The 119,143-nt window shown below is 45.0% G+C and overlaps 8 protein-coding genes across 23 annotated transcripts in view; 4 read left to right on the forward strand and 4 right to left on the reverse strand.

Moving 5' to 3' along the window:
- The window catches only part of LOC129843747 (protein Jumonji-like), a 114,951-nt gene extending 82,420 nt beyond the window's left edge, over nt 1-32,531 (reverse strand). For both annotated transcript variants that reach the window (XM_055912329.1, XM_055912328.1), the window contains exon 1: nt 31,877-32,531. In XM_055912329.1, coding sequence (XP_055768304.1) covers nt 31,877-31,921 — 45 coding nt within the window. In that variant the 5' untranslated portion in view covers nt 31,922-32,531. The remainder of the gene's footprint in view (nt 1-31,876) is intronic.
- A 3,952-nt stretch (nt 32,532-36,483) lies between these two features.
- LOC129843746 (putative 2-hydroxyacid dehydrogenase SE_1879) lies at nt 36,484-43,816 on the forward strand. Of its 2 annotated transcripts, none has more exons than XM_055912327.1 (6): nt 36,484-36,746; nt 37,163-37,541; nt 37,772-37,943; nt 38,427-38,602; nt 38,918-39,044; nt 42,275-42,322. In XM_055912327.1, exons 1-5 carry the CDS (start codon nt 36,675-36,677, stop codon nt 39,016-39,018), a joined length of 900 nt encoding a protein of 299 aa, XP_055768302.1. In that variant the 5' UTR covers nt 36,484-36,674; the 3' UTR covers nt 39,019-39,044; nt 42,275-42,322. The 2 variants fall into 2 exon arrangements, with proteins under 2 accessions (XP_055768302.1, XP_055768301.1); XM_055912326.1 differs by having other exon boundaries at nt 36,490-36,746; nt 38,918-39,014; nt 42,275-43,816.
- A 159-nt stretch (nt 43,817-43,975) lies between these two features.
- Nucleotides 43,976-48,171, forward strand: LOC129843745 (partitioning defective 6 homolog gamma-like). Its single transcript, XM_055912325.1, has 3 exons — nt 43,976-44,311; nt 44,860-45,082; nt 45,743-48,171. Exons 1-3 carry the CDS (start codon nt 44,132-44,134, stop codon nt 46,774-46,776), a joined length of 1,437 nt encoding a protein of 478 aa, XP_055768300.1. The 5' UTR covers nt 43,976-44,131; the 3' UTR covers nt 46,777-48,171.
- A 595-nt stretch (nt 48,172-48,766) lies between these two features.
- Nucleotides 48,767-53,492, forward strand: LOC129843756 (activity-dependent neuroprotective protein 2a-like). 3 transcript variants are annotated; one of them, XM_055912343.1, is made up of 4 exons: nt 48,767-49,050; nt 49,773-49,887; nt 50,021-50,113; nt 50,263-53,492. In XM_055912343.1, the coding sequence occupies exons 1-4, from the start codon at nt 48,917-48,919 to the stop codon at nt 52,759-52,761; spliced, it is 2,841 nt and encodes a 946-aa protein (XP_055768318.1). In that variant the 5' UTR covers nt 48,767-48,916; the 3' UTR covers nt 52,762-53,492. The 3 variants fall into 3 exon arrangements, with proteins under 3 accessions (XP_055768318.1, XP_055768320.1, XP_055768319.1); XM_055912345.1 differs by having other exon boundaries at nt 48,962-49,045; XM_055912344.1 differs by having other exon boundaries at nt 48,965-49,055.
- Nucleotides 53,493-53,954: 462 nt separating this feature from the next.
- On the forward strand, nt 53,955-56,497 carry LOC129843758 (putative ribosome-binding factor A, mitochondrial). Its single transcript, XM_055912355.1, has 7 exons — nt 53,955-54,326; nt 54,525-54,555; nt 54,756-54,926; nt 55,212-55,324; nt 55,522-55,606; nt 55,704-55,753; nt 55,845-56,497. The coding sequence occupies exons 1-7, from the start codon at nt 54,082-54,084 to the stop codon at nt 56,212-56,214; spliced, it is 1,065 nt and encodes a 354-aa protein (XP_055768330.1). The 5' UTR covers nt 53,955-54,081; the 3' UTR covers nt 56,215-56,497.
- On the reverse strand, nt 56,498-73,077 carry LOC129843755 (zinc finger protein ZFAT-like). Of its 5 annotated transcripts, none has more exons than XM_055912340.1 (17): nt 70,249-73,077; nt 69,166-69,310; nt 68,525-68,806; nt 66,519-66,701; nt 66,065-66,212; nt 65,408-65,771; nt 63,837-65,316; nt 63,435-63,667; nt 63,216-63,300; nt 62,812-62,961; nt 62,047-62,220; nt 61,699-61,787; nt 61,357-61,495; nt 58,219-58,343; nt 57,996-58,116; nt 57,693-57,838; nt 56,498-57,493 (listed from the first exon to the last, which is right to left on the reverse strand). In XM_055912340.1, the coding sequence occupies exons 2-17, from the start codon at nt 69,239-69,241 to the stop codon at nt 57,266-57,268; spliced, it is 4,023 nt and encodes a 1,340-aa protein (XP_055768315.1). In that variant the 5' UTR covers nt 69,242-69,310; nt 70,249-73,077; the 3' UTR covers nt 56,498-57,265. The 5 variants fall into 5 exon arrangements, with proteins under 5 accessions (XP_055768315.1, XP_055768314.1, XP_055768313.1 ...); XM_055912339.1 differs by having other exon boundaries at nt 69,208-69,372; XM_055912338.1 differs by having other exon boundaries at nt 69,166-69,372.
- A 96-nt stretch (nt 73,078-73,173) lies between these two features.
- LOC129843757 (cytoplasmic dynein 1 intermediate chain 1-like) lies at nt 73,174-94,640 on the reverse strand. 8 transcript variants are annotated; one of them, XM_055912349.1, is made up of 17 exons: nt 94,206-94,640; nt 86,928-87,045; nt 86,330-86,447; nt 85,290-85,431; nt 83,672-83,731; nt 83,392-83,507; nt 82,863-82,955; nt 82,555-82,717; nt 81,149-81,248; nt 80,775-80,900; nt 78,532-78,678; nt 76,185-76,298; nt 75,779-75,912; nt 75,305-75,449; nt 74,988-75,128; nt 74,356-74,481; nt 73,174-73,933 (listed from the first exon to the last, which is right to left on the reverse strand). In XM_055912349.1, the coding sequence occupies exons 2-17, from the start codon at nt 87,033-87,035 to the stop codon at nt 73,823-73,825; spliced, it is 1,944 nt and encodes a 647-aa protein (XP_055768324.1). In that variant the 5' UTR covers nt 87,036-87,045; nt 94,206-94,640; the 3' UTR covers nt 73,174-73,822. The 8 variants fall into 8 exon arrangements, with proteins under 8 accessions (XP_055768324.1, XP_055768323.1, XP_055768329.1 ...); XM_055912348.1 differs by having other exon boundaries at nt 86,928-87,069; XM_055912354.1 differs by having other exon boundaries at nt 82,863-82,952; nt 85,290-85,347; nt 86,928-87,073.
- A 102-nt stretch (nt 94,641-94,742) lies between these two features.
- LOC129843759 (protein tyrosine phosphatase type IVA 3-like) lies at nt 94,743-106,018 on the reverse strand. Its single transcript, XM_055912357.1, has 3 exons — nt 105,852-106,018; nt 100,874-100,948; nt 94,743-96,479 (listed from the first exon to the last, which is right to left on the reverse strand). The coding sequence occupies exons 1-3, from the start codon at nt 106,001-106,003 to the stop codon at nt 96,362-96,364; spliced, it is 345 nt and encodes a 114-aa protein (XP_055768332.1). The 5' UTR covers nt 106,004-106,018; the 3' UTR covers nt 94,743-96,361.
- Between the last annotated feature and the right edge of the window lie 13,125 nt (nt 106,019-119,143).

Below are 119,143 nucleotides of genomic sequence, written 5' to 3' on the forward strand. Positions count from 1 at the left end.
CTCTTCCTGTTCCACATATGTAGGCTATTCCAGCTGAACCGCGTGACCCACATCTCTACACACACACACACACACACACACACACACACACACACACACACACACACACACACACACACACACACACACACACACACACCGACATGCACGCACACACACACACACAAACAGACGTACACACAGTCGCACACACACACACACGAACAGACGCGGCACACACACACACACTCACACCAAACACGGATGCACACACTCACAGGGAAAATCCCACATAGCACTGTGTCTAAAAATTCCTTTCACGTTTACTGTAGCAGTGCTGCTGCAGTGAAGGAGTTTCTTGGAGTGACGGAGCCGCGCCGTGACGACCATGAATCAAAGTCACACACACACACACACACACCACACACACACACACACACACACACACACACACACACACACACACACACACACACACACACAGCTAATAAAAACCCTTCTGGCCTTTAGCCAATAGGTCAAGTCCTTCCCAACACAGAGAGATAATAGCAGCCTACTGAATGTTACAGCAGAAATGAGTGTCTTACAGGACCATTACCAGGAGCTTCTTCAGGATCTTCTCTTATACGAGTGGGAGCGATCGAGATAGCCTAAAAAACACAATGCAATCTTCACATGTACAGTCGTGGCCAAAAGTTTTGAGAATGACACAAATATTAATTTTCACAAAGTTTGCTGCTTCAGTGTCTTTAGATATTTTTGTAAGATGTTACTATGGAATACTGAAGTATAATTACAAGCATTTCATAAGTGTCAAAGGCTTTTATTGACAATTACATGAAGTTGATGCAAAGAGTCAATATTTGCAGTGTTGACCCTTCTTTTTCAAGACCTCTGCAATCTACCCTGGCATGCTATCAAGTAACTTCTGGGCCACATCCTGACTGATGGCAGCCCATTCTTGCATAATCAATGCTTGGAGTTTGTCAGAATTTGTGGGGTTTTGTTTGTCCACCCGCCACTTGAGGATTGACCACAAGTCTTCAATGGAATTAAGTTCTGGGGAGTTTCCTGGCCATGGACCCAAAATATTGATGTTTTGTTCCCCAAGCCACTTAGTTCTCCCTTTTGCCTTATGGCAAGGTGCTCCATCATGCTGGAAAAGGCATTGTTCGTCAGCAAACTGTTCCTGGATGGTTGAGAGAAGTTGCTCTCGGAGGATGTGTTGGTACCATTCTTTATTCAGTGCTGTGTTCTTAGGCAAAATTGTGAGTGAGCCCTCTTCCTTGGCTGAGAAGCAACCCCACACATGAATGGTCTCAGGATGCTTTACTGTTGGCATGACACAGGACTGATGGTAGCACTCAACTTGTCTTCTCCGGACAAGCTTTTTTCCGGATGCCCCAAAAAATCAGAAAGGGGATTCATCAGAGAAAATGACTTTACCCCAGTCCTCAGCAGTCCAATCCCTGTACCTTTTGCAGAATATCAGTCTGTCCCTGATGTTTTTCCTGGAGAGAAGTGGCTTCTTTGCTGCCCTTCTTGACACCAGGTCATCCTCCAAAAGTCTTCGCCTCATTGTGCGTGCAGATGCACTCACACCTGCCTGCTGCAATTCCTAAGCAAGCTCTGTACTGGTGGTGCCCCGATCCCGCACCTGAATCAACTTTAGGAGATGGTCCTGGCGCTTACTGGACGTTCTTGGGCGCCCTGAAGCCTTTTTCACAACAATTGAACCGCTCTCCTTGAAGTTCTTGATGATCCGATAAATGGTTGATTTAGGTGCAATCTTACTGGCAGCAATATCCTTGCTCGTGAAGACCTTTTTGTGCAAAGCAATGATGACGGCACGTGTTTCCTTGCAGGTAACCATGGTTGACAGAGGAAGAAAAAGGATTCCAAGCACCACCCTCCTTTTGAAGCTTCCAGTCTGTTATTCGAACTCAATCAGCATGACAGAGTGATCTCCAGCCTTGTCCTCATCAACACTCATCAACACCTGTGTTCACGAGAGAATCACTGACATTATGTCAGCTGGTCCTTTTGTGGCAGGGCTGTTTTTGGGGGATTCAGTTCATTTGCATGGCAAATAGGGACTTTGCAATTAATTGCAATTCATCTGATCACTCTTCATAACATTCTGGATTATATGCAAATTACCATCATACAAACTGAGGCAGCAGATTTTGTGAAAATTTATATTTGTGTCATTCTCAAAACTTTTGGCCACGACTGTACAGTGCTGTGTAGACGTGTGTTTAAGCGTCTGCTAAATGGGATACATTATACATTGTTTTCTCCCAAAGCACTCTTATAAGAATGAGACATCAAGTCATGTGATCTCAACCTGGTCTCAGAGCATTTCGTATTATTCTGTACGTAAATCAGAGACAGTCAATTTAGTATGAGACCTTAAGTTTCGTATGGTATGTATTCATTTGTGGATGTCCATTACATATTCGTATGATACTGAATGTTATGAATTTGGAAAATGTACAATGTTACAAATTTTCAAAACGTATGGTATGTTACGAATTCTAGCTAGGTGGCTAACGTTCTCTAGGCTCGGGCTTAGGGTTAAGGTTAAGTTCAGGAGTTAGGTTAAAGAGTTAAGGTTAGGGGAAGGTTTAGCTAAAAGGGTTAAGGTTAGGGTTAGGGTTAGCTAACATGCTAAGTAGTTGCAAAATTGTTACAAATTAGTAAGTAGTTGAAAAGTTGCTATTTAGCTAAAATGCTAAAGTTGTTCATGATGAGATTCGAACTCTCAACATTTGGGTTGCTAGACGTTCTCGTTATACGCCCACCCAACCACCTTACTTTTGTTTTTGCCTTAATCTGTTCATGCAACCATACCAATCGTAATATTTAATACAAATGTAGTGTCCCGGATTTACTTTTTATTATGTTACATTTAGTCTATGACACCAGGCTGGTAATCTTCACACTTACAGTACTGTGTCTGTGTAATAATCATTTTTAAAAATGTTAAGCGCTTTTCACGACTCCCAAAGTCACTTTACATACAAAAGAAAATCAGCAGGATAAAATACAAGTAAGTATATAGAAGTACACTAAACATGATGACAGACTGACCAGGGAGAACACTAGACATGATGACAGACTAACCAGGGAGAACACTAGACATGATGACAGACTAACCAGGGAGAACACTAGACATGATGACAGACTAACCAGGGAGAACACTAGACATGATGACAGACTAACCAGGGACAACACTAGACATGATGACAGACTAACCAGGGAGAACACTAGACATGATGACAGACTGACCAGGGAGAACACTAGACATTTTTTTATTTTTATTTTTATTTCACCTTTATTTAACCAGGTAGGCTAGTTGAGAACAAGTTCTCATTTGCAACTGCGACCTGGCCAAGATAAAGCATAGCAGTGTGAACAGACAACAACACAGAGTTACACATGGAGTAAACAATAAACAAGTCAATAACATGGTAGAAAAAAAAGAGAATCTATATACAATGTGTGCAAAAGGCATGAGGTAGGCAATAAATCGAGTAATTACAATTTAGCAGATTAACACTGGAGTGATAAATCATCAGATGATCATGTGCAAGAAGAGATACTGGTGTGCAAAAGAGCAGAAAAGTAAATAAATAAAAGCAGTATGGGGGGTGAGGTAGGTAAATTGGGTGGGTAGTTTACAGATGGACTATGTACAGCTGCAGCGATCGGTTAGCTGCTCGGATAGCAGATTTTTAAAGTTGTTGAGGGAGATAAAAGTCTCCAACTTCAGAGATTTTTGCAATTCGTTCCAGTCGCAGGCAGCAGAGAACTGGAAGGAAAGGCGTCCAAATGAGGTTTTGGCTTTAGGGATGATCAGTGAGATACACCTGCTGGAGCGCGTGCTACGGGTGGGTGTAGCCATCGTGACCAGTGAACTGAGATAAGGCGGCACTTTACCTAGCATAGCCTTGTAGATGACCTGGAGCCAGTGGGTCTGACGACGAACATGTAGCGAGGGCCAGCCGACTAGGGCATACAGGTCGCAGTGGTGGGTCGTATAAGGTGCTTTAGTAACAAAACGGATGGCACTGTGATAAACTGCATCCAGTTTGCTGAGTAGAGTATTGGAAGCTATTTTGTAGATGACATCGCCGAAGTCGAGGATCGGTAGGATAGTCAGTTTTACTAGGGTAAGTTTGGCGGCGTGAGTGAAGGAGGCTTTGTTGCGGAATAGAAAGCCGACTCTAGATTTGATTTTGGATTGGAGATGTTTGATATGAGTCTGGAAGGAGAGTTTGCAGTCTAGCCAGACACCTAGGTACTTATAGATGTCCACATATTCTAGGTCGGAACCGTCCAGGGTGGTGATGCTAGTCGGGCGTTCGGGTGCAGGCAGCGAACGGTTGAAAAGCATGCATTTGGTTTTACTAGCGTTTAAGAGCAGTTGGAGGCCACGGAAGGAGTGTTGTATGGCATTGAAGCTCGTTTGGAGGTTAGATAGCACAGTGTCCAAGGAAGGGCCGGAAGTATACAGAATGGTGTCGTCTGCATAGAGGTGGATCAGGGAATCGCCCGCAGCAAGAGCAACATCATTGATGTATACAGAGAAAAGAGTCGGCCCAAGAATTGAACCCTGTGGTACCCCCATAGAGACTGCCAGAGGACTGGACAACATGCCCTCCGATTTGACACACTGAACTCTGTCTGCAAAGTAGTTGGTGAACCAGGCAAAGCAGTCATTAGAAAAACCGAGGCTACTGAGTCTGCCGATAAGAATATGGTGATTGACAGAGTCGAAAGTCTTGGCCAGGTCGATGAAGACGGCTGCACAGTAATGTCTTTTATCGATGGCGGTTATGACATCGTTTAGTACCTTGAGCGTGGCTGAGGTGCACCCGTGACCGGCTCGGAAACCGGATTGCACAGCGGAGAAGGTACGGTGGGATTCGAGATGGTCAGTGATCTGTTTGTTGACTTGGCTTTCGAAGACCTTAGATAGGCAGGGCAGGATGGATATAGGTCTGTAACAGTTTGGGTCCAGGGTGTCTCCCCCTTTGAAGAGGGGGATGACCGCGGCAGCTTTCCAATCCTTGGGGATCTCAGATGATACGAAGGAGAGGTTGAACAGGCTGGTAATAGGGGGTGCGACAATGGCGGCGGACAGTTTCAGAAATAGGGGGTCCAGATTGTCAAGCCCAGCTGATTTGTATGGGTCCAGGTTTTCCAGCTCTTTCAGAACATCTGCTATCTGGATATGGGTAAAGGAGAAGCTGGGGAGGCTTGGGCGAGTAGCAGCGGGGGGGGCGGGGCTGTTTGCCAAGGTTGGAGTCGCCAGGAGGAAGGCATGGCCAGCCATTGAGAAATGTTTGTTGAAGTTTTCGATTATCACGGACTTATCAGTGGTGACTGTGTTACCTAGCCCCAGTGAAGTGGGCAGCTGGGAGGAGGTGCTCTTGTTTTCCATGGACTTTACAGTATCCCAGAACTTTTTGGAGTTAGAGCTACAGGATGCAAATTTCTGCTTGAAAAAGCTGGCCTTTGCTTTCCTGACTGACTGCGTGTATTGGTTCCTGACTTCCCTGAACAGTTGCATATCGCGGGGGCTCTTCGATGCTATTGCAGTTCGCCACAGGATGTTTTTGTGCTGGTCGAGGGCAGTCAGGTCTGGAGTGAACCAAGGGCTATATCTGTTCTTGGTTCTGCATTTTTTGAACGGAGCATGCTTGTCTAATATGGTGAGGAAGTAACTTTTAAAGAATGACCAGGCATCCTCAACTGACGGGATGAGGTCAATATCTTTCCAGGGTACCCGGGCCAGGTCGATTAGAAAGGCCTGCTCGCAGAAGTGTTTTAGGGAGCGTTTGACAGTGATGAGGGGTGGTCGTTTGGCCGCGGACCCGTGGCGGATACAGGCAATGAGGCAGTGATCGCTGAGATCTTGATTGAAGACAGCAGAGGTGTATTTGGAGGGCAAGTTGGTCAGGATAATGTCTATTAGGGTGCCCATGTTTACGGATTTAGGGTTGTACCTGGTAGGTTCCTTGATGATTTGAGTGAGATTGAGGGCATCAAGCTTAGATTGTAGGACTGCCGGGGTGTTAAGCATATCCCAGTTTAGGTCACCTAACAGAACAAACTCTGAAGCTAGATGGGGAGCGATCAGTTCACAGATGGTGTCCAGGGCACAGCTGGGAGCTGAGGGGGGTCGGTAGCAGGCGGCAACAGTGAGAGACTTATTTCTGGAGAGATTAATTTTTAAAATTAGAAGTTCGAACTGTTTGGGCATAGACCTGGAAAGTATGACAGAACTTTGCAGGCTATCTCTGCAGTAGATTGCAACTCCTCCCCCTTTGGCAGTTCTATCTTGACGGAAAGTGTTATAGTTGGGTATGGAAATCTCAGAATTTTTGGTGGCCTTCCTAAGCCAGGATTCGGAAACGGCAAGGACATCAGGGTTGGCAGAGTGTGCTAAAGCGGTGAGTAAGGCAAACTTAGGGAGGAGGCTTCTGATGTTGACATGCATAAGGCCAAGGCTTTTTCGATCACAGAAGTCAACAAATGAGGGTGACTGGGGACATGCAGGGCCTGGGTTTACCTCCACATCACCCGAGGAACAGAGGAGTAGTAGGATGAGGGTGCGGCTAAAGGCTATCAAAACTGGTCGCCTAGAGCGTTGGGGACAAGGAATAAAAGGAGCAGATTTATGGGCGTGGTAGAATAGATTCTGGGCATAATGTGCAGACCAGGGTATGGTGGGGCACGGGTACAGCGGAGGCAAGCCCAGGCACTGGGTGATGATAAGAGAGGTTGTATCTCTGGACATGCTGGTCTCAATGGGTGAGGTCACCGCATGTGTGGGGGGTGGGACAAAGGAGGTATCAGAGGTACGGAGAGTGGAACTACGGGGTCAGACTAACCAGGGAGAACACTAGACATGATGACAGACTGACCAGGGAGAACACTAGACATGATGACAGACTAACCAGGGAGAACACTAAACATGATGACAGACTAACCAGGGAGAACACTAGACATGATGACAGACTAACCAGGGAGAACACTAAACATGATGACAGACTGAACAGGGAGAACACTAAACATGATGACAGACTAACCAGGGAGAACACTAAACATGATGACAGACTAACCAGGGAGAACACTAGACATGATGACAGACTGACCAGGGAGAACACTAAACATGATGACAGACTAACCAGGGAGAACACTAGACATGATGACAGACTAACCAGGGAGAACACTAAACATGAATTTGTAAGTCGCTCTGGATAAGAGCGTCTGCTAAATGACTTAAATGTAAATGTAAATGACAGACTAACCAGGGAGAACACTAAACATGATGACAGACTAACCAGGGAGAACACTAGACATGATGACAGACTAACCAGGGAGAACACTAAACATGATGACAGACTAACCAGGGAGAACACTAAACATGATGACAGACTAACCAGGGAGAACACTAAACATGATGACAGACTGACCAGGGAGAACACTAGACATGATGACAGACTAACCAGGGAGAACACTAAACAGGGAGAACACTAAACATGATGACAGACTAACCAGGGAGAACACTAAACAGGGAGAACACTAAACATGATGACAGACTAACCAGGGAGAACACTAAACAGGGAGAACACTAAACATGATGACAGACTGACCAGGGAGAACACTAGACATGATGACAGACTAACCAGGGAGAACACTAGACATGATGACAAACTAACCAGGGAGAACACTAAACATGATGACAGACTAACCAGGGAGAACACTAAACATGATGACAGACTAACCAGGGAGAACACTAAACATGATGACAGACTAACCAGGAAGTGAACTAGACATGATGACAGACTAACCAGGAAGTGAACTAGACATGATGACAGACTAACCAGGAAGTGAACTAGACATATGACAAAAGCTAAAACAGAGAATCCGGGTAAGCCTGTGTGAAGAGGTGTGTTTTTAGTGTGGACTAGAATATGTGTGGGGATTGTGAGGTTCTGACATGGAGGGAGGTCCAGAGTAGTGGAGCTGCACTGCTTAAAGCCTGGTCTCCCATGGAGGGGAGCCTGGTGGTGGGATGGTGACGAGGCCAGTGGCCTGGTCTCCCATGGAGGGGAGCCTGGTGGTGGGATGGTGACGAGGCCAGTGGCCTGGTCTCCCATGGAGGGGAGCCTGGTGGTGGGATGGTGACGAGGCCAGTGGCCTGGTCTCCCATGGAGGGGAGCCTGGTGGTGGGATGGTGACGAGGCCAGTGGCCTGGTCTCCCATGGAGGGGAGCCTGGTGGTGGGATGGTGACGAGGCCAGTGGCCTGGTCTCCCATGGAGGGGAGCCTGGTGGTGGGATGGTGACGAGGCCAGTGGCCTGGTCTCCCATGGAGGGGAGCCTGGTGGTGGGATGGTGACGAGGCCAGTGGCCTGGTCTCCCATGGAGGGGAGCCTGGTGGTGGGATGGTGACGAGGCCAGTGGCCTGGTCTCCCATGGAGGGGAGCCTGGTGGTGGGATGGTGACGAGGCCAGTGGCTTGGTCTCCCATGGAGGGGAGCCTGGTGGTGGGATGGTGACGAGGCCAGTGGCCTGCTCTCCCATGGAGGAGAGCCTGGTGGTGGGATGGTGAGGAGGCCAGTGGCCTGGTCTCCCATGGAGGGGAGCCTGGTGGTGGGATGGTGACGAGGCCAGTGGCCTGGTCTCCCATGGAGAGGAGCCTGGTGGTGGGATGGTGACAAGGCCAGTGGTCTGGTCTCCCATGGAGGAGAGCCTGGTGGTGGGATGGTGAGGAGGCCAGTGGCCTGGTCTCCCATGGAGAGGAGCCTGGTGGTGGGATGGTGAGGATGCCAGTGGCCTGGTTTCCCATGGAGAGGAGCCTGGTGGTGGGATGGTGAGGAGGCCAGTGGTCTGGTCTCCCATGGAGGAGAGCCTGGTGGTGGGATGGTGAGGAGGCCAGTGGCCTGGTTTCCCATGGAGAGGAGCCTGGTGGTGGGATGGTGAGGAGGCCAGTGTCAGAGGAGTGCACTGAACAGGTTGGAATGTAGGGGTGCAGCAGGTCAGTAAGGTATGTGGGCGCCAGTCCATTGAGCATTTTCTAGGTGAGCATGAGCAGTCCTGTGTTGAACTGGGAGCCAGTGTAGTTTGATGAGGGTGGGGGTGATGTGGTCCTCATGCAGCTGAATTCTGAATACGTTGAAGTCTGTCCAGTGTTTTGCCGGGGAGTCCGTAGAGAACCTGCACTGCAGTAGTCCAGGCGTGAAGGAGGGTTTCAGCAGTGGGGTCAACGAGAGAGTAGACGTGTGTTTTAGCGTCTCCTAAATGGGATACATTATGTCAACGAGAGAGTAGACGTGTGTTTTAGCGTCTGCTAAATGGGATACATTATGTCAACGAGAGAGTAGACGTGTGTTTTAGCGTCTGCTAAATGGGATACATTATGTCAACGAGAGAGTAGACGTGTGTTTTAGCGTCTGCTAAATGGGATACATTATGTCAACGAGAGAGTAGATGTGTGTTTTAGCGTCTGCTAAATGGGATACATTATGTCAACGAGAGAGTAGACGTGTGTTTTAGCGTCTGCTAAATGGGATACATTATGTCAACGAGAGAGTAGACGTGTGTTTTAGCGTCTCCTAAATGGGATACATTATGTCAACGAGCGAGTAGACGTGTGTTTTAGCGTCTGCTAAATGGGATACATTATGTCAACGAGAGAGTAGACGTGTGTTTTAGCGTCTGCTAAATGGGATACATTATACGTTGTTTTCTCCCAAAGCACTTTTAGAAGAGTGAGACGTCAGGTCATGTGATCCTTACATTTATAGCATTGTGTAGGTTTGTGTTTCTGTCCCAGAGCATCCTTCAGTTCACCCAGGCATGTACACTGAACCACATCAACTCCTTCAGGGAGGACCTAACTAACCCACAGCCTGTTTAATTTATCAACACTTTGCACTTGATCTCATGAAACGCCACACAGCTATAAATAACCATCACCCCTGAATCACCCCTTGAGAAGCCCACTGAAAGATTGCGTTTGAAAGACTGCGTTCCAACTGGCACCCTACTCCTTGTGTACTGTATAGACCCTGAGCAAAAGTAGTGCACTATATAGGGAATAGGGTTCCATTTGGGATGCACACATGTACGGATTGCTCAGCCGTAGACGATCCAGTACTTTTACATGTCATGCTTTTCAGGGTTTTACAGATGTGGGATACTGTCTGACATACCAGTGGAGCTTGTTATCTGGCAGATATCACAGAGGGAAACAATCCTGCATTTCAGGCTGTTCAACACTCTTCAACAACACTGACTAGACTGAGGCTGCATCGCAAATGGCACCCTGTTCCTTATGTGCACTACTTTTGACCAGCAGTGCACTAAATAGGAAATATAGGGTGCCATCTGGGACTCAATAAGTCACGAGACTGACAGTCCCCCAGAGACTGAAGTCAAAGTGCTAAACGTGCCCTTCTCTCTCTCTCTCTCTCTCTCTCTCTCTCTCTCTCTCTCTCTCTCTCTCTCTCTCTCTCTCTCTCTCTCTCTCTCTCTCTCTCTCTCACTCTCTCTCTCTCTTTCTTTCTCTCTCTCTCTCTCTCTCTCTCTCTCTCTCTCTCTCTCTCTCTCTCTCTCTCTCTCTCTCTCTCTCTCTCTCTCTCTCTCTCTCTCTGTCTCTCTCTCTCTTCTCTCTCTCTCTCTCTCTCTCTCTTTCTCTCTCTCTGTGGGTTAGAAGATCTTAATCATCAAATACAGACAAACAGACAGACAGACAGACAGACAGACAGACAGACAGACAGACAGAAACAGAGACTGGAGTCAAATAGTCCTGTTCATCCTTATTTTCCAGATTTATTCAGACAGATTGGAAATTATAGGGGGCTACATTTACATGTAGCAGACGCTCTTCTCCAGAGCGAATTACAGGAGCAATTAGGGTAAAATGCCTTGCTCAAGGGCACAGACAGAGTGTTAGCTACCACTCAGCCACCACTCTATATTGTAGGTCCTGATTGATACATGATGAATAGGGAACTGTAAAGACCATGTTGTAAGGACCATAGTGAGTCCAATCTTTGTCTTTCTACTCTCTACTCCAGATTAGGTTTGGGATCAATTCCTTCCTGTCAATATAGGATTCAAATGCAATTCATGAACTGAAAATGACTAATAATTGTCACAAAATGTGTGAATTGAATGTAAATTCCCTATCCTGAGTTAACGGAGTTGGAATGAGATTGAGCCCCGGCCCTGTGTCAGTTTCTTTTGGCTCAGTGTATCTGCACATGTTCCTGTGGCAGCTGAAGAGTTAAGGGTGCTGCTGCTGAGCCAAAATGACAAACCTGGCCTAATTTCAACAGCCTTAACAGAACTGGATCTTTCCAGTCCACACATTGTGAGACCACGGCACACACCGCTCAGTCAGAATCAACCGTCACACACAGACACTGTAATGTCGCTTCATGCAGAGACAGACGTGAAAGGATTTCCCCAAATTACACCCTATTTCCTATATAGTACCATAGGGCTCTGGTAAAAAATGTAGTGCACTGTATATGGAATTGCAGGGTGCACAACATGTGAAGGTAAACTAATACAGCCAGGAACTCACTCTCTGCCATGTGCACACAAAACCCCACTGCAGATTTAGAAGCATTCACTAGACTGTCCCTCCATATCTGTCCAACCGTTCGCACTTTTGGGACTATTGAACAAAGTCAAGCATAACCCAAGTACATCTTGAATGGACAATGTATTTGACCCAGGTGTGATCAATTAGTTCGATATGGGTTCACAATGTGACACATCTAGGATTTGTCATTGTTACTTTGGTAAAGAGGGTGAATGATTTGATATAATCTGGGCATCGGTATAATCTGGGCCTGTATATAGCCTCGCTACTGTTATTTTATTGTCGCTCTTTAATTATTTGTTATTTTTCTATTTTCTTCTTTTAAATTTAAATGTTTCATTTATGTATTCTTTTTACCTCAGTTTATTTTAGTAAATACTTTCTTAACACTTATTTTTCTTAAAACTGCATTGTTGGTTAAGGGCTTGTAAGTAAGCATTTCACTCTAAGGTCTACACCTGTTGTATTCGGCGCACGTGACAAATAACATTTGTTTCGATTTGATTTGACTATAGAATACAACACAACCATGAGAGTCTCCATCTGCCAGATGGAACACTAGTCCCTATAAAGTGAGGGCACTACATTTCACCAAAGCTGGCTCTGGTCAAAAGTAGTGCACTATGATGGGAATAGGGTGCCATTTGGTCCTGTCCTACTCACACTACACTTTTATCACACGGAGCCCTGCTCAGCACGAGGGGGTTACAAGTGACTTCCGTCGCTCTGCTAGCTTGCTAGCCCCGGCCCGCTAGCTGCCTGAATCACTGTGTCTCTGGCCCGCCAAGCCACTCACTGGACCCCTATGATCACCTGGCTACGCATGCCTCTCCCTAATGTCAGTATGCCTTGTCCATCGCTGTTTTGGTTAGTAATTATTGCCTTATTTCACTGTAGAGCCTCTAGCCCTGCTCAATAGGCCTTAGTTAACCCTTTAGTTCCACCTCCCACACATGCGGTGACCTCACCTGGTTTAAATGATGATTCTAGAGACAATATCTCTCATCGTCACTCAATGCCTAGGTTTACCTCCACTGTATTCACATCGTACCATACCTTTGTCTGTACATTATGCATTGAATCTATTCTTCCGTGCCCAGACACCTGCTCCTTTTACTCTCTGTTCCGAACGTACTAGACAACCAGTTCTTATAGCCTTTAGCCGTACCACTATCCTACTCCTCCTCTGTTCGTCTGGTGATGTACAGGTTAGTCCAGGCCCTGCAGTGCCTAGCTCCACTCCCATTCCCCAGGCGCTCTCATTTGTTGACTTCTGTAACCGTAAAAGCCTTGGTTTCTTGCATGTTAACATTAGAAGCCTCCTCCCTAAGTTTGTTTTATTCACTGCCTTAGCACACTCCGCCAACCCGGATGTCCTAGCCGTGTCTGAATCCTGGCTTAGGAAGACCACCAAAACCCCTGAAATTTCCATCCCTAACTATAACATTTTCTGACAAGATAGAACTGCCAAAGGAGACGGAGTTGCAATCTACTGCAGAGATAGCCTGCAGAGTTCTGTCTTACTATCCAGGTCTGTGCCCAAACAATTTGAGCACCTACTTTTAAAAATCCACCTTTCCAGAAACAAGTCTCTCACCGTTGCCACTTGCTATAGACCAACTTCTGCCCCTAGCTGTGCCCTGGATACCATATGTGAATTGACTGCCCCCCATCTATCTTCAGAGCTCGTGCTGTTAGGTGACCTAAACTGGGACATGCTTAACACCCCAGCCATCCTACAATCTAAGCTTGATGCCCTCAATCTCACACTTTTTATCAATGAACCCACCAGGTACAACCCCAAATCCGTAAACACGGGCACCCTCATAGATATCATCCTAACCAACCTGCCCTCCAAATACACCTCTGCTGTCTTCAACCAGGATCTCAGCGATCACTTCCTCATTGCCTGCGTCCGTAATGGGTCTGCGGTCAAACGACCACCCCTCATCACTGTCAAACGCTCCCTAAAACACTTCAGCGAGCAGGCCTTTCTAATCGACCTGGCAAGGGTATCCTGGAAGGATATTGACCTCATTCCATCAGTAGATGATGCCTGGCTATTCTTTAAAAGTGTCTTCCTCACCATCTTAAATAAGCATGCCCCATTCAAAAAATGTAGAACCAGGAACAGATATAGCCCTTGGTTCACTCCAAACCTGACTGCCCTTGACCAGCACAAAAACATACTGTGACGTACTGCACTAGCATCGAAAAGCCCCCGTGATATGCAACTTTTCAGGGAAGTTAGGAACCAATATACACAGGCAGTTAGGAAAGCAAAGGCTAGCCTTTTCAAACAAAAATGTGCATCCTGTAGCACAAACTCCAAAAAGTTCTGGGACACTGTAAAGTCCATGGAGAAAAAGAGCACCTCCTCCCAGCTGCCCATTGCACTGAGGCTAGGAAACACTGTCACCACCGATACATCTGCGATAATTGAGAATTTCAATAAGCATTTTTCATTTTGGCCATGCTTTCCACCTGGCTACCCCTACCCCAGTAAACAGCCCTGCGCCCCCCACAGCAACTTGCCCAAGCCTCCCCCATTTCTCATTCACCCAAATCCAGATAGCTGATGTTCTGAAGGAGCTGGAAAAAAATCTGGACCCCTACAAATCAGCAGAGCTAGACAATCTGGACCCTCTCTTTCTAAAATTATCCGCAGAAATTGTTGCAACCCCTATTACTAGCCTGTTCAACCTCTCTTTCGTATCGTCTGAGATCCCCAAAGATTGGAAAGCTGCCCTCTTCAAAGGGGAGACGCTCTAGACCCAAACTGCTACAGACCTATATCTATCCTACCCTGCCTTTCTGAGGTCTTCGAAAGCCAAGTTAACAAACAGATCACCGACCATTTAGAATCCCACCGTACCTTCTCCGCAATGCAATCTGGTTTCCGAACTGGTCATGGGTGCACCTCAGCCACGCTCAAGGTCCTAAACAATATCATAACTGCCATCGATAAGAGACATTACTGTGCAGTCGTATTCATCAACCTGGCCAAGGCTTTCGACTCTGTCAATCACCATATTCTTATCGGCAGACTTAACAGCCTTGGTTTCTCAAATGACTGCCTCGCCTGTCCAGCATCACTACTCTGGACGGTTCTGACTTAGAATATGTGGACAACTACAAATACCTAGGTGTCTGTTTAGACTGTAATCTCTCCTTCCAGACTCACATTAAGCATCTCCAATCGAAAATTAAATCTAGAAACGGCTTCCTATTTCGCAACAAAGCATTCTTCACTCATGCTGCAGAACATACCCTCGTAAAACTGACCATCCTATCGATCCTTGACTTCGGCGATGTCATTTACAAAATAGCCTCCAACACTCTACTCAGCAAATTGGATGCAGTCTATCACAGTGCCATCTGTTTTGTCACCAAAGCCCCATATACTACCCACCACTGCCACCTGTATGCTCTCGTTGGCTGGCCCTCGCTTAAAGTCTTTGCTAGGTAAAGCCCCGCCTTATCTTAGCTCACTGGTCACCATAGCAGCACCCACCCGTAGCACGCGCTCCAGCAAGTATATTTCACTGGTTACCCCCAAAGCCAGTTCCTCCTTCGGCCGCCGTTCCTTCCAGTTCTCTGCTGCCAATGACTGGAACAAACTGGAAAAATATCTCCCTCACTAGCTTTAAGCACCAGCTGTCAGAGCAGCTCACAGATCACTGCACCTGTACATAGCCCATCTGTAAATAGCCCATCCAACTACCTCATCCCCATACTGTTATTTTTTTTTTAAATGCTCCTTTGTACACCAGTATCTCTACTTGCACACTCATCTTCTGCACATTTATCACTCCAGTGGTTAATTATTTAGCCACTATGGCCTATTTATTGCCTTATACCTCCCTTATCCTACCTATTTGCATTCACTGTATATTGACTTTTTCTATTGTATTATTGACTGTATGTTTGTTATTCCATGTGTAATTATTCTTGGCCAGGTCGCAGTTGTAAATTAGAACTTGTTCTCAACTAGCCTACCTGGTTAAATAAAGGTGAAATAAAAAAATATATATATTAAAAAACCTTCCTGGTCCTGTCCCACTTCTCTCCCTTCTGCTCCCTTCAGGTTGGTCTTGTCTGGTCTGCTGGACTCAATCCCCCTCACCCCTGCCAGCCCTGGGGTCAAAGGGGACTGTTGACCTCTGACTTCCTGTCAGCAATTTAGTCAGCCGGTAATGAGCATGGCGCCTGACCACAAAGAATAGCTGTTTTATAGATGTCTGTCTTGGTCTGTTCTCTCTCTCTGCGTGTGTGCATGTGCGTGTGTGTGTGCATGTGCGTGTGTGTGTGAGTATGTGTGTCAATCCGTCCGCCATCTAAGTGCAGCTACAATGACGGTGATGAATAAACCAAGCCAACCTTTTTATTAAGTTTATTCTACACCTCTTTAAACATCCTCCTCACACTACACTTCCTGGTCCTGTCCTCCTCACACTACAATTTCTGGTCCTGTCCTCCTCACACTACAATTTCTGGTCCTGTCCTCCTCACACTACACTTTCTGGTCCTGTCCTCCTCACACTACACTTCCTGGTCCTGTCCTTCTCACACTACACTTCCTGGTCCTGTCCTACTCACACTACACTTTCTGGTTCTGTCCTACTCACACTACACTTTCTGGTCCTGTCCTCCTCACACTACACTTCCTGGTCCTGTCCTCCTCACACTACACTTCCTGGTCCTGTCCTCCTCACACTACACTTTCTGGTCCTGTCCTACTCACACTACACTTCCTGGTCCTGTCCTCCTCACACTACACTTCCTGGTCCTGTCCTCCTCACACTACACTTCCTGGTCCTGTCCTCCTCACACTACACTTCCTGGTCCTGTCCTCCTCACACTACACTTCCTGGTCCTGTCCTCCTCACACTACACTTCCTGGTCCTGTCCTCCTCACACTACACTTCCTGGTCCTGTCCTCCTCACACTACACTTTCTGGTCCTGTCCTACTCACACTACACTTTCTGGTCCTGTCCTCCTCACACTACACTTTCTGGTCCTGTCCTCCTCACACTACACTTCCTGGTCCTGTCCTCCTCACACTACACTTTCTGGTCCTGTCCTACTCACACTACACTTCCTGGTCCTGTCCTCCTCACACTACACTTCCTGGTCCTGTCCTCCTCACACTACACTTCCTGGTCCTGTCCTCCTCACACTACACTTCCTGGTCCTGTCCTCCTCACACTACACTTCCTGGTCCTGTCCTCCTCACACTACACTTCCTGGTCCTGTCCTCCTCATACTACACTTCCTGGTCCTGTCCTCCTCACACTACACTTCCTGGTCCTGTCCTCCTCACACTACACTTCCTGGTCCTGTCCTCCTCACACTACACTTCCTGGTCCTGTCCTCCTCACACTACACTTCCTGGTCCTGTCCTCCTCACACTACACTTCCTGGTCCTGTCCTCCTCACACTACACTTCCTGGTCCTGTCCTCCTCACACTACACTTTCTGGTCCTGTCCTACTCACACTACACTTCCTGGTCCTGTCCTCCTCACACTACACTTCCTGGTCCTGTCCTCCTCACACTACACTTCCTGGTCCTGTCCTCCTCACACTACACTTCCTGGTCCTGTCCTCCTCACACTACACTTCCTGGTCCTGTCCTCCTCACACTACACTTCCTGGTCCTGTCCTCCTCACACTACACTTCCTGGTCCTGTCCTCCTCACACTACACTTTCTGGTCCTGTCCTACTCACACTACACTTTCTGGTCCTGTCCTCCTCACACTACACTTTCTGGTCCTGTCCTCCTCACACTACACTTCCTGGTCCTGTCCTCCTCACACTACACTTTCTGGTCCTGTCCTACTCACACTACACTTCCTGGTCCTGTCCTCCTCACACTACACTTCCTGGTCCTGTCCTCCTCACACTACACTTCCTGGTCCTGTCCTCCTCACACTACACTTCCTGGTCCTGTCCTCCTCACACTACACTTCCTGGTCCTGTCCTCCTCACACTACACTTCCTGGTCCTGTCCTCCTCATACTACACTTCCTGGTCCTGTCCTCCTCACACTACACTTCCTGGTCCTGTCCTCCTCACACTACACTTCCTGGTCCTGTCCTCCTCACACTACACTTCCTGGTCCTGTCCTCCTCACACTACACTTCCTGGTCCTGTCCTCCTCACACTACACTTCCTGGTCCTGTCCTCCTCACACTACACTTCCTGGTCCTGTCCTCCTCACACTACACTTCCTGGTCCTGTCCTCCTCACACTACACTTCCTGGTCCTGTCCTCCTCACACTACACTTCCTGGTCCTGTCCTCCTCACACTACACTTTCTGGTCCTGTCCTCCTCACACTACACTTCCTGGTCTTGTCCTACTTGCAATACACTTCCTGGTCCTGTCCTCCTGATTGAACACACTACATGTCCAGGTCCTGTCCTCTTGACTGAACACACTACATTTCCAGGTCCTGTCCTCCTCACACTTCCAGGTCCTGTCCTCCTGACTGAACACACCACACTTCCAGGTCCTGTCCTCCTGACTGAACACACTACATTTCCAGGTCCTGTCCTCCTCACACTTCCAGGACCTGTCCTCCTGACTGAATGTAATCAGATTTCACTTCACTTGTCAAACATCATTCCCAGAGTATTCTAGGGGATTTCTGTCCAATCATTGTCTGTCTGTTAGACACGCTAGTAAATGTGAAGAGATGTGAACGTGAGGTGTTTTTTTAAGGAAGTCAGTTACCGTGGCAGCCATGTAGCTAGTGGATTCGTCCCAAATGGCACCCTATTCCCTATATAGTGTTAGTGAACTACTTTTGACCAGAGCCCTATGGGCTAATGGGAAGAGCTAGTGATGCCTCCTCCCCTGGCCCCCAGCCTCCCTCCCTCTTCCTTCCTGCCCTCCCTGCCTCCCTCCCTACCTGCCTCCCTCCCTCCTTCCCACCCACCCACCCACCTTCCCTCCCTGCCTACCTCCCTCCCTCCCTGACACAAAGGACATTCCACAGTGGGGCCTAGATGTCCCCCTCGGAGACCCACAGACAAGCACGACACACAATGTGAGATAAAGCATCCCAAAATGGCCCTATTCCCTATGTAGGGCACTAATTTAGACTAGGAGCATAAGGATTAGGGTGGCATTTGGGACAGAGACAAAAACACAAATATCCCCATGAACAAGGCAGAAACAAATCCACTCGCCCCTGGGTTGTACATCATTAAGCATTACACTACAAAGCCTAACATGGGGAGCGGAGAGAGGGTCTAAGTGGCACACTTTCTTTAGGTTAACATTTTAAAAAGGAAAGAATAAACTCTTCTCTAGTCTCTCCACGTGTCAGTCAGACCTGTCCAGTGGTGCTGCTAGCTGCTACAACCTGTCTGTGTGTTGCTAGTCTCTCCATGTGTCAGTCAGACCTGTCCAGTGGTGCTGCTAGCTGCTACAACCTGTCTGTGTGTTGCTAGTCTCTCCATGTGTCAGTCAGACCTGTCCAGTGGTGCTGCTAGCTGCTACAACCTGTCTGTGTGTTGCTAGTCTCTCCATGTGTCAGTCAGACCTGTCCAGTGGTGCTGCTAGCTGCTACAACCTGTCTGTGTGTTGCTAGTCTCTCCATGTGTCAGTCTGACCTGTCCAGTGGTGCTGCTAGCTGCTACAACCTGTCTGTGTGTTGCTAGTCTCTCCATGTGTCAGTCTGACCTGTCCAGTGGTGCTGCTAGCTGCTACAACCTGTCTGTGTGTTGCTAGTCTCTCCACGTGTCAGTCAGACCTGTCCAGTGGTGCTGCTAGCTGCTACAACCTGTGTTTTGAGGGGCTCTTGTTCACTGTGTTTTTAGCAGTGTAAACACAAAAGGACAATGCTCTGCGGACTCCTGATGCGTCCGATTACGCCACACAGAGATCCGGAGTTGGCTCATCAAGGGCACTTTGTTCTCCGTGACAGAATTATCCAATCAGTCACCTCGCGCCGCAAGATGGATCAGCATGGACCCAGCCAGACAACAGCAGAACGAGAGAGAGAGCCCCTCCTTTCCTCTCCAGCTCTCCCTGGCAACAGGCCGTTTTTGTACACGCCTGCCCGTTTCTCTATCTCTGTCGTAGACCAAACGTTTTGCTCTGCCCTCTACTCTTCGTCATCTTGGTTCTGACACAGTGTGAACCTTCTCTGTGAATCAGATGGTCTGCCGGATAGCTTGGCCTCACCCTGACCCTGTGGATTCTGTTTGGGTTTAAACAGAACAGAGCCACTCGGGGCCTGTACTTGTACCCGTGGCCTTTAGTGTTTTCACTGAGCACCCCCCCCCCCCCCCCCCCCTTCTCTCTCTGTTCTGTTGTCACAGAGCCAAGCTTTTATCAGGAGGCTCGGGTTGCTTGATGTCGTGGGGCTTAACGTACAGTCACATCCCATAATGCTGCAGTCAGCTGTCTGCCTGGCTCTGCAGGAAACACTGTGTGAGGTTCCTTTACAATGACCTACTTTGCACGAATCTCCAAAAGCAGAGAGTGAGTGAGGAGAAGGATTTGAGGATAACCTTTTCCTTCAAACCTTTTTGGTTGAGAAACGGGAGGGGAAAGAGCAGGAATATGTTTTTTTTTTCTCTCCCAGCATCCCTTGAAAAATTAAGCAGCCATTTACTGAATTCAAAAAATGTAGGCTAAAGACTAAGCAAGAACAAACTTGTATTCATTGCATGTCCACCCTTCCTCTCCATACAACATGTTGTCCACCCTACCTCTCCATACAACATGTTGTCCATCCTATCTCTCTATATACAACATGCTGTCCACCCTATCTCTCCATACAACATTTTGTCCACCCTACCTCTCTATACAACATGCTGTCCATCCTACCTCTCCATACAACATGCTGTCCACCCTACCTCTCTATACAACATGCTGTCCACCCTACCTCTCCATACAACATGCTGTCCACCCTATCTCTCCATACAACATGCTGTCCATCCTACCTCTCTATACAACATGTTGTCCACCCTTCCTCTCTATACAACATGCTGTCCATCCTTCCTCTCCATACAACATGTTGTCCACCCTATATATCCATACAACATGCTGTCCACCCTATCTCTCTATACAACATTCTGTCCACCCTATCTCTCTATACAACATGCTGTCCACCCTACCTCTCCATACAACATGCTGTCCACCCTATCTCTCCATACAACATGCTGTCCACCCTATCTCTCCATACAACATGCTGTCCACCCTATCTCTCCATACAACATGCTGTCCACCCTATCTCTCCATACAACATGCTGTCCACCCTATCTCTCCATACAACATGCTGTCCACCCTACCTCTCCATACAACATGTTGTCCACCCTATCTATCCATACAACATGTTGTCCATCCTATCTCTCTATACAACATGCTGTCCATCCTATCTCTCCATACAACATGCTGTCCACCCTATCTCTCCATTCAACATGCTGTCCATCCTATCTCTCCATACAACATGTTGTCCACCCTACCTCTCTATACAACATGCTGTCCACCCTATCTCTCCATACAACATGCTGTCCATCATATCTCTCCATACAACATGCTGTCCATCCTATCTCTCCATACAACATGTTGTCCACCCTTCCTCTCTATACAACATGCTGTCCACCCTATCTCTCCATACAACATGCTGTCCATCCTATCTCTCTATACAACATGTTGTCCATCCTATCTCTCCATACAACATGCTGTCCACCCTACCTCTCCATACAACATGCTGTCCACCCTATCTCTCTATACAACATGTTGTCCATCCTATCTCTCCATACAACATGCTGTCCACCCTACCTCTCCATACAACATGCTGTCCATCCTATCTCTCTATACAACATGTTGTCCATCCTATCTCTCCATACAACATGCTGTCCACCCTACCTCTCCATACAACATGGAAGTAAGAAGTAGTGCCTGTCTCTGTTCAGTGCTTTGCCACCATGCCAGGATTTCATGACTGGGGCCCCATGTCAACCTAGAGCTGCAGTAAAACAGCTTGATCCACATCATTAAGGAGGTGGATTAACAGCACCTCATTTTAACCAACACATTCAGACTCTCTCAATGGAGTCTGTGTTGATCCTACAAATCACTACCTTAATAGCAGCTCTGTTGGACATGGCTAAGCTTATGAACAGAGATTTGATACAGTGTAATAAAAAATTACTTTCACATAAATTCATAATGTATTCAAACTATTTACAATGAGCAAATGTAAATTATGCCTGGGCCAATTAGTGCCTGTTTCTAATTCTGTCTTTGACATTATAGAACGATAACCTAATAAATTAATTTAGAGAATGGCTGAAAATAGTTTCCATACTGAAAACACTGTACATAGTGTATCACAAAATCACACAATAAATAGGCCATGTTGTGTTTACATCCTTATAATAAATGATTGAAACATTTTAAGACCTTGGGGAGATGATTATATTTTTTACCACTGTTAGTTAGTCTAGATACAGTGGGGATCCGTCCCAAATGACAAACTATTCCCTACATATAGGGCTCCCGAGGGGCACAGCAGTCTAAGGCACTGCATCCCAGTGCTAGAGGTGTCACTACAGACCCTGGTTGGATTCCAGGCTGTATCACAACCGGCCGTGATTGGGAGTCCCATAGGGTGGCGCCAAATTGGTCTAGCGTCGTCCGGGTTAGGGTTTGGCCCGGGGGAAGGCTGTCACTGTAAATAACTATTTGTTCTTTAACTGACTTGCCTAGTTAAATAAAGTTTACATTTAAAAAAAAAAATACAAATATCAAAAGGGTATCATCTGTCTGTGGGGAGTAGTCTGTATGTATCTGTCCTTCTTCATCACCTCGTAACAATACTGAGGTATAAATCTGTCTGTGGGGAGTAGTCTGGATGTATCTGTGGGGAGTAGTCTGTATGTATCTGTCCTTCATCATCACCTCGTAACAATACTGAGGTATAAATCTGTCTGTGGGGAGTAGTCTGTATGTATCTGTCCTTCTTCATCACCTCGTAACAATACTGAGGTATAAATCTGTCTGTGGGAAGTAGTCTGAATGTATCTGTCTGTGGGGAGTAGTCTGTATGTATCTGTCTGTGGGGAGTAGTCTGTATGTATCTGTCCTTCATCATCACCTCGTAACAATACTGAGGTATAAATCTGTCTGTGGGAAGTAGTCTGAATGTATCTGTCTGTGGGGAGTAGTCTGGATGTATCTGTCTGTGGGGAGTAGTCTGGATGTATCTGTCTGTGGGGAGTAGTCTGGATTTATCTGTGGGGAGTAGTCTGTATGTATCTGCGATTCATCATCACCTCGTAACAATGCTGAGGTATAAATCTGTCTGTGGGGAGTAGTCTGGATGTATCTGTGGGGAGTAGTCTGGATGTATCTGTGGGGAGTAGTCTGGATGTATCTGTCTGTGGGGAGTAGTCTGGATCTGTCTGTGGGGAGTAGTCTGGATGTATCTGTGGGGAGTAGTCTGGATGTATCTGTGGGGAGTAGTCTGGATGTATCTGTGGGGAGTAGTCTGTATCTGTCTGTGGGGAGTAGTCTGGATGTATCTGTGGGGAGTAGTCTGGATGTATCTGTCTGTGGGGAGTAGTCTGGATCTGTCTGTGGGGAGTAGTCTGGATGTATCTCTCTGTGGGGAGTAGTCTGGATCTGTCTGTGGGGAGTAGTCTGGATGTATCTGTCTGTGGGGAGTAGTCTGGATGTATCTGTCTGTGGGGAGTAGTCTGGATGTATCTGTGGGGAGTAGTCTATATGTATCTGTCTGTGGGGAGTAGTCTGTATGTATCTGTGGGGAGTAGTCTGGATGTATCTGTCTGTGGGGAGTAGTCTGGATGTATCTGTGGGGAGTAGTCTGGATGTATCTGTCTGTGGGGAGTAGTCTGGATCTGTCTGTGGGGAGTAGTCTGGATGTATCTGTGGGGAGTAGTCTGTATGGATCTGTCTGTGGGGAGTAGTCTGGATTTGTCTGTTGAAAATCCCTAAAATGAAAAGTGTCTCTCCTTTGTGTCCCACTCTCACATTCTATGTAGAATACTGTAAGATCCTGTTCTGTATCAGAACTACCTCTGTTTTGTCAATAAACATCGCTGCTGCTGCTTTTCCTGAAGGACAGAAATACTGAACAATAAATTCATCTGAAAGTAAAAGTCTCTTTCCATCTTTTCACTTCTCTCAACATCTGCCAGTATGGATTAAACGTAGAGATTGAGGAAATGATCAAATATTCCAAAAGGCTTGCTGTAATCTAGCTCAGATGTATTATAATGTATTATAAATCCCATACAATTATCTAGAAGACGTTGACAAATCCCCTAGTTTCTATGAACCTGATTTGAATAATAAAGCTACTGACTGACATCTGATCGTCTGTTTCACTGGCAGTTCTTTCACTGCTTTAATCAAATCACACTCCACTCTATAAAAAGGGCCTGAAAACCCTTTAATACAAGAGTAGAAATTTGTAGCCTTTAAATCAAAGCAGGCATTTAAATCAGTCAGTCTTTAAATCAAAGTAGTCTTTTAAATCAAAGTAGGCATTTAAATCAGTCAGTCTTTAAATCAAAGTAGTCTTTTAAATCAAAGTAGTCTTTTAAATCAAAGTAGGCATTTAAATCAGTCAGTCTTTAAATCAAAGTAGGCCTTTACATCAAAGTAGGCTTTTAAAACAAAGTAGGCCTTTAAAACAAAGTAGGCCTTTAAATCAAAATCAAAGTAGCTATTTGATTAACCGTAATATCCTGAACACTGATTTAGCCATGAGACTGTATGACACTGATAAAGCTCCTCTGATTATGTCATTTGTAACTGCCCTGTAGACAGCTCGTACGCCCATTACATAACAGACAACTGTCAAACTGTGTAAACAAAAGCAAAACGATTGCTCCACTGTGTTAGGAGAAACACTGTCTACTGCTGACACTGCACATCTAATTCAGGGAGAAACCCCGGCGACTACGCAGCGAGGTGGAACATTCCCTATTGGCAGCAAAATCACAGCTCACAACTTCCCAGGCCAAGGAATAAAATAACAAACTTGTCTTGTTCCTTCATACGAGTTCATTCCTCCATTTCTCCATTCATATCTCCCTGGGCTTCTCCTGTTGCAACTATGTGTCATTCTAGTTACATTTCCATCTGTCTTCACGATAACTCCACTCCCGCGTCTAAAACAGTATTTAGATCAAATCAAATCTATTTTGGCTCTGACACAATGAGTCAGCCTTGTAGTTAGGGAGGGTTTAAGGCAGTGTCCCAAATGGCACTTCATTCCCTATGGGCCCTGCTCAAAAGTTGTACACTATATAGGGAATAGGGAGTCATTTGGGACATGCCTTATTCTTTCCAGCTGCAGGCCTCCTGTCTGTCTGTCCTCTCTCTCCATGGCGCTGGCCAGGCCACACACCCCTCTGCTGCTCTGTGTCTGTCTGTCCTCTCTCTCCATGGCGCTGGCCAGGCCACACACCCCTCTGCTGCTCTGTGTCTGTCCTCTCTCTCTCCATGGCGCTGGCCAGGCCACACACCCCTCTGCTGCTCTGTGTATGTCTGTCCTCTCTCTCCATGCCGCTGGCCAGGCCACACACCCCTCTGCTGCTCTGTGTCTGTCTGTCCTCTCTCTCCATGGTGCTGGCCAGGCCACACACCCCTCTGCTGCTCTGTGTCTGTCCTCTCTCTCCATGGTGCTGGCCAGGCCACACACCCCTCTGCTGCTCTGTGTCTGTCCTCTCTCTCCATGGCGCTGGCCAGGCCACACACCCCTCTGCTGCTCTGTGTCTGTCCTCTCTCTCTCCATGGCGCTGGCCTGGCCACACACCCCTCTGCTGCTCTGTGTCTGTCTGTCCTCTCTCTCCATGGTGCTGGCCAGGCCACACACCCCTCTGCTGCTCTGTGTCTGTCCTCTCTCTCTCCATGGCGCTGGCCAGGCCAAACACCCCTCTGCTGCTCTGTGTCTGTCTGTCCTCTCTCTCCATGGCGCTGGCCAGGCCACACACCCCTCTGCTGCTCTGTGTCTGTCTGTCCTCTCTCTCCATGGTGCTGGCCAGGCCACACACCCCTCTGCTGCTCTGTGTCTGTCCTCTCTCTCCATGGCGCTGGCCTGGCCACACACCCCTCTGCTGCTCTGTGTCTGTCCTCTCTCTCCATGGCGCTGGCCTGGCCACACACCCCTCTGCTGCTCTGTGTCTGTCTGTCCTCTCTCTCTCCATGGCGCTGGCCAGGCCACACACCCCTCTGCTGCTCTGTGTCTGTCTGTCCTCTCTCTCCATGGCGCTGGCCTGGCCACACACCCCTCTGCTGCTCTGTGTCTGTCCTCTCTCTCCATGGCGCTGGCCAGGCCACACACCCCTCTGCTGCTCTGTGTCTGTCTGTCCTCTCTCTCCATGGCGCTGGCCTGGCCACACACCCCTCTGCTGCTCTGTGTCTGTCTGTCCTCTCTCTCTTCATGGCGCTGGCCAGGCCACACATCCCTCTGCTGCTCTGTGTCTGTCTGTCCTCTCTCTCCATGGCGCTGGCCAGGCCACACACCCCTCTGCTGCTCTGTGTCTGTCTGTCCTCTCTCTCTTCATGGCGCTGGCCAGGCCACACACCCCTCTGCTGCTCTGTGTCTGTCCTCTCTCTCTCCATGGCGCTGGCCTGGCCACACATCCCTCTGCTGCTCTGTGTCTGTCTGTCCTCTCTCTCCATGGCGCTGGCCAGGCCACACACCCCTCTGCTGCTTTGTGTCTGTCTGTCCTCTCTCTCTCCATGGCGCTGGCCAGGCCACACACCCCTCTGCTGCTCTGTGTCTGTCTTCTCTCTCCATGGCGCTGGCCAGGCCACACACCCCTCTGCTGCTCTGTGTCTGTCTTCTCTCTCCATGGCGCTGGCCAGGCCACACACCCCTCTGCTGCTTTGTGTCCGTCTGGTTCCGCCACACACTGAAGCACATACTTCAACTTGGCTCTCCTCACTTGTGCGCCGGATAAAACAACGTGACTGTGTCCCAAATGTCCCCCTGTTCCCTATATAGTGCACTACTTTAGACCAGGGACCATAGAGCTCTGGTCAAATTGCCCACTGGGATTTGGTCAATTGCCCCATTGGGCCCTGGTCAAAAGTAGTGCACTATATAGGGAATAGGGTGCCATTTGGGACGTAGGCTGTGACAGCCTCTTTACATGTGTAAAGGCCCAGCAGTGGCAGCTGTGCTTACCCCACCACACACCAATGAATTAGGCTCTAGACCGGCTGAGTAGCTGCACTGAGGCAAGTACACAGAGGAACCCTGTTATCCTCTATAATAGCCCCTGTGATGTTCTGAAGCTTTACTGTCGTTCGTTAAAACAACAGATTCAATGTTTAACACCTCTCATCTCTCATTACGTTGTTTTTCTTTATGAATTGTGAATAATAACTAGAGAAAGAGAAAAGTCCATCAAATATCAGAGGAAATCATTTAAAAAGTCCTGCTAATATGTTGCCCAAGAAACTCGATACCCAAATTAATTTTCAATCGTTAAAGGGGTAATATGGTATTCAAACCAAAATGACTTAAAAGTGCAAAAATGTATGTACTTTGACACTTTAAAATGCAATTTTGTGTTATGGGAAATCAGTGATTCCTGTTCTTGGTCTGATTATGTTCATTATATCATACTAACACAGTAAGTCGTTGGCATAGAACTGTTCACAAATCAGGTATGATTTTAGCCATCAGAGCCGGCTTGTTCTTTCAGCTTGCCCTTCTTTCAGCTTGCCCTTCTTTCAGCTTGCCCTTCTTTCAGCTTGCCCTTCTTTCAGCTTGCCCTTCTTTCAGCTTGCTCGTATCGCACCGAATATGTATCTAGCGTTCGTCTGCCCGATCGTTCAGCACACATTTCTTTAGGGACCACCCGCTGTAGACGTCTGCCGACATTTTTCACGCGATACTACATGCGCACTCGGGTTGGCAAATGACGTTCTATTACTCTCAGCCAGGAACCGCTTACTGGTGAGTCTCAGCCCTTAAACAAAGCAACAGTAATAACAGTCTTACACTCATTGAGAGGAAGTTAAACTACAAGGGCAAGTGATTGTCTGAGTCCAGGTTCAAAGAAAGAGTCCACTTTGTTTGTTTTAGTGGCCGGCTTACTGCATTTCTGACAAACTTTTACCGAAAGCTAGACAGGAGTTGCCTTCTTGGAAAATATGAACAATAGAAGAGATAGGAGTGAACAGGAACATTAGGAAGCACTTTAGGACATGACACCTCATGTGTCAGAATTATTTTTTAAATGTATCTTTAACTAGGCAAGTCAGTTAAGAACAAATGATTTTTTACAATGGCAGTCTACCCTGGGCCAAACTCAGACAGGCCAATTGTGCGCTGCAAAATGGGACTCCCAATTACGCCCAGTTGTGATACAGCCTGGATTCAAACCAGGGTCTGCACTTAGACCGCTGCACCACCCGGGAGCCCTGTTGAAGTGGAAGACAACTGGAAAAGGAATGTAATTACAGTAGGTGTGACACTAATTGTGAATAATATTAACACCATAAAAATAGCTCCTGTTGCTGTAGGATTCAAGGAAAATTCCACCTATTATTAGGTAGAGCTATTAAATAAATGTCCTATCTGATACTTGCTGAATAAGGTTGATTGGAAAGTAAATGATGAATTAATGCAATAATATTGTTGGAACAATGGGCACAATAAATGAGCTAAGTTGGGGAAGAAGTGAAATGAGGATAGGTTGCAAATTGTTTAAACATCTTCAAATCAACATATACACAGGAAATTGGACACATTAACTTTCGCCACAGGCCCCTAATGTCTTACAGCCTGCATTAGCCCCCATATGATAATACTACAAGTCATAAAATATATTACATTTTCTGAAAGACAATTCGGTTATTAAATACAAATCATCAAATATTGATGTGATTTTGTAAATCGTGGATAGGGGCCCATTCTGGGATTTACACACACACGCACACACACACACACACACACACACACACACACACACACACACACACACACACACACACACACACACACACACACACACACACACACACACACACACACACACACACACACACACATTAGAACCACCATAGGTCTCCATTTGGGAGACAGCACTGGATTGGTCATATAAAATTTAATATAAAATGGTGAAAATATCTTATTCTCAGAATTAAGTAACTGACTGAGAAAAGCTGTTTGATGTTTTAAGACAGTCTGATGTTGATGTTTTAGGACAGTCTGATGTTTTAGAACAGTCTGATGTTGATGTTTTAGGACAGTCTGATGTTGATGTTTTAGGACAGTCTACTGTTGATGTTTTAGGACAGTCTGATGTTTTAGGACAGTCTGATGTTTTAGGACAGTCTGATGTTTTAGGACAGTCTGATGTTGATGTTTTAGAACAGTCTGATGTTGATGTTTTAGGACAGTCTGATGTTTTAGGACAGTCTGATGTTTTAGGACAGTCTGATGTTGATGTTTTAGAACAGTCTGATGTTGATGTTTTAGGACAGTCTACTGTTGATGTTTTAGGACAGTCTGATGTTTTAGGACAGTCTGATGTTGATGTTTTAGAACAGTCTGATGTTGATGTTTTAGGACAGTCTGATGTTTTAGGACAGTCTGCTGTTGTTTTAGGACAGTCTGATGTTGATGTTTTAGGACAGTCTGATGTTTTAGGACAGTCTGATGTTGATGTTTTAGAACAGTCTGATGTTGATGTTTTAGGACAGTCTGATGTTGATGTTTTAGGACAGTCAGGTGTTGATGTTTTAGGACAGTCTGGTGTTGATGTTTTAGGACAGTCGGATGTTGATGTTTTAGGACAGTCTGATGTTGATGTTTTAGGACAGTCTGATGTTGATGTTTTAGGACAGTCTGATGTTTTAGGACAGTCTGATGTTGATGTTTTAGGACAGTCTGATGTTGATGTTTTAGGACAGTCTGATGTTGATGTTTTAGGACAGTCAGGTGTTGATGTTTTAGGACAGTCTGGTGTTGATGTTTTAGGACAGTCGGATTTTGATGTTTTAGGACAGTCTGATGTTGATGTTTTAGGACAGTCTGATGTTGATGTTTTAGGACAGTCTGATGTTTTAGGACAGTCTGATGTTGATGTTTTAGGACAGTCTGATGTTGATGTTTTAGAACAGTCTGATGTTGATGTTTTAGGACAGTCTGATGTTGATGTTTTAGGACAGTCTGATGTTGATGTTTTAGGACAGTCTGATGTTGATGTTTTAGGACAGTCTGATGTTGATGTTTTAGGACAGTCTGATGTTGATGTTTTAGGACAGTCTGAAGTTTTAGAACAGTATGGTGTTAATGTTTTTGGACAGTCTGATGTTTTAGGACAGTCTGATGTTTTAGGACAGTCTGATGTTTTTGGACAGTCTGATGTTTTAGGACAGTCTGATGTTTTTGGACAGTCTGATGTTTTTGGACAGTCTGATGTTTTAGGACAGTCTGATGTTTTTGGACAGTCTGTTGTTTTAGGACAGTCTGATGTTGCTGTTTTAGGACAGTCTGATGTTGATGTTTTAGGACAGTCTGATGTTTTTGGACAGTCTGATGTTTTTGGACAGTCTGATGTTTTAGGACAGTCTGATGTTTTTGGACAGTCTGATGTTTTAGGACAGTCTGATGTTTTAGGACAGTCTGATGTTTTTGGACAGTCTGATGTTTTAGGACAGTCTGATGTTTTAGGACAGTCTGATGTTTTAGGACAGTCTAATGTTGATGTTTTAGGACAGTCTGAAGTTTTAGAACAGTATGGTGTTAATGTTTTTGGACAGTCTGATGTTTTAGGACAGTCTGATGTTTTAGGACAGTCTGATGTTTTTGGACAGTCTGATGTTTTAGGACAGTCTGATGTTTTAGAACAGTATGATGTTGATGTTTTAGAACAGTCTGGTGTTGATGTTTTAGGACAGTCTGGTATTGATGTTTTAGGACAGTCTGATGTTTTAGGACAGTCTGATGTTGATGTTTTAGGACAGTCTGGTAATGATGTTTTAGGACAGTCTGATGTTGATGTTTTAGGACAGTCTGATGTTGATGTTTTAGGACAGTCTGATGTTGATGTTTTTGGACAGTCTGATGTTGATGTTTTAGGACAATCTGATGTTGATGTTTTAGGACAGTCTGATGTTGATGTTTTAGGACAGTCTGATGTTGATGTTTTAGGACAGTCTGGAGTTTTAGAACAGTATGGTGTTAATGTTTTAGGACAGTCTGATGTTGATGTTTTAGGACAGTCTGATGTTGATGTTTTAGGACAGTCTGGAGGTTTAGAACAGTATGGTGTTAATGTTTTTGGACAGTCTGATGTTTTAGGACAGTCTGCAGTTTTAGAACAGTTTGGTGTTAATGTTTTTGGACAGTCTGATGTTTTAGGACAGTCTGATGTTGATGTTTTAGAACAGTCTGATGTTTTAGGACAGTCTGGAGTTTTAGAACAGTATGATGTTGATGTTTTAGGACAGTCTGATGTTGATGTTTTAGGACAGTCTGATGTTGATGTTTTAGGACAGTCTGAAGTTTTAGAACAGTATGGTGTTAATGTTTTTGGACAGTCTGATGTTTTAGGACAGTCTGGTGTTGATGTTTTAGGACAGTCTGATGTTTTAGGACAGTATGGTGTTGATGTTTTAGGACAGTCTGATGTTTTAGGACAGTCTGGTGTTGATGTTTTAGGACAGTCTGATGTTTTAGAACAGTATGGTGTTGATGTTTTAGAACAGTCTGATGTTGATGTTTTAGGACAGTATGATGTTGATGTTTTAGGACAGGCTGAAGTTTTAGAACAGTATGGTGTTGATGTTTTAGGACAGTCTGATGTTTTAGGACAGTCTGAAGTTTTAGAACAGTCTGGTGTTAATGTTTTAGGACAGTCTGATGTTGATGTTTTAGGACAGTCTGATGTTTTAGGACAGTCTGATGTTGATGTTTTAGGACAGTCCGATGTTGATGTTTTAGGACAGTCTGGTAATGATGTTTTAGGACAGTCTGATGTTGATGTTTTAGGACAGTCTGATGTTGATGTTTTAGGACAGTCTGATGTTGATGTTTTAGGACAGTCTGGTGTTGATGTTTTAGGACAGTCTGATGTTGATGTTTTAGGACAGTCTGATGTCGATGTTTTAGGACAAAAAAATGACATGAAACCAATATGCAAACACACATAGGACAGTCTGATACCACACACAGTGTATATGACGTTATCCGTTAGCAAGAGAGAAGTTTTGGAACGATATTAAGCATTTCAGAACACATTTAGAATATACTTACGTATTTCTTCTGTATGATGTTCCTTTTGGGTCTGTCTTTACTCATCCTGCAAACCGGATTGGGTCGGTTAAACACCGAATAGGCACATGTATATCCTTTTTTAGAACATGCAATTATTAAATCCCGTGGTGTGATCCAGCGAGGTGGCAGAGTGTCTTTATCCCCACTCTCTCCCTCTCTCTCTCTCTCACGCTGTCTACTTCCCTTTTCGCTGAGTCGCCTGGGAGAGAAATTCCAATTTTGCAATCCACGGCAAGAAACACAAATTTAAACACCACCAAAATCACGGCGTTATAACATATGCATAACAACGAACCGGACAATCTCCCATTATGCGAATGAAAAGGGCATGTATCCTGGATATCCTCGAGGCACAAATCAAACACGCTTTGAGGGCCCAGCAGATTCCGTGTTGAAGAATATCACAGACGGGAGTTAAAAGGTACAAAAAAATACCCCCCCCCCCCCCTAAAAAAAAAATGTCAATACAAAATCCAGAAACACGTTTCAGCGGTGTCTGCCAGACGACGAGTTAACTCTCCCACACCGCTAGTAATGGTAACGGCATGGGTTTATCTGCAGTGTCTTTCTACCGCGATAGACCGGGGAATATGCCCCAGCGGTGAGTCTCGAGGAATACAGTACCACGTTAGGGACTGGGTGAAAATACAAACACTGTCATCTGGCGTGAGGAGCAGTGTCGCGTTACATCCCTCGAAGATCCATGGACGGGCCCTCCTAAATGATTTCCGTATCAATAAATAACATTTACAATGCAATATACTATATTATTGTAATGTTCCTTTATTCATAATTAAAAAACTATTAAAATAGGCCTATCATTAAAGACTGCGCACATAATAACCAAGTTAAAAATACAAACAATGTAGCCGCTAACATTGTAATTAAATGGCCACAATGTATTTACCATAAGAATGACAATGTTTATTTTTTGAGTTGCACAACAAGGGCTACACAGTCTATATATGTATTGATTTGAGTGTGAGATAAACATGCTACATGGAGTTATATTGAGTCTGGTGTCAAATAAGAAACTGGGAAAAAACGGCATTTCCAACACCTCCTCTTGAAATCACTCTGACCAACAGACAAGAACGTGAGAGAGAGATTATTGTTTATTTCACTTTTGTTAATGATCTATTTCACTTCTTTTGGCAATGTAAACATACATTCCCCATGCCAATAAAGCTCTTAAACTGAGATTGAATTGAATTGAGAGAGAGAGAGAGAGAGAGAGACATCATTACAACACTGTACATAGCCATAATATGACATTTGGAATGTCTCTATGCCTCTGAAACTTTTGTGTGTAATGTTTACTGTTAATTATGATTTATTTATTTCACTTTTGTTTATTATCTATTTCACCTGCTATGGCAATGTAAACATATGTTTCCCATACCAATAAAGCCCTTAAATTTAATTTAATTGAGAGAGAGAGAGAGAGAGAGAGAGAGAGAGAGAGAGAGAGAGAACATGAAAGAGGGGGAAAGGGGGGGAGAGAGGGGGGGTAGAGAGAGAGAGAGACTAATGCAGGGGTGGAGTCATGTCTCTCTGCAGGAATAAACTGAGAAGGAAAGTACATGCAGCTGCATGAGGACAATGCTAAAGAAAGTTTGGCAGGTCCTCAAAGCCTGTCTAAATGAGGACCTTAGTTTACATTTCTAAATTAGAAACAGAGAGCCTACTGTTAGACTGCGAATGAGGAAAGAAAGGGGGAGGTTGTAGACTATTAATGTCTATATTCACATTCTAATGATTTCACTGGTTTATTTAAAGTGTGTGGGGGGGGACGGGACAGGATGGTTGGTGACGTTTGTCATGACGACTTGATTTCAAGTGTATAGGCTAAGGTGGACCCCATATTACAATCATGTGAACTGGCGTTTAGACTTGAGTTGATAAATGATCTGGTAGTCAGCCTCTAAAGGTCCACTGACTGGAGCTGATGCAGAATTCATTAGGCCCTGCAGTCAACCACATCCTTCAACTCAACTGACCATTATCCCTCGCTATAAATTGGTAATATAATCTGTATTCCAAATGACACCCTATTACCTATATAGTGCACTACATTCGACCAGTCCTATGAGCTTTGGTCAAAAGTAGTGCACTATAAAGGAAATGTGGTGCCATTTGGGACGGGCCCAAAGAGGCACTTTGATTTACAAGCATCTAGACTGATCATTGCAGGAGTCCCTCCAGTTTTTTCTAATATTTTTCAGAATCCCAATACATTCCTGTATGTTTTCTTAGGGGCTTTTGAGACAAGAATCTAGCTGTGGCCCAAGGCCGTACACACATTACTAATATGTTACAGTCATATTTTATTTATTTTGATGTTGAGCTTAGCCTTTTTATACAACACAAACCCTCTGGTGATTTATAGACTGGTTTCAGCAGCATCATTAGAGGGACTGTTGTCCTTCAACGCTGATTTAAAGCATGTTGTTTTCCATTTGTAGAGATAAACTTTTAGTGTTGTAAAGCTGTGTTATTCTATAGTAGGCCTCAGACCAACAGTTTGGGCTTTAAAGGGCTTTTACTGTCTGTCTACAGACACAGTCCTTTAGGGCTTACATCTGGGGCCTGACTATACTGACAGGGCCTCTACTGTCTGTTTACAGACACAGTCCTTCAGGGATTACATCTGGGGCCTGACTATACTGACAGGGCCTTTACTGTCTGTCTACAGACACAGTCCTTCAGGGCTTACATCCGGGGCCTGACTATACTGACAGGGCCTCTACTGTCTGTTTACAGACACAGTCCTTCAGGGCTTACATCTGGGGCCTGACTATACTGACAGGGCCTCTACTGTCTGTCTACAGACACAGTCCTTCAGGGATTACATCTGGCGCCTGACTATACTGACAGGGCCTCTACTGTCTGTCTACAGACACAGTCCTTCAGGGATTACATCTGGGGCCTGATTATACTGACAGGGCCTCTTAAACCCCCCAGGAACCACCATTCAAGTCCCTTCAGCCCATAGAAAGATATTTCACCAGCCTTCTATAAGAGACTAATGTTGTATCCCAAATGGCACCCTATTCCCTATGTAGTGCACTACTTTTGACGAGATGCTTGAGACGGGCCCCAAGCCCAGAAGACCATAGGGGGCATTGGACACCTGCATTAATTATGGGGCCGACACAGGGGTGACTGCCTGGGGCCAGGCTGTCACTGAACCAGCCGGCAAAAGGAAGGGAGGATCCATGTAGAGAACTTGAGCTGCCTCTCTCACTTCTGAATGGTTGCGTCCCGATTTTGCACCCTTTTCCAGGAGTGTGCACTTGCACACTCTTCACGTCGTCAGGGGTTTAAAGCATAGGATTGGGGCAAGCATTTGGGCTAGAAAAAGTTTCCATACACACAAATCATTTCCTTTAAAATCCATGAAGGGAAATAAACGAGTGATAGGAATAGCAGGTGTGTGAATTCACCAAGATTGTGCATGGCATGTGAGGTATGAGGCACAAGGGCCCAAACAGGTTAACGGAAATGAGTTGCATCTGTTTGACTAAAAGAAGACAGTCATTCACTCAAATCCAATTTAATTTATCACATGCTGCCGAATAAGCACCTTAAAATGCTGACTTACAAACCCTTAACCAACAATGAAGTTTTAAGAAAATAGAGTTAAGAAAACATTTATTTCAGTAAAGTATAATATTTACTCAGTCATTCATTCAGTCGTTTAGTCAGTCATTCACTCAGTAAATCACTCAGTAAATCACTCAGTCAGTCATTCTGGGAAAAGTAAGGAAGGGCACTATAACATGACCAGAGGAATACTCCCTGCCCTTTAGCTGATCATTAGAAATGAATGAGGCAGATCTGTAGCTCTGTGGGAGGTGTGTGTAGTATGCCCCCTGCTGGACATATGGACAGGCTGACTGGAACTGCACTTATTTACTTTTAGTCATCTTGGTCATTACAAGAAAATAAAAAAAATAACAATACAAACTCTGATTCTCATGAAGCTAACGCGCACACACACACACACACACACACACACACACACACACACACACACACACACACACACACACACACACACACACACACACACACACACACACACACACACACACACACACACAGTCTGTGTTGATGTTTTAGGACTGTCTGATGCTGTTGTTTTAGGACAGTCTGGTGTTGATGTTTTAGGACAGTCTGATGTTGATGTTTTAGGACAGTCTGGTGTTGATGTTTTAGGACAGTCTGATGTTGATGTTTTAGGACAGTCTGCTGTTGCTTTAGGACAGTCTGCTGTTGCTTTAGGACAGTCTGATGTTGATGTTTTAGGACAGTCTGATGTTGATGTTTTAGGACAGTCTGATGTTGATGATGTTTTAGGACAGCCGGATGTTGATGTTTTAGGACAGTCTGACGATGTTGATGTTTTAGGACAGTCCGGTGTTGATGTTTTAGGACAGTCTGATGATGATGATTTTTTAGGACAGTCTGATGTAGATGTTTTAGACATAAACATGACACGAAGTCAACATGTAAACACACTAATGCATACCACACACAGTTTGAATGAGGTTATTCATTTGAGAGAGAAGTTTTAGAACTCTATCTCTCTTGAGTTGATTATCTGTCGCTACATACTCTGTTATCTAGGACAGAGTGGGTTAGTGGATTAATGTTTATCTTCTTCCCATTGGCATGTTGTACAGAGCTCTGTGAATATTTCACAGACTAAAGCCTCCTTTCATCGGTGAAACGGTAGTGGATTAATCGCGCCTGGCTGTCAGACAGACATGACATGTTCCATTTGATACACAGATTGAAGACTCCACTGTTGTCATTTGGAGGAACGCGCACAATATCCCAACTGGTAAGGAAGTGAAATATACTTTTATGATCATGTTTTGACGAAGCAAATGTTTCTTTAGACTATTTTGTTTACGTAGTGACCTCTGAGCTTTGATAGCCGACTGTTGCAGACGAATCTTGACATACAGTAGATTGACCGTTAAACCTGCAGAAAGTTTACTTAAACAGTGAATGATCTTTTGGAAATTTAGAATTGGTTAAAATGCATTTGCATTCTGAAATAACTACTCTATTGTATTCTACATTTTGAAACAATTGTGAAAACAGAAAACACGATTATAGGATATCCAAAGCGTTCTTCTCCGTGTACTGTTCCATAAACGTTATGTTGAATGCCATTGAAATAGAATGATTAGAATATATATAGAATATATATAGAATCATTCAAATACTATGGTTGATTTTATCCTCATTCAGATCAACATGGAGAAGCCCTGCATACTGGCCACTACATTCGGAGCGCCTGGAGGCATCTACAAATGCTTTGCACCTGTTGTCGAGAAACACTTCACCATTATCCCATACGAGACATTCCCGCTAGACCAGAAGAATCTGTCAGGAAAGGTCAAAGCAGTATTTGTATGGAGCGTTGCCCTGAAAGTTGACAGAGGTCTGATGCAGTCTCTGCCTAACCTCAAGGTGGTGGTTAACGGAGGGGTGGGAGTGGACCATCTGGACATACCCATGATCAACAGCTTTGGGGTGAAGGTGTGCAACACCCCTCATGTTGTTGACAACGCCACTGCCGACATCGGGATGGGTCTGATGCTGGCGTCTGCAAGGAAGATCGTCGAAGGTAGGCCTACTGTATGTTAGAGACTCAGAGTTAGTTGTTTCTCATTCAACATATAGGGCCAGTTTCCCATACACAGATGAAGCCAAATTCTGGATTTAAAAGAATGTTCAATGAAGAATCTCCATTGAAAGTGCTTTTTAATCCAGGACTAGTCTTAATCTGTTTCCGGGGGAACCCGCCCATAAAGTGAGAGAATGAAACCCCTTCTATTCCTTATCATATTCCTACAGGTCACCATTACTCCCTAACCCACAACAATGAGAACTTGCCAGAGAGCTCCATGGGTATGGACGTCAGCGGGGCCACCCTGGGCATCATCGGTATGGGGAGGATAGGATACAAGGTGGCCAGGAGGGCCCAGGCATTTGATATGAAGATCCTCTATCATAACAGGAACCGCAGGTAGTAATAATACACTTTATTTGACATACGTTCCAAACACTCAAAGACACTTTACATCAAAAGTACATCAAATGCAGGTCAAATTAAATCAGCAGGACGTTATTCAATCTAGACAGTAGTATGGCTGTGGTTAAGGTTTAGACATGGGTCTGCTGTGTGATGCAGGACCTTGTTATAGACAGTAGTATGGCTGTGGTTAAGGTTTAGACATGGGTCTGCTGTGTGATGCAGGACCTTGTTATAGACAGTAGTATGGCTGTGGTTAAGTTTTAGACATGGGTCTGCTGTGTGATTCTGAAAGCTACATATTCACCCTGTTCATTCATTTACTACTCATTTACTTATTCAAACTAAGGATTTATCTCTAAACTCACTGTAACACAGACTCTGTACCCAAACAGACTTCTTTAATCTTTAATTTATTCTAAAGACAATGTGATTGTGGTTTCTTTACTTATATTTTCATATTTTCTTTCTTTCCAGGAAAGAGGAAGAGAGAGCAGTGGGGGCGATGTACTGTGCCAACATGAAGGATCTGCTCCAGCAGTCAGACTTTGTGATGGTGGTGGTGAACCTGTCACCTGCCACCCAGAAACTGATCGGTTCCAAGGAACTAGCCATGATGAAACCTACCAGCACTCTCATCAACATCAGTAGAGGTATAACCAGACCATAGAGTTAGAATAAGTAGAATGGCCCTCCCCATTCAGGTCATTATGAGTGTCCCCGTAGCAGTAAATCAGTGATTCTATATCTATGGACCTGACACACATAAGACTAAATCCTGACTTGAGATCTATGGGCAGATGAACTTACAACTTTCACGTAAATCATGCATTGGTGTAAATTAGAGCATTGTACAAAATGTGAGCCACACACAAGGATCTAAAGTTAGATTCACGCTATAGTTATTGTGATCAGACTCTAACTCGCCATAACAAATGTAATAAACATTGGAGCATTCGTTTTCACAGGCCTTGTTGTAGACCAAGATGCGTTGGTGGAAGCCCTCCAGAAGAAAGTGATCCGAGCCGCTGCACTGGATGTGACCTACCCTGAACCCCTACCAATGTAAGACTGATACCCTGAACCCCTAACAATGTAAGACTGATAGCCTGAACCCCTACCAATGTTAGACTGATACCCTGAACCCCTACCAATGTAAGACTGATACCCTGAACCCCTACCATTGTAAGACTGATACCCTGAACCCCTAACAATGTAAGACTGATAGCCTGAACCCCTACCAATGTTAGACTGATACCCTGAACCCCTACCAATGTAAGACTGATACCCTGAACCCCTACCAATGTAAGACTGATACCCTGAACCCCTACCAATGTTAGACTGATACCCTGAACCCCTACCAATGTAAGACTGATACCCTGAACCCCTACCAAATGTTAGACTGATACCCTGAACCCCTACCAATGTAAGACTGATACCCTGAACCCCTACCAATGTTAGACTGATACCCTGAACCCCTACCAATGTTAGACTGATACCCTGAACCCCTACCAATGTAAGACTGATACCCTGAACCCCTACCAAATGTTAGACTGATACCCTGAACCCATACCAATGTTAGACTGATACCCTGAACCCCTACCAATGTAAGACTGATACCCTGAACCCCTACCAATGTAAGACTGATACCCTGAACCCCTACCAATGTAAGACTGATACCCTGAACCCCTACCAATGTAAGACTGATACCCTGAACCCCTACCAATGTAAGACTGATACCCTGAACCCCTACCAATGTAAGACTGATACCCTGAACCCCTACCAATGTAAGACTGATACCCGGAACCCCTACCAATGTAAGACTGATACCCTGAACCCCTACCAATGTTAGACTGATACCCTGAACCCCTACCAATGTAAGACTGATACCCTGAACCCCTACCAATGTAAGACTGATACCCTGAACCCCTACCAATGTTAGACTGATACCCTGAACCCCTATCAATGTAAGACTGATACCCTGAACCCCTACCAAATGTTAGACTGATACCCTGAACCCATACCAATGTTAGACTGATACCCTGAACCCCTACCAATGTAAGACTGATACCCTGAACCCCTACCAATGTTAGACTGATACCCTGAACCCCTACCAATGTAAGACTGATACCCTGAACCCCTACCAATGTTAGACTGATACCCTGAACCCCTACCAATGTTAGACTGATACCCTGAACGCCTACCAATGTTAGACTGATACCCTGAACCCCTACCAATGTTAGACTGATACCCTGAACCCCTACCAATGTTAGACTGATACCCTGAACCCCTACCAATGTTAGACTGATACCCTGAACCCCTACCAATGTAAGACTGATACCCTGAACCCCTACCAATGTAAGACTGATACCCTGAACCCCTACCAATGTTAGACTGATACCCTGAACCCCTACCAATGTAAGACTGATACCCTGAACCCCTACCAATGTTAGACTGATACCCTGAACCCCTACCAATGTAAGACTGATACCCTGAACCCCTACCAATGTTAGACTGATACCCTGAACCCCTACCAATGTAAGACTGATACCCTGAACCCCTACCAATGTTAGACTGATACCCTGAACCCCTACCAATGTTAGACTGATACCCTGAACCCCTACCAATGTAAGACTGATACCTTGAACCCCTACCAATGTTAGACTGATACCCTAAACCCCTACCAATGTTAGACTGATACCCTAAACCCCTATCAATGTTAGACTGATACCCTGAACCCCTACCAATGTTAGACTGATACCCTGAACCCCTACCAATGTAAGACTGATACCCTGAACCCCTACCAATGTAAGACTGATACCCTAAACCCCTACCAATGTAAGACTGATACCCTGAACCCCTACCAATGTTAGACTGATACCCTGAACCCCTACCAATGTAAGACTGATACCCTGAACCCCTACCAATGTTAGACTGATACCCTGAACCCCTACCAATGTTAGACTGATACCCTGAACGCCTACCAATGTTAGACTGATACCCTGAACGCCTACCAATGTTAGACTGATACCCTGAACCTCTACCAATGTTAGACTGATACCCTGAACCCCTACCAATGGCCGTGTCTGTAAAACCTGACGACTCCTTTTAGCCTCCAAGGCCTGTATTCATCAAGCGCTCCAGAGTACGCCATAATGTCAAGGTGAAAATGTTACAAATTAATACAAATGACATAACTCAAATATAGAAATTTCATAAGTATTCACCCCCTTTGTTTGGGCAAGCCTAAATTAGTTCGGAAGTCAAATTTGGCTTAAGGAATCACTTAAGTTATATGGACTCACTCTGTGTGAGAGTGAGAGGTTGTAGATATTAAGTTATATGGACTCACTCTGTGTGAGAGGGAGAGGTTGTAGATATTAAGTTATATGGACTCACTCTGTGTGAGAGTGAGAGGTTGTAGATATTAAGTTATATGGACTCACTCTGTGTGAGAGTGAGAGGTTGTAGATAGAGGTTGACATGATGTTTGAATGACTACCCCTTCCTCTGTCCCCCATACATACACCATCTGTAAGGTCCCTCAGTCAAGTATTTTAAGCACGGATTCAACTACAAAGACCAGGGAATTTTCCGAAAGCCTCATAATGAAGGGCAGTGATTGGTAGATGGGTAACAATAACAAATCGGACTTTAAATATATCTTGGTCAAGTTAATAATGATGCTGTGGATGATGTATTAAATCACACAAACACATCAAAGATGCAGTCGTCCTTCTGAACTGAGCTGCAGGACAGGAAGGAAACTGCTTAGGAATGTCACCGTGAGGCCATTGGGAATTTTAAAACAGCTACAGAGCTCAATGGCTGGGAGAAAACTGAGGATGGATCAACAACATTGTAGTGACTCCACAATAACCTAAACGACAGAGTGAAAAGAAGAATACAAATATACAGAATACATTTTTCCCAAAACATTCATATACAGTATATGTATGCAAAAAGGCACTAAAATAATACATGGCAAAGGAATATACTTTTTTGTCCTAAAAGCTTTATGTTAGGAGCAAGTCCAACACGTCACTGAGTAACTGCCTCTTTATTTTCAAGCATGGTGTGGGTATGTTTGGCATCGGCAAAGACGGGGTGTTTTTCAGGATGAAAAAAAGCAGGATGGAGCTAAGCACAGGCAAAATCCTAGAGGAAAACCTGCTTCGGCAGGACAATAACCTACAACACAAAGCCAAATCTACCAAGAAGACAGTGAAGGTTCCTGAGTGGCCAAGTTACATTTTTGAAAAGACTTTCTTTAGGCACTGTATAACCCTCAAATGACACATTTCTGTTTGTTTTTGCCTGGACAGAGGCCACCCCCTTGCTGCTCTTCCAAATGTCATCATCCTGCCCCACATAGGGACCCACTCCGTTGAGACGACGCAGATAATGGTGGAGAAGATGGTGACCAACGCCCTGGCAGTACTAGGAGGGAACCAGCCTCCTGATGAGGTCAAGGTGTAGGTCACAGAAGTTTCCTCTAGGCACAGATCTAGGATCAGTTTCCATTCCCCCAATCCTAACCTGAACCATTAGTGGGCAAAATGCAAAGTTTTAAACCAAAATCGGGATCTAGGGGCAACTTCACCCTATTCCTCAGGAATCTCCCTGGACCCTCCATGCCAGTTTTAACTAGCTGCCTTAGAGCAGGGGTGTCAAACATACGGCCCCGGCACACGAGGGGGTCCAATCCGGCCCATGGGTGGTTTGAATAGCCTCAAATATTTAGGAAACATTCATATAGTATCTTGACTGTGTCCAGCTCGCTAATAATCCCCGAAATTAAAGCTACACAGTCAGGGAGCAAATTTCTAAAATGATGGATAAAGGACTATTTTTTTCTCTCACATTTTGACGGCAAGGAAATACAACACACTTTCAGTGCGGCCCTCGGGGTGCCCCCCTTCCAGCTTTGGGGAACATCCCGCGCCACGTCTATTTCTATGGGCACAAGCAATGTTCATGACACAAACTGTTCACACTCCTCTTGTTGGTGGAGAGAATGTTGCAGGTTTAAAGCCTATTTCCTGCAATTCTACCCATTTTGTCATGTCTAATGTGTATTCATGTGATATTTGTGTGATTTTTTTTTTACAACAATACCTATGGGTTAAAAAAACCTAAAGAAAAAAAAACATTAGCTGACATAGGCTAGTTGATCTGGACATTTCTGACAAGTTATAAGTAGCTCTCTAAGGTCTGCAATCACTGACATGACAAGAGGAACTGATGATGCACTACCCTATTTCAAAATTGCACCTTGTGCATTCTACTATTACAACTTTCAAAAGTAAGTTTAAAGCCGGACTGAATTCCTTTAAAAAATAAAAAATAATAATAATTGGGGGAGACCCCCGCACTCCCCCTGCCGACCCCTCAGGAACCATTGTTGTAGAAGACCTGCCTTAGAGGGTCCTAACTTCCACGATCACTGATCTAGCAGAATGTGAAAGGAAGGAGGACGATGCGGTAAATCTATCCAGCGGGGATGAAGGAAAGGAGAGGAGGAAAATAAGATATTTAGTATTGAAACTTAGGCACCACAATGCAGCAGTGTCACTGATCAGAGAAGTCTTCACCATCCACATTAATAAGCACCTAATCATAGCTCCGCCCTGGACAATTCTATATAAGTTATGACACTATAGATAATACAATGTTGGATAGAAATGGAATATATTGCTTCTCAATGGTGAATATGCCTTCTCATACAGTACATGGAAATGTACTGTAATTTATATCACTTCATATTGACTGTTGATTTAACTAATTATAACCACTGATTATAAAGGTTTAGAGCATTATGCATACTCTATTTCTAACTGCACAATAAACAACTTGACAAATCTGTATTATTTTGTGTATTAATGCGTCACAAATATGTAATTCAAATGTTATAAATATTTAGTCAATCTGAAGCAAGGTTACAAGATATTTAGTAGGTCAATGTAATCAATCCCTACAGCACTTAAGAGAAGAAACTGCGTCCTCCGGTGGAGAGGAGAGGGAAGCTATGGAAAGGATGGGGGCGGTGATGTCATGATGGTTAACTTTACCCAATCCGTCTGCCCCGGTCCCGCACCAGTCAGCGGGGAACAACACAGTCTTTTTATGTGACAGAAGAAAGCAGTAACTCCTCCCGCAGAAGTACGGGAAAACGGCTTTGTATGAAGAAGCGTAACTTTACGCACAGGCAGCAGACAGTGGATCAAACTGAACCCACAGACGTAGTAGTCTACAACCCACAGAGAACCCGTGGGGCTCTGAAGAATAAGAAAATGAATCGGAGCTTAAGTAAATCGCAGTCTTCTTTGCAGTATCGTGCGACAGTGGAAGTGAAAAGCAAAGTAAGTAGCCGGGCGGGAGTTGGGCATCCTGTTTTATGGGCTGACTATTGTTCCATTTGGAGAGGATGCTGTCTAGCTGCGCAATGACCTCCGGATAAATAGAAGAACAACGGTACTTGACTAAAATTATATATAGTTCTACAACCAATATGTCATCCTAGTGTAGGCTACTGTCGTTTTTTTAATGCTTTTATGGTATGAGGTCATCTGTTTACCATCAATTTGTTGGTCCATCCACCCATTAATTTCTATTTTTACCTGTCATAACATTATTTTTTAGATTATAAGTAATGTGTTATTACCTGCATATGTAATAGCCAATATTATGGCTATAAACTAGATAGATTTTCTGCTCACAGTCCTTGGCTGAGCTACAGGTACATGTATATATATATATATATATATATTGCTCCATATCATCTTAGTTTAGTCCAGTAGCCTAATACATTGCTGACACTCAATATCAAAATCACATTGGTCAATGAATTGTATGGAAAGGACAGCTTTTCTTTATCGTTCAAAGTTTCTCCGAAAAATTGTGTCTTTAGTATGGAGCAGAGTTCAGAAGGTTTTCCATTGACCGCTCCAACCCTGGGGAGTTCCAAGATTTCTACAAGCTCATCCTGTGCCTGCACCGTCTAACCAGCATTGATGTCATAATTGGCTATGCAGATATCCAGGGAGAGCTACTACCCATCAATAACGATGACAACTTCTGCAAGGCCGTGTCCACTGCTCCCACCTTACTGCGGATCTTCATACAGAGACAAGGTATACACCCAGAACAGACCAGACCAGCCAGTTGTTTTACTCTAAAGCCCTAAACACAACTAACTGTAATTATGCAAGACTAAGCCAGTTATGATGGTTGTCTGTCATTAAAAAGGTAATAAAAACCAGGTAACATCGATAGGCTTCAATAACACTGAGATAACATATCATCCAAGACTGAGACTGGAATTCAAATATCCTTCTTGCATGCTTTCTTCACAAGGGATTTATCAGAGTTTGCATCAGGAAAGTTGTTTATGTGTGTCTCCACCAGCAGCAGAAGGGGAAGTCATTTAGTTGTCCAGGGTTTATGTTTATTTTCATGTAATTGCTGTGCGCTGCTATTTTTGTATGTTTGTTAACATGATGGACTAACTACATTTGTTTCCCTTGTTTATGTAACCTCAGGAACTCCTGTTTATATAGTTTGTAGTGAATCAGAACATATTCTGCTGCAATCCTTTCTGATGTTGACAGTATGATTTATGCCCTGGTTGTTGTGCTCAGTCAGAAGTTGTTTCTTGCCCACATTGACCCACACAGTAAAACACAAAATGCATCCGTTTAGTTGCATTGTAGCCCTTATGGTAATTAGACTAGTTGAGGCATTTGACAAGTTTTGCTTTTCAAGACGTGTACTAACAGACTTCCTGTTCACAGAGGAAGTAGACGACAATACCTTCTGCCCTAATGCCACTGTGACACGCCGGAGGAAGGTGCCAGTGATCCCTCTCCCACGCGGCGACGTGAACCGCAAAAGGCCCACGGTCCACATCAGCAGGCCGCAAGACTTCCGTCCCATCTCGTCCATTATTGACACAGATTTCCTGCCCGCATCTCAGCGCCGGGTGCGCCTTTACCGCCAGGGCTCAGAGAGGCCCCTGGGGTTCTATATCCGGGATGGGACCACTGTGAGGGTGACTCCCCACGGCCTGGAGAAGGTACCTGGGATCTTCATCTCACGGCTGGTCCCTGGAGGCCTGGCTGAGAGCACAGGGCTGCTGGCGATCAACGACCAGGTGCTAGAGGTGAATGGGATTGAGGTGATGGGCAAGGTGTTAGACCAGGTGACAGACATGATGATCGCAAACAGTCACAATCTTATCATCACGGTGAAGCCGGTGAACCAGCGTAATAACATAGTGCGTACCGGCAGCTGGATGTCGGGGATAAACTCAGGCAGTGTCAGCTCTTTAGACTACCATAGTTACCACAGCATGCCCATCTGTCAGAGTTACCACAGCATGCCCATCTGTGTGGGAGCCTACAGCTTCACTGATGACGAGCTGCAGAGCGACGAGGACTTGGACATTGTGATTGAGAGAAGACTCAGAAACTCATCCCGTCGCTCCAGTGCATCCACCTCCACAGCCTCCCGTTCCCAGGCTTGGTCCCAGCCCCAGCAGAGTCCTAGGCCTTCTCCTAGGCTATCCACCCGGCGCCCTCCCCGTCGGCCTTACTCTGTCATCTCCTCAACCTCCTATCACTCACAGCCCAGCCTCACTAACCTGAACCTCAGACTGAACCGAGACCTGACCCTGCAGCAGCACTATGGCAGCAGCCCAGCCATCAGGGAGATGAATGGAGGTGTGTTTAACCACAGCAGCCTGCTCACCCTGAGGACAGAGCTACGACGCAGCCTGGTGCTACAGAGGGGAGGGGTGGAGGAGGACGGAATGGTCATCACCTTGTGATTCTACTGTCAGATTCTAGAACACTACAAACCACAGGGCGATGCTGGGGGGAGGACGGAATGGTCATCACCTTCTGATTCTACAATCAGATTCTAGAACACTACAAACCACAGGGAGGGGAGGACGGCACATAAAAATGGCCAGAATTAAGTGAATGGTATGGTATAAAACACGTGTTTGATGAAATCACGTGTTTGATGTTTTTGATACCATTCCACTCATTCTGCTCCAGCCATTACCACAAGCCTGTCCTCCCTAATTAAGGTGCCACCAACCTCTTATGCTACAGACACTGCCAGCCTTTGTTATACCTTTTCTATACTTGAGACTGAGGAGACGTTTGTTATTGGCTGAGTCCCAAATGACACCCCATTTCCTATATAGCGCACTGCTTTGACCTGGACCCTGGTCACAAGTAGTGCACTGTAAAGGGAATAGGGTGTTGATGATTCATTGTGAATTCAGGGATCTGACCTTTAGAACCCACTTAAATGTTGTCCCTCTCAGCGTCAGTCTCTCAGCACATGTGAAACCACAAAGCGGAGCGCCTCAGCATTTAATATGGAAATAGTCATGAAACACCATTATGTATTATTAGTAAATCCAGTTTTGGCACTTGTTGTTATACTGTGAATGTACATGTCCTTTATATGTACTGCTGATGCATTGAGTAGAGGGAATGTATTATTAAAGCTACAGCACTGTTGTGGTTCTATTATGTCTCCCAAGTGGCACAGCGGTCTAAGGCACTGCATGTCAGTGCTAAAGGTGTCACTACAGACCCTGGTTCGATTCCAGACTGTATCACAACCGGGCCGTGATTGGGAGTCCCATAGGGCGGCACACAATTGGCCCTCATTGTAAATAAGAATTTGTTCTTAACTGACTTGCCTGGTTAAATAAATATGTCTAATGCCATTTATGAGGAATAAATCCTTAACTATCCCCTTACCAAAATATCAAGCCATTACGTGTGTCCCAATGTCATTATGAATTGTATCATTATGAACTGTGTCATTATGAACTGTGTCATTATGAACTGTGTCATTATGAACTGTGTCATTATGAACTGTGACATAATGAACTGTGACATTATGAACTGTGTCATTATGAACTGTGACATTATGAACTGTGTCATTATGAACTGTGACATTATGAATTGTGACATAATGAACTGTGACATAATGAACTGTGACATTATGAACTGTGTCATTATGAACTGTGACATTATGAACTGTGTCATTATGAATTGTGACATGAATTGTGACATAATGAACTGTGACATAATGAACTGTGACATTATGAACTGTGTGAGCCACTGGCATTTGTTTTCTGTGAGTTTTCAGCCCTTTTGTCCACAGGCTTTGATTAAAGAGTATGTGGGCTAAATATCAACCACAGTTTCAGTGATTTGTGATTTGCTTACAGTAGGCCTATAGGGATAACTCAAAGATGAAACAAAACAGTCTCCCTGACCCACTTCAACAATGCAGATGTAGACCATGCTTGCTGATAAGTTATCAAAAATATTGTTCAAGTACCTAATGCTTGACCCTGTCTTGAGCTCACCTCTGACCTGGTATGATATTTGTTGTTATAATGTTCTGCTTATGGGAAATGGCATTGACCAGAAATACTTAGAGCTGCAGAAGTCTCTCATTGAACCAGGCAAATGTGTCCATTTGAATTCTAGAATTCTATATGTATTCCATAAAAAATCTATATGTATTCTATATTCAATATGAAGATATGCCATGTTTACTTATTGTAGTTTATTCCCCATAGGTGTGATTTCACAGGGGGCCTCAAGCTGCAACAGGTATGATACGAATTGATGGGTGTGATACACCTGGTGGCAACAGGTGTGGTCCCCAGTGGTGATCAAGGTCAACTCAATTGTTCTACTGTGCTCAAAATGGTCCAGGGTAAGAATTAGAGACACACTCATTTGATTGGAGGGTCATGACCATGCAATATGTTAATGAGCAAACGTCACTTCCTCACTTCCTGTGCGCCATGTTTCCTATCAATAGTTGGATGATGCTCTTCAACAGAACAAACAAAAGAAATGGTTGACTAAAAATAGAGGAAATTCTGCCATTATTGGTATTATAGGCGAAGAAAACGATTTGATAAGTGCATGCCGAGTATTTCATGGTATATATTTCATAGCCGTGTAGTGCGCGCGCCTAAGCTCTTCTCCACTCGGATTGGTGAAAACAGACTCACGAGCACGCACTCTGTCGAGAGCTTTCTCTTCGACTGCCAGGTCGTGTAAGGTACACTTTCCCAAATGTATCTTCAGTATATATCTGCATGATTAACATTGTGTCCAAAACGTTGCTGCAATTCACCAAATATTTAAATCCTGCCGCCAAATGTGTATGAGCGCTGAAGTTACCTCAGTGACCTGTCTGTGTGCATGCAAATTAGGCAAAATGCGATGCTAGCATCAGTCATCCAGCTAGCTAACAACTGTTTTAGCTGGCTTGCGTAGATGCAGTATTATTATGCATCCTGACTATCAGTGATTTAGTATTTCTCTGCTCATTCTTCCTAGTTATTTGCTAGCCAGTAACATTCAACTGTCAGTGTGCCATTCACAGAATTATGTAACTTGTCTTAACTGCAGTTTTTCGCAGCAGACGATGTGACCAAATTATAAGTTTTATTACTTGCCTGATCATTTTGGCTGTCATTGCGTTCATGTAGCCAGTAACGAAAATCGAGGAAAGTACCATTTCCGCCAACAATGACTAATGACAAAGTTGTTATCATTTTATATATAACTATGGGATTCAGGGGCAACCGCTTGCTTGGCCTACTAGTCCAGAGACACCTCCACTAAATGCTACGTTGTATCACTGACACTGAAGTGGTTATTGTTTACAGTTTATTCAAAAACAACTGATTTAAAATGTCTTGTTTTTGTTTCTAGGCCTACCTCTGGCTTGTGAAATGAACCTTTTATTTACTGCTGTGTTTTGCTCGTGCAGGGGAAAGATGTACCAACTACCTGTGGAGAAATTGGACAAAATCAGACAATCAAGGAAGAGAGTCAAAGATATTCTATGTGACATTGGACTTGACAACTGCAAAAAGTTGTTGGATGTAAGTTCTGTTTTTACACTACAAATGTTCAAGCACAGATATTAGTGGGACTTTGTTCACTGTGGCTACTCTTAATAGAATATTGATAGATTCATTTTGCATTAATCCTCTCTTGGTATAATTTGTTTTCCAGGATCTTAAATGCTTTGATGCAGGAGACGACTGTTTTGAGAACACAGACTGGGAGGATTTAACGGACGGTTACCATGGCAAAAGGAGAAAAAGGGTACGCTCATCATTGTGGAGGACAAGTCATTTATTATTCTGTCATAATAGCTGTTGCAATACAGTAATATGTCTTAACTTTATAGTTTAAATGTAACATTAATATTTAAATCACATGCTCACTTCATCATTATTATTTAAATCCCTCAGTGGCCATATCGCAGGGAGATGCTATGCTGTGCCCTGTGCTGGTTCTCTACCCGGTCATGGTACACCTTCAGAGGACACGTCCAGCGCTGTCACGAGGAGGAGGAGGACATCAGCGCCCTGTCCTCCTGCCCCAACTGCTCCTTCATCAGCCAGCCTGACGTCACCAATCAACACATCAAGCTGTTCCACGGGGGCTCAGCCAAAACCACCAGTGCCCCATGTACTTTAACCTCCACCACGTCCCATACTACCATCCACTCAGTCTCCACCACTGACGTAGGAGACAAGTACTCGTGTCGAGGCTGTGGGTTCCACGACTCGCTGTTCTATGTCATGAGAAAACACGTCCTGGTGAACCACTACGGATCGTTGTTGAAACGTTACTATGGTCACCGGAACGAAGCGGAACAGACAGCGGGCGGGGTCAAATTGTCCACGTTCTTCTGCAGGGTGTGTAACATGCCGGCGGAGACGTCAGAGCACCTGCTCTACCACATTCTGAGCTCAGACAAACACAAGGAACTGCACGCGCACATCAGGCCCTTCATCGTCGAACACGTCAACACAAACCTCAAAACTAGCATAAGGAACGGCCCGCAGCAGAAGCTTCCGAACCTGGCTCCCAGGGCTGTCCAAAAGGTAGTCTCTCTGGTCTCCAAGAACAGTAACCAACAACAACCCAACGGAAGGTCCATATCAAAAAACCCTTCCACCGGTACTATGCTTCTGGCCGCTCCAAGTAACACAACGGCCCTTGTGTGTGGTCCAGACCAGAGGCACGTGTTCCTCCCAACACAGGGCCCAAGAGGAAACGGCTTAATACTCACTCAGCAGGCTGTGACTTCTCTTCAGAACCGTGCTGCCTTGCCCACCTCCACACTCGTCAAAGCTGGTCCCATCAGAATGATGCTGTCCAACACCCAGCAGAATGCCACCAAACCGGTACCAATAACAATTAGAGTTCCACAACAACAACAACAGCCCCGACAGGTCCTACTTCCACCTGGTGTCCAAATCAATGTCCAAAACAAGATGGGTGGTGGTTCCCAGCCCCTTATGTTGACCCAGTCTGGTCCCAGGGGAGCCGTCATGTCCTCCCAGTCTGTCCGTCTGGTCCCTACTGGCAACAAGGTAAACGGCATGCCAACCTACACACTGGAAACTGTTCAGGTTGCCATGCCAGTCCAGTCTGCTGGGGTCACCCAAATTGTCAATAAAGGTGTGCTTGTGACGCAGAACATGACCACTCTACAACAGCAGAACAAGCCGTCGACTATTATCGTCATGGGAAACGGTACGGTGTCCAATCAAACGCCTAGCACAGCCGTGATGAACCAGACACAAGGTGACAACGGCACTGAGAAACCCAAAGAGTTGGCTGTGCAGACACAATTTCTGAAGAAGATGGAGAATAACACAGTGAAATGCACAAGATGTAAAACGTTATTGTCGGAGAAGGGTATTTTTCAGCATTTGTTGCATGGTCTGCAGTGTTTGCTCTGCCCACTGGTGTTCTATTCCATCCAGCAAGTCATGGAACACATGGGTAAGGAACACAAGCTCTCAGACAAATCCAACTGTGATGTCCTCAAAGAGAAATATCGTCTGGGCATCAATCCCCAGGGGGGCCTTTTGTTTCCCTTTTTTGACATGAGCGCAACTGTCCCTAAAGACCTGCTGGCAGACAAGGAGCTGAACGTGGTTCTGGTCACGTCGACTAAAGACCGGATCTATCTGAAGCTGAGACGAGAGTCCATCAAGTCAGCATATCAAAATCTAGCAAAAGACGGTTGTCCCTTCTGTCCAGAGAAGCCTCAGAACGGGGAGGATTACGAGCTCCATCTGAAGACAAAGCACCACATTGTACCCACTATACATGCCATACTAAAGGCCCCAGCCTTCAAGTGTGTATACTGCCTGGGGGTGTACACAGACAAGTCCACTTCCAAAACCATCTCCATACACGTCCAGCGCTGCAGGTGTGCCCCCAAGGCAGCCAAGGATGCAGAGAGATTGATCAACCCTGATCCAAATGCCCAGACAATCAACGGTGGCGTGCCGGCCGCTGCCCTGGATCAGAGCAGACAGAGTAGGTCTAGGGAAGCGACAGGGGGGGCCACCAAGGAGCAGGTGGGGCACAAATCCAAACCTGGTGCTTTTACATTCGACCCTACTGTGTCCCTGGTGCTGGATCCCACAGGAATGGAGATGCTTCCCTTCCAGGATAGAAAGGAGTTCCTCACCAGATACTTCCACCAGAGGCCCTACCTGTCTAGGAAAGAGATGGAGGCCCTGGCAGGCCGCCTGTGGTTCCAGAGGACTGATGTGGCGTCTCTGTTTGGAGCGAAGCGCAGCCGGTGTATGAAAGCGCTCCGACAGAAGAAGACTAAGGTTCTGATGGGGTTTAACTGGACTGAGCTGAGCAAGCTGAAGCACGACCTTGTTGTTCCAGAGATTGAACCTGAAGAGAAAGCTGAGCCAGGGAAAGTAGATGTCTAACTTCCTGTATGCACAGTCATTCTGCAGACAGAATGCCTTCAAAGTGAGCCAGTGTGCAAAAAAGAAATATATTAACCAAATTGCAAGCTGTGTTTATCTAGAAGATATATTTTGGATGTATAGAAAGAAATGGTGATAGACCTTGTCATTATTTTCTTATTATAAAAAGGGAATTTTAAAGAAAACAATGTCATCTAGACAACATTTAAAGATGAGAAAGAGTCATGAGAAGAAAAAAAAGTAACTAGTATTTGTCAATTAACACTTGAGTTTATACATGTACCCATTTTGACAAAAATGACAGTGTGGACCAATTTGTTTTGTACAATTGTAAAGAGTGTTTAGTAGAATTGAAATGTGTGTAGATATTTTATACAATTTGTTAATATACCCAAGAACTTGTGAACACATACAATATTTATTTGGAACCTCATGTCATTGATAACTATTTGTACAGTATAACTTCACAGCCTGGGCAGCTTGTAAACACGCACTATTTGGCTCAAAACTAAAGCAGTTTATTAGCATAATATACTGTAGTATATAATAAAGTGACATTCAAGATGCATAGTACAAGTGCCTCGGTTCTCCTATAGAAGTTTTCATGCTCAAATGAACCATTGTTTCCATGGTGGGCTAAATTAAAGGATGTGTGTTTTTCTTTTCTAGAGATGACCTCGTTGATCTGTGTTTTTGTTTTGCCCATAAATTACCATATTTGTAAAATGTTAGTTTGTTTCTTTATTGGGTTTGGCATGTGGATTAAAATATAGTATGTCCTGCCTTGAAATACACCCAACAAGGCTACTAGTAGATTTATACAAATTGTATTAACAATTTGAATTAATATTCTCTAACCTTATCTGTGGTGTAAATCCACAATCGATAATTCCTAGCTGACATTGGGTGTACAGGCATTTTACTTCAGAAGAGTTACAAGATATTTTTAACGATAGTGTCCCGTTCTCCCAGGCTGCTGGTCTGGAGTAGGTTTAGATCGGGCTAAAGTAGTGGTGAGGTTTTAATGGGTGCAGGGTTAGTTGGTAGGGCAATTGTTTCACAAAGTGTAATGAATACATACTACAGAACAGTAGGCAGATACACAGCCAATACAGTAGGTGGCGGCTTGCACCTATATCATTTGTTTGCCACAATATCAAAAAAGAAGTAGCTTTGACAACGATTGCTTCTGCCTTAACCCGTTCTTCAGACAGACATTACTAGTTGCGCAGGGTGATGTTTATATACATGCTAGCTAGGTAGCTGGTGTGCGACAGAAGAAATCACTAGCTTTTTAAAGGTTTGAGTAACATATTGATTATGTTTGGAATTAATACATACTCAAGAATAAAACAATGTCTAGTTCTTCAGCATTACGCGAGCAGTTGTATGGCTATGAAGAAACGGACCAGCGGCAGTGTCGAACTTGATCCTCAGCGTCGAGTCCATCATTTGAACTTCGAGCACCGTTCCGTCTCATCAGTTTGTCCTGACAGAAGAGATTTTCACACTTCCTCCAAGTGTGCTGGTAAAAACCTGTTGAGGAAGTTTGTCAACAAAACAAAGTAAGAGAACGTTATGGTAGCAAGCCCTGAGTTTTCTGATTTGATTCATCATGTCTTGCTAGCCTAGCTATCCTTGTCACGCCAAACATGTTTGGCTTGACAATGACAGTTGTTGGCATGAGCACAAACGGATCAGGTACCAGGCTCCTCTTCTGCTATGACTTGAGTAACGTTTTCTTCATTGCATGTCTTCAACAGGAAGAAGCTCTGGTATGAAACACCGCCCCAGGTTGGTACACTGTCTCATGTCATGATTTAGATTGTATTTGTGCTTATTCTCAGCCTGTTCCCTGATCTGTTTGTGCAACGCCTGTTCTGTTGTCATTGGCATACCAATTCCATAAGGAGTTGTCAAGACAGTAGAAACAGACTGGCACTCAGGCTTGCTGTATCCGGTTTCACACTTTAACCTTTGTGTAATTCTGACAGGGGCCACCGTCCAGTCAGCTCAGTGCTCTGAAGCCACCTAAGAAACGAAGCCAAGAGGACAACATGCGCACCAGAATCCTCAACTCCATCCTGTACAAGGCCATCACTGATCTACTGAGCTCCCCTGAAGTCAACTATGAGGTCTACAACTACAGTGTGGACATCTCAAGGGTAGGAATAACCTAGCCTGGGTGCCGGTGTGTTTGTGCAATCATGCCAACTCCCTGTCATGTTTGGCTGGACAATGACAGCATTGAGCAGTTGCCGATCTGGGACCAGGCTAGGAAGTACTTCAGCTTGGTCTGAAATATTCAATGACATTTTGGTAATGCAAGGTAGCTTCATAAAATTGGTGCTAGTATTGTGTACAGTTCCATCCTATCCCTCTCAGCACTGCGCCAAAATGCAAAGTCCTTCTGTTTGAGTTGTTATAATATTGCGTGTGTGTCACATCAGGTGTCACTGCCTGCAGACTTCTCTAGTTGCCGGGTCTATTGGAAAACCAGTGGTGTGTCAGAGAGGGATGACCAGATTCAGCAAGCACTGGACAAGAGCAGCCCTCGTATAAGGTAAGCACTCGCTCAGAAAATATCAGTACTCTTCTCTTTCTGTGATGATTGTTTCTAGCCTGGTTCCAGATCTATGTGTTCTTGCCAACGGTCCATGTCAAGACAAAACATGACAGCACACAGAGAGACTGACACTCAGGCTAGGTTGTTTCAGGATGATGTTAGAGAGAACCCCTGGGCTGTTCTGTTGTTAACAGGTACCTCATTATGGCTCATCAAACCCTCGGTGGTGTCCCTCCTTTGGTTTTCATAAAGGATAAACAGTACGCAGCCATGTCTGAGGTAATTGGCATTTCATATTCATTAAAACACAAACAATATTCAACATTTCATGAAAGACTGTGCTGATGAACTTTGTGCTTGTGGACTGTACTGTTAGGTTGAAAACCTACTCAAGATGGCTGACTTTGGTCCTGAAGATGGACTGGGGTGAGAAAGTCTTAATGATGACTGGGGCTCAAATAGTAAATACAGTCAAGTGAGTTTTTGAAGTTGACTTAATACATCTAATTTCTTACAGAGAACGACAACATGTAGTGGAATCAGCACAGCCCACCACGTCTAAAAAACCTGTGCTGTTCGGGGTTGACCACGACGCTCTCAACAAACAGATCCTGGACTACAAACTGAGGGTCAAAGACACTACCTCAAACACCCTGGCACCAGAGCTCACGCTGCAGCAGCTGGAGGTGCTGGCAGAGTACAGGAAGCAGAAGATAATGGAGAAGAAGAAGAAGTCTAAACGGCCCGTTGACGATGACATCACCCCTAAGGAGTACCTTCTGTCCAGACGCAGCCAGGGTCAGGAGAGGGAGGAGGACGGCCGGGCATTCAGCCAGGAAGATGACCAGGTCAGAGAACTCATGGCTGAGGAGAGCAGGAAGTCCTAGATGCTTAGTTGAAAAGGTGAAAGGTCAGTGACGAAACATCACAACTTGTAATCCCGGTTATCATCTCCATCACAGACTTTCCTATTTGGAAGTCCAACTTGGGAGAGTTGTTCAAGTGGTTGTTTCTCCGTCTGAACCTTGTATTTCTCACTTCCGAGGAGCATTGGAAGGCAACATGACCAGTGTGCTGGAGATCCACTCTTCTTACATGTGTGTTTTGGTTGTTTTACACCAGAGATCAGACATGGGTGAATTGTTCATGTCAATAAACACTTTCAAGGTATTGAGTTTGTCATGATCCATTTAATTGTTCATTGACTACCATTCCAATAGGTGTAGAAATATTAGTCAACAGGATGGGGGGGGTGTATAGAAAAGCATGATCAACAATCTAGTCCTATAAAGAATCCAGTCCTGTAAATGATCCGTTGTAAACATTAAAGGCACATCATGCCAAAACTGCAACTATGTTGTAAGCTAAGTAAGGCTGAGATGCAATCTGAAAAGGCTCTTGTCATTTTAAAAGGTCATTTCCGATTAACATGACCTCTGCAGCGTTTGCCTTGAATGGGATCTCTGTGAACGCGGTAACATAGCCTTTCAAAGGCTCATTGTCGACAGCGTTACAGATTGAATCCCGCCATGAATATTTGAATTATCCACATTTTATTCCCTTACTAAATTACTTATACACTTGTATAAAAAGTACATTCCAATCTTGTTTTCTAAGAAAAGCCTTTGATGTATTAAGTTGAATTAACATAAGGAAATGCTAAATCACAGAGAAAAGGCATACGCGATGAAATGATACATTTCAAGCCACTATGTTATTCCAATCAAAGCCATTGGAGATTGGTTGTGGGTTTCATAGAGCAAGCCAGGGTGGAGTTCAATAGGGCACACTGTAGAAAAATGTCTAGCAACGGTACAATACAAATCTATGTTCTAATTGGACAAGTTCAGGTAACATCTCCCCGTCTTCCACCTACTGAATGACCCGGGATGAAACTGTTGACTGCTCCTCCATGCCTGCACCAACGCTCTGTCCTGCTCAGATAGATTCCACAGTATGTTCCTCGGTCTGCACAGCCTCTTGGACATAGACAATGAACTGGGAGGCGTCCTCTCCCTGAGTGTACACGGTGACCGTCTCCATGCCCTCCACATCATCAGACGACACCACCAGATGGTGCTCCTCACCCAGCCCCATGGAGGCTGTCTGCTGGAAGGGGTCCTGGATCATCACAGTGTGGCTCCCCTGCTCCTCCTCCTCAGTCACCTGGAAGATGGTGGAAAGAGGATTGGAATGTGTTGAAGAGGCATGTCCTAAATGGCAACATATTCCCTATTGACAAGGGCCCAAGCACCATATTCCCTTTTATAGTGCACTACGTTTGACCAGAGGGCCCTGGTCAAAAGTAGTGCACTATTGGCACCCCATTCCCTTTATAGTGCACTACGTTTGACACTGCTCTTACCTGCTCCACCACAGTCACTCTGCCAGGGACCATGGCTACCATGGAGGCTGCTGTGGCATCATTAGACTCTGCCCCCAGCTCAATGATCTGCTGCAGGATGTTAACCGCTGTGGGATCCAGCCCTTCTGTGGTGGTCGACACCACCCCTAAGCAGAGCATTCCAATACATTAAACACAGTGAGGGAAACCAAAGATACATCAACTCTTTGTCACTCTGTTGTATGTGGCTTGACAAGGAGCAATGGCAAGAGTACAAACAGATCTGGGACCAGGCTAACTTAAGTGCTGACTACTTGTCCTAACCGTTCTCTGTGAACCTGAGGTCCTGGAGGGCCGACACGGCAGCTTCGGTCCCCTGAGGGTCCTCTGTCTCAGTGATGTGAAGGTACTGGGTAAGGGGCTCCTCCACCGACTGCTCCACCACCTCAGAACAAACACACACTTAACACGGGGTCTAGACATAGAAAAACATCTTAATATTGACCATATATATATATCACCATGCCGTGACTGTATGAAACCTTACCTCCCATTGGTTGAGACCAAGCACGTCACTCTGAATCACTTTGAGGCCATGCTTGTTCTTCAGGTGTCTGTTCATCTCCCACTTGGTACCGTACACATAGTCACACACGGGACACTTCACTCCACCTAGAGATACAGGACATAGTCACACACGGGACACTTCACTCCACCTAGAGATACAGGACATAGTCACACACGGGACACTTCACTCCACCTAGAGATACAGGACATAGTCACACACGGGACACTTCACTCCACCTAGAGATACAGGACATAGTCACACACGGGACACTTCACTCCACCTAGAGATACAGGACATAGTCACACATGGGACACTTCACTCCACCTAGAGATACAGGACATAGTCACACACGGGACACTTCACTCCACCTAGAGATACAGGACAGTCACACACGGGACACTTCACTCCACCTAGAGATATAGGACATAGTCACACACGGGACACTTCACTCCACCTAGAGATACAGGACAGTCACACACGGGACACTTCACTCCACCTAGAGATACAGGACAGTCACACACGGGACACTTCACTCCACCTAGAGATATAGGACATAGTCACACACGGGACACTTCACTCCACCTAGAGATACAGGACAGTCACACACGGGACACTTCACTCCACCTAGAGATACAGGACATAGTCACACACGGGACACTTCACTCCACCTAGAGATACAGGACATAGTCACACACGGGACACTTCACTCCACCTAGAGATACAGGACACTTCACTCCACCTAGAGATACAGGACAGTCACACACGGGACACTTCACTCCACCTAGAGATACGGGACAGTCTCACACAGGACACTTCACTCTACCTAGAGATACAGGACAGTCTCACACGGGACACTTCACTCTACCTAGAGATACAGGACAGTCTCACACAGGACACTTCACTCCACCTAGAGATACAGGACAGTCTCACATGGGACTCTTCACTCTACCTAGAGATACAGGACATAGTCTCACACAGGACACTACCTGGTTGGAGAGAGACATGTACCAAAGCACTTGTATTAGTAATTTAATAAGAACATTTTCATAGGGAACAGAAACAGTGTGCAGGTTTCTCCTCTGTTTTTACTGAGTCAAGACCGATTCCAGGTCCTCTGTTTTACAGAGAGTCAAGACCGATTCCAGGTCCTCTGTTTTACAGAGAGTCAAGACCGATTCCAGGTCCTCTGTTTTACAGAGAGTCAAGACCGATTCCAGGTCCTCTGTTTTACAGAGAGTCAAGACCGATTCCAGGTCCTCTGTTTTACTGAGAGTCAAGACCGATTCCAGGTCCTCTGTTTTACTGAGAGTCAAGACTGATTCCAGGTCCTCTGTTTTACTGAGAGTCAAGACTGATTCCAGGTCCTCTGTTTTACTGAGAGTCAAGACCGATTCCAGGTCCTCTGTTTTACTGAGAGTCAAGACCGATTCCAGGTCCTCTGTTTTACTGAGAGTCAAGACCGATTCCAGGTCCTCTGTTTTACTGCGTCAAGACCGATTCCAGGTCCTCTGTTTGTTTTACTGAGTAAAGACTGATTCCAGGTTTTATTTTGGAGATGGGTCTACTGGAACTGACATGACTGATTTTTTAAAATGTAACCTTTATTTAACTAGGCAAGTCAGTTAAGAACAAATTCTTATTTACAATGACGGCCTACCAAAAGGCAAAATGCCTCCTGCGGGGACGGCGGCTGGGATTTAAAAAAAAAATATATATATATGTAAATATAGAACAAAACACACCACGACAAGAGAGACAACACAACATAAAGAGAGACCTAACATAACAACACAACATAAAGAGAGACCTAACACAACAACATAGCAACACATGACAACACAACATAAAGAGAGACCTAACACAACAACACATGACAACACAACATAGCAACACATGACAACACAACATAAAGAGAGACCTAACACAACAACATAGCAACACATGACAACACAACATAAAGAGAGACCTAACACAACAACATAGCAACACATGACAACACAACATAAAGAGAGACCTAACACAACAACATAGCAACACACAACAACACAACATAAAGAGAGACCTAACACAACAACACATGACAACACAACATAGAGACCTAACACAACAACATAACACAACATAAAGAGAGACCTAACACAACAACACATGACAACACAACATAGAGACCTAACACAACAACATAACAACACATGACAACACAACATAAAGAGAGACCTAACACAACAACACATGACAACACAACATAGAGACCTAACACAACAACACATGACAACACAACATAGAGACCTAACACAACAACATAACACAACATAAAGAGAGACCTAACACAACAACACATGACAACACAACATAGAGACCTAACACAACAACATAACAACACATGACAACACAACATAAAGAGAGACCTAACACAACAACACATGACAACACAACATAGAGACCTAACACAACAACATAACAACACATGACAACACAACATAAAGAGAGACCTAACACAACAACACATGACAACACAACATAGAGACCTAACACAACAACATAGCAACACAACATAAAGAGAGACCTAACACAACAACACATGACAACACAACATAGAGACCTAACACAACAACATAGCAACACACAACAACACAACATAAAGAGAGACCTAACACAACAACACAACAGAGACCTAACACAACAACATAGCAACACACAACAACACAACATAAAGAGAGACCTAACACATGACAACACAACAAAGACATAACACAACAACATAGCAACACACAACAACACAACATAAAGAGAGACCTAACACAACAACATAGCAACACATGACAACACAACATAAAGAGAGACCTAACACATGACAACACAACATAAAGAGAGACCCAACACAACAACACATGACAACACAACATAAAGAGAGACCTAACACAACAACACATGACAACACAACATGGTAGCAACACAAAACATGGTACAAACATTATTGGGCACAGACAACAGCACAAAGGGCAAGAAGGTAGAGAAAACAAGACTTGTTTTCCCCTATTAAACTTAGTTGAATACATTGACTAAGTCTTTCTGGATAAGAGCGTCTGCTAAGTGTGTCTCTGCTGAGCGACTCACCTTGCTGCTCCACAGCCTCAGAGGTGGCTGGTCCAGGCCCTGCGTTACAGTACTCCTGGTTGGGGTGCTTCTTGCTGTAATGTCTCTTCAGGGGTCCTGCTATGTTACAGGAGTAGTGACAGTGGCCACAGCGGTAGGGCTGTGGAAAACACATTCCAATTAGCTTCCAACAATAATGAAGACTAGAAAGTTTTTTTTTCTTCCTGAAGGAACATTGTGTGCTCCCTTAATCTGTCCAGTGTATTTCATGGCAGTGGAAGTTGAACTTGTTAGAGGCTGGTGTTGATACATTGATGCTAGTGACTGTATTATAAAAGCTTTATATAGAGACAGCCTGATTACCTTGAAAGAGGCGTGCTGCTCCATGTGTCGTACCAGTAGAGGTCTCTGTGCAGCGCTGTAATCACACTCTGTACATTTGAACTGCTTACCTACAGTATGGAGGGACAGAGACAGGACGACAATACTCACCTGCTGGTTAGTACAGTCAAAGATCAAATACTTACATGTTAACTACCCCCACTAGATCCCAAATGGCACCCTATTCCATATATAGTGCACTTCTATTGACCAGAGCCCTATATAGTGCACTACTTTTGACCAGCAACTCTGGTCAAAAGTAGTGCACTATATAGGGAATAGCGTACCATTTGGGACTAGATCTCAACGTGTTTGTGGGTTTTCTCTCACCGTCCTCTGTGTGCATCAGCTTGTGGCTCTTCAGAGTGACCTTGGACTTGAACTTCTTGCCACACATGTCACACAGGTGTGTCTTCTCCGTGGTGTGTCTGCTCATGTGGGCCTTCAGGTTGCTCTTACTGCGGCTGGCGTAGTCACACAGGGAACACTTGAAGGGCTTCACTCCTAACAGGGAAGAGATACAGCGGCTTTTACATTTCGGTCATTTAGCAGACACTCTAATCCAGAGTGATTTACAGACAGTGCATTCAACTAAGGTAGGTAGAACAACCACACATCACAGCGGTAAGACAACCACACATCACAGCGATAAGACAACCACACATCACATCGATAAGACAACCACACATCACAGCGATAAGACAACCACACGTCACAGCGATAAGACAACCACACGTCACAGCGGTAAGACAACCACACATCACAGCGATAAGACAACCACACATCACAGTGATAAGACAACCACACATCACAGTGATAAGACAACCACACATCACAGCGATAAGACAACCACACATCACAGCGATAAGACAACCACACATCACAGTGATAAGACAACCACACATCACAGTGATAAGACAACCACACATCACATTCGTTGCAAGTAAAACTTTCCTCTAAAAAGTGTGGTAGTTGCTATTGCCTTTTAGCAGGTGTAGAAAACCACTTCGGGCCGCCACAGAGTCCAACAGAAGAAGTCATTATAGGGAATAGGATGGCATTTGGTACGCAGCCTAATGAGATTGATTGTCCTACCTTGGTGAGCCCAGATGTGCTGCTGCAGATCAGCGCCATTCCTCATGAAGTAGCTGTCACAGTAAGGACACTTAGAAGCTCTCTTCCCGATCAAGCCCTTCATCTGCACCCTCACCCCAAGCGTCTCGGAGATGGTGTTCATCGGCGTATCTGCAGGTAAGAGATGATTTTACCTACATAGCTAGTGTCCTGTCCAGGGGCTGTACATGTACATTAAAGCTGCCTCAAGATTCAGAAATAGGATAGGCTCCTGCCCTATGGGCCGTTCTGGCTCTGACAAGGCTTATTTACCTTCCTGGCTCCAATCAGGAAATGGGTATGATATTTTGGATTTAAACATCATTAACGTTCTGCTGTTGTAATAGAACACCAAACAAAGATGGGGCTTAGTTCCGGTCTCTTACCTGGATGAAAGTTCTTGATATGATGTTTAAGTTTATCTTCAGTGAACGTTTCCTCACACACAGGGCAAGCAAAGCTTTTCTTCTCCTTAATATTGGATTAAATGATGTTAAGAGTCCACAATCGTCAACAAACAGACATTTCAATGTAATAATGATCAGATTATGTGACCCCTATGGGCCCTGGTCAAAAGTAGGGTTCCATTTGGGCCCCAGACTCACGTTGTCAAAGTGTGTTTTGAGGTGAGCCTGCAGCTTGTACTTGTCAGGTGTGCAGTACTGACAGTGTTCCATGGGGCACTGGAGCAGGATGTTACTGTGTCTCTGGATCAGATGTCGCTTCAGACAGTTCTTGGTGATGGAAGAATACCTGCACTGGGTACAGTAATGTAGATGCTCTTTTGTGTGAGTACGCACATGCATGTTGTAGTGCACTTGGTACCAGAAGAGCTTTCCTAGACGGGGAACAAACAAACACGTGGCTAAAAAAACAGCTGCTTTACAGATGAATTACCAACACATAGGAAATGATGAAATAGCTGAAATTACAAACTTGTAAAAATGCAACTTATACTGCTAGAAAAATGATTTGTATGTCAATATATTTGTGTGATATATTCTTACCACAGTATTCACATTCCAGGTCCCCGTATACTTTTCGGATTCTGTCAAAGACAACCATGTTCAGCTGCCTTTTCTGCAACTTATCTAGAATCTGTTGGAAAGCGCTCCTCTCCTCCGTTGTGCCATCTTCTCCTTGTGGGCCAGCTGAAGCGTTTGTTTGACCTATGACCTCCCCCTGAATCAGAACCAAAGACCGGAGAGTCTCCTCAACATGACCTTGTGATGTTGATGAAGAACTTTTGTCTTCTTCTGGATGCTGCTGGTGGCCCACTGACTCCTCCTTGCCTGAAGGCCTTTCTACCAAAGTATCTTGTTCAGCCACAATGACGTTATTCTCCCCATGAGGCTTGTCTTCCTCCACCAGTGTCTTATCAAGTCTCTCCTCACTGATTACTTCCTGGGTCGTGCCTTTGCTTGCTGTCTGGGTTTGTTCAGGACTGATTGGCTCAGTTCTGTCTTGTAGAGTCTCAGTCTCTTGTACAGGTTGGTTCAACACACATGTCTCTACAGTCTGCCCCTCAGGGCCCGGATCAGGGACCACCTGTTCCTCCTCATCCCCCAGCCCCTCTCCCTGTTCCTCCCTCTCTCCCAGCCCTTCCTCCTGCTCCTCTGAAGGATCATCACCGAGGGCCTTCTCCTGCTCCTCTGAAGGGTCACCAGTGAGGGCCTCCTCCTGCTCCTCTGAAGGGTCACCAGCGAGGGCCTCCTCCTGCTCCTCTGAAGGGTCACCAGCGAGGGCCTCCTCCTGCTCCTCTGAAGGGTCACCAGCGAGGGCCTCCTCCTGCTCCTCTGAAGGGTCACCAGCGAGGGCCTCCTCCTGCTCCTCTGAAGGGTCACCAGCGAGGGCCTCCTCCTGCTCCTCTGAAGGGTCACCAGCGAGGGCCTCCTCCTGCTCCTCTGAAGGGTCACCAGCGAGGGCCTCCTCCTGCTCCTCTGAAGGGTCACCAGCGAGGGCCTCCTCCTGCTCCTCTGAAGGGTCACCAGCGAGGGCCTCCTCCTGCTCCTCTGAAGGGTCACCAGCGAGGGCCTCCTCCTCATCCTGCTGGGCGTTGAGTAGAGATAGCTCCTCAGCCATTCTGATCTCATCCTGCCTCAGCATCTCTCTCTTGATGTCGTCCCCCGGCTCCAGCAGACAGAAGCTGCTGTTGATGGACTCTGAGAACCCAGCCGCCTCCTCTGACTCTGGGTGAGCCTCCTTCAGGTGGGCCTTCAGCCGCACGGAGCTGACAAACTTCTGCTGGCAGGCGGCACACACGTAGAGGAAGGGATGCTTACGGACGTGAGCCTGGAGAGCCTGGAACTTGGTGCAGCCGTGGTCACACAGCTCGCAGCCGAACGGCCTCTCGCTACCGTGGACCATCATGTGGCGGTCACGGTCCAGCTCGTTCTTGAACTTGCGGTCGCAGATCTGGCAGTCGTAGAGGAGCTGCCTCTTGCCTTCTCTGGTCTGTAGACTGTACTCATGGTACGAGTCCTTCACCTTCATAATAATACATGTTATTAATAACATCTCATAATAAAGACAGTATAAAGGCACATGATAGATTTGTAAAAAGAGAGCGGTCCTTCACCTTCTTGTCCTCTAGGTCGTGGCTCTCCCTCATGTGTTTGAGCAGGTTCTTCACATCAGAGTACTTCTTCTTGCAGAAGAGACAGTGCTGCTTGATCTTGTGGTGAACTCTCTCCACGTGCACCTTGAGGTGGCCCTTGCTGAGGCACTGGAAGGAGCAGTGTTCACAGCTGAACTTCTCTCCCGTGTGCTTGCGCATGTGAACGCTGAGGTTGGCTTTGATGGCGCTGGCGTAGTCGCAGTGTGGGCACTTGAAGGGCTTCTCGTTGGTGTGGGTTCGCAGATGGGCCTGCAAGGAGTGGCGGAACTTGAAGACCTTGTTGCAGTATTCGCAGGTGAAGATCTTCAACTGGGTCTGGCCTATTCTGTATGAACGAGGAATGTTGCAATACACATACAGTACAACCAAATATGTGTTGCTGTTTTTACAAAGTAACTTGCCAAAATTCTATTTGCGCTATAGCAAAAACATGTTTGTATCTACATTAACAATGCGGAAATCTGTTGTTAACACATCCATTAAAGTGTTACATATAGTAGCCTAGACTATGCCATTGAGTCAGTTCACTCAAGCCATCATTATGTTTCTTAATGCCACAATACAGTCTGGGTACTTTATCTTCATCTGCTGTGTGGCGTACAACCCAAACGTCTGTACCTGTTTGACTTTAATGGCACTTCATAAGCAGCTTGTTGTATGGAATATTCCTGAAATCCTCTCTTCTGTCCTGCCTCCTGAGGGTCTGTGTCTGCTGTAGCAACCGGCTCAGCCGGAGTGGCCTCGATCGGCACGATCCTTGTCGCACCTAAATAAACAAATACACAGACAGATAAACGTTTAGACAGCCTAGGTACAAAGACAAGTCATCGGGAATACATAGACTATAAACTTTCCTGATTTTTCATACATAAAACTCTGAAAATGTACCAACAGCAACACTGTGAATCTGTACTTCTCTGTATAAAATCTGAAGATCCTCTGGTTGATCCATGTGCAGCCCCAATGGCACCCTATTCCCTACAGCCTATTCCCTATGGGCCCTGGTCAAAAGTAGCACACCATGTAGGTAGTAGGGTGCCATTTGGGGCGCATCCATATAGTTGTAGCTTACCAGGAAGTGCCTCATGAGCGGTCAAAACCACACTGATGATGGGGTTCTTGGTGCCTCCTGCTGGTTCCTGCTCCTTCACAAGGGAAACCTTCTCAGAGCGGAGTGGCCGTGGCCTCTTTGAGCTTCTCTCCCTATCCTCCTCTTTGCTTTCTGCTGCGCCAGGTTGAGCCTCAAACTCTTTGTCTGTGGGGGAGAGATCATGAAAACTAAGCATCTTAGTTGATGGTGAACATATGGATAGACATTTAGATGGTGAACATATTGATATAGACATTTAGATGGTATAGATATAGACATTTAGATGGTGAACATATAGACATTTAGATGGTATAGATATAGACATTTAGATGGTATAGATATAGACATTTAGATGGTATAGATATAGACATTTAGATGGTATAGATATAGACATTTAGATTGTATAGATATAGACATTTAGATGGTGAACATATAGATATAGCTCTTTCCATGACATCGATTGACCAGGTGAATCCAGGTGAAAGCTATGATCCCTTATTTATGTCACTTGCTAAATCCATTTCAATCAGAGACATGGATTTTGTATGTGTGCCATTCAGAGGGTGAATAGGCTAGGCAAAAGATTTAAGTGCCTTTGAACGGGGTATGGTAGTAGGTGCCAGGAGCACCAGATTGTATCAGGAACTGCAACGCTGCTGGGTTTTTCACACTCAACCGTTTCCTGTGTGTATCAAGAATGGTCCACCACTCAAAGGACATCCAGCCAATTTGACACAACTGTGGGAAGCATTGGAGTCAACATGGGCTAGCATCCCTGTGGAACACTTTGACGGGAAGGGCGTGTATAAAATCGAGCACACATCCATGCAATCTCCATAGATTGACATTGGCAGTAGAATTGCCTTACTGATGAACTCAGTGACTTTCAAGGTGGCACCGTCATAGGATGCCACCTTTCCAACAAGTCAGTTTGTATAGTTTCTGCCCTGCTAGAGCTGCCCCGGTCAACTGTAAGTGTTTTTATTGTGAAGTGGAAACGTCTAGGAGCAACAACGGCTCAGACGCAAAGTGGTAGGCCACACAAGCTCACAGAAAAGGACCGCCGAGTGCTGAAGCGCGTAGCCTGTAAAAATCGCCTGTCCTCTGTTGCAACACTCACTACCGAGTTCCAAACTGCCTCTGGAAGCAACGTCAGCACAAGAACTGTTCGTCGGGAGCTTCATGAAATGGGTTTCCATGGCCGAGCAGCCGCACACAAGCATAAGATCCCCATGAGCAATGCCAAGTGTCGGTTGGAGTGGTGTAAAGCTCGCCGCCATTGGACTGGAGCAGTGGAATCACGCTTCACCATCTGGCAGTCTGATGGACAAATCTGGGTTTGGTGGATGCCAGGAGAACACAACCTGCCCCAATGCATAGTGCCAACTGTAAACTTTGGTGGAGGAGGTATAATGGTCTGGGCTGTTTTTCATGGTTCAGGCCCCTTAGTTCCAGTGAAGGGAAAGCTTAACGCTACAGCATACAATGACATTCTAGATGATTCTGTGCTTCCAACTTTGTGGCAACAGTTTGGGGAAGACCCTTTCCTGTTTCAGCATGACAATACCCCCGTACACAGAGAGAGAAAAAAGCGCTGACCTCACCCCAACGAACACCTTTGGGATGAATTGGAACGCAGACTGCGAGCCAGGCCTAACCGCCCAACCTCACTCGTGGCTGAATGGAAGCAAGTCCCCGCAGCAATGTTCCAACAACATCTAGTAGAAAACCTTCCCAGAAGAGTGGAGGCTGTTATACCAGCAAAAGGGGGGACCAACCCCATTATAATGCCCATGATTTTGGAATGAGATGTCTGACAAGCAGGTGTCCACATACCTTTGGCCATGTCGTGTATGGGCCCTGGTAAAAAGTAGTGAATTATATAGGGAATAGGATGCCATTTGGGACGTATCCCTAGATGGACCATAAAGCACTATTCTATTCCGATCTGTTCTAAACAGACATAAAACAGTTGATTTCACACATACCATTGTCCTCCTCCTGATCCTCATCCTCTCTGAGGTCTATCAAGCAGATGTGTTTCATGATCTGTCGTCTGTTGCCGAACACTCGGTTGCACTTCTTGCAGTCCAGGGCATTGTCGTCCTCTGGTTCTTCCTCGTCCACTGGCCCAGATTCTGATTGGCCCTCTACTGTCTGTTGTTTCTGCTTTTTCTGGTTGGGGCTAGTGGTCTCTGCATTGGGCCCATCAGCTACAATCTTCTTGGTTGAGCCCTTAGGACGTCCTCGTTTTCTCTTAACAGGGCTATCTGTGGGGGAAATATGATCACTGCCATCAATCACTCTATTACACAAAGACAGACCTATAGTGCTGGTTTCCCAGACACAAATTAAGCCTAGTCCTGGATTAAAAAGAGCTGTCAAAATCGGATTACAATCTGCTACAAATGTTTGAAGGACTACTGAGGAACTCAGTAGCCAATTATTCAGATCGTTGAACTTTGGTGAAAAACAAAGAAACACCATAATACGGTCAGTTGTTGCAATGCCCTATTATCCCTGGCTGCTTTGAAGAGGTGCTCACCTCCACCATTAGTATCCCTGGCTGCTTTGAAGAGGTGCTCACCTCCACCCTTAGTATCCCTGGCTGCTTTGAAGAGGTGCTCACCTCCACCCTTGGTATCCCTGGTTGCTTTGAGGAGGTGCTCACCTCCACCCTTCTCCAGTGGAGCTGTCAATGGCATGAGGGCCACAATGATGTCATCAGGGTTGAGCCCCTCTGTGTGGTGCTTCTCAGACACATGGGAGAGGAGCTGTGCTCGGTGTGGAGAGAACAGGTTGCACAGTTTACACATGAAGATGGAGGAAGTCCCACCTGTGAATTAACAGCCAGGCAGGCCAAGATTAATGTGTGTTTATGTACAAATTTGACTGTGGAAAAGGTTGACGGCCTAATAATAAGATCATTACACATTGAAAGTTTAATTGACAGTTGGTAGAGCATGGTGCTTGCAACGCCAGGATTGTGGGTTCGATTTCCACGGGGGACCAGTACCCAAGAAAAAGAGAATGAAAATGTCGCTCTGGAGAAGAATGTCTGCTAAATGACTTCAATGGAAATTAGATATTTTCAATAGGCTGGCAGTGAATTGGCCTTTACATTGTGCGTGTGTGTCTCCTAGTGTGTTTAGTGTTAGTTCTGCGTGGTTCATTCTTTGGTCAGGGACTGTATATTTTTCATCTAGCTACCTACCTTTCATTCAAAATACTGAATTCAATCCTAGCTAGGGCCTACATGATCCAAGCCAGCCTAGCAACTACAAGCTGAGAATACTGAAATGGAATGAGGTCAGTGCAATATAGTTTATTGGTTTGCTCTGTGCAAACTCTGTAGCTCTCCAGACAGGTTTAGCTACCACTGCAACAGCAAAGATGGTTGAACTCCTGACTCCTCAGCAGTATGAATAAAGCTAGCTAAACGCTGGGAGAAACAGGAACAGTTTCGTGATAAATACTTTCTTTACAAACTAAATCCAATAACTCTAGGCCGGACATTTAGCTGCAATAAATGTGCTGTCAATGTTGTGGCTGGTCACGGTAATTATGTGCCCCACTTTTAGCATAGAATAAATTCCACATGAGTAATTTGACTACATCTGTTGGTTAGCTTGCTACTTTTACCTAGCTAAGAAATGTTATTTCTCCGAGATAGTACTGTACGAATAGGTAAACAATCGAGTCGAGTACTTACCTGCAGTTGACGTCGCCATGTTTGTAAAATAAAACGTAATACCCTAAGAGTTACATAAATAAATGTACATATCTACATTACTTATTGAATAAGTAATTGAAAATCGTATTTTTATTTGTTTTGAGGAAGGTTTCTGGCGAATCTGCGACAACAAATATGGCGGATAGTCTTCCTGTGGAGAGAAAAGCAGGCTGGTTTGGGATGCCCTCCCCCTGTGGCTGGGATGACCAGAAGACATAGTCTACCGTTGATACATTTGTAAAAGGTTTCCACTCTATTCTTCTATTTTGAATGGGATCGTGTACAGTATCATGATTGGTTACTCACGCCAAGATATATATGCTCAATGGTTATTACATTTGTTCCCATAACAGTAGAAAACTAATTTATGTAAATAATGTGATGAAATGATTAAGCTTAAAATTATGTGTGGCCTACTTGGATTTTGAATACAGGTGTGTTAACTGGCAAAACATTTCAATTTGTGAATGAATGTGCATTTTCTTCAGCAATCACTACCATTTTCAACCAGGTCCATAAAAATGTTGGGCTAATAGTATGCTATAAACTGTGATATACATTATAAACATTCCAAGGAATAAAAGAAAGTCAATCAATACACATTTGCAAAGTTTAATTTTTTGCAATAAACTGTATTGTCATTATTGATCAGTGACAATGCATCCAAATATCATCCATTGATTGCGTCTTCTACATAGGTCAGGTTTCTCATAAAAACTACCAATGAGAATTAATTGCAGCCTTCTTCTGTTTGTACAAAAATAAATGTTTCCATCTCTTCATGAGTGATCCATTAAATCCCATCCATGCAGATTGAAGCTGTCCAAGCCAGTCAAAGTAAACACCCTCTCCCCAGCCTTCCATACAGGCTATAGCTGAGTGTAGGATGTTTACAGTAACTCCACTCAGAACGGAGAAGCTAGGATACTTCCATTCCCACAGCAGTAGAACTGGAAGTAAAGCGCACTCACTTGAGTCAGACACACTTTTTTTGTCTGTGAAACAGACAAACAAACAATAACATTCAGTTATTTAAATGAAGATGCAAACCTGAGGAAGGTGGCACCTTAATAGGGTAGGACCCGATCCACTTTTACTTGCAACCTCTTCCCTCACCCACTCCGCCATACATTCATCACTGGAGGGTTTACTCCAAGTGATGGGAGGAAGAGAAGGTGCTAATTTTGACTGGAATGCAGCCCTAGATCTGGAATGCAGCCCTAAATCTACGAACAACAACACTAGTCTAGGAGTCTGAGGAAGCCTGGAGCAGCAAACACCCTACTGAAAGCTAGAACATGTACATCACAGCTTCCAGTCGGGGATGTTTACAGTACCAGGCAACCAATCTTGACAACACACTGAACATATCTGTAAAGATGATACTACTGTATGCAGTATGTCACTGATAATAGCAGCTAAGGAAATTGGAATTCAACTTTGACCTTGGTCGCCCCCTACAGGACTGTGAGAAAACATGAACAAGTCAAATAAGACAATACTGACAAGTTTATCTATCCATATATTACAACATTCAGTGTTGTTGTTATTCCATTGACTATGTCTCCCTCATACGGTGTCATTTTAGAAACAGCAGAGATGGCGAACAACTTGACGCTGGATTTCAACGATCTGCCAGAATAATGGTGTAACTAACTCAGAACCTGGGTTGTGTGAAAAACATTCCATTTCAAATCTTGATCTGCATTATTATATTTTTTCAGAGCCCTGCTACATCATAAATCTAAAAACAAGCTAGTTAGACACATTAGGTAACAAAAAAGCTAGTTATAGTATTTGATCAATTCAATCAGCATTAGAACAAGCTTCCTAGAAAATAGAGAAGCTAGCTTGCTTGACTTTAATATATGTGGTTTTTAAAAGAACGAAACGAACTTGTACTGCTAGCTACCGCTAGTGCTGCTAACCTCTGCAGAGTGCAATCAAGCACAAAGCTAGCAAGCTAACACGGGCAGAAGTACGCTGGAGAAAGGCCGACAAGTAGCTTCACAATATTGAACGTAAACATGGATTACTAGGTAGCGAACTACAGTTCTCTACTTGGCTTTAGTCGCCCGTCATTTAGCTAACTGACTTGCAAAAAACAGTCAAAAAGTAATCTAGTAGATTAGCATATTCAGCTAGCCAGCTGTGCTATCCTTCCGAGTAAAGTCAAACATGCTAGCCAGCTGAGCTATCCTTCTGAGTAAAGTCAAACTCCTTCAGGCTTACTAGCGAGGCTTTGCTCCGCTCAGACTGTCCTTCCCGCGACCATGCATAGAATAAACCAAGTACCACGAAAACGAAACGACACTGAGGCCTCACCATACGATAATATCTTGCCGTTTTAAAGCACAACAGTTAAGTTTACCTCCGCCATTCTGTTTCCTTCTGTGTGACTCGCGCTTGTCTTTAGCATGACCTTTAGTTACCCGACACTAATATTGACGTAATTGTCATGGAAACAGAACTCCGCCTGCTACGTGGATTCGCGTACGTTCGAAAATGACCACTGAGCTATAATAAGAAGTCAACGACAGTGGACAAAGAAAGAGTAAAGCCACCTCTTTACCAAGATTACCCCTTTCATACCATCGCAATAGGTCAATTCTCAAAGTAGGACGCACAGTACATTCACACGATGATACTACAACTGACCTCAATCAATAGCTTACAGTAGCTGACTGGGGATGGTTTACATCAAAATCATGTACAAATGTTTCGATTCAATATCAAACACAGAATGGCATAGGTGGAATATTTAAATAATGGTAACAAAATGTAAAATGCAATACACACTGTAAATGCAATATCTTCAACCATAACCCTAAAACTTCTACTACAGTATCACAGTAGCCCATATAGCCTGGTCTGTGAAATTTGTGGCATACATCCTCCTCAGTATTTAAGTTATCCTTATTTTATTGTCAATTGTTGTCCTTACAGCAAAAAGCCATACATTTTTAGACGTATTTCTTAAAACAAAACAAAATTGTTTAACAGCAACCAAAATGTAATAATTATCATGCTGATGCACTGTAAAGCCCAAAGCTACTTAAAAACAGTATTAAAGGTTAACTTGGATATCTTGAGAAAACAATGATCCAATGTGTTATTAATGCAGCTTTTATGACCTTGAAGAAAGAACAAAATGAACAGATCACATGAATCTGATCATTAAACCTCATGAGTATAATATAAGGATCATATCTAGCTCACTCCAACATTTAGACCCACGTTAGACCCATAAGCACATTATCATTGCAAGCCATATGATTTTGATATCAAGTATATACATATCAACTGTTTAATTAACCAATAACAAATAAATAACTCTAGTAAGAAGAGCTGTTCCCACGGGCAAATCAGTGTTTCTTACTTTCATCTATGGAGCATAAGCTTGGAGTCAGTCTATCACAATGACTTGAATCTCACTAAAGCATGCATGCTGCTGTTGTTACGTCAGTAAATGATGGTTTGTTATCTGTAAATGTCTGTTATCAGGCTGTCAGTCCTGAAACGTTGCATCCATTGATGAGAGGGTGAGAAGGTTTCAGGCTGCCAGCTCCACGGCCCCCTCCTCCTCTCCATCCCCGCGGTTGGCGCGGATCTCAACTAGGGTGCGGGCGAAGTGGCTCCAGTCCTCAGGGTGTGGCACTGCCAGCTACAGGAGACAAACACGGTCAGTCACATATCAAATCAAAGCAAATCTAATGTTATTGGTCACATACACATGGTTAGCAGATGCTATTGCGAGTGTAGCGAAATGCTTATGCTTCTAGATCCGACAGGGCAGCAGTATCTAACAGGTAATATCTAACAAATTCCAATACACATAATCTAGTAAAGGAATGGGATAAGAATATATAAGTATAAAATATATGGATGAGCATATATATGAAGAAAAAAAACAGAAAAACAATTGGATAGAAACAACAGTAGGCTAACTAATGTATCACATTTCAGCAAAGAAGTGAATAAGAATCCAAGGCAGTACAACAAGGCCATGAGTTCCATCTTGTTTCAGCTACAGCACCCATTCTCTCATCGTTAGAACCCTTTAAATGATGGACTTAATTATTTCACCTCTCCCACATCGTAGATCCAGACACGCCCCTCCGAGTCACCCACGGCAACCTCTCTGCCTCCCGACGCCCATCTCACACGGTTCAGAGCACACGCCCCCTCGATCGTCACACTCGCTGTGGGCACCTTTTTAAAAAAAAGTGTCATATTATCTTACAACCACATACCAACAACAGATAGCAATGTAGAAATATGATCAAATCCTATTCTGCATCATACACATCCAGTCCAGGATAAAAGAAAGTGGTACAGTGGTAAACAATTAACTAATAAAAACCGTCACGGAGAAGAACGAGCTGGAGGAGACCGCCCAGAACAGAGTGTGATGGAGAGGAACCAGCTGGAGGAGACCGCCCAGAACAGTGTGTGGTGGAGAGGAACCAGCTGGAGGAGACCGCCCAGAACAGAGTGTGATGGAGAGGAACCAGCTGGAGGAGACTGCCCAGAACAGAGTGTGATGGAGAGGAACCAGCTGGAGGAGACTGCCCAGAACAAAGTGTGATGGAGAGGAACCAGCTGGAGGAGACCGCCCAGAACAGAGTGTGATGGAGAGGAGCCATCGATGACCTATGTTCCCAAAGGAACGATGGGCCATAAGTAAGTTAAGTAACCAATGAGATTGTGTGACTCACCTCAGTGTCATTGTTGAGGTTCCACAGGTCCAAACGACCCATCCCATCCACGGAGGCAAAGAGAGCCGGATGCACAGGGGACCAACTGACATCATAGACATAGTCTGCATTATCCTCAAAAGAGTACAGTGGCTTGTTGTGCTGGAGAGAGAGACAGACACATTGTAATTCTACGGAGACAGCGCTAGAATGCTGCTACTGCTGAGGGTTCTTTGGGGCCTTAGGTGGCAGTTATAACTATCTTGTAATTGTTAGTTTAAAATGTAGATCAGGGAACAGGGATAACACAGTGAGTAGAGTAATGTGACTTGTCTTACCTTGATTGACCACAGTTTTACTGTCCAGTCAAAGGAGGACGTGATGAAGAGGTGTGAGAAGTCGACAGTGCCCACAGCGTTATGGCAGCTGATCCCAGTCACTGGGCCCTGGTGCCCCTCAAACATCTCAGCTATACCTGCTTTACTGCACACAACAACATAACACGGCCTTCACATAGGTACATTCAATGAGCCTTAAGATAAAGCTTATACAGTAGGTTGGATACAGTAGGTTGGTTGGTCGAAGGACACACACATATCACAAACATCTTGCTCTGTTTTCATTGGAAACATAAATAACATCAACTTCATGAGGTTGCATTCATTTGTAACCATAAAAAACATTGTAAAATATAGATCATGTGAGAGATTGACATTACACACATCCCCCAGTGTCATGTGCTGTTTCTATGGAAACGTGAAGACACATTAATGTTCTATATAACTGTCCCTGTTGCGCCTCAGCTCACTAACCTGCCGTGGCGGGACGCAGAGTACACCATCCCTTCCTCACTTCCCACCACGTAGTTGTTAACATCTCCGGCAGGGAAGGCCATTCCTGTTACTGCTACGGGCTTGGACTTATTATACACCAGCTCCATACTCTCCTGTTAAATGCATGCTCATATAGTTTACCTCAATAAACATGGAACAAAGACAAATACTAGTAATTTTCTTTATGGATAAAAAATAATATATAATGAAATAATTTATTTAGATAAATTCTCTGAGGAGAATTAATAGGAGTTTATTGCGATACATTCGTCTCAAATGGCACCCTATTCCCTTTATAGTGTACTACTACCCAATGGACCCTGGTCAAAAGAAGTGCACTATGAAGGGAATAGGGTGGGAAGCAGACTTATGCCACTCTGCTCACCTGAGGCTGAGAGAGCATGTCTAGACTCCAGGAGCACATCTTCCCATCAGTAGAGACTGTTATCAGGTTGTTGGCGTTCTGGGTACCCACCACGTTCACACAGTACACTGGGTGCTAGAGGAAAGAACAGTGGGTTCTTAGATATGTTACCACAAATCTAATGTTGTTCCCCAGACACTTCTTCCCAACGCTTCTTATACGCAATTGGCCTGGGGACGAGGCCTGGGGACGAGGTTAACACAAATTTGTTTGAAATCTGTTTGAATTAGATTAGTAAAAAAAAAGAAGCCAAACAAACTAGCTTGAATCAGAGATCAGAGGCCGTATATATGAAGCATCTGAGAGGAGGAGTTTTCAGATGACCATGAATAAGATTCCATGGACACGGGATACCTGATACCTGATACACTCCTACTCTAAATGTCTGATACGGCCCCAGAGGTCACACTGATATGAACACGTTACAGTAGAGTATATGAGAGGCAGAGGGAGGTGTCTGTTAACTTACAGTGTGTTAACTTACATTGTGTGGAGGGAGGTATCTGTTAGTTTACAGTGTGTGGAGTGAGGTGTCTGTTAGTTTACAGTGTGTGGAGGGAGGTGTCTGTTAGTTTACAGTGTGTGGAGGGAGGTGTCTGTTAGTTTACAGTGTGTGGAGGGAGGTGTCTGTTAGTTTACAGTGTGTGGAGGAGGTGTCTGTTAGTTTACAGTGTGTGGAGGGAGGTGTCTGTTAACTTACAGTGTGTGGAGGGAGGTGTCTGTTAGTTTACAGTATGTGGAGGGAGGTGTCTGTTAGTTTACAGTGTGTGGAGGGAGGTGTCTGTTAGTTTACAGTGTGTGGAGGGAGGTGTCTGTTAGTTTACAGTGTGTGGAGGGAGGTGTCTGTTAGTTTACAGTGTGTGGAGGGAGGTGTCTGTTAGTTTACAGTGCGTGGAGGGAGGTGTCTGTTAGTTTACAGTGTGTGGAGGGAGGTGTCTGTTAGTTTACAGTGTGTGGAGGGAGGTGTCTGTTAGTTTACAGTGCGTGGAGGGAGGTGTCTGTTAGTTTACAGTATGTGGAGGGAGGTGTCTGTTAGCTTACAGTGTGTGGAGGGAGATGTCTGTTAGTTTACAGTGTGTGGAGTGAGGTGTCTGTTAGTTTACAGTGTGTGGAGGGAGGTGTCTGTTAGTTTACAGTGTGTGGAGGGAGGTGTCTGTTAGTTTACAGTGTGTGGAGGGAGGTGTCTGTTAGTTTACAGTGTGTGGAGGGAGGTGTCTGTTAGTTTACAGTGCGTGGAGGGAGGTGTCTGTTAGTTTACAGTATGTGGAGGGAGGTGTCTGTTAGCTTACAGTGTGTGGAGGGAGATGTCTGTTAGTTTACAGTGTGTGGAGGGAGGTGTCTGTTAGTTTACAGTGTGTGGAGGGAGGTGTCTGTTAACTTACAGTGCGTGGAGTGAGTTGTCTGTTAGTTTACTGTGCGTGGAGGGAGATGCCTGTTAGTTTACAGTGTGTGGAGGGAGGTGTCTGTTAGTTTACAGTGTGTGGAGGGAGGTGTCTGTTAGTTTACAGTGCGTGGAGGGAGGTGTCTGTTAGTTTACAGTGTGTGGAGGGATGTGTCTGTTAGTTTACAGTGTGTGGAGTGAGGTGTCTGTTAACTTACAGTGTGTGGAGGGAGGTGTCTGTTGGTTTACAATGTGTGGAGGGAGGTGTCTGTTAACTTACAGTGTGTGGAGGGAGGTGTCTGTTAGCTTACAGTGTGTGGAGGGAGGTGTCTGTTAGTTTACAGTGTGTGGAGGGAGGTGTCTGTTAGTTTACAGTGTGTGGAGGGAGGTGTCTGTTAGTTTACATTGTGTAGAGGGAGGTGTCTGTTAGTTTACAGTGTGTGGAGGGATGTGTCTGTTAGCTTACAGTGTGTAGAGGGAGGTGTCTGTTAGTTTACAGTGTGTAGAGGGAGGTGTCTGTTAGTTTACAGTGTGTGGAGGGAGGTGTCTGTTAGTTTACAGTGTGTGGAGGGAGGTGTCTGTTAACTTACAGTGTGTGGAGGGAGGTGTCTGTTAGTTTACAGTGTGTGGAGGAGGTGTCTGTTAGTTTACAGTGTGTGGAGGGAGGTGTCTGTTAACTTACAGTGTGTGGAGGGAGGTGTCTGTTAGTTTACAGTGTGTGGAGGAGGTGTCTGTTAGTTTACAGTGTGTGGAGGAGGTGTCTGTTAACTTACAGTGTGTGGAGGGAGGTGTCTGTTAGTTTACAGTGTGTGGAGGGAGGTGTCTGATAACTTACAGTGTGTGGAGGGAGGTGTCTGTTAGTTTACAGTGTGTGGAGGAGGTGTCTGTTGGTTTACAATGTGTGGAGGGAGGTGTCTGTTAACTTACAGTGTGTGCCGCAGCAGACAGAGGGGTCCTCTGGACGGGGGTCCTCCTGTGACTACGGTTATCCCACAACACAATCTGTCCAGAGTACGTTCCCCCCACCACCAGGTTAGGATGGAACTGAGCAAAGCCCACAGACATCACTGACGACTGAGACAGAAAGAGAGAGAGAGGGGGGGGGGGATATAGAAAGAGAGAGAGAGAGAAAGAGGGAGAGAGAGACAGAGAGAGAGAGAGAGACAGAAAGACAGAGCGAGAGAGAGAGAGAGAGAAAGAGGGAGAAAGAGAAGTGAGAAAGAGACAGAGAGAAAGACAGAGAGAGAGAAAGAGAGAGAGAGAAGTGAGAAAGAGACAGAAAGACAGAGAGAGAGAAAGAGAGAGAGGCAGATAACCAGAGGAGGCAGAGACAGAAATAGAGAGAGCGATAGAGAGAGAGAGAGTAACATGAGATGGCCAATATACAGCAAAACTACCTAGAACAATATAATAATTATTTGAATCTAGTTAAACCATGTTAGTTTTTATTTTACCTTTATTTAACTAGGCAAGTCAGTTAAGAACAAATTCTTATTTACAATGAGGACCTAGGAACAGTGGGGGCAGAACGATAGATTTTTACCTTGTCAGCTCAGGGATTCAATCTAGCAACCTTTCGGTTACTGGTCCAACGCTCTAACCACTAGGCTACTGGGACTTAAAGACACAGTCTCACTGCTGCTAATACTGGGACTTAAAGACACAGTCAAGCTGCTGCTAATACTGGGACTTAAAGACACAGTCACGCTGCTGCTAATACTGGGACTTAAAGACACAGTCAAGCTGCTGCTAATACTGGGACTTAAAGACACAGTCACGCTGCTACTAATACTGGGACTTAAAGACACAGTCACACTGCTGCTAATACTGGGACTTAAAGACACAGTCAAGCTGCTGCTAATACTGGGACTTAAAGACACAGTCACACTGCTACTAATACTGGGACTTAAAGACACTGTCACACTGCTGCTAATACTGGGACTTAAAGACACAGTCACGCTGCTTCTAATACTGGGACTTAAAGACACAGTCAAGCTGCTGCTAATACTGGGACATAAAGACACTGTCACACTGCTGCTAATACTGGGACTTAAAGACACTGTCACACTGCTGCTAATACTGGGACTTAAAGACACTGTCACACTGCTGCTAATACTGGGACTTAAAGACACAGTCAAGCTGCTGCTAATACTGGGACTTAAAGACACAGTCACACTGCTGCTAATACTGGGACTTAAAGACACAGTCAAGCTGCTGCTAATACTGGGACTTAAAGACACAGTCACACTGCTGCTAATACTGGGACTTAAAGACACAGTCACGCTGCTGCTAATACTGGGACTTAAAGACACAGTCAAGCTGCTGCTAATACTGGGACTTAAAGACACAGTCAAGCTGCTGCTAATACTGGGACATAAAGACACAGTCACACTGCTGCTAATACTGGGACTTAAAGACACAGTCACACTGCTGCTAATACTGGGACTTAAAGACACAGTCAAGCTGCTGCTAATACTGGGACTTAAAGACACAGTCACACTGCTGCTAATACTGGGACTTAAAGACACAGTCACACTGCTGCTAATACTGGGACTTAAAGACACAGTCACACTGCTGCTAATACTGGGACTTAAAGACACAGTCACGCTGCTGCTAATACTGGGACTTAAAGACACAGTCACGCTGCTGCTAATACTGGGACTTAAAGACACAGTCACGCTACTACTAATACTGGGACTTAAAGACACAGTCACGCTGCTGCTAATACTGGGACTTAAAGACACAGTCATGCTGCTACTAATACTGGGACTTAAAGACACAGTCACACTGCTGCTAATACTGGGACTTAAAGACACAGTCACACTGCTGCTAATACTGGGACTTAAAGACACAGTCACACTGCTGCTAATACTGGGACTTAAAGACACAGTCACGCTGCTGCTAATACTGGGACTTAAAGACACAGTCACGCTGCTACTAATACTGGGACTTAAAGACACAGTCACGCTGCTGCTACAACACTCTAACCACTAGGCTGCCTGCCATTATATCGTGTGATATTTAACAATATATTCCCTTCCATTATGTTTTTAACTTGTGGTTCTGAATGTTAGCAAGTAAAATGACTTCACCGTTGTATGATGAAATGTCATCCATCCTCTCTCAAGCATCAGTCTTACGTCACATCAGATCAACAAACAGCTGCTGACCTGGCAGTGAAATGTATACTCTGGAGTGGTCTTCTTGAACTTCATGTTCCACACCAGCGCTATCCCATCAGGCTCGTGTGGAGCATCCTCGTTGCTGTTGTAAGAGGCCACCATCAGTTCAGGGTACTGCAAAGACACAATATAGTATAGAACAGGACTGGATTGTTACTTCAACCAAGTCTTCTTCTTCTGTCTTGACCATAGAAATGGAATGAACAGAACGGGCTTGGAACCTCTGACCATGACTGTAAACTCAGGGGTGCACTCAAAGTGGCATTCATTCTAGTTCTGTGGTCTTGACATAGACACATAAAGGAAATTAAGGAAGTAGATGCATCAGATATGTTCTAAACTGGGAGAAAGTTCCATTGTACCTGTGGGGACCAGTCTAAGCAGGTGACTACTCGGTGTTTGGACCAGTGATCGTCATGGAACACACGGTTGAAAGACAGATTGGATCCACCTTGCATGTCCCTGATAGGACAGAAAGGGAAATGGGAAAGATGTTCGATCCAGTTCCACTCCAGTTCTACTCCAGTTCAACTCCAGTTCTACTCCAGTGCTACTCCAGTTCTACTCCAGTGCTACTCCAGTGCTACTCCAGTTCAACTCCAGTTCTACTACGGTGCTACTCAGGTTCTACTCCAGTTCTACTCCAGTTCTACTCCAGTCCTACTCCAGTTCTAATCCAGTTCAACTCCAGTTCTACTCCAGTTCTACTCCAGTTCAACTCCAGTTCTACTCCAGTGCTACTCCAGTTCTACTCCAGTTCTACTCCAGTTCAACTCCGGTTCTACTCCGGTTCTACTCCGGTTCTACTCCAGTTCAACTCCAGTTCTACTCCGGTTCTACTCCGGTTCTACTCCGGTTCTACTCCGGTGCTACTCCAGTTATATTCCAGTTCTAATCCAGTTCCACTCCAGTTCTACTCCAGTGCTACTCCAGTGCTACTCCAGTTCTACTCCAGTGCTACTCCAGTTCTACTCCGGTTCTACTCCAGTTCTACTCCAGTTCTACTCCGGTTCTACTCCAGTGCTACTCCAGTTCTAATCCAGTTCTATTCCAGTTCTACTACGGTGCTACTCAGGTTCTACTCCAGTTATACTCCAGTGCTACTCCAGTTCTAATCCGGTTCTACTCCGGTTCTACTACGGTGCTACTCAGGTTCTACTCCAGTTCTAATCCAGTTCTACTCCAGTGCTACTCCAGTGCCCCTCCAGTTCTACTCCAGTGCTACTCCAGTGCTACTCCAGTTCTACTCCAGTGCTACTCCAGTGCTACTCAGGTTCTACTCCAGTTCTACTCCAGTGCTACTCCAGTTCTACTCCAGTGCTACTCCAGTGCTACTCCAGTTCTACTCCAGTGCTACTCCAGTGCCCCTCCAGTGCCCCTCCAGTTCTAATCCAGTTATACTCCAGTTCTATTACAGTGCTACTCCAGTTCTACTCCAGTTCTACTCAGTATTAATCCAGTGCCCCTCCAGTTCTACTCAGTATTAATCCAGTTCTACTCCAGTGCTACTCCAGTGCTACTCCAGTGTAATGTGTACTTATTCCTCCCATAACATCCATCAACAGGGAACATGGTGTGCATCCTAAATGGCCCTATTCCTTGGATATCCTGCAATAACTGTGACTTTTCAGTTTTACATTTTTTTATTAATGGAAATTCAGTACAAAGCTGTGATGAGCTGATGAGCCCTATGGACCTTGGTCAAACGTAGTGCACTACATAGGGATCAGAGTGCCATTTGGGACACGCCCATGCTCAATGTTCTCACCCTTCTTTGTCCTCCAGGTCCCGGCCGCTGTAGTCGAAGAAGATGTCTCCCTCCTCGGCCAGCGCCCGCTCCACCACAGAGACCGACCGCTCAAAGAACACCAGGAAGTCCTCTGAGTGGAGGATCTGTTCCCTCTCCTCCTCTGTCAGCTCTCTGGGATGGGCTGAGAGGGATCACCCACATTGTGATACCAGTGTTGAGGATATATGTTGGTTGTATATGTTTAGCTATGCAACAAGTCACCTCAGAGGTTGTGAGTGCTTTTCCTAACAGCAGTGTGTTAAAGAAGAACATAAAGTCATTATTACCCTCTTTACTGTCCTCTGCCTCTACTTCCTCTTCCGGCTGGTCAGTCTGAGGGGAAGCTTTAGGCTCACTGCTCTCCTCATCCTCTTCTTCTTCTGGGAGGAAAGACGTGTTTTATGTTCTACACTACAGGAGGCTGCTGAGAGGAGGACGGCTCATAATAACGTCCAGAACGGAGCAAATGGAATGACATCGAACACCTGGAAACCATGTGTTTGATGTGAGTGATACCATTCCACTGATTCCACTCCAGTCATTACCACGAGCCAGTCCTCCCCAATTAAGGTTCCACCAACCTCCTGTGTTACACACACACATACAACATAGGCTTCAACATTCTTTCACTCTGTGGGGAGAGAGCATGTTGAAAATATCAACCATACCCATTCGTACTAACCAACCTAGAGCTCTACATTAAAGTATACATTTCAAGAGTCAACTTCAAGAGTCAATTTCAAGAGTTGACATTAAGAGTGAACTTCAAGCGTCAACTTCAAGAGTCAACTCAACATCCAACTCAATATTCATTACCTTCAGATTGATGTGCTGCTGAAGGAGTCTGGGTCTCTTTAGTGTAGGTCACAAGCTCTTTGGGAACGAAGTCAATCTGTACTATTTTTGACGCTCCAAGTCTGTGCATCCTGCGCCTGAAAGATTGAATAAATACATTTAGAAGACATACAGGGAACACTCTGCTATCAGTCAAGAAAAATATAACCTTTGTGTAAGTCCTATGGGCTCTGGTCAAAAGTAGTGCAATATATAGGGAATAGGGTGCCATTTGGGAGCATAATCAAGAGGAAAGACTTACCCCAGCTCAGAGTCTGCCTGCAGCTGGAGAGCAGAGGGGTCCGTGTCCCACTGCAGGGTCCTAAACACAGCAGCAGGGGGGCGCCAAAACAACACAAATGAGTCCATACATCAACTCAAGGGACATCACTTTTAGAACATATGAATTCATGCATGACAGTGTGTACGCAAAACAAACATTAAACAAAACACAGGATGGATCCCAAATGCCACGCTATTTTCTATGTAGTAGGCCACACATTTTGACCAGGGCTCATAAGACTCTGGTCAAGAATAGTTGACTATATGGGGAATAGGAGGGCATTTGGGACAGAGACACATTCACAGTTCCACTGTCTCAATAGAAGTTACATTCACGGTTCCACTGCGTCAATAGAAGTTACATTCACAGTTCCACTGCCTCAATAGAAGTTACATTCACGGTTCCACTGCCTCAATAGAAGTTACATTCACAGTTCCACTGCCTCAATAGAAGTTACATTCACAGTTCCACTGCCTCAATAGAAGTTACATTCACAGTTCCACTGCTGTCACTGATGTCATATAATCAACTGATGTCACATAATCAACTGATGTCACATAATCAACTGATGTCACATAATCAACTGATGTCACAAAATCAACTGATGTCACATAATCAACTGATGTCACTGATGTCACATAATCAACTGATGTCACATAATCAACTGATGTCACTTATGTCACATAATCAACTGATGTCACAAAATCAACTGATGTCACATCATCAACTGATGTCACATAATCAACTGATGTCACATAATCAACTGATGTCACTGATGTCACATAATCAACTGATGTCACATAATCAACTGATGTCACTGATGTCACATAATCAACTGATGTCACAAAATCAACTGATGTCACTGCACGAAGACACTGAAGTCTCCCTGAACAGAAACATCTTCTCCATAATCACTAGTACATGGACTCTGGTTCTTACCTATATCTGATGTCCCATTACAAGATGAAAAGAGAAGGGATAAACATCAGATACTCTGTGCCACTGTGCACATATACATTGTTTGAGTCCCAAATGGCACCCCTTTTCCCTATATAGTGAACTACTTTTGACCAGAAGTCCTATGGGCCCTTGTCAAAAGTAGTGCACTATATTATTTACTGTAGGGAATAGAGTGCCATTTGTGACGCAAACATTTCCACAGTTCTCATGTTCAATGTCATATGTTCATGACGTTAGCTACATTGATAAACTAACATTTACGAATTGTTAGAACCAAAGAGAGAAGCATTTAGCATACAATATACCTTGTTGTTGTATAGAATGCCAATACCAATTCTTTCCAGCTGTACATCCATTTGTCTATGTGTTCATATAGAAAATAATTGAACAGTACTAAAATACCTTCTGCTTGTTTGTAACAGTGAACATTTTCCATGACATCAATACTACATCTGATAGCAGTTTGTGTGTGTGTGTGTGTGTGTCGGTGTGTGTCGGTGTGTGTGTGTGTGTCAGTGTGTGTGTGTGTGTGTGTCAGTGTGTGTGTCGGTGTGTGTGTGTGTGTGTGTGTGTGTGTGTGTGTATGTGTGTGTGTGTGTGTGTCGGTGTGTGATAGAGTAAAGAGCATGTTCCATACCTTCCCACTGCCCCTCCATCTACAGACTCCTGGCTGCCAGCATCACTGGTGGTGCTCACTGATTGTGAAGAGGGAGACATAGGGGTTGGGACTAAATAATGAAAATAACAGGTATCCCATGTTAAGAGCTGCAGAGGCTGCACTGGTGGCCAGCAGTCAGACCCCCACAGCCAAACCAGAAGGGTTCCAAATCAACAGGATGGATTGAAATGGTTCAAAGCAAAGGAAGAAGAATTCACAAGAAAAGAGGGGGGGAAAATGGTCAAACCTACTTTCTGATGGAAACCCAACTGGTTTGTGACATAATAATGCACGACCGCCAAACTAGTGTGAAATCTTTCAATGTGTTGACATATCGTATCAAACTAACCATCTGAACTGAATACATAGATTCACACCTGCAGTCGTCTCTTAAAATACATCTTCATTCAAAAAGAGAGTTGGCATCAAAGCCATGAATATATAACCCTGCCAACCAAATCACTGAGTTTTTATCACTAAGTTTTTGGCAATGACACAATGTAATTTTAATGTGTTTTTACCATAAAGGAAAACATTTGAGTCAATTAATAATGTAAATAATTTGTTTGGATAATATGATATAGTGTAAACTGAAGATCATTTCATGACCTGATTTTTTTTGTATGGAGACCATTACCACAAGATACACTAGGGTAGGATGATCTCCGAATGGTCAGTACAATGGTAGGGTAGGATGATCTCAGAATGGTCAGTACAATGGTAGGGTAGGATGATCTCCGAATGGTCAGTACAATGGTAGGGTAGGATGATCTCAGAATGGTCAGTACAATGGTAGGGTAGGATGATCTCAGAATTGTCAATAGGATGGTAGGGTAGAATGATCTCAGAATGGTCAGTACAATGGTAGGGTAGGATGATCTCAGAATGGTCAGTACAATGGTAGGGTAGGTTGATCTCAGAATGGTCAGTACAATGGTAGGGTAGGATGATCTCAGAAAGGTCAGTAGGATGGTAGGATAGGATGATCTCAGAAAGCAATAAGGATATGACTGGTATACCTAATGGTGGTTCTGGTGAGATCCCAATACTCTGCAGCAGCGCCTCGGTCTCTCTTCGTTTGCGATCCAAGTCAGAATCTTCAGAGACATTCTCTGTTTTCTGCTGCAGACTCTCAGACTGAACAGATGTTGGGGAGAACTTCAGTTTCACTGTCTCTGTCCCAAATAGCACCCTATCCCCTACGTGGTGCACTGGCCAAAAGTAGTGCATTATCTAGGGAATAGGGTGTTATTTGAAGTGTATTATCTAGGGGAGAAGGTGTTATTTGAAGTGCATTATCTAGGGAATCGGGTGTTATTTGAAGTGCATTATATAGGGAATAGGGTGTCATTTGAAGTGCACTATATAGGGAATAGGGTGCATTTTGAAGTGCGCTATATAGGGAATAGAGTGCATTTTGAAGTGCACTATAATAAGGAATAGGGTGTCATTTGGATCAGAGCCAGTGTAGTTCCACAAAGACTTCAGAAACACTACCAACCCAAATCAGACTTCTTATAACCTGTTGTAGAAATGCTCTATTCATCCTCATTTGAGATGCTGAACTAAAACAAAGAAGTTCACATCACATTCAAATTAATAGAGATGTCTCCTCACCTCTTTCCTTTTCCTCTCCTCCTCCTTTCTCTTCTTCTCCTCTCGTATTTGAGCTAGCCTCTGTTTCTTTCGCTCCAGCTCAGCTTTCAGGTCACTTTTGTCAGACATCTTCGTCCTACTAGATAGATAAGAAAGCAGCAATCTGCCTGTTGATACATACAACAGTTAGCCTGGTTCATTCTGCATGTTGATACATACAGCAGTTAGCCTGGTTCATTCTGTATGTTGATACATACAGCAGTTAGCCTGGTTCATTCTGTATGTTGATACATACAGCAGTTAGCCTGGTTCATTCTGCATGTTGATACATACAGCAGTTAGCCTGGTTCAATCTGCATGTTGATACATACAACAGTTAGCCTGGTTCATTCTGCATGTTGATACATACAGCAGTTAGCCTGGTTCATTCTCCATGTTAATACATACAGCAGTTAGCCTGGTTCATTCTGCATGTTGATACATACAACAGTTAGCCTGGTTCATTCTGCATGTTGATACATACAGCAGTTAGCCTGGTTCATTCTGCATGTTGATACATACAGCAGTTAGCCTGGTTCATACTGTATGTTGATACATACAGCAGTTAGCCTGGTTCATTCTGCATGTTGATACATACAACAGTTAGCCTGGTTCATTCTGTATGTTGATACATATGTAACAGTATAACTTTAGACCGTCCCCTCGCCCCGACACGGGCGCGAACCAGGGACCCTCTGCACACATCAACAACGGTTGCCCACGAAGCACGGTCGTTACCCATCGCTCCACAAAGGCCGAGGCCCTTGCAAAGCAAGGGGCAACACTACTTAAGTCTCAGAGCAAGTGACGTAACTGATTGAAATGCTACTAGCGCGCACCCGCTAACTAGCTAGCCATTTCACATCCGTTACACATACAACAGTCAGCCTGGTTCATTCTCCATGTTGATACATACAGCAGTTAGCCTGGTTCATTCTCCATGTTGATACATACAACAGTTAGCCTGGTTCATTCTGCATGTTGATACATACAGCAGTTAGCCTGGTTCATTCTGTATGTTGATACATACAGCAGTTAGCCTGGTTCATTCTGCATGTTGATACATACAGCAGTTAGCCTGGTTAATTCTGTATGTTGATACATACAGCAGTTAGCCTGGTTCATTCTGTATGTTGATACATACAACAGTTAGCCTGGTTCATTCTGTATGTTGATACATACAGCAGTTAGCCTGGTTCATTCTGTATGTTGATACATACAGCAGTTAGCCTGGTTCATTCTGTATGTTGATACATACAGCAGTTAGCCTGGTTCATTCTGCATGTTGATACATACAGCAGTTAGCCTGGTTCATTCTGTATGTTGATACATACAGCAGTTAGCCTGGTTCATTCTGTATGTTGATACATACAGCAGTTAGCCTGGTTCATTCTGTATGTTGATACATACAGCAGTTAGCCTGGTTCATTCTGTATGTTGATACATACAGCAGTTAGCCTGGTTCATTCTGCATGTTGATACATACAACAGTTAGCCTGGTTCATTCTGTATGTTGATACATACAGCAGTTAGCCTGGTTCATTCTGCATGTTGATACATACAACAGTTAGCCTGGTTCATTCTGCATGTTGATACATACAACACAGTAGGACCAATTCTCTATGAGAACGGCTAGCCTGAGTGCCAGTCTGTTTGTGCTAACATGCCAACTCCTTGTCCTTCCTTGTCATGTGTGTTTGGCTTGACAATGAGCAAATGAGTTGGCAAGAGCACAGATAGTTTTGGGACCAGGCTACAGAAGGAGACAACAGATCTGGGACCAGGCTACAGAAGTAGACAACAGATCTGAGACCAGGCTACAGAAGGAGACAACAGATCTGGGACCAGGCTACAGAAGGAGACAACAGATCTGGGACCAGGCTATAGAAGGAGACAATAGATCTGGGACCAAGCTATAGAAGGAGACAACAGATCTGGACCAGGCTATGGAAGGAGACAACAGATCGGGGACCAGGCTACAGAAGGAGACAACAGATCTGGGACCAGGCTATAGAAGGAGACAATAGATCTGGGACCAAGCTATAGAAGGAGACAACAGATCTGGACCAGGCTATGGAAGGAGACAACAGATCTGGACCAGGCTATGGAAGGAGACAACAGACCTGGGACCAGGCTACAGAAGGAGACAACAGATCTTTCCAGATCTACAGAAGATATTTTCCAGGCTACAGAAAGAGACAACAGACCTGGGACCAGGCTATAGAAGGAGAGAACAGACCTGGGACCAGGCTATAGAAGGAGTCAACAGATCTGGGACCAGGCTACAGAAGGAGGCACCAGATATGGGACCAGGCTATGGAAGGAGACAACAGATCTGGGACCAGGCTATAGAAGGAGTCAACAGATCTGGGACCAGGCTATAGAAGGAGTCAACAGATCTGGGACCAGGCTATAGAAGGAGAGAACAGACCTGGGACCAGGCTATAGAAGGAGTCAACAGATCTGGGACCAGGCTATAGAAGGAGAGAACAGACCTGGGACCAGGCTATAGAAGGAGTCAACAGATCTGGGACCAGGCTATAGAAGGAGACATCAGATCTGGGACCAGGCTACAGAAGGAGACAACAGATCTGTGACCAGGCTACAGAAGGAGACATCAGATCTGGGACCAGGCTACAGAAGGAGACAACAGATCTGTGACCAGGCTACAGAAGGAGACAACAGACCTGGGACCAGGCTACAGAACAGCATGGATAACGGAATTATCATAATTTAATATTTTTGTTGAACATTTACATTTACATTTAAGTCATTTAGCAGACGCTCTTATCCAGAGCGACTTACAAATTGGTGCATTCACCTTATGACATCCAGTGGAACAGCCACTTTACAATAGTGCATCTAGATCTTTTAAGGGGGGGGGGGGGGGGGGGCAGAAGGATTGCTTTATCCTATCCTAGGTATTCCTTGAAGAGGTGGGGTTTCAGGTGTCTCCGGAAGGTGGTGATTGACTCCGCTGTCCTGGCGTCGTGAGGGAGTTTGTTCCACCATTGGGGTGCCAGAGCAGCGAACAGTTTTGACTGGGCTGAGCGGGAACTGTACTTCCTCATACAACCTTTATGTAACTACGCAAGTCAGTTAGGAACATATTCTTATTTAATATATATTTTGATTTGTTTAACACTTCTTTGGTTACTACATGATTCCATATGTGTTATTTTATAGTGTTGATGTCTTCACTATTATTTTACAATGTAGAAAATTGTAAAAAATAAAGAAAAACCCTTGAATGAGTAGGTGTGTCCCTTTGACTGGGACTGTAGGTTCAGAAAGCTGGCTGGTAGACAAGTTTAACAATACCCTTTCTAGCACTTTAGTAGGTGTTCTACAAAACCCTTCAATACTACCATTAAAGTTGATTACACATCAATCCAGGGGTTGTGCACAGCATCATGTCCACCTACGTCTCTCTCTATGTAGTGTTGTGTTGTCTCTCTCTATGTAGTGTTGTGTTGTCTCTCTCTATGTAGTGTTGTGTTGTCTCTCTCTATGTAGTGTTGTGTTGTCTCTCTCTATGTAGTGTTGTGTTGTCTCTCTCTATGTAGTGTTGTGTTGTCTCTCTCTATGTAGTGTTGTGTTGTCTCTCTCTATGTAGTGTTGTGTTGTCTCTCTCTATGTAGTGTTGTGTTGTCTCTCTCTATGTAGTGTTGTGTTGTCTCTCTCTATGTAGTGTTGTGTTGTCTCTCTCTATGTAGTGTTGTGTTGTCTCTCTCTATGTAGTGTTGTGTTGTCTCTCTCTATGTAGTGTTGTGTTGTCTCTCTCTATGTAGTGTTGTGTTGTCTCTCTCTATGTAGTGTTGTGTTGTCTCTCTCTATGTAGTGTTGTGTTGTCTCTCTCTATGTAGTGTTGTGTTGTCTCTCTCTATGTAGTGTTGTGTTGTCTCTATGTAGTGTTGTGTTGTCTCTCTCTATGTAGTGTTGTGTTGTCTCTCTCTATGTAGTGTTGTGTTGTCTCTCTCTATGTAGTGTTGTGTTGTCTCTCTCTATGTAGTGTTGTGTTGTCTCTCTCTATGTAGTGTTGTGTTGTCTCTCTCTATGTAGTGTTGTGTTGTCTCTCTCTATGTAGTGTTGTGTTGTCTCTCTCTATGTAGTGTTGTGTTGTCTCTCTCTATGTAGTGTTGTGTTGTCTCTCTCTATGTAGTGTTGTGTTGTCTCTCTCTATGTAGTGTTGTGTTGTCTCTCTCTATGTAGTGTTGTGTTGTCTCTCTCTATGTAGTGTTGTGTTGTCTCTCTCTATGTAGTGTTGTGTTGTCTCTCTCTATGTAGTGTTGTGTTGTCTCTCTCTATGTAGTGTTGTGTTGTCTCTCTCTATGTAGTGTTGTGTTGTCTCTCTCTATGTAGTGTTGTGTTGTCTCTCTCTATGTAGTGTTGTGTTGTCTCTCTCTATGTAGTGTTGTGTTGTCTCTCTCTATGTAGTGTTGTGTTGTCTCTCTTGTCGTGATGTGTGTTGTGTCCTATATTCATATTTTATTTATTTTACATTTTTAATCCCAGCCACCGTCCCCGCAGGAGGCCTTTTGCCATTTGGTAGGCAGTCATTGTAAATTAGAATTTGTTCTTAACTGACTTGCCTGGTTAAATTAAATAAATAAATATAGGTTTAATCTCTGTATCAGTATCATGTCCACCTATAGGTTTAATCTCTGTATCAGTATCATGTCCACTTATAGGTTTAATCTCTGTATCAGTATCATGTCCGTCTATAGGTTTAATCTCTGTATCAGTATCATGTCCGTCTATAGGTTTAATCTCTGTATCAGTATCATGTCCGCCTATAGGTTTAATCTCTGTATCAGTATCATGTCCATCTATGGGTTTAATCTCTGTATCAGTATCATGTCCGCCTATAGGTTTAATCTCTGTATCATGTCCATCTATGGGTTTAATCTCTGTATCAGTATCATGTCTACCTATAGGTTTAATCTCTGTATCAGTATCATGTCCGCCTATAGGTTTAATCTCTGTATCAGTATCATGTCCACCTATAGGTTTAATCTCTGTATCAGTATCATGTCCACCTATAGGTTTAATCTCTGTATCAGTGTCATGTCCACCTATAGGTTTAATCTCTGTATCAGTATCATGTCCACCTATAGGTTTAATCTCTGTATCAGTATCATGTCCACCTATAGGTTTAATCTCTGTATCAGTATCATGTCCACCTATGAGTTTAATCTCTGTATCAGTGTCATGTCCACCTATAGGTTTAATCTCTGTATCAGTGCCATGTCCACCTATAGGTTTAATCTCTGTATCAGTATCATGTCCACCTATAGGTTTAATCTCTGTATCAGTGTCATGTCCACCTATAGGTTTAATCTCTGTATCAGTGTCATGTCCACCTATAGGTTTAATCTCTGTATCAGTGCCATGTCCACCTATAGGTTTAATCTCTGTATCAGTATCATGTCCACCTATAGGTTTAATCTCTGTTACAGTGCCATGTCCACTTATAGGTTTAATCTCTGTATCAGTATCATGTCCACCTATAGGTTTAATCTCTGTATCAGTATCATGTCCACCTATAGGTTTAATCTCTGTATCAGTATCATGTCCACCTATAGGTTTAATCTCTGTATCAGTGCCATGTCCACCTATAGGTTTAATCTCTGTATCAGTATCATGCCCTCCAGGACACCTACACCACCCGATGTCACAGGAAGGCCATAAAGATCATCAAGGACAACAACCACCCAAGCCACTGCCTGTTCACCCCGCTATCATCCAGAAGGCGAGGTCAGTACAGGTGCATCCAAGCAGGGACCGAGAGACTGAAAAACAGCTTCTATCTCAAGGCCATCAGACTGTTAAACAGCCACCACTAACATTTAGCGGCCGCTGCCAACATACTGACTCAACTCCAGCCACTTTAAAAATGGGAATTGATGGAAATTATGTAAAAATGTACCACCAGCCACTTTAAACAATGCCACCTAATATAATGTTTACATACCCTACATTACACATCTCTTATGTATATGTATATACTGTACTCTATATCATCTACTGCATCTTGCCATCTTATGTAATACATGGACCACTAGCCACTTTAAACTATGCCACTATGTTTACATACCCTACAGTACTCATCTCATAGGTATATACCGTACTCTATACCATGTACTGCACCATTGCCTATGCCGTTCTGTACCATCACTCATTCATATATCTCTATGTACATATTCTTTATCCCTTTACACTTGCGTGTATAAGGTAGTAGTTGCGGAATTGTTAGGTTAGATTACTTGTTGTTATTACTGCATTGTCGGAACTAGAAGCACAAGCATTTCGCTACACTCGCATTAACATCTGCTAACCATGTGTATGTGACTAATAAAATTTGATTTGATTTGATGTCCACCTATAACTTTAATCTCTGTATCGGTGTCATTGTGTATCTATCAATGCCGGAAACACAAACTAATGTATGGGCGAATGGTTGGAATGTTTAATTTTACATGAAATTGTATGATTGGATTGACAAAGCATAGTGAGAATGGAATATAATTGATTCTAATTATATGGATGGAACTATTTACAGCACTAGGAGCCAAGGACATACAACTCCCAAAGATGCAGCTATTACATTGGAAAGTGGCAAGTACATTTTGAAAGAAAATGATACATTTGATACTAAATGAACAACGTACAAATATTTTCTTTGCCTGCATGATCAGTAAGTAGGTGCTATTAAATTATGAAAATTAGAAGTGGGAACGTCATGCAAAACATAAATAAAATGACAAAACACTATGAGGCAAAGAAATAACTTTATTTAAAATCCTGATGGATGACCGAGCAGACGAGGCATGCACAACAAGACAAACAGAAATGAGGATTGTAGCCTATGGCATGATGGTCGAGAAATGTTGATATAATGCATTCCAAATACTGTACATCATGCAGTATTTGACAGTGTGGACTAGCCTATTATAACAACAACCAATGAATGAATAAAAACGAAAAGGCAATGGCCCTGGATGCCATGGTAGGCTTATTACGCTGTAAATACATTGAACATGTTTTGCTATATTTGCAGCACATTGAATAAATCTCTCTTCAAGATTGTTCTCCCCGTCACCAGTAAAACCATGTATTCTCCAGTTAAAATCGTGGTGCGCCTAGGTTTTCACACAATGACCAGAACACATTTTTAACCGTTAGATAGTCTTGGCCTACATTGGGTGCCGGCTAATAAGGATGCTCATGCGAGACAAAGATGCATTTTAATTAGCCTACCGTCTGCACTGTGCCTTGCGCTTATCTCGGGTCCTTTCCAGAATGAGCTGTATCGGACGTGCCACAAGCAAAAAGACCTGCGTGATTTATATAGACAATATCACCACGCACAAGACATTTCTATAATACAACAAAGAACATAGAATGTGCCGCTCGAGCTCTGCCCTCTTTCTCAATTGTAAGTAGATTCAGTCCGGAAGTAGCCTGTATATTGTTCATCATACGTCATAGTTGTACAAACAGGAATGTTTGCGATAATAAGGTGATGACTTAAATCAACAATATAGATGATACATGTGCCATATTATAATCTCAAATTAACAATATGGTCATTGAAGAGAAAACGATAAATCTATTTCAGAAATTGCAAAAACTCTTAATTCAGGCCAACAATGCCACTACTAATAATGTGTGAATAACTACACATGGCCTCTAGATGGCGGCATTTAGCTTGTTTTCACAAGGCAAAAGTGGTTGTTTTAAATGATTCGTTCTCCCACAAGTCAACTCCTGAATAAAGCACAAAACAGTCCAGCATACTTTAAACAATTACTTTATTTCTTGTACTTCATTAACTGTGAACAATCTGAAGTGGGTTACTTCCAAGGCAGCAGATAAATGTGACAGCTTTCTTCCTAGGATACGAGTCATTCCTTCAGTACCTGTCCTTAACTGAGACTGCGTCTTGCACCCTATTCCCCATTTAGTGCACTACATTTGACCAGAGCCCATAGGACTATAGTCAAAAGTGTGCTATATAGTAGTGCACTATAAAAGGGGAATAGGGTGCCATTTCGGAGGCAAGATGAGTGACATTTATATCCACACTGACAGATACAGAGCCAAGACGTTATTTCAGAGCAGACGGTTCAGTTGGCTGTTCTTCATCCCAGAGACGACTACGGTGCACCGCCATGTTTACGTTCCCAAAGCATAGTACGCGTCCCAGATGGCACCCTATTCCCTATATAGTGCACAACTTTTGACCGGAGCCCATAGGGTCAGTGCGAGTCCATGTGTGTGTATATATTTCAAGGCATTGTAGCCCATAGACCTCTGGTCAAAAGTAGTGCACTATATAGGGAATAGGGTGCCATCTGGGACACAGACAGTGTTGCCTACCAAGCCCACCCAGGCTCAGCTCACTCCTACATGATACACTGAGAGCCTTCATGTTGTACAACAGAAGCAGCCAGTGGTGAAGAATCCTAATCCCAGAGTATTTCATATCACAAGGTAAAAAATATTGCTTTTTAAAAACCAGCGACTCAGCACAAAACCTTGTCCTATATTAAGTCACATCCCACATCCCCATATCCTCAAAGAAGAAGGAGACAAGGAAATGATTCTAACAAGTGTTACCTTACATGCATTATGAAAACGGAGCAAGATGGCTGAGCTCTGTGGATGGCATTCAATTTAACAAAGACGTTAAACTGGATTTTCTTGAAACATTGAGATAAAAACACACAGACAGCATAAAATCTGTTCTTTTTCATGATTATTTCATTCATGTCATCATGGCTAGCAGGGGCTTTCAGTTAACATGGTGTGTGGTGATGCAGACCTGTTGTGACAGCTAGTGGTGGGTCGGTGTGTTTCATTGGGTTGGGTCAGTGCTACCTAGCAGCAGGGAGGAAAGAGGAACGATCAGACCTGGGACCAAGCTGACAGTGTTGCTGCTGGTTGAGGGGTTGGACTGGTGGTCAATGGCTCTGTGTGTGTATGTCACAGTATGTCACAATCAGTGCAAAATAGTTTATGTCAATGTGTGTGTGTGTGTGTGTGTGTGTGTGTGTGTGTGTGTGTGTGTGTGTGTGTGTGTGTGTGTGTGTGTGTGTGTGTGTGTGTGTGTGTGTGTACTTGATGTAAATCGGGCTTGTTTACTTTTCCTCTCTACGAGTTCAATTGGCCGGCTGTTAGAGACAAACGTGTTCATTCAAAGACATCGGAGAGGAGATGGTCTCCAACAGCCCTGAGAGTGAGAAGCAGAAGAATCCCAACAGAACAGTGGCAGCTAACTGTCCCCATGGAGACAGACAACAGGTCAAGTCCTAAACGCATCGTAGGGGAGGGGTGGAGGTCGGTCCAATATTAAAGTTCATGTAGTGGTTCTATATGGGTCAGAACAGGCGGGCTGCGGGGTCACTACATCATCACATCACGCAGCACTTGTTCTTGTGTTTGTGAGGGTCTTTGAAGCGTAGTCTCTGTCTGGAGCGGTATTTCTCCAGGTAGGTCAGCTGCTTGCTGTTGATCGCTCCCCTGCGCTTCCTGAGGAGAGAAAGACAGGTCTACTGTTACTCCCTACAGGAACCTCTGTCCCAGTGTCCACCCTGATCACTACCTCTGACCAGTGTCCACCCTGTTCACTACCTCTCACCAGTGTCCACCCTGATCACTACCTCTCACCAGTGTCCACCCTGATCACTACCTCTCACCAGTGTCCACCCTGATCACTACCTCAGACCAGTGTCCACCCTGTTCACTACCTCAGACCAGTGTCCACCCTGATCACTACCTCAGACCAGTGTCCACCCTGTTCACTACCTCTGACCAGTGTCCACCCTGTTTACTACCTCTGACCAGTGTCCACCCTGTTCACTACCTCTGACCAGTGTCCACCCTGTTTACTACCTCTGACCAGTGTCCACCCTGATCACTACCTCTCACCAGTGTCCACCCTGATCACTACCTCAGACCAGTGTCCACCCTGTTCACTACCTCTCACCAGTGTCCACCCTGATCACTACCTTAGACCAGTGTCCACCCTGTTCACTACCTCTGACCAGTGTCCACCCTGTTTACTACCTCTGACCAGTGTCCACCCTGATCACTACCTCAGACCAGTGTCCACCCTGTTCACTACCTCTCACCAGTGTCCACCCTGATCACTACCTCAGACCAGTGTCCACCCTGTTCACTACCTCTGACCAGTGTCCACCCTGTTTACTACCTCTGACCAGTGTCCACCCTGTTCACTACCTCTGACCAGTGTCCACCCTGATCACTACCTCAGACCAGTGTCCACCCTGTTCACTACCTCTCACCAGTGTCCACCCTGATCACTACCTCAGACCAGTGTCCACCCTGTTCACTACCTCTGACCAGTGTCCACCCTGTTTACTACCTCTGACCAGTGTCCACCCTGGTTAAAAGCAGTGCAACATTTAGGGACTAGGGGCCCACAGGGCTCTGGTTAAAAGCAGTGCAACATTTAGGGACTACGGGCTCACAGGGCTCTGGTTAAAAGCAGTGCAACATTTAGGGACTAGGGGCCCACAGGGCTCTGGTTAAAAGCAGTACAACATTTAGGGACTAGGGGCTCACAGGGCTCTGGTTAAAAGCAGTGCAACATTTAGGGACTAGGGGCCCACAGGGCTCTGGTTAAAAGCAGTGCAACATTTAGGGACTAGGGGCCCACAGGGCTCTGGTTAAAAGCAGTGCAACATTTAGGGACTACGGGCTCACAGGGCTCTGGTTAAAAGCAGTGTAACATTTAGGGACTAGGGGCCCACAGGGCTCTGGTTAAAAGCAGTACAACATTTAGGGACTAGGGGCTCACAGGGCTCTGGTTAAAAGCAGTGCAACATTTAGGGACTAGGGGCCCACAGGGCTCTGGTTAAAAGCAGTGCAACATTTAGGGACTAGGGGCCCACAGGGCTCTGGTTAAAAGCAGTACAACATTTAGGGACTAGGGGCCCACAGGGCTCTGGTTAAAAGCAGTACAACATTTAGGGACTAGGGGATCACAGGGCTCTGGTTAAAAGCAGTACAACATTTAGGGACTAGGGGCTCACAGGGCTCTGGTTAAAAGCAGTACAACATTTAGGGACTAGGGGCCCACAGGGCTCTGGTTAAAAGCAGTACAACATTTAGGGACTAGGGGCCCACAGGGCTCTGGTTAAAAACAGTGCAACATTTAGGGAATAGGGGCCCACAGGGCTCTGGTTAAAAGCAGTTGAACATTTAGGGACTAGGGGCTCACAGGGCTCTGGTTAAAAGCAGTTCAACATTTAGGGAATAGGGGCCCACAGGGCTCTGGTTAAAAGCAGTTGAACATTTAGGGACTAGGGGCCCACAGGGCTCTGGTTAAAAACAGTGCAACATTTAGGGAATAGGGGCCCACAGGGCTCTGGTTAAAAGCAGTTGAACATTTAGGGACTAGGGGCCCACAGGCTCTCATGTAAAGAGACATTTATAATTCACTTAGGGGATGATTTTCCCGGATCCACACGAAGCCTATTTATTCCTTGACTATAAAGCACTTTCAATTCAGATTCTCCATTGAGCATGGTGCTCAGTCCGGGAGGGCAGTAGGCTTGATGTTTTTCCAGAGAACCCGACCCATAATGTGGAGCCTATGAGTGTCAGAAGAATCCAGAGGTGTGCAGAGCCCTGGCTGAGTGAAAGACACTCCCGGCTCAAACCACATAAACCTCCTCAGTGGAGAGCGGTTCAATCCCTTTATCCCTCCTCATGATGTCCCATAAACCTCCTCAGTGGAGAGCGGTTCAATCCCTTTATCCCTCATCATGATGTCCCATAAACCTCCTCAGTGGAGAGCGGTTCAATCCCTTTATCCCTCCTCATGATGTCCCATAAACCTCCTCAGTGGAGAGCGGTTCAATCCCTTTATCCCTCCTCATGATGTCCCATAAACCTCCTCAGTGGAGAGCGGTTCAATCCCTTTATCCCTCCTCATGATGTCCCATAAACCTCCTCAGTGGAGAGCGGTTCAATCCCTTTATCCCCCCTCATGATGTCCCATAAACCTCCTCAGTGGAGAGCGGTTCAATCCCTTCAACCCTCCTCATGATGTCCCATAAACCTCCTCAGTGGAGAGCGGTTCAATCCCTTCATCCCTCCTCATGATGTCCCATAAACCTCCTCAGTGGAGAGCGGTTCAATCCCTTTATCCCTCCTCACGATGTCCCATAAACCTCCTCAGTGGAGAGCGGTTCAATCCCTTTATCCCCCCTCATGATGTCCCATAAACCTCCTCAGTGGAGAGCGGTTCAATCCCTTTATCCCTCCTCATGATGTCCCATAAACCTCCTCAGTGGAGAGCGGTTCAATCCCTTTATCCCTCCTCATGATGTCCCATAAACCTCCTCAGTGGAGAGCGGTTCAATCCCTTTATCCCTCCTCATGATGTCCCATAAACCTCCTCAGTGGAGAGCGGTTCAATCCCTTTATCCCTCCTCATGATGTCCCATAAACCTCCTCAGTGGAGAGCGGTTCAATCCCTTTATCCCTCCTCATGATGTCCCATAAACCTCCTCAGTGGAGAGCGGTTCAATCCCTTTATCCCTCCTCATGATGTCCCCATCTAAATATACAACTGTCAGATGAAACAGGAACAACACTAAAAAGGTTGTGTGGACTTCCACTCTCCTTAAAAACATCAAGAGACGGGAGGTGAGGTGTACATACTGCCTGATGAACTGAACTGAATCTGGAGGTGAGGTGTACATACTGCCTGATGAACTGAACTGAATCTGGAGGTGAGGTGTACATACTGCCTGATGAACTGAACTGAATCTGGAGGTGAGGTGTACATACTGCCTGATGAACTGAACTGAATCTGGAGGTGAGGTGTACATACTGCCTGATGAACTGAACTGAATCTGGAGGTGAGGTGTACATACTGCCTGATGAACTGAACTGAATCTGGAGGTGAGGTGTACATACTGCCTGATGAACTGAACTGAATCTGGAGGTGAGGTGTACATACTGCCTGATGAACTGAACTGAATCTGGAGGTGAGGTGTACATACTGCCTGATGAACTGAACTGAATCTGGAGGTGAGGTGTACATACTGCCTGATGAACTGAACTGAATCTGGAGGTGAGGTGTACATACTGCCTGATGAACTGAACTGAATCTGGAGGTGAGGTGTACATACTGCCTGATGAACTGAATCTGAAGGTGAGGTGTACATACTGCCTGATGAACTGAACTGAATCTGGAGGTGAGGTGTACATACTGCCTGATGAACTGAACTGAATCTGGAGGTGAGGTGTACATACTGCCTGATGAACTGAACTGAATCTGGAGGTGAGGTGTTCATACTGCCTGATGAACTGAATCTGGAGGTGAGGTGTACATACTGCCTGATGAACTGAATCTGGAGGTGAGGTGTACATACTGCCTGATGAACTGAATCTGGAGGTGAGGTGTACATACTGCCTGATGAACTGAACTGAATCTGGAGGTGAGGTGTACATACTGCCTGATGAACTGAACTGAATCTGGAGGTGAGGTGTACATACTGCCTGATGAACTGAATCTGGAGGTGAGGTGTACATACTGCCTGATGAACTGAATCTGGAGGTGAGGTGTACATACTGCCTGATGAACTGAATGCTGGAGGTGAGGTGTACATACTGCCTGATGAACTGAATGCTGGAGGTGAGGTGTACATACTGCCTGATGAACTGAATCTGGAGGTGAGGTGTACATACTGCCTGATGAACTGAATCTGGAGGTGAGGTGTACATACTGCCTGATGAACTGAATCTGGAGGTGAGGTGTACATACTGCCTGATGAACTGAACTGAATCTGGAGGTGAGGTGTACATACTGCCTGATGAACTGAACTGAATCTGGAGGTGAGGTGTACATACTGCCTGATGAACTGAATCTGGAGGTGAGGTGTACATACTGCCTGATGAACTGAACTGCCTCCTCATACTTCATCCCGCCCTCGATCAGAGCCAGAGCCACCAGCACAGGAGCCCTGGAGGGAGAAACACAAAGAAACAGCCTTTACCTGCTGTTGCTAATACTGGGACTTAAAGACACAGTCACACTGCTGCTAATACTGGGACTTAAAGACACAGTCACACTGCTGCTAATACTGGGACTTAAAGACACAGTCACACTGCTGCTAATACTGGGACTTAAAGACACAGTCACACTGCTGATACTAATACTGTGACTTAACGACACAGTCACACTGCTGATACTAATACTGTGACTTAAAGACACAGTCAAGCTGCTGCTAATACTGGGACTTAAAGACACAGTCAAGCTGCTGCTAATACTGGGACTTAAAGACACAGTCAAGCTGCTGCTAATACTGGGACTTAAAGACACAGTCAAGCTGCTGCTAATACTGGGACTTAAAGACACAGTCACACTGCTGCTAATACTGGGACTTAAAGACACAGTCACACTGCTACTAATACTGGGACTTAAAGACACAGTCATACTGCTACTAATACTGGGACTTAAAGACACAGTCACACTGCTGCTAATACTGGGACTTAAAGACACAGTCACACTGCTGCTAATACTGGGACTTAAAGACACAGTCACACTGCTGCTAATACTGGGACTTAAAGACACAGTCAAGCTGCTACTAATACTGGGACTTAAAGACACAGTCACACTGCTGCTAATACTGGGACTTAAAGACACAGTCAAGCTGCTGCTAATACTGGGACTTAAAGACACAGTCAAGCTGCTGATACTAATACTGGGACTTAAAGACACAGTCACACTGCTGCTAATACTGGGACTTAAAGACACAGTCACACTGCTGCTAATACTGGGACTTAAAGACACAGTCACGCTGCTGCTAATACTGGGACTTAAAGACACAGTCACACTGCTGCTACTAATACTGGGACTTAAAGACACAGTCACACTGCTGCTACTAATACTGGTACTTAAAGACACAGTCACACTGCTGCTACTAATACTGGGACTTAAAGACACAGTCACACTGCTGCTACTAATACTGGTACTTAAAGACACAGTCACACTGCTGCTAATACTGGGACTTAAAGACACAGTCACGCTGCTGCTAATTCTGGGACTTAAAGACACAGTCACACTGCTGCTACTAATACTGGGACTTAAAGACACAGTCACATTGCTGCTACTAATACTGGGACTTAAAGACACAGTCACACTGCTGCTACTAATACTGGGACTTAAAGACACAGTCATGCTGCTGCTAATACTGGGACTTAAAGACACAGTCACGCTGCTACTAATACTGGTACTTAAAGACACAGTCACACTGCTACTAATACTGGGACTTAAAGACACAGTCAAGCTGCTGCTAATACTGGGACTTAAAGACACAGTCACACTGCTGCTAATACTGGGACTTAACGACACAGTCAAGCTGCTGCTAATACTGGGACTTAAAGACACAGTCATGCTGCTGCTAATACTGGGACTTAAAGACACAGTCACGCTGCTGCTAATACTGGGACTTAAAGACACAGTCACACTGCTGCTAATACTGGGACTTAAAGACACAGTCAAGCTGCTGCTAATACTGGGACTTAAAGACACAGTCACGCTGCTGCTAATACTGGGACTTAAAGACACAGTCACGCTGCTGCTAATACTGGGACTTAAAGACACAGTCACGCTGCTGCTACTACTGGGACTTAAAGACACAGTCACACTGCTGCTAATACTGGTACTTAAAGACACAGTCACACTGCTGCTAATACTGGGACTTAAAGACACAGTCTCACTGCTGCTAATACTGGGACTTAAAGACACAGTCACGCTGCTGCTAATACTGGGACTTAAAGACACAGTCAAGCTGCTGCTAATACTGGGACTTAAAGACACAGTCACGCTGCTGCTAATACTGGGACTTAAAGACACAGTCAAGCTGCTGCTAATACTGGGACTTAAAGACACAGTCACACTGCTGCTAATACTGGTACTTAAAGACACAGTCACGCTGCTGCTAATACTGGGACTTAAAGACACAGTCACACTGCTGCTAATACTGGTACTTAAAGACACAGTCACGCTGCTGCTAATACTGGGACTTAAAGACACAGTCATGCTGCTGCTAATACTGGGACTTAAAGACACAGTCACGCTGCTACTAATACTGGGACTTAAAGACACAGTCACACTGCTACTAATACTGGGACTTAAAGACACAGTCACGCTGCTACTAATACTGGGACTTAAAGACACAGTCACACTGCTGCTACTAATACTGGGACTTAAAGACACAGTCACGCTGCTGCTAATACTGGGACTTAAAGACACAGTCAGAACTTTATGGGCCCTGGTCAAAAGTAGTGCACTTAATAGGGAATATGGTGCCATTTGGGACGTTACCATAGAAACAGCATTCACATAGTAAGACTTTATTAAAGACATCCATTCGTGTCCTTCCTGTTATGCCCCCAGCAACGTCCCTCTCCATGTTGTCACAACACAGCCAGTTCCCAGGGAATGGAGTTCATTCTGGTTTAAACTGTTCTGCTTTGGACAAAGGAAAGCCCTGCTGTGGGTTGACAGCTGCAACTGGTTGTGCTGTATTTGGCCACTCATATTTACAGGTAACAAATCATTAGGAAAAGCTGTAGCCCACTTTCCCCTTTTCTAGCCTTACATGGGGTTGTTGCTGTGGTTACGGTAAGTCAGTGTGGAAATAGAAAGCTGAAGAGCATAACACCACTAACACAAACACTGGACTTCTAGGAATCACTGAAGCTGGATGAGGTGCCTGCCTGGACACGAGACATTCAACTAGATTCATCTATCTAACTCTACCCTGTCGAGCCATATCAGCCTCCAGACCACTTAGATGTCACAGAGGGTACCAGCTGAACGCCAAAAACTCCCCAGCTGATTAACAGGACAACAAACAGTTCAGAGTAAAGTAAACATTGGCGCCCTGTCAAAAACCACAGACGAGTCCCAGAGGAGGTCTCCAGTACGTCACAGATAGACGATGCTTCACCAACACAGGGAGGGGAGACTGGGAAGCTCCTTCAGCTTACCCAGACAGGGGAGGCTGGCGGGCTCCTTCAGCTTACCCAGACAGGGGAGGCTGGCGGGCTCCTTCAGCTTACCCAGAGAGGGGAGGCTGGGGAGCTCCTTCAGCTTACCCAGACAGGGGAGGCTGGCGGGCTCCTTCAGCTTACCCAGACAGGGGAGGCTGTCGGGCTCCTTCAGCTTACCCAGACAGGGGAGGCTGGCGGGCTCCTTCAGCTTACCCAGAGAGGGGAGGCTGGGGAGCTCCTTCAGCTTACCCAGATAGGGGAGGCTGGGGAGCTCCTTCAGCTTACCCAGATAGGGGAGGCTGGGGAGCTCCTTCAGCTTACCCAGAGGGGGGAGGCTGGAGGGCTCCTTCAGCTTACCCAGAGAGGGGAGGCTGGGGAGCTCCTTCAGCTTACCCAGAGAGGGGAGGCTGGGGAGCTCCTTCAGCTTACCCAGAGAGGGGAGGCTGGGGAGCTCCTTCAGCTTACCCAGAGAGGGGAGGCTGGGGGAGCTCCTTCAGCTTACCCGGAGAGGGGAGGCTGGGGAGCTTCTTCAGCTTACCCAGAGAGGGGAGGCTGGGGGGCTCCTTCAGCTTACCCAGAGAGGAGAGGCTGGGAGGCTCCTTCAGCTTACCCAGAGAGGGGAGGGAGGGAAGAGGCTGGGGAGGCCAGGGGGCTTGGGGGGCTACTTCAGCTTACCTAGGAGGGGAGGGAGGGAAGAGGCTGGGGAGGCTAGGGGTCTGGGAGGCTCCTTCAGCTTACCCAGGAGGGGAGGGAAGAGGCTGGGGAGGCCAGGGGGCTGGGGGGCTCCTTCAGCTTACCCAGGAGGGGAGGGAGGGAAGAGCCTGGGGAGGCTAGGGGGCTCCTTCAGCTAACACAGGAAGGGGAACGGAAGAGGCTGGGGAAGTCAGGGGGCTGGAGGGGAGGGGAAGAGGGTCTCCTTCAGCTTCCTACCAATGAGCTCAACCATTATTAGTACCAAAGGCCTGGTTTAACCTGGTTTAATGGCTCTCTATTGCCCACAAGGCTCTGGTCAAAAGTAGTGCACTATGTATAGAATAGTGTACCATTTGAGACATTTTCTCCTCTACTAGCTAGCTAATACTTCATCAGTACAGATGTGACTCGTTGTCTTGTCTCTCCTCTGACATAGAGGACACCTGAAGGAACACCAGACAGGACAGGGCTAAAATGAGCCTGGTAACCAGATCAGTTCGTGCTTCTATTTAGTCAACTCCTCTTATGTTGGTTGGCATGCCAACCATAAGATCTAATGTATGGCATGCCAATCATAAGAACTAATGTATGGCATGCCAACCATAAGATCTAATGTATGGCATGCCAACCATAAGAACTAATGTATGGCATGCCAACCATTAGAAGTAATGTATGGCGTGGCCAACGGGAGTCCAGAGGCTCAACTATAGAACATACATTACAGGTCTGGGCATGGCCAACCAGAATACAGCTAACAGACATTTCACAAGACAACTGGCTACATCCCAAATGGCAGCCTATTCCCTACATAGTGCACTACTTTTGACCAGAGTTCTGGTGAGCTGACTAGTAGAGATCCAATCTGAGAGGATACATTTAGAGACACAATAGAAATGCTGCTTCAACGTTTTTCAGACCTCAACCTCTGTGCTTTGAATAATAAACGGTGGATTAGTTGAGAAGGAGTGGTCCTTGGCTAACAGTTGACTTTGGCTTGGGTCTGTCTGCATGCAGAGAGAGGGACCTGGTCAGGCTGTAGGAGAAGGGGAGAGACTGGTGGCTGCTGAGACAGTGGCCGTCACAGTGGGTGGGTGACACTGCAGCCTTGTGAGCTTGGCTCAACTGTCTCACCCAATCAGAACCCTAAGACAGAAGAGTATTAATGATCCGTACCGTCCCAGCCCGGCAACACAGTGCACCGCCACGCAGCAGCCAGGGTCCTCACGGAACTTAGTCTTCAGCAGGTTCAGCCAATCATCTACGATCTTAGTGGGCGGAGGGGCACCGTCATCAAAGGCCCAGTCCTGGAAAACATACAAATACATTCACATTAGAAAACAATGTAATTGTCTACACAATGTGGGAACTGGTCTTCGGCATCACACATCATAAACAGTACAATTCTGTCTCTCTGACAGAAACAGCTGATTAGCATTGGCACTCTGAGGGAGCCCATTGTTACGAGACAAAGCAGCTCTACACTGCACCCCTACCTACTCTAAACTGAGGAACCAGACAAAGCAGCTCTACACTGCACCCCTACCTACTCTAAACTGAGGAACCAGACTAAGCAGCTCTACACTGCACCCCTACCTAAGCTAAACTGAGGAACCAGACTAAGCAGCTCTACACTGCACCCCTACCTACTCTAAACTGAGGAACCAGACTAAGCAGCTCTACACTGCACCCCTACCTACTCTAAACTGAGGAACCAGACTAAGCAGCTCTACACTGCACCCCTACCTACTCTAAACTGAGGAACCAGACAAAGCAGCTCTACACTGCACCCCTACCTACTCTAAACTGAGGAACCAGACTAAGCAGCTCTACACTGCACCCCTACCTACTCTAAACTGAGGAACCAGACTAAGCAGCTCTACACTGCACCCCTACCTACTCTAAACTGAGGAACCAGACAAAGCAGCTCTACACTGCACCCCTACCTACTCTAAACTGAGGAACCAGACTAAGCAGCTCTACACTGCACCCCTACCTACTCTAAACTGAGGAACCAGACAAAGCAGCTCTACACTGCACCCCTACCTACTCTAAACTGAGGAACCAGACAAAGCAGCTCTACACTGCACCCCTACCTACTCTAAACTGAGGAACCAGACAAAGCAGCTCTACACTGCACCCCTACCTACTCTAAACTGAGGAACCAGACTAAGCAGCTCTACACTGCACCCCTACCTACTCTAAACCGAGGAACCAGACAAAGCAGCTCTACACTGCACCCCTACCTACTCTAAACTGAGGAACCAGACTAAGCAGCTCTACACTGCACCCCTACCTACTCTAAACTGAGGAACCAGACAAAGCAGCTCTACACTGCACCCCTACCTAATCTAAACTGAGGAACCAGACTAAGCAGCTCTACACTGCACCCCTACCTACTCTAAACTGAGGAATCAGACAACGCAGCTCTACACTGCACCCCTACCTACTCTAAACTGAGGAACCAGACTAAGCAGCTCTACACTGCACCCCTACCTACTCTAAACTGAGGAATCAGACAACGCAGCTCTACACTGCACCCCTACCTACTCTAAACTGAGGAACCAGACAAAGCAGCTCTACACTGCACCCCTACCTACTCTAAACTGAGGAACCAGACTAAGCAGCTCTACACTGCACCCCTACCTAATCTAAACTGAGGAACCAGACTAAGCAGCTCTACACTGCACCCCTACCTACTCTAAACTGAGGAATCAGACAACGCAGCTCTACACTGCACCCCTAACTACTCTAAACTGAGGAACCAGACAAAGCAGCTCTACACTGCACCCCTACCTACTCTAAACTGAGGAATCAGACAACGCAGCTCTACACTGCACCCCTACCTAATCTAAACTGAGGAACCAGACAAAGCAGCTCTACACTGCACCCCTACCTACTCTAAACTGAGGAACCAGACAACGCAGCTCTACACTGCACCCCTACCTACTCTAAACTGAGGAACCAGACTAAGCAGCTCTACACTGCACCCCTACCTACTCTAAACTGAGGAACCAGACTAAGCAGCTCTACACTGCACCCCTACCTACTCTAAACTGAGGAACCAGACTAAGCAGCTCTACACTGCACCCCTACCTACTCTAAACTGAGGAACCAGACAAAGCAGCTCTACACTGCACCCCTACCTACTCTAAACTGAGGAACCAGACAAAGCAGCTCTACACTGCACCCCTACCTACTCTAAACTGAGGAACCAGACAAAGCAGCTCTACACTGCACCCCTACCTACTCTAAACTGAGGAACCAGACTAAGCAGCTCTACACTGCACCCCTACCTACTCTAAACTGAGGAACCAGACAAAGCAGCTCTACACTGCACCCCTACCTACTCTAAACTGAGGAACCAGACAAAGCAGCTCTACACTGCACCCCTACCTACTCTAAACTGAGGAACCAGACAAAGCAGCTCTACACTGCACCCCTACCTACTCTAAACTGAGGAACCAGACTAAGCAGCTCTACACTGCACCCCTACCTACTCTAAACTGAGGAACCAGACAAAGCAGCTCTACACTGCACCCCTACCTACTCTAAACTGAGGAACCAGACAAAGCAGCTCTACACTGCACCCCTACCTACTCTAAACTGAGGAATCAGACAACGCAGCTCTACACTGCACCCCTACCTAATCTAAACTGAGGAACCAGACAAAGCAGCTCTACACTGCACCCCTACCTACTCTAAACTGAGGAACCAGACTAAGCAGCTCTACACTGCACCCCTACCTACTCTAAACTGAGGAACCAGACTAAGCAGCTCTACACTGCACCCCTACCTACTCTAAACTGAGGAACCAGACTAAGCAGCTCTACACTGCACCCCTACCTACTCTAAACTGAGGAACCAGACTAAGCAGCTCTACACTGCACCCCTACCTACTCTAAACTGAGGAACCAGACAAAGCAGCTCTACACTGCACCCCTACCTACTCTAAACTGAGGAACCAGACAAAGCAGCTCTACACTGCACCCCTACCTACTCTAAACTGAGGAACCAGACAAAGCAGCTCTACACTGCACCCCTACCTACTCTAAACTGAGGAACCAGACTAAGCAGCTCTACACTGCACCCCTACCTACTCTAAACTGAGGAACCAGACAAAGCAGCTCTACACTGCACCCCTACCTACTCTAAACTGAGGAACCAGACAAAGCAGCTCTACACTGCACCCCTACCTACTCTAAACTGAGGAACCAGACAAAGCAGCTCTACACTGCACCCCTACCTACTCTAAACTGAGGAACCAGACAAAGCAGCTCTACACTGCACCCCTACCTACTCTAAACTGAGGAACCAGACTAAGCAGCTCTACACTGCACCCCTACCTACTCTAAACTGAGGAACCAGACAAAGCAGCTCTACACTGCACCCCTACCTACTCTAAACTGAGGAACCAGACAAAGCAGCTCTACACTGCACCCCTACCTACTCTAAACTGAGGAATCAGACAACGCAGCTCTACACTGCACCCCTACCTAATCTAAACTGAGGAACCAGACAAAGCAGCTCTACACTGCACCCCTACCTACTCTAAACTGAGGAACCAGACAACGCAGCTCTACACTGCACCCCTACCTACTCTAAACTGAGGAACCAGACTAAGCAGCTCTACACTGCACCCCTACCTACTCTAAACTGAGGAACCAGACTAAGCAGCTCTACACTGTACCCCTACCTACTCTAAACTGAGGAACCAGACTAAGCAGCTCTACACTGCACCCCTACCTACTCTAAACTGAGGAACCAGACAAAGCAGCTCTACACTGCACCCCTACCTACTCTAAACTGAGGAACCAGACAAAGCAGCTCTACACTGCACCCCTACCTACTCTAAACTGAGGAACCAGACAAAGCAGCTCTACACTGCACCCCTACCTACTCTAAACTGAGGAACCAGACTAAGCAGCTCTACACTGCACCCCTACCTACTCTAAACTGAGGAACCAGACAAAGCAGCTCTACACTGCACCCCTACCTACTCTAAACTGAGGAACCAGACAAAGCAGCTCTACACTGCACCCCTACCTACTCTAAACTGAGGAACCAGACAAAGCAGCTCTACACTGCACCCCTACCTACTCTAAACTGAGGAACCAGACAAAGCAGCTCTACACTGCACCCCTAACTACTCTAAACTGAGGAACCAGACAAAGCAGAATCCCCTACTGAGGGAGAATGTATTAAAAGAGTTTGTGAAGCGCTGCATGTCTGAAACAACTGGTTCCAAGCCGCTGCACACTGTGAAATGAGACCTCTGTACCCACATAACAGGGAGGAACGCAGAGTGTACCAACCTCAGTCATCTAAGCATGACTCTCAACATGAACAAACTGTCACCACAGACAACACACTGTCCTGTGTCCTTCCTTCACCATTCACTCTTCCTGCCATCTCAACAAGCACCTCCCATCCAAACAGTGGGAACATTCAGTCAGCGACTGGTGGTTTCTGAGGGCCTAGATGTGTCTCAAATGGTACCCTATTCCCTATATAGTGCACTACAATAGGGCTCTGGTCAAAATTAGTGCACAATATAGGCAATAGGGTGCCATTTGGGACACATACCATGTTCCATCAGCACCCACAGCATCAGGAAAGACTTCTGTCAACACAGACACACTATAAGGGTTTGTTTGTAGTTGGTGCAGAACCACAACACAGAACAGATGTGTGGTTACCTCTTCTTCACTGAATGAACTGTGGTGAACTGTTTGACTTCAACGTTTAATTGGTTTGGCTAGTGTACATTAAATCAGTCGGTTGGATACAATGTATTTTTCTGGCCATGTTGGGCTATCATCCTCTATAATGACAAACATTCTTTCATTGAAGGATTAGACAATGATGGTAGATTAACTAAGACATCCATCACCAGGTCAGATATAGACCTAATGCACCACACAGCATCAAGGATGCTCAAACCAGCTGTTTGACTCCTCCATTTGACAGATAAAGGCTTAAAGCAGAAACCATGGGTGTCTAGATCAGTCACACTAGAGACCCATCAGACACTGTATCCGGCCGTGATTGGGAGTCCCATAGGGCGACGCACAATTGGCCCAGCGTCGTTCGGGTTTGGTCGGCGTAGGCCGTCATTGTAAATAAGAATTTGTTCTTAACTGACTTGCCTAGTTAAATAAAAGGTTACATGTAAAAACACACACACAGACAGACAGAGACAGAGAGAGACAGAGACAGAGACAGAGAGACAGAGAGACAGAGAGACAGAGAGACAGAGAGACAGAGAGACAGAGAGACAGAGAGAGAGAGAGAGACAGAGAGAGTCATCTCTTATCATCTAGTGGAGTGGGACTTCCAACACCACAATACCTGCTCCCAGGAACAAACATCTTGTGTGATTGACGACAATGCGTTACCAAGGCAACAGCTCCCTTCAAAAGCCCTCGGGGGCTCAGCTGAACCAGTGGATCACAGGCTGGGAAGGATGTTATGATGACATCACTATTTCACACTGCCATGAATAGAAAGGTGCAACTGGGACTTTCTCTGTTAAAAAAACAAACAAGAAAGTGATCTGAAGGACTGATACTACAGGATGAACAAGAGGATGTCTCGTCAGCGCCAGCGTTTCCTGTTTCCTTCTGATCATCTCCAGTGAGGGAACAACAGGTGTGCTGGGTGTGAACCACCTCTGGGGTTAAGGGGCGTTCCACATGGACACTGTAGGCTGCGTCCCAAACGGGTCATAGGACCCAGAGCCTAGGGTTGGGACCATACCAGTATCGTGATACTCATTAGTATCGTGACAAGGAAACAAAACATGACGCGGCTGTAACTTTTTGGGGAAAACAGCCCTAATGAAACATATAGGATATTCAGGGCACCATTTTGGACGCACACAGTATCCATTCTACCAGTAACACAGAGGTAAAACACACAACAGGATCCATTCTACCAGTAACACACAGGCAAAACCCACAACAGGATGCATTCTATCAGTAACACACAGGCAAAACACACAACAGGATGCATTCTATCAGTAACACACAGGCAAAACCCACAACAGGATGCATTCTATCAGTAACACACAGGCAAAACACACAACAGTATCCATCCTACCAATAACACACAGGCAAAACACACAACAGTATCCATTCTACCAGTAACACACAGGCAAAACACACAACAGGATCCATTATATCAGTAACATACAGGCAAAACACACAACAGGATCCATTATATCAGTAACATACAGGCAAAACCCACAAAAGGATCCATCCTACCAGTAACACACAGGCAAAACCCACAACAGGATCCATTCTACTCTCTGTTCAGTGTTCCAGGTATGACACTAATCCTGTACATGGCAAGGCCTGACCCTAACCTCACATGAAATGCCTTGAATTGCTCTGCATCCTGCTATGGACATCTAAAGAAGCTGTGGGCAACAAGATATGTAGAAGTCACCACAACACCGAAGATACAGAAATGGCCATTTGCATGTCTGTTGTGACCACAGAACTCCATAATGGGTGAACCTGTTGTGACAACCTTGAGAGTAAATCTCTCCCTAATAGAATCTTAGACTGTAGAGAGGATGTGGGTAAAAATACCATTTACATCTACTAAGAGGTGAACAGAGCCGCCTGGTATGTCAACAGTAAGCTATTCATGTCGTGAAGCTCATTACAAGTCGCTCCAACCAACGCAGCCCAGAGCTAGAGACAAGAGCTTGGAGGAGGAGGCAGAGTTCTAATTGTGGCCGAAGAACGTCTTGGGCCGTTTCCCGGAACCCCCAGAACAGACCTTGTCACCATGGTATCCTTCTTCCTCTGCAACTTGACTATCGTACGGCAGGCAGCGAGACGTTTGGCAGAGTGTAGGTCTCAAATCTGGCAACCTATTCCCTTTATAGTGCAGTGCACTACTTATGATTAAGGCCCATACAGCTCTGCTCAAAAGTAGTGCACTATATAGGCAATAGGGTGCCATTTTGGGCCACTTCCTGAATGAGTCCACAGTCCCTTTATATCAGCCAGCTGAACGTTATCACATGCTACAGAGGACGGTCTATGTTAAGTCAGTCACAAGGTGGATGGATGCACCTCTGGTACTTACCACTGTTATTGTTGGTTATATATGGCCTCCAAATATACCTCCACCATTACTGATACACTGGTAAGACTAAAGTAACGTGCAAAAGCAGAGAGTGTGGGAGTAACGTTTCTCCACATAATGCCAATAAATAACCTCTGAGCAATGAAAGCATCAGGAGCCATGCCAGACGGAACAGACAGTGCAGCACATTACACAGCGTGCTGAAGGAGACAGACAACGTGGGTTTCATCTGGAGTTCAGGGAGATGTGGAGGGGAACAGGGAACTGGGTTTCACCTGCCAGCCAGTCTCTCTCAGCTGGTGGCTAATCTTCTGCTCTCTGCTGTGTTCCTATTGAAGAGGAGGCACTGACCCAGTCAGTCAGCAAGTGTACAAGGGTACGTCCCAAATGGCACCCTATTCCCTACATAGTGCACTACCTTTGACCAGAGCCAGACTCAGTCAGCCAGGATTCAAGGCTCTCAATTCAATTTCAATTTAAGGGCTTTATTGGCATGGGAAACATATGTTTACATTGCCAAAGCAAGTGAAATAGATAATAAACAAAAGGGAAATAAACAAAAAATGAACATTAAACTCACAAAAGTTCCAAAAGAATAAAGACAATTCAAATGTCATATTATGTATACAGACAGTGCTGTAATGATATGCAAATAGTGCTTCTACACCTGCATTGCTTGCTGTTTTGGGGTTTTAGGCTGGGTTTCTGTACAGCACTTCGAGATATTAGCTGATGTACAAAGGGCTATATAAAATAAACTTGATTGAAACTTGAAATAGTTCAAGTACAAAAGGGAAAATAAATAAACATAAATATTAGGTTGTATTTACAATGGCGTTTGTTCTACACTGGTTGCCCTTTTCATGTGGCAACAGGTCACAAATCTTGCTGCTGTGATTGCACACTGTGGTATTTCACCCAGTAGATATGGGAGTTTATCAAAATTGGATTTGTTTTTGAATTCTTTGTGGGTCTGTGTAATCTGAGTGAAATATGTTTCTCTAATTTGGTCATACATTTGGCAGGAGGTTAGGAAGTGCAGCTCAGTTTCCACCTCATTTTGTGGGCAGTGTGCATATAGCCTGTCTTCGGCGGCCTCTCTCAATAGCAAGGCTATGCTCACGCTCTCTCTCACACAGGGAAGAGAGAGGAATCAGTCAGCCAGGATACAAGGCTCTCTCTCACACAGGGAAAAGAAGAGAGAGGACTCTCTCAGTCAGGATTCAAGGCTCTCTCTCACACAGGGAAAAGAAGAGAGAGGACTCTCTCAGTCAGGATACAAGGCTCTCTCTCACAGGGAAAAGAAGAGAGAGGAATCAGTCAGTCAGGATACAAGGCTCTCTCTCACACAGGGAAGAGAAGAGAGAGGAATCAGTCAGTCAGGATACAAGGCTCTCTCTCACACAGGGAAAAGAAGAGAGAGGACTCAGTCAGCCAGGATTCAAGGCTCTCTCTCACACAGGGAAGAGAAGAGAGAGGAATCAGTCAGCCAGGATACAAGGCTCTCTCTCACACAGGGAAAAGAAGAGAGAGGACTCAGTCAGTCAGGATACAAGGCTCTCTCTCACACAGGGAAGAGAAGAGAGAGGAATCTGTGTGACCGTGTCACTCTGATAACACAACAGAGAGAGGGTGGCTAAGGGCCTTATGTAACCCGGGCCTCTAGCTATCTCTACATCCCTACATTCTTCTCATCTGATGCTACCCCTCCTCTGAGAGGGTACTCTCTGCTCCCAACAACGTTATTAACTCAGAGGGAGAGAAAGGAGAGAGAGTGAAGAAAAAGAAAGACCAGAGCTGAGAGGGGAGAGAAGAAGAGGTGAGAGGAGAGGATGTTGGGAGACAAGAGAGGAGTAAACCATGATGTAAACCCTGACGCTGAGCCAGATGTGTGTGTGTGTGTGTGTGTGTGTGTGTGTGTGTGTGTGTGTGTGTGTGTGTGTGTGTGTGTGTGTGTGTTCGGGGCAGGAGGTAGTGCTTCCTCTACTCCAACACATGTGCAGCAGGGTGAGATCATGAATGACATCCTCCACATGGCAGAGAGAGAGGGAACAGGGTAGGAACATATGGAACATATGTTTTGAAACAGATGGAAAACAAAAGCGAGTAGACTCCTGTCAATGGACCAGTTCAGATAGTAACAGTAGACTCCTGTCAATGGACCAGTTCAGATAGTAACAGTAGACTCCTGTCAATGGACCAGTTCAGATAACAGTAGACTCCTGTCAATGGACCAGTTCAGATAGTAACAGTAGACTACTGTCAATGGACCAGTTCAGATAACAGTAGACTCCTGTCAATGGACCAGTTCAGATAGTAACAGTAGACTCCTGTCAATGGACCAGTTCAGATAACAGTAGACTAGTCTCAATGGACCAGTTCAGATAGTAACAGTAGACTCCTGTCAATGGACCAGTTCAGATAGTAACAGTAGACTCCTGTCAATGGACCAGTTCAGATAACAGTAGACTCCTGTCAATGGACCAGTTCAGATAGTAGCAGTAGACTAGTCTCAATGGACCAGTTCAGATAGTAGCAGTAGACTAGTCTCAATGGACCAGTTCAGATAGTAGCAGTAGACTAGTGTCAATGGACCAGTTCAGATAGTAGCAGTAGACTAGTCTCAATGGACCAGTTCAGATAGTAGCAGTAGACTAGTCTCAATGGACCAGTTCAGATAGTAGCAGTAGACTAGTCTCAATGGACCAGTTCAGATAGTAGCAGTAGACTAGTCTCAATGGACCAGTTCAGATAGTAGCAGTAGACTAGTCTCAATGGACCAGTTCAGATAGTAGCAGTAGACTAGTCTCAATGGACCAGTTCAGATAGTAGCAGTAGACTAGTCTCAATGGACCAGTTCAGATAGTAGCAGTAGACTAGTCTCAATGGACCAGTTCAGATAGTAGCAGTAGACTAGTCTCAATGGACCAGTTCAGATAGTAGCAGTAGACTAGTCTCAATGGACCAGTTCAGATAGTAGCAGTAGACTAGTCTCAATGGACCAGTTCAGATAGTAGCAGTAGACTAGTCTCAATGGACCAGTTCAGATAGTAGCAGTAGACTAGTCTCAATGGACCAGTACAGATAACAGTAGACTAGTCTCAATGGACCAGTTCAGATAGTAACAGTAGACTAGTCTCAATAGACCAGTTCAGATAGTAACAGTAGACTAGTCTCAATAGACCAGTTCAGATAGTAGCAGTAGACTAGTCTCAATGGACCAGTTCAGATAGTAGCAGTAGACTAGTCTCAATGGACCAGTTCAGATAGTAACAGTAGACTAGTCTCAATGGATCAGTTCAGATAACAGTAGACTAGTCTCAATGGACCAGTTCAGATAGTAGCAGTAGACTAGTCTCAATGGACCAGTTCAGATAGTAACAGTAGACTCCTGTCAATGGACCAGTTCAGATAGTAGCAGTAGACTAGTCTCAATGGACCAGTTCAGATAGTAGCAGTAGACTAGTCTCAATGGACCAGTTCAGATAGTAGCAGTAGACTAGTGTCAATGGACCAGTTCAGATAGTAGCAGTAGACTAGTCTCAATGGACCAGTTCAGATAGTAGCAGTAGACTAGTCTCAATGGACCAGTTCAGATAGTAGCAGTAGACTAGTCTCAATGGACCAGTTCAGATAGTAGCAGTAGACTAGTCTCAATGGACCAGTTCAGATAGTAGCAGTAGACTAGTCTCAATGGACCAGTTCAGATAGTAGCAGTAGACTAGTCTCAATGGACCAGTTCAGATAGTAGCAGTAGACTAGTCTCAATGGACCAGTTCAGATAGTAGCAGTAGACTAGTCTCAATGGACCAGTTCAGATAGTAGCAGTAGACTAGTCTCAATGGACCAGTTCAGATAGTAGCAGTAGACTAGTCTCAATGTACCAGTTCAGATAGTAGCAGTAGACTAGTCTCAATGGACCAGTTCAGATAGTAGCAGTAGACTAGTCTCAATGGACCAGTTCAGATAGTAGCAGTAGACTAGTCTCAATGGACCAGTTCAGATAGTAGCAGTAGACTAGTCTCAATGGACCAGTACAGATAACAGTAGACTAGTCTCAATGGACCAGTTCAGATAGTAACAGTAGACTAGTCTCAATAGACCAGTTCAGATAGTAGCAGTAGACTAGTCTCAATGGACCAGTTCAGATAGTAACAGTAGACTAGTCTCAATGGATCAGTTCAGATAACAGTAGACTAGTCTCAATGGACCAGTTCAGATAGTAGCAGTAGACTAGTCTCAATGGACCAGTTCAGATAGTAACAGTAGACTCCTGTCAATGGACCAGTTCAGATAGTAACAGTAGACTAGTCTCAATGGATCAGTTCAGATAACAGTAGACTAGTCTCAATGGACCAGTTCAGATAGTAGCAGTAGACTAGTCTCAATGGACCAGTTCAGATAGTAACAGTAGACTCCTGTCAATGGACCAGTTCAGATAGTAACAGTAGACTAGTCTCAATGGACCAGTTCAGATAGTAACAGTAGACTCCTGTCAATGGACCAGTTCAGATAGTAGCAGTAGACTAGTCTCAATGGACCAGTTCAGATAACAGTAGACTAGTCTCAATGGACCAGTTCAGATAGTAACAGTAGACTAGTCTCAATGGACCAGTTCAGATAGTAACAGTAGACTAGTCTCAATGGACCAGTTCAAATAGTAGCAGTAGACTAGTCTCAATGGACCAGTACATATAGTAACAGTAGACTAGTCTCAATGGACCAGTTCAGATAGTAGCAGTAGACTAGTCTCAATGGACCAGCTCAGATAGTAGCAGTAGACTAGTCTCAATGGACCAGTTCAGATAGTAGCAGTAGACTAGTCTCAATGGACCAGTTCAGATAGTAACAGTAGACTAGTCTCAATGGACCAGTTCAGATAACAGTAGACTAGTCTCAATGGACCAGTTCAGATAACAGTAGACTAGTCTCAATGGACCAGTTCAGATAGTAACAGTAGACTAGTCTCAATGGACCAGTTCAGATATTAACAGTAGACTAGTCTCAATAGACCAGTTCAGATAGTAGCAGTAGACTAGTCTCAATGGACCAGTTCAGAGAGTAGCAGTAGACTAGTCTCAATGGACCAGTTCAGATAGTAACAGTAGACTAGTCTCAATAGACCAGTTCAGATAGTAGCAGTAGACTAGTCTCAATGGACCAGTTCAGATAGTAACAGTAGACTAGTCTCAATGGACCAGTTCAGAGAGTAGCAGTAGACTAGTCTCAATGGACCAGTTCAGATAGTAACAGTAGACTCCTGTCAATGGACCAGTTCAGATAGTAGCAGTAGACTAGTCTCAATGGACCAGTTCAGATAGTAGCAGTAGACTAGTCTCAATGGACCAGTTCAGATAGTAACAGTAGACTAGTCTCAATGGACCAGTTCAGATAGTAACAGTAGACTAGTCTCAATGGACCAGTTCAGATAACAGTAGACTAGTCTCAATGGACCAGTTCAGATAGTAACAGTAGACTAGTCTCAATGGACCAGTTCAGATATTAACAGTAGACTAGTCTCAATGGACCAGTTCAGATAGTAACAGTAGACTAGTCTCAATAGACCAGTTCAGATAGTAGCAGTAGACTAGTCTCAATAGACCAGTTCAGATAGTAGCAGTAGACTAGTCTCAATGGACCAGTTCAGATAGTAGCAGTAGACTAGTCTCAATGGACCAGTTCAGATAGTAGCAGTAGACTAGTCTCAATAGACCAGTTCAGATAGTAGCAGTAGACTAGTCTCAATGGACCAGTTCAGATAGTAACAGTAGACTAGTCTCAATGGACCAGTTCAGATAGTAACAGTAGACTAGTCTCAATGGACCAGTTCAGATAGTAGCAGTAGACTAGTCTCAATGGACCAGTTCAGATAGTAGCAGTAGACTAGTCTCAATGGACCAGTTCAGATAGTAGCAGTAGACTAGTCTCAATAGACCAGTTCAGATAGTAGCAGTAGACTAGTCTCAATAGACCAGTTCAGATAGTAGCAGTAGACTAGTCTCAATGGACCAGTTCAGATAGTAGCAGTAGACTAGTCTCAATGGACCAGCTCAGATAGTAGCAGTAGACTAGTCTCAATGGACCAGTTCAGATAGTAGCAGTAGACTAGTCTCAATGGACCAGTTCAGATAGTAACAGTAGACTCCTGTCAATGGACCAGTTCAGATAGTAGCAGTAGACTAGTCTCAATGGACCAGTTCAGATAACAGTAGACTAGTCTCAATGGACCAGTTCAGATAGTAACAGTAGACTAGTCTCAATGGACCAGTTCAGATAACAGTAGACTAGTCTCAATGGACCAGTTCAGATAACAGTAGACTAGTCTCAATGGACCAGTTCAGATAAGAGTAGACTAGTCTCAATGGACC

The sequence above is a fragment of the Salvelinus fontinalis genome, unplaced genomic scaffold, assembly GCF_029448725.1.
Source record: "Salvelinus fontinalis isolate EN_2023a unplaced genomic scaffold, ASM2944872v1 scaffold_0158, whole genome shotgun sequence".
Classification (NCBI taxonomy): domain Eukaryota; kingdom Metazoa; phylum Chordata; class Actinopteri; order Salmoniformes; family Salmonidae; genus Salvelinus; species Salvelinus fontinalis.

Bases quoted from the DNA above. Each gene is read 5' to 3' on its own strand.
- LOC129843745 (XM_055912325.1), top strand. From the start codon at position 44,132: ATGAAGAAGCGTAACTTTACGCACAGGCAGCAGACAGTGGATCAAACT. The intron at 44,312-44,859 runs GTAAGTAGCCGG...TTGTGTCTTTAG, and splicing joins CAGTGGAAGTGAAAAGCAAA to TATGGAGCAGAGTTCAGAAG. The intron at 45,083-45,742 runs GTATACACCCAG...TCCTGTTCACAG, and splicing joins GATCTTCATACAGAGACAAG to AGGAAGTAGACGACAATACC.
- LOC129843759 (XM_055912357.1), bottom strand. From the start codon at position 106,003: ATGTATTTGTATGTTTTCCAGGACTGGGCCTTTGATGACGGTGCCCCT. The intron at 100,949-105,851 runs GTACGGATCATT...TTCTCCCTCCAG, and splicing joins TGTGTTGCCGGGCTGGGACG to GGCTCCTGTGCTGGTGGCTC. The intron at 96,480-100,873 runs GTATGTACACCT...TTCTCTCCTCAG, and splicing joins GCAGTTCAGTTCATCAGGCA to GAAGCGCAGGGGAGCGATCA.
- LOC129843746 (XM_055912326.1), top strand. From the start codon at position 36,675: ATGTTCCATTTGATACACAGATTGAAGACTCCACTGTTGTCATTTGGA. The intron at 37,542-37,771 runs GTAGGCCTACTG...ATATTCCTACAG, and splicing joins TGCAAGGAAGATCGTCGAAG to GTCACCATTACTCCCTAACC. The intron at 38,603-38,917 runs GTATAACCAGAC...TCGTTTTCACAG, and splicing joins TCTCATCAACATCAGTAGAG to GCCTTGTTGTAGACCAAGAT.
- LOC129843757 (XM_055912349.1), bottom strand. From the start codon at position 87,035: ATGTCTGACAAAAGTGACCTGAAAGCTGAGCTGGAGCGAAAGAAACAG. The intron at 85,432-86,329 runs GTATACCAGTCA...GCTGGCCACCAG, and splicing joins CTCACCAGAACCACCATTAG to TGCAGCCTCTGCAGCTCTTA. The intron at 82,956-83,391 runs GTAATGAATATT...CTTTCCTCCCAG, and splicing joins AGCAGCACATCAATCTGAAG to AAGAAGAAGAGGATGAGGAG.
- LOC129843755 (XM_055912338.1), bottom strand. The intron at 66,702-68,524 runs GTATGTGTGAAA...TCTCCCCCACAG, and splicing joins GGATCAGGAGGAGGACAATG to ACAAAGAGTTTGAGGCTCAA. The intron at 61,788-62,046 runs GTGAGAGAAAAC...TCCATACTGTAG, and splicing joins GCTGATGCACACAGAGGACG to GTAAGCAGTTCAAATGTACA.
- LOC129843758 (XM_055912355.1), top strand. From the start codon at position 54,082: ATGTTTGGAATTAATACATACTCAAGAATAAAACAATGTCTAGTTCTT. The intron at 54,327-54,524 runs GTAAGAGAACGT...TGTCTTCAACAG, and splicing joins AAGTTTGTCAACAAAACAAA to GAAGAAGCTCTGGTATGAAA. The intron at 54,556-54,755 runs GTTGGTACACTG...TAATTCTGACAG, and splicing joins GGTATGAAACACCGCCCCAG to GGGCCACCGTCCAGTCAGCT.
- LOC129843756 (XM_055912343.1), top strand. From the start codon at position 48,917: ATGCCGAGTATTTCATGGTATATATTTCATAGCCGTGTAGTGCGCGCG. The intron at 49,051-49,772 runs GTAAGGTACACT...TTGCTCGTGCAG, and splicing joins CTCTTCGACTGCCAGGTCGT to GGGAAAGATGTACCAACTAC. The intron at 49,888-50,020 runs GTAAGTTCTGTT...TTTGTTTTCCAG, and splicing joins ACTGCAAAAAGTTGTTGGAT to GATCTTAAATGCTTTGATGC.